At 41.6% G+C, this 144,179-nt stretch overlaps 6 protein-coding genes across 6 annotated transcripts in view; 5 read left to right on the forward strand and 1 right to left on the reverse strand.

Annotated features, from left to right (window-relative positions):
* Nucleotides 1-3,062: 3,062 nt before the first annotated feature.
* On the forward strand, nt 3,063-6,325 carry LOC119917488 (GTPase IMAP family member 5-like). Its single transcript, XM_038737847.1, has 2 exons — nt 3,063-3,199; nt 5,313-6,325. The coding sequence occupies exons 1-2, from the start codon at nt 3,172-3,174 to the stop codon at nt 5,930-5,932; spliced, it is 648 nt and encodes a 215-aa protein (XP_038593775.1). The 5' UTR covers nt 3,063-3,171; the 3' UTR covers nt 5,933-6,325.
* A 28,452-nt stretch (nt 6,326-34,777) lies between these two features.
* LOC119895659 lies at nt 34,778-36,950 on the forward strand. The gene is made up of 2 exons (XM_038708916.1): nt 34,778-34,912; nt 35,702-36,950. Exon 2 carries the CDS (start codon nt 35,731-35,733, stop codon nt 36,628-36,630), a length of 900 nt encoding a protein of 299 aa, XP_038564844.1. The 5' UTR covers nt 34,778-34,912; nt 35,702-35,730; the 3' UTR covers nt 36,631-36,950.
* A 2,824-nt stretch (nt 36,951-39,774) lies between these two features.
* On the forward strand, nt 39,775-54,859 carry LOC119895668 (protein CASC3-like). Its single transcript, XM_038708927.1, is given in 13 exon segments — nt 39,775-40,108; nt 42,327-42,351; nt 42,624-42,679; nt 44,187-44,468; nt 44,861-45,009; nt 45,922-46,095; nt 46,183-46,540; nt 46,543-47,104; nt 48,240-48,413; nt 49,685-49,783; nt 49,865-50,031; nt 51,384-51,591; nt 51,684-54,859. Coding segments are annotated over 12 exon segments (2,379 nt in total). The 5' UTR covers nt 39,775-39,922; the 3' UTR covers nt 51,531-51,591; nt 51,684-54,859.
* A 5,376-nt stretch (nt 54,860-60,235) lies between these two features.
* rapgefl1 (Rap guanine nucleotide exchange factor (GEF)-like 1) lies at nt 60,236-109,890 on the forward strand. Its single transcript, XM_038708941.1, has 16 exons — nt 60,236-61,224; nt 61,935-62,224; nt 82,475-82,553; nt 85,857-86,076; nt 88,443-88,540; nt 88,978-89,090; nt 93,498-93,665; nt 93,764-93,861; nt 94,549-94,671; nt 95,440-95,618; nt 97,077-97,167; nt 97,638-97,688; nt 98,414-98,501; nt 100,990-101,054; nt 101,400-101,454; nt 102,143-109,890. The coding sequence occupies exons 1-16, from the start codon at nt 61,022-61,024 to the stop codon at nt 102,265-102,267; spliced, it is 2,046 nt and encodes a 681-aa protein (XP_038564869.1). The 5' UTR covers nt 60,236-61,021; the 3' UTR covers nt 102,268-109,890.
* A 10,859-nt stretch (nt 109,891-120,749) lies between these two features.
* Nucleotides 120,750-127,302, forward strand: LOC119895683 (nucleoside diphosphate kinase B-like). The gene is made up of 5 exons (XM_038708952.1): nt 120,750-120,840; nt 123,406-123,538; nt 124,790-124,891; nt 125,588-125,700; nt 127,028-127,302. The coding sequence occupies exons 2-5, from the start codon at nt 123,422-123,424 to the stop codon at nt 127,143-127,145; spliced, it is 450 nt and encodes a 149-aa protein (XP_038564880.1). The 5' UTR covers nt 120,750-120,840; nt 123,406-123,421; the 3' UTR covers nt 127,146-127,302.
* Nucleotides 127,303-130,754: 3,452 nt separating this feature from the next.
* Nucleotides 130,755-144,179, reverse strand: part of LOC119895692 (MBT domain-containing protein 1-like) — a 28,922-nt gene continuing 15,497 nt past the window's right edge. The window contains exons 15-18 of the mRNA XM_038708965.1: nt 142,867-143,104; nt 142,599-142,661; nt 141,285-141,473; nt 130,755-140,372 (exon numbers count right to left, since the gene is read on the reverse strand). Coding sequence (XP_038564893.1) covers nt 140,263-140,372; nt 141,285-141,473; nt 142,599-142,661; nt 142,867-143,104 — 600 coding nt within the window. The 3' untranslated portion in view covers nt 130,755-140,262. The remainder of the gene's footprint in view (nt 140,373-141,284; nt 141,474-142,598; nt 142,662-142,866; nt 143,105-144,179) is intronic.

A 144,179-nucleotide genomic window follows, 5' to 3' on the forward strand; every position in this document is an offset into this window, starting at 1 on the left:
ACGTGTTCACTCCAAATTTAGGTGCGGCTAGCTTAATTGCCTTCTCAGAAACGAGTGACAGAAACACAAAAATCGGTTCTTTTCTAAGAAGTCTGCCACAGATGGAGTAGATGTGATGCGAGACAAATCAGCAGAACAGTGTCTGCAAACAGTGACAAGCTTCCACACTGTCAACATGTCGACGTAATTGTTCAATAAATTTATTCGGTCTTTTGACTCATTAGGCTGAACACCTAAAGTGCTTTTTTTGCTATTTTCGGACGATTAATTTTGGTTGTATCCCTATTTACCATTTTCATCTGCTTATCCAGGGTCGGGTCGCGGGACCAGCAGCTCCAGCAGGTGACCCCAAACTTTTCAGAGGCGTTCCCAGGCCAGTGTGGAGATATAATCCCGCGGAAGGCATCCTGGAGGCATCCTTACCAGATGCCCAAACCACCTCAACTGGCACCGTTCGACGTAAAGGAGCAGCGGCTGTACTCTGAGCTCCTCGTGGATGGCCGAGCTTCTCACCCTATCTCTAAGGGGGACACCAGCCACCCGCCTGAGGAAACCCATTTCGACCGCTTGTACCCGCAATCTCGTTCTTTCAGTCATGACCCAGCCTTCATGACCATAGGTGAGGGTAGGGACGAAAACTGACTGGTAGATCGAGAGCTTTGCCTTACAGCTCAGCTCTCTTTTCGTCACGACGGTGCGGTAAAGCGAGTGCAATACCGCCCCCACTACTCAGATTCTCCGGCCAATCTCCTGCTCCAGTCTCCCCTCACTCGTGAACAAGACCCTGAGGTACTTGAACTCTTTCACTTTGGCTAAGGACTCATTGTCTACGTGGAGTTGGCACTCCACCGGATTCCTGCTGAGAACCATGGCCGCTGATTTAGGTGCTAATCCTCATCCCAACCGCTTCACACTCTGCTGCGAACCGATCCAGTGGAAGCTGAAGGTCACAGACCAATGATGCCATCAGGACCACATCATACGCAAAAAGCAGTGACGAGTTCCCAAGCCCACTGAACCACAGCCCCTCCTCACCACGACTACACTTCGATATCCTGTCCATGAATATCACAAACAGGACTGGTGCCATAGCGCAGCCCTGGCGAAGGCCAAACCTCTCCTGCAAAGAGTCCGACTTACTGAGTACTCGGATGCAGCTCTTGCTTTGGATGTACGGAATTGGATAGCCCCGAGAAGGGAGTTGAAGATCTCACGGACAGGGGCCTCCTCCAGATGTTCCCAGTTCACCCACACTACCCATTTGGGCATACCGGCTCTGTCCAGAGTCTTCCCCCACCCCCTGAGCCAGCTCTTCACCAGATGGTGATCAGTTGACAGCTCTGCCCCTCTCTTCACCCGAGTGTCCGAAACATGTGGCCTCAAATCAGATGAAACGATTACAAAATTGATCTTCAGCCTAAGGTCCTCTAGTACCACGTACACTTATGAGCATCCTTATGTTCGAACATGGTGTTTGAAGTTCCTCCCGGTCACACCTTTCCAGGTATCTCCATCATTGTCCACATGCGCGTTGAAGTCTCCCAGCAGAACCTGTAGTCCTCTACTGGAGCCTCATACAGAACTCAATTCAGGGTCTCCAAGAAGGCTGAATACTCTCCAGAGAAGAATAGGGTTCATCCCCTATCAAGGAGTACGGTTCCAGAACCGAGACTGTGCGTGGAGGTCAGCCCCACCAGATCTAACTGGTAGCGCTCCATCTCCCGCACAAGTTCCAGCTCCTTCCCCCACAGAGAGGTGACGTTCCACGTCCCCAGAGCCAGCCTCTGCTGCCCGGGTCTTGTCCGTTGAGGCCCCTGACCTTCACCACTATCCATGTGGCAGCGCACCCAACCCCTGTGGATCTTCCTATGGATGGTGGGTCCAAGGGATGGAGAGGGGGTGCCACGTTGTTTTTTCGGGGTAGCCCGCCAGCGCTCCATTGCAAACTCTGCCACCAGGCGCTCACTGGCGAGCCCTCTCTCTGGGCCTGGCTCCTGACGGGGGCCCCAGGCTTCCTCCGGGCGGGGTCTCTCCTCCACTTCCTCGGTTTTTCATCAGGCGTCTTTATGAACCATTCTCAGTCTGACCCTTCACTTGGAACAACTTTGCCTTGGGAGAAGTTTTAGAGCACTTCATGCTTCCTGCTGCTGACCAACTTTATGGAGATGCAGATTTCATTTTCCAACAGGACTTGGCACCTGCACACAGTGCCAAAGCTACTAGTACACGGTTTTTGGACCATGGTATCCCTGTTCTTAATTGGCCAGCAAACTCGCCTGACCTTAACCCTATAGAAAATCTATGGGGTATTGTGAAGAGGAAGATACAATACGCCAGACCAAACAATGCAGAAGAGCTGAAGGCCACTATCAGAGCAACCTGGGCTCTCATAACACCTGAGCAGTGCCACAGATCGACTCCATGCCAAGTATTGAGTGCTGTACATGCTCATACTTTTCATGTTCATCCTTTTTTTGTATTGGTCTTAAGTAATATTCTAATTTTCAGAGATACTAAATTTGGGATTTTCATTAGTTGTGAGTTTTAATCATCACAATTAAATGAAATAAACACTTGAAATATATCAGTCTGTGTGTAATGAATGAATATAATATCCAAGTTTCACTTTTTGAATGGAATTACTGAAATACTATTTGATGATATCCTAATTATATGACCTGTGTGTGTGTGTGTGTGTGTGTATGTATGTATCTATGTATGTATGTATGTATGTGTATATATTTTTATACATGCTTACTGTTTTATTTGTTATTTTAATATTTTTATTTTTTAACACACACACACACACACACACACACACACACACACACACACACACTTTATTTATTTAGGAGGAGCAAACTACTGGTATATACACCACAGGGCATGCATACTTTTGTTCTGTGGGGGTTCTTTCAGGTGGCTAAAACGCGTTACACTGACAGTGGATAAAAAAAACAATCCAAACTATCCCTTTAATGTGCTTCTGCTCCGCTCCCTAATTCATTGCCTGCAGCTACACATTTCTTTCTGAGCTGTTTTTTGGCAGGAGGAGATGTGTATTTCAAAGAAGGGAACTAGAAGCAGGCTATAACATATAAGGAAATTAAGTCAGAATAAGACATCCACAGTGACAAGACATCACAGATCTGCTGCCTTTACAAGACAAAGATGGCTAGTGAAGAACCCTTATTTTCTGGTGAGTAAAATAAATGTATACAGTACTACAACTCGGGGTAGAGTATGTGTTTGATGAATGGAACAGAATTATTTGCTTTATTATAAACCAGCAATTCATCAGCTCACACCTTCTTTTTGTGGATCCTTGATGTTTTGGGTAGAGATTAACACAGTTAGGGAGAATAAAAAAGTAGTTTCTGGTAAAATTCAGAGATGTAGAGAGTTAGTGCATCTATCTGCAGAGTTTTATAATCTTAAAACAAATTAAGTAGTTTTGTAGAAGTTTTCAGTAGTGGTGAACGCAGTGGGTGATAAGCTCCTAGATCAGTTCATCTCATGATGTCTGCACTTAAATGTGCAACAGAGCAACTCTTTAGTCCTTCGTTAGCATTTATTTAATTGGACTACACATGCAGAACTCAAGTTTTAAAAAACTTTACTGGCACAGAGTAAGGTTTGGATGGGACATTTCTAGAAACCAATGCTAATGTCTCTTTCTCTCTCACTCACACACACGCACACACTCAATTCATAATGGTTTTAAGTTTGCTTATATAATTAATGTTGTTGTAGTTAATGGATCTTCTTCAGTTTTTATCTTGTTGTAAGGCTACAGGTCAAAATGTGTTTTCACACACTGGACAATTTTGAGATTTTGGGCTGATTTGCTTCCATAAATGTTTTCTTTCATACTAGTGGAAAGTAAAAAACACAATACTGGGCTTTGAACAATGTGCAGTAAAAAGCCAGGAGTATTTGAACAGGAGCCCAACATGTAGATATGCCCAGACACACGTGAACCAAGACTGACCTCCTGGCTGTGATAACATTGTTTTAAATTTGTGTCAAATAGACAACTGCAAGTAAAATTGTATGATCAACTGGTTGGTTAAACTGTTCATGACAATGCCGCATCACACATGTCCACTTATTTTAATAAAATAAAGTATAAACCTGAGGAAACACAACTAAAAAGTTAGCAAATTCTTTTTTGCTTACTTTTGTATTTGTCTCAGTCTGGTGTAATAATCATACCACTCTTTTTTACCTTGTGGTAATGCTGAACAGAGAGCTCCTCTAGCATGACTTTTAATCTTCACTATCTCATGTGCACAGTCCATGTAGGTGGGACTTCCTCTTTACTGGCCAACACAAACTCACACTTCATGTCAAAAGAAAGTGCCACATGCTAGCACACAGACAAAGGCAGGAAAATCACCCCACTAGGTAATGAATCCAAAACTAGAAATGAATACACACTTGGCTGAAAGTGTCTTAAGAAAACTGACACGTACTCACTGTTTAAAGTTTGCAGTTGAGAAATGTTAAATATATGAAAGAGGCTGACCTGGCATTTGAAATTAAGATTTGAAAGATGAACTTCCAGTTTCAATGAAAGCACTAAACAAAGTTTAAGTAAAAGTTATTTCTGTATTTCATTGTGCCTGAAACTAAACTGGCACATATCCTTCATAAAACCACAAATTGTCTGAATTAAAGAAAAAGGTCTAAAACACTAATCAGTGAGCTTTAGCAGTGCTGGTTGGTGGATTTTGTTCCCTTCGGACAGGCTAGCAGTCTCCCCCCCTTCCCAGTCTTTAAGCTGTACCAGCTGTAGCTTCATATTTACTGTTCAGACATGACAGGGGCATCACTCTGAACATCTAACTCTTCCTTTAATAAACAGAGAAATAAAAAGGAAAATGTTCAGCATTGCAATCTGAAACGAGCTTGACAGTGAGTCATGTATGAATGAAGTTTTCTTATTGTGTCACGTGTATGATTATGCAAATACAAAATAGCCATGTCCAGAGTACATCAAATAGAATGTCAAACCAAATAGAAGAAAGAATTAGATTAATAATAATAATAATAAATATGTATGCAAATACATGCATGCATGTTTTCATACACAGATGCATCCACATACCCCCTACACATTTAACTAAGTCTAGTTAAACAAACTGTATGGGATTCACTTTCCACTTCACCCAGCTCACATAATCTGTTTTCCTCTGGAATATTTCCATGTGTTAGAAATAACCAGTAGACAGCGCTGTAAGGACTGATTAATATAAAGAGGTAGAGATCCCGACTGAGATTCTAACTAATGTCTGTGTCGAATGTTCCAGCAGGTGAAGAGCTCAGGATCGTACTGTTTGGGAGGGCCAGAGTAAAGAATTCTGCAAGAAACATCATCCTGGGGGGAACAAAGTTTGAAACCACAGAGAAGTGCAAGGTGGAAACAGCATTTATTGAAGGGCAGAAGGTCACAGTTGTTGATACTCCAGTTCTGTTTCTGTCTGACACAAATGAAGAGGATGTGCTGAAAGAGTTTAAGAAATCCATCTCGCTGGCTGCTCCTGGTCCTCATGTGTTCCTGATTGTGCTGGATGTGAGAGATAAATTCACACAGGAACTGCAGAAAATGGTGAAACTCATTCGCAGTACCTTTGGCAAAAACACAATGGCTTACACTATGGTGTTGTTCAGCTATGAAAACAAACTGGGAATTCCCATTGAAGATTATTTTTGCACAAATAAAGATCTACACAATGTAATCATACAGTGCCACTGGAAATACCATGTTTTTGACATCACAGACAAGGCACCGAATCCCGATCAGGTCAAGTCACTACTGAATAAAATCAACGGCATGATTGAGAGAAGAGGAAAAGATGGCTCCTACACCCCTGAGATGCTCCAACAGGCTGAAAAAGAGGCTGAAAAAGAGGCTAAACAAAAGGCTTAAAAGCATCAGAAGAACAACAGCAACATTAGCAACAGGAAGAAAATCCAGAATGAAAAGTAACAAAAGCCAAGAGGGGCCGGGTTTAAACTTCTGCTGTAGCTGGAATCTTTGCTGGGTGTTTGTTTCTCCTTGGTGGTGGTGAGATTACATCTAATAGAGGAGCTGCCAGAAATACCGTCAACAAATACATGTGAGACCAGTTTTGACAAATGACATACTGTAAGGGGGAAATCATGGTGGTGGAGTTTGTATATTTAGTTATTTCAGTTTGTTTTCTTTTTGCCTCTTCATTTAGCATGTTAATCAAAGGCCATTTACACAGTGCCATTTATTAATGGTTAATAATTTTGGTGGTAGTGTGCCAGGTTGTGAAAATCCGTCTGACTGGTGTGTTTATCCAATATATGTGGTGGTAATAGTTATCCATTGTTAATAAATGAATTTTGATCCAGCTGGCTCGTGTCTTTAATGTTTGGTAATTTCATTAATTACACATTTGGTTGGTGCTATTCACTGTAGTATAAATTAATATAACCTATATTTATGTATAATAATCATCAGTGTTGGGCAAGCTACTTGGAAAATGTAGTCAGCTAAGCTATTAGCTATTCTACATTAAATGAAGCTTCACTACACAGAAGCTACCCCCCAGTGAAATGTAGCAAGCCAAGCTAAAAGCTGACTAAAAACCTGATCCAAACAGTAAGAGTGTGTGTGTGTGTGTGTGTGTGTGTGTGTGTTTGTGTTAATCAGACACAAACTCCTCTACTTACTGCCATATCATTGCAGTAAAATGTATTTCCTCATGCAACAAACTGAGAACAACCGTTGTTGTTTGGATAAAGTCACTAATGTTTGTTATTATACCTTTTGTTTCTTGTAGTTTTAGATTCATGCTGTCGCGTTTGTTAGGTTTGTTTTACAATATTCAGTTATACCTTATTTTGTAATTTTTGTTACTATGGAAATACACATAATGTAAATAAATCTCATGTAGGATTATTATAACATTGGACCCAGCGTTTCCAAAATTAGGCTGAATTTAGTGTAGTGTTTAACATGAAATCTTCATTTGATTACATGATGCAAAACGTATGTCAGGGTTTGTGTGGTGAGGTTGGTGGATCCAAATGCAGGACTCAGAACGAAGCAGGTAACGTTCAAAAAGTTTATTAAACCAACAAAAAAAGGTGAGCATACTTACTGGCAGAGTGGCTGATAAACAGAGTCCAAAAACAAGGTAATCCAAACAGAAATCCAAAGAAACAGGGTGACAAGGCAGGCTAAACAGGACAACACACTGCAAAACACTGTGATGACCGGTCAAAGACTGAACATAAACAACAGGTATACACACACACACGTGCGCAGCAGCAGCAGCAGCTAAAGGTTAATGAGGCAGTAGCTTCGTGGTAGGGAAGGAAAGTACAATCCCGCCAGAAGGAGTGATGAGAAATGAAAATGTGCCTGTCTAGATTCGGGGAAGGGGTTGATTCAAGTAATTCAGACTGAATTATAATAATAATAATAATCCTTATTTGTAGAGCACTTTTCAAAAACAAGTTACAAAGTGCTTTAACAAGTGTAAAGAATAATACAAAAAAACAAGATAAGAGCATGAAAAATTAATATAAAATTAGTAAAATCCAATAAAATAAAAGGGATAAAATAAAGTCAAATAAGATCGGGAAAGGCTCTCCTATAAAAGTATGTTTTAAGAAGGGACTTAAAAGAGTTCACCGACTCAGCCGACCTGATTTCCTCGGGCAGGCTGTTCCAGAGCCTCGGGGCCCTGACAGAAAACGCTCTGTCCCCTTTAGTTTTCAGTCGAGACTCTGGAACAGACAACAGACCTCTGCCCGAGGATCTCGAGGTACGTGCTGGTGTGTATGGGACTAAAAGGTCAGAAATATAACAAGGCGAGAGGCCATGAAGAGCTTTAAAAGTGATCAATAGAATTTTAAAGTCAATTCTAAAACATACTGGGAGCCAGTGTAATGAAGCTAAAATAGGAGTAATGTGGTCATATTTCTTTGTTCTGGTTAAAAGCCTGGCAGCTGAGTTCTGGACAGTCTGGAGTCGATCAATAGATTTTTGGGTTAAACAGGTGAAAAGGCTGTTGCAATAATCCAGGCGTGATGAGATGAAGGCGTGTAAAATGGTCTCGGTGTCCTTAAAAGTTAACAGATCGAATTTTAGCTATATTTCTAAGTTGATAAAAACATGATTGAACAAGCTTTGTGGTGTGCTGCTCGAAATTTAAATTACTATCAAACCAAACACCAAGGTTCTTTGCCACAGGCTTAATGTGATTTACTAGGGAACCAGCAGATGGCAGTATTTGATTTGCCATCTGCTGGGACCCGATGACCAGGATTTCTGTTTTGTCTGAGTTCAGCTGGAGGAAATTATTTTACAGGAAGCAGGATTCAGTTAAAAACATAAAATCTAGATTTGCAGACAAAATAAAATCATTTAAGATAAAAGTCTTACTTGAAAGTGATCTCACATTGAAGAGAGCCATTTTAAATGAGTTTGTTCTGGGTGCTGGAGTTGGTGCAGTTGTCCTAATCCTTAAGAGATTACTAATGTTTCTGTGTGGGATGTGCACATTTCGGTTTACTGGTCTATGCGTGATGATGACAGGAATAGAAGTCTTTGGAACAGTTGGAAAGTTAAATAAAAAGGATATAAAAAAAAAAGAGAGAGTGGATTAAAACTGGATAAGAGTTCCGTTTAAGACGGAGCTTCCGACAGGTGGCTACAGACGACAACGCATGCGTAGAGTGCAGATTACGTCAGCAATTACGTCAGAGATCTTGTGACAAGATTACTAGTTAATTTGTGACTGTCCCTACAGCTACAACAAACACACACACAAACACAGTTACTTACTACATTAAATAGACTTACATTAATTTCCTGGAGAATTGCCTCAACCTTAACCACTGCACTAAACATCTTCACTCACACACACTGAGATAGTTTTTCTCTGCTCTGAATGTCAAAAGATGAATACCATCATTCGTTTTTGCTTATTTTAATCAAAAAAAATGTATAATATCATCTAAACATCCATAAATTCCAAAATAAGTATTAAACATTTGGTAATGAGTTGGAATAAGGTGGCTTAAAAGGTATAACACAGAATTGGGTGATCATTTATATTTTATTCTTTATTAACAGTCAAACCAGACCGGGTCAATTTTGACTTGGAAGGACAAAAGTCGCATGGTCTACAGGAAGAAAATGTGAAGGTTACAAAAAGACATGTTCTGCCATAATCACTGTAGTACTGTGAAAATTATCCCCATCACTCCATCGAGCACAGAGCTGTTGACTCCAGCTGGAGCCCCAGGCACTTGGTGTGATTATGTAAGGTTTACTGTAAGTAACAGGTTTCTTCTGAAGAAGGCAAAGGCAAGAACAATCCTGCTGGAAGGAGTGATGAGGAATGAAATTATGAGCGGCATATCCTGAGAAAGCCCAAGCTGTTGTTGATGAGAAAACTGAGGAGCTACAACAAACACAAGAATGGTGGATATGGAGGTCTGGGAAGTTGCAACAGAGCAGTCTCACACTTGAGATGTTTAAATATGGATATATGGCATATTCACAGTCACATTGTTTGTGGGGTTTGGCGACATGCAGATTAAATTGTAAGTCGAAGATCTACGCCCAGAGTGAAAGGCTGACGTGAACATCTTTTCCACTCGGCTGCTCATAGTAAAAGATATGACGATAATGTGGCTTTAGTGCACATGGCAAACATTTATATTTGCTTAACATCAGCATTTTAGGATATTCATAGCGAGCATGCTGATGTTAGCATTTAGCTCGAAGAGCAGTTGTGTCTGCGTATAAGCTCACATAGCTGCAGACTTTGAAGGTTGTTTTCATTTTGCTGAGTTTAACCTCATCCATCAGTTCCTTCTTTCTAATGTGTTCAGGTTTTGGACTCTTCACACAACCTGTTCTCACTCCCTGACTCGCCACATATGGACGCCTGGTAAAGACCCATCGACGTCAGTTTGAAACGACAGCAGAAACATTACTCAAAATAGCGGTGTGGGGAATTAAAACATGATAGCAGCCATGGCTAACATTTTACAAGTTATACAGCTTCATCATGTAACTAAGAACTCTACCGCTAGCTTATAACGTTTATTACAATTAACATAATCAGGTGACATCCAAATAAATGACTTGTAACTAACGTTATGTAAAAGGGTTAAGTGATTTGCTTCAAATTGTTTGTTTGAGCTGTAAGTAAACATTAACGTAATTAATAACTGATTCATAGTTAACTGTTGGTCTCAACAAAATCTAACGTTAGTGTTGCAAAATAACGTCACCACAGTTATATATTAAAAAGCATTTAAAACCTTGTGAAGTATGATGTCAATAACAGATTTGTAACTTATTTTTATATTTTTCAACCTTGACTGTGAGCTGGTAACGACCATAAACTGGTAACAACATGGCCACAGGTTCCAACCTCCACTGTACAGCACAGGGGGTATAGCATTAGCTTCTTAGCTTGAGCTAACTGACGTTGAGCTAGGCGGGAGTGATTTCAGCAACACGTCAGTTCCACGCACGACCCGCCTCTTTTCCCATTTATGGTTGTATTGATATATATATGTGTGCATATTTGATACGTACCGAGGAACCTTTTGCAAGCCCTGGTTTCTCGTTTATGCATGTCGCTAATTTGCATCATACCTGAATTTATATCTTTTGTATGTTCTACAGACAAATTAACAATCTTCACTTAATTTAACAACAGCTTGAAAGCAAATGAAATCAAATCTTTTTTTTTTTTATTGTAAAACAATTCAGGCGTTAAGGGGATATAAAGATTTGCCCCCTCGCCATTTTTAACTGCCCCCTCAGTCAATTCATCCTGGCACCGGGCCTGGTTTTGGGGCTGGGGCTGATTCAAAGATCTAATTGCTTGTTAATATGTGACTGTCCTCTCTGGAACATTTGGGAGTGTACCAACTGAGGTAAAACTCTCATGATTTAATTCTGACAATGGAAACATGTCTGCAACAGGACTTTAACCCTGGAGACCGCTGGTCATGTCCTGTGTGAAACCAGACACAGTCCCTAATCTACTGAGGACCGCTTATCAAATATCAGCACAGTCAAGCTTTACTTGAGCCCCAGGCACTTGCAGTAATATAAGGTTTATATAACAGCATTCTTCAGAAGGCAAAGGCAAGTTTGATCCCATTGGAAGGAGTGTGAGAAATTTAAATGTGAGCGTCATTTCGTGAGAAAGCCCAATCTTTCATTAATGAGAGAGCTGGGGGGCTAAACAAACACCAGAAAGGTAGACTGGAAAGTCAGGGATGTTGCCACAAAGCACATTCTCACACACCCTCAAGTTTAAATGTGCAGGCATTGGGACAACAGTCTGAAAGGGTAGATGAACAGGGTTTTGATGAAAGGACACAATTGCTCGCTGCTTCCAGATTCAGAAGTCTTCTCAGTGTGAAATATGTGATATCAGTTTTAAGTTTCAAGTTAGCAAAGGCCCAAAGAAGTTACAGTCACAAGTTCTAGTGAGAGTTCAAATTATTGCGGAAACACTGCTTTTGCGCCCTCTTCCTCCATTAGTGTTTGTGGTGTTCTGCAATGCATAGATGTGGATCCTGGTTGGCGATCTCCGCTCTGAAGTCTGACATGAATGTTTTTCCCACTCAGCTGGTCATAATTACGGTTTAAACTATGACATGAAAGTTAAGGTGATGAGACACCACAACGTTCTTCTTTTGGTGGCCAATAGAGGGAGCTGCTCGTTAGAGCAACTTCATATCACTCTTCTTCTACTAACGTTTGCTACTTGCTCATGCTAGTTTTAGAGAAAGCTGATGTGGAAAACTCATCCAGATGCTACCAAGTTTCCATAACATTACTACAAACGTATACTTGATCCAGATGTTTTAGCCAACTATAGACCTATATCTAACCTTCCATTTCTCTCTAAGTTTCTGGAGAAAGCAGTTGCTAAACAGCTGTGTGACTTTCTACAGAGCAATAGTTTATTTGAGGATTTTCAGTTAGGATTTAGAGCTCATCATAGCACAGAGACAGCACTGGTGAAAATTACTAACGACCTCCTTATTGCATCAGACAAAGGACTTGTCTCTGTACTGGTTTTATTAGATCTTAGTGCTGCATTTGATACCATTGACCATCAGATCCTATTGCAGAGACTGGAACATTTCATTGGCATTAAAGGAACCGCTCTAAGCTGGTTTAAGTCCTATTTATCAGATTGATTTCAGTTTGTACATGTTAACGATGAGTCCTCCATGCACGCCAAAGTTAGTCATGGAGTTTCACAATGATCTGTGCTTGGACCAATCCTCTTCACTTTATACAGTGGGGAGAACAAGTATTTGATACACTGCTGATTTTGCAGGTTTTCCTACTTACAAAGCATTTAGAGGTCTGTCATTTTTATCATAGGTACACTTCAACTGTGAGAGACGGAATCTAAAACAAAAATCCAGAAAATCACATTGTATGATTTTTAAATAATTAATTTGCATTTTATGGTATGACACAAGTATTTGATACAACAGAAAAGCGGAACTTAATATTTGGTACAGAAACCTTTGTTTGCAATTACAGAGATCATATATTTCCTGTAGTTCTTGACCAGGTTTGCACAGGCTGCAGCTGGGATTTCGGCCCACTCCTCCATACAGACCTTCTCATCCTTCAGGTGTCGGGGCTGTCGCTGGGCAATACGGACTTTAAGCTCCCTCCAAAGATTTTATATTGGGTTCAGGTCTGGAGACTGGCTAGGCCACTCCAGGACCTTGAGATGCTTCTTACAGAGCCACTCCTTAGTTGCCCTGGCTGTGTGTTTCGGGTCGTTGTCATGCTGGAAGACCCAGCCTCGACCCATCTTCAAACCTCAGGAGGTTGTTGACCAAGATCTCGTGATACATGGCCCCATCCATCCTCCCCTCAATACGGTGCAGTCGTCCTGTCCCCTTTGCAGAAAAGCATCCCCAAAGAACAATGTTTCCACCTCCATGCTTCAAGGTTGGGATGGTGTCCTTGGGGTTGTGCTCATCCTCCTCCTTCCTCCAAACACAGCGAGTGGAGTTTAGACCATAAAGCTCTATTTTTGTCTCATCAGACCACATGACCTTCTCCCATTCCTCCTCTGGATCATCCAGATGGTCATTTGCAAACTTCAGAAGGGCCTGGACATGTGCTGGCTTGAGCAGGGGGACCTTGCGTGCGCTGCAGGATTTTAATCCATGACGGCGTAGTGTGTTGCTAATGGTTTTCTTTGAGACTGTCATGCCATGAAGTTCTGGGCTGATCCCTCACTTTCCTCATGATCAGTTTCCCCACGAGACGAGATCTTGCATGGAGACCCAGACCGAGGGAGAATGACCATCATCTTGAACTTCTTCCATTTTCTACTAATTGCGCCAACAGTTGTTGCCTTCTCACCAAGCTGCTTGCCTATTGTCCTGCAGCCCATCCCAGCCTTGTGCAGGTCTACAATTTTATACCTGATGTCCTTACACAGCTCATCGGTTACAGCCTGGTTCAAAAGATGGTTTTAGTGTACATAGCTAATTTTGCCCTTCGTCACAACTTTAAATTATATTAAGCCTTAACATTCTACATTGTTAGGGGCGTGGCCGCTTTGATTGACAGATGGCTGCTGTCACAGCTAGCCGAGTGACTGTTAGCTCAGCTAATAAAGTCAGTCACGTAGCTCGGCAGCTCTGCCTGTGTGAGCCGGAAGAATAATGGCAGGCTGTGGGATTTACTGGAGAGAAAGAGAACCTCCACAGCCTGTGCTCCAGTTTATCATGCAGGCTGAGTGTTACGGCAGGGAAACAGGACTGTGGACCCAAAATGCAGACACTGATGAGGAGTTTGCAGTTCAAATGAAGATTTATTTAGTCCAAACAAAACGGGAATACTAACAGAACAGGCTTACTTCTTAATTCATGGTGTGAATCTAAACAAAAGGGAAAATCCAACGGGCAGAAACAATCCAAAACACAGGGAATAATCCAGGGAACAGGGAAACAGCGCACAAGGCAGAACACTCAACAATAGACAATGACACCACAAGGACTAAACAGAACTGAGGGAAATATATACACACAAGCAGGCAGGGCAATTAACACATGTGAAACACATAAGCAATCAAGCAGACAGGAAACAAAGCTAGACAAAAAACACATGAAACTGATCATTACAAAATAAAACAGGAAGTAAAGATAGCGACAATACACAAGGATATGTGAAAACCAAATACAACAAAGAACGAAAAGGAGGCAATGATCAACTGACCAAACCTAAACAAAAACACAGCGGCTAAGAGTCAAACAGGAATGGACATAATCAAAATAACAGAAAAATACCACACAAAAACCCAAGAGCATGACACAGATGGTGAGGGAAATTGTAGTATTTTAATTATGTGTTACAATAATTAGCCGGTATAGGTACATAACGTTAGCTTGGTGTCTTAGCTAACATTACCTAACTAGCTAATTAGCCAAGCTCTGGTAATGATACTAAAATAACGGGAGTCTGCTAACTGCATTTTATAAAGAATCATGCACAGAAGTCAAAACAGTATTAAGAAAAGTGTTTGAATTTATGGTGAAAACACTTTGGAACACAAGGTGTCTGGTAGAAGGTAAGTAGTAAAGTAACGTTGATGTTAACGGTAAAACAGACATTGTCAGATTTGGATAAGTAACATTAAAGTTAATGTAACAGAGTCACTGTGTCACTAGAATCAGTGTCTCCACCTGGACGGAGGAAGAAGCGGCAGGTAACTTAGCCAGGCTGTAATGTCCATGTTCCTAAGCTGGTTAATGTTAAAGTAATATTTGTTATGTAGAGAAATTAACTAACTGGTTGGAGTGGATGGAAGGCCAGAACCCGGGCTTTGAACCAGGAGTCTGGGGTTCGTGTTTGTTAAATTGTGTGTTAACTGACCATACCATGATCGTTTCCTAACCCTAACCAAGTAGTTTTATTGCATAAACCTAACCAAACTGCAATATTTCACAACTTTAATAACGTGCCATTTCAAAATGCCGATGTTTCAAACACTGGTGTTTTATTTTGAAAGTCTAACCGAATGTTGCATATTTGTTGCTGCTAAGCGTTGTTAACTTGAACACGGAGCCTTAAACATCTAAAAGTGACGCTAAAGGGGTATCCAGGGTGTTCAAAAGCAACGCCAATGGGCCTTGACTAAGCGTCAATATGTGACAATTTGGGAGTGAGAATGTGTTGACCCGCTGGTGCAGGATATGGACGGCCTCCAGAGCGTCAGAGTCTCTTTCAGGTTCCTATATGGAAGCGTAGGTCTTTGACCAGGTTGACGGCCCCTGATCAAGCCCATTGGCGGACCAGCAGACTAACCAAGCACCGCCAGTGGAGGGGAGGTTGGGGTGTCAGCAGGTACCGTCCGCAGGGAAGGATCCAAGTCAGGATGTGCCCAAGCCGCAGGAGCGTCTGCTGAGTGGACCGGAGTGTTGTCAGACAGGGCTGCATAGAGTTTGGAGAGGTCGTGAGGAGGTGAGGCAGCGCAGTCCAAGCCTTTCATGCAACCACTGACCACCGCTTCAAAAACAGACCTGCTACCTATTCTCTGCAGAGCGGAGAGACGCTTCTGGGACACTTCTGGGAGCATTGACTATAATGGTCATGATTAGCTCTGGCAACCATGGCGGTGCTGTAACGCGCTGTAGCCAGAGTCACAAGGTCTTAAGGGGTTAAGATCCGTGCCTAATGACTAAAATCCTTAAACCACATAAAAACTGAAGTTTAAACGAGAAGGATCTGAAACATGTAACGTAAAAGTGTGAACAGGCATTCCCACTTATTACAGCAGTGCCATCATAAGCCTGAGCAATCAGCTTGTCTCCCAGCTTCTGTGGTTCCACCACACCCTTGATGCAATTAGACAGTCCAGTTTTATCTTTGACTTCCACAAAATCCAAGAACCTTTCTGTCACTGTGTTGTTAGGAAACATATATTGCAGGACTACCACCATTTGTGACTTACAATAAGCATCAGTTTTCTCGTTGTTGTCCCCCCTGCACATTGCATTCATACATGAACATTGATTGACAATGCATTAGAGGTGGTTCCTGGCTTTGATTGGTTGTTTTGATCAAAGAGTGTTGGATTCCTGCAAATGGCATCAGGAGCAGTAGGAGAAGCCAGAGGAATCTATCTCACGTACTGCTGTCAGGATAAAGTGACAGTTTCAGCAGATATGACAAAAAATAATTTTTATGAAAGTCAACTACTGAACCTATAAGTGATAATATGTCCAGCTGTTAATAATAATACATTATATACAGTATTTAAGCACCTGTTAAAGATAGATAAGACAGTCAATAAATTTATCAACAAATAAAGGTTAACAGTTAAAAGAAAAGTTACAACAGTTAACTGCTGTCAAACAGCTGCCTAACTCCTTTGACGTTGGCACAGCAAATCATCTAGAATAGAATATATCTTCAATGTCCACTAGGGTGGAAATTTGATTTCTGCTCACCAACCACAAGAAACAACAACATGATAAAGAAACATAAATAAAACACACACATTGACAAGTTAAGTTGTAGAGTTCAGAATATTTATTATTTAGACACTTGAATGACTTCTTAAATACATTTTTTGTTTCAAGTGGGACTCTGAAGCACCTCCTAGATCTCAAAGACTCAAATTGACTGAAGAAAGGATGGAAGCAATCTGCCAGGATACCTCTCGCTTTCTTCCTTGTTCTTTCTGCGAAAAGTTAAATCAAAGACCACACGCAAGTAATCAAGTGCCCTCGCACATATAACATGTGAATACTTGCATGCAAGAAAACAACTGTCAAAACAAGCAAAAAATAACACATCAAAACAGCTATATTGTGGATTAAACCAGTGGTCAGACCCAACAAAAAATGCATTTAGTTTTATGCTTCTTCATCTGGCCCCTGATTTGCTGCTTGGAGCTACGTTTTGGTTTCTGATCTGTGACTGGACGTGTTGAAGGGGGAGGGAACTACACCGACTTTATAATTTATAAAGCTGAAATGACAAACTATTCAACAACAAGACATCAGCAGCAGCAAGACATCGCAGATCAACTGCTTTTACAAGACAAAGATGGCCAGCAAACATCTTCAGACTGGTAAGTATATTTCATATACAGTACTTTTACTCAGGGTAGTGTTTGATAAACCAGCAGAGCAACGACTTATTCTCTTCTTATTACTGCCGTTTTCATGTATCATTAACAGCAATTAGCTTTAAAAATCAGTCTTCTGCAAGAATTAATTTAACATTACTGAATATATTAATTTGTAATTTTAGTCTTCAAAGACCTTATTTGTTGTATTTCACAGCACTTTTACAGAATCTTATATATTTCTTACATTTATAAAGTATTTCTTTCTCTCATATATATGAGAGAGAGGGGGGGGGGGGGGGGGGGATGGGAGTGTCACAGTCCGGCTCATGGCTGGACACAGGTCTTGACATTTAACAAAACTAAAAAGGATATTAAGATATGAACAAATTAAATACAACAGAACCAAACAGTGTGGAAGCCAAAGACTGGCTGACTGCCACCATCTAGCAGCCAAACCAGTTGTGCTCCTCGACGACTCGAGTCCTCCTGGAGGGAGAGGCCCGCTCAAACAGTTGTCACAATACATACAGAATTTATGCTTAACTATTCAGTGATTTGTCTAAAGTCTCTGACACAATTAATCATACTGTTCTTTGAGATTGAGCAGTTGTTTTGACACAAATGCATGTAACTGGTTTTACATTTCTTACTGGCTGAACTCAAGGAGCATCGATCTGGTTTCTTCAGAGTTACAAAAGGGGTGCCAAGGGGCTCAATATTAGGTCCTATCTTGTTCACAGTATACATAAATGACCTGCGATCATTGGTTAGTAGCAGCTCTACTCATTAATATGCTGATGACACTGTCATTTACTCATCAGCACCTTCAGTCAACAAAGCTTTATGTAATTTAAAGTAAATTTTTTAGGCTAGTCAAAAGGCTGACATTAATTACATGCTCAGTACAACCAAGACAATATTGATAAATAATGAAAAACAGCAAGAGTTTACCTTTTTGAGTTGCCCAGTCTCACGCCAAAGCGTGCGATAGACCTGCCGATCCACTAGAGGATACCGTGTTAGTGTCTTGTTTTGCCCCACCTAGACGTGAGAAGTTCAGGCATGTATGAAGGTGCAGTATAAAGAGTGCTCTAGGAAAAGATCATGGTTCTATAATAACTTTCAACCAATTTCATCCTTGGGCTCCCGACATCAGAATCAAACCTAGAAACAGGTTTATAGCCAATTTGGTTTTCAAATACAAAGGTCAAAATATACAAAGCAGGGGGAAGATTCTCTAAAATATATAATATATTTTCCATTTCCATATTAGAGCTGAACAGTCATTAAAACAATGATAATGAAATGCCCAGAATTTGACTAAGGAATGTGTAGATGCACACAGACGTACAATAGACTAAATAGACGCACTATACTCAAATTAAAAGGGTTTATGCTCGTCCTTCTCCTGGTCAGTGGCCATTACAGGACACCTTAGGCTCCAGTCACTCTACTGCGCTTTCATTTTAAAACAGACCTTTTGCAATGTTGTTGCCTGCCGTCAATTTTGAGCTTTAAAGATGTCCAATTTAGGGTAGAAATACCTTTATTTATATAGAGAGAAAAAAAAAATCAGCTGGCTGGTGACAGTTCATAAATATAGAAATACAACAGAATTTCACTAACAAGGACCACGCCGATGTTAGATTTTATAGTGGTTTATTATGATGAATAGTTATTAAAGGAGGGGTTGAGAGGGGAGGGGGATGAACAGGGGTCAAGAGAAGAGGGATGAAGGCGTCGAGGAGGTTGTTTAAGGTTTGGTGACCAAACCTTAGGAACCCAAGGGGTCGAGATTCAGGGTGGGGGCTGGTCTCGATAAGCAACTTGGTCTTATGAACCCCCCTGTGGTTCCTGTTGTAGAAGACAAAATGATTACTAAGCAGAATTATGGATTTTAGCATGCATGTCTTTCATGGTGGGAGGAAGCCGGAGCCCCGAGGGGGACACCCACTCAAACGTGGGGAGAACATGCAAACTCTGTGCAGAGAGCACTGGGCTGAGCGAGGTCTAAACTCAGAACCTTCTGCTGTGAGGCCGCAGTGCTGGCCACTGGGCCCATTAAAAGAGGTGAACAAGCAGGGTTTGGGTGGGAGGGATGTGGGAACTGAGAAACGGGAGAGAAAACAAGTTAGACGGCTTATATACGTGAGAGCATGTGACAAGATTTGAGAAGCACAGGTGGATGGAATGAGTGAAGTACGGGTGGTTGATTGGAGGAATTGAATGAAGCGCTGGTGGTAGAATAAGTGAGGGCGGCGTGGTCCTGTTCCTGAACCTCAATTTACATAACCCCATATAATGCAGTAATCAGCAGTTTTTGTTTTTAGTAACTTTTTTTGGACAATGCACATTTGTTTCTTCTATATTTAAATTTGCATTGCGTATCAGCCAAAATCAGCCATTTCAAAATGTGGTGGGGTCCACAGCATCCCTAGTGTAAATGACCCCTATGAGTAATAATAATCTGTGATGTGTGCTTAAGTCTGCACAAAATCAAAATCACCACATTTTAACCCTCTTACCTAATTACTTTACCGTGGTTAAATTAGGTTTGCTGTAAGTATCATGATTCAAATAACTGTTTTCTTCATGTTTACTGAAATATTTATCATTTCCAAGGTATTAGACAATAATAATAAATAATTTATGTTCTAGCCTAGTAGAAAAATATGCATCAGGCTAGATTCCTGCCTGTAATCTAAAGTGCTGATATTAGCTCAAACCATTCTTTAACTACTAGTTGTGGTTGTGCTCACCTTTCTTTAGTTGGCAGCTGTTTTCCTGTACTTTGCTTTCTTACTCTTTCATTTCTTTCTTTTTCCTTTTCTTGCTACCTCGATTACCCTTTCTTGGGAGAAAACATGACACTTTACAAGGCCCTTTGATTCTCCAGTTTTAGCCGTCACTCGTCACGCCGTAACTCCATTAGAAATTACTTGCTAAAAAATAAAACATTTCATTTGAGGATTTTCAAGGGCCCTCCTCCCAATGGGACCCTGGGTAATCAGTCCCACTTTCCCCTGCAGTTCGACGCCCTTGTCAACTGACAGTGGATTTCTGTGTTTTTAGTATAATATTTTGTACTGTGCAAATAAAACTTACTGTACACACTTGTACTGTGCATGCCGTATTTATTTCTCGCGGGTCAGTTAGTAAGTTTTCCACCTTGTGGTTGGTCCACGCAAAGAAATTATCCGAAATTATCCGTTCATCTGTAGTAGTGCTTTAAAATCTGCTGCAACTGCAGAGTAGACAATCTGCTTGCTGTTTACACCAGCATGCACACGCTCAGTGTACGTGAACGGCCACTGGATGTGAGTTTCAATATAAACAGAGATCAACTCTGATACGCAGCTAAAACAGTGGTGTGGGTGCAGATCGTTTTCATTTCAAAACTCTGTTTTTGAAAAACATACTGTGGATGTAGCCTTAGACACAGCTTCAGGTAACACATTTAACATTTGGTAGCAGTTTTAGGCCAGTTAAGCCCACAGCCAGTGGCGGCTGACTGGATTAACAAAAAACTAACAAATAAAAAGTGCTACAATATTTATTTGATTACAATCTCTCGAAGGTCTTTTAGGTTAGAACATAACTTTTGTTTGAAAAAATCAAAGAGCTGTAAGACTTTCAGTATTAATAATGACTGTGTACAATTCTCCAACAGAGCCAAAGGAGCTGAGGATTCTGCTCGTTGGAAAAACTGGAAGTGGGAAGACTTCTACCATGAATGCCCTCCTGGGGGGGGGGGAAAACTGCGTTATTTGCTTCCTCAGTCACAAGCAAGTGCAAGGTAGAGAAAAGAGCTGAACCAAAGCTGCTTGTTATTGATACGCCCGGTCTGTTTTACACTCCATATGATGATGATGAAGGGATTGATGTGATGGAAGAGATCGTCAATGGCTTCAAATATGCTGGTGCTGGTCCTCATGTGTTCCTGTACTGTACCCGTTCTGTGATGAAAGGTGATGTAACCACAGAAGATCTTGAAGCAGTGAAAGGGTTTAAGACCCTTTTTGGTGAAAATTACAAAAAATACACTTTGGTCGTGGTCACCGATGCAAAGAAAGAAGGAAAAGAAGATAACACCTTCACCGATAACTTCTCTGAGGTCCTTTATTTGGGTTGTGACGGTCAAGTGGACGAGCTACTGGAAAAGATCAATAAAATGGTCGAGAAAAATGGAGAACAGGAGTATTACACCCATGACATGTTACAAAATGCAAACGAAGAAAAACAAACAAACCGAACCAAAGAGGAAACATTTTGGGGAAAAGTTAAACATATGGTTAAAAGAGTTTTACAAATAATGGCTGAGCAATCAAAACCTACTGATTTGTTTTGAAACAATTATTTACTGTGAATTAATTCAGCAAATCTCCACATCGGCTGAAGATTCACCCAAATTTAAGAAATTGGGAAATCATTGTGGTTAAAGGGTATAAATTCCATTGACAGCAGATTTTCACATCTAACCCTGCCTTACTAAAAGCTTTAAGTACGAAAATTGTACAATCATTTTGTTTCACCACAAATTCTCAGAGTGATTTATACACAGTTGATGTTGCATTCTGTTTTAAATCTCAGTCAGTGTGATTTTACCAGAATCACCATCATCATATCAACCAGACATCGATCAAGTCTGTGCTGCAATTAAAATAAACATTTGCTAATTGTGTTTAGTTTGTAGTCTGTGGATATGAGAAGGCTACCTTGTCAGTCTTTACAGAACCTGAGCCTTGCCAAAGAGCTGTTCAATGATTTACCTGATGCTTGTAACAAAGAAACACCTGATATCTAACAGTAACAGATTCTTACTATGTATCTCCTGCATGCTAAATATGAATTAATATCATGTCAAGTTGATTTTTTCCGCTATCGTATATATGAACTTGTATCCTGCTTTGTACAATGTGAATGAGCTCTTCTAGTACCGTAAATGTAGTTTGAATGTTGGCCAGGGACTTTTGTTTTCCTCCCCCAATCTTTCTTGCCATGTGTCCTGTCTTTTCTCTGCATGATGCAATACATGTTAAATGCAAAGAATGAATGCATGAAATATGCAACATTAATCACATATTAATAGGGAAATGTTTGATTGTTGGTTTATCAATATACATTTTTATTAATGTAAAAAAACAAAATCACATCAGTAAATAAAAATATGATGCAAACGAAACTGTGGATGTCATGGTTGTGGTTTTCAGTTTTATTATTCCCTGTGTTATTCTTGGTTTAGCCTTTTGTGATTTTGGTTTTCTGGTTCGGGTTTCATGGTTTCTGTAAGTTTATTTGATCATGTCCATGGTCCTGCACTACAAAGGAGGATTAGAGCTTGGCGAGGTAACTTCAGGGTTAACCCTGGCTTTTAAGTACCAAAACGGTGGTTCACTTCTTACCGGGGTAGATCTCCATGGTAACTTATGCTGAACGGCTAACCTGCTCCGGAGCAGGTTCTGTTCCAGATAAGAGATCAACTCTAAGAAAACGCCGCCTACTGACCAATAAGCTCTCTTGTGAAATGACATCACCACCTGCAGGAGATTCCGTAGACTGTTTTACAGGCAGCTTTAATGTTCACTGTGGTGATTTAGAGAAACCTTTGTACAGCAATCTCATCCTACAGAGACTACTAAAGCCTGTGGCCGCTGTTAAAATAAATTGATTTCATTTTTCTTATGTAAGGCTTAATATTAGATAGATAGATATTTTATATTATAGATATGGATATATAGCTATATTAGTGCTTTCGGAAATTCATAGAGTGTCATATAGCAAACAGACCAACAACATCATCAGACCAACAACCAGACAGCTGCTTTACCAACACAAACATCTCTCGAGTGCTATACATGTTATACTGAGGTGCAGCTCCCCGAAACCCAGAGATTTAGCTCTGTTTTAAGAAAGAAATCCAATGCTAATAGGCACAAATGGCCTGCGGGCCGGTTGGTTTGGAGGGATGGAACCCTATACCCTCTGCCTGATGATAACAGCTGATACTTCTGATTGGGGATGTGATACATCTATAATAATCGCCCGCCCCCTCCTCACCAATCTGGACTTGCAGGTCGTCGTCGTCATGCTAGTTTGCTGCTCTCGAGCAATCATCTGTATTCAAATTCCATGACAGTTTAGACAGAGTATTTATAATCATCTACTATTTCAATACTGTCTCCATCCATAGTAAGTGGTTGGTTGGTGTTGTTAACACTTTTGAAGTCAAAAATGATTTATTTTGTTTTCTTGGTGTTCAAAAGAAGAAAACCTGCCTTACACCAACCCACAAACTGCTCAACCCACTCCCGGTAGCTAGTTTCCTTGTTTTCTTTAATCAACCCACCAACCAACAACGACTGCTGTATTGTCAGCAAATTTACTAACGACATGCTCAGGTGTGTTGCTTCTACATCCATTTGTATGAAGGGTAAGTGAGACTGGGAAAATAATGCTTCCTTGTGGAGACACTGCCTCATTTACTCTGACACACTGTACTCGGTCAGTCAGAAAGGACTCTCCCCATCTGATGATGTGACCATTTACTCCTAACTGCAGTAGTCTCTCTCTCCGGGTGCTCCGGCTTCCTCCCACCATCCAAAGACATGCAGGCTAGGTTAATTGGTGTGTCTAAAATTGTCCTTAGGTGTGAGTGGTTGTTTGTCTATGGCTGCTTCTCAAGTCTTTTAATTGCGTCTTAGTCCCGCGGTCCCAAGGGGTGCTTCTCAAGTCTCTTATTTGTCGTTTCCTCCATCCTCGCTTGAACCGGAAGTTGTTCCGCTCCGCCATTTTGCAGGGCGTCCCAAAGCTCTTATTTGCGGTCCGGGGAGCGAGGAGCAAGGATACACCAGTGCATCCTTCGCGGAAGTCTTTCACTGACCGACACGCCCCCTTATTGGGTAGCTGTTATATTGATTGGATGCTGCAGCTGATCAGACTGATCTGATTCATCACGGCAGATAACATTAAGCTCAAGTGTAAGTCTTATATTTGATTAGTTTTATGATTCACTGTCTAGTTAAAATCTGTATCACTGTAGGTCTGAACAACAAAAGCCCCACACACAACTTTATTTATTTATTAGAAAGAGTTTTCTTTCTTTTATTTCTTCAATCAACTTTTATTATGGAGACAATTCAAGTCAGAGAGAGTCAGGGAGTCTGTCAGCAAGAAACACGTTTTACATAATTTATCATCATTTCTATTCAGTCACATGTGAGGCTGCTCATTCCTGTGTTTAGTCCATATAGACGACGATAAAACGTGGTACACTGAGGAGTCAGACAAGTCACTAAACTGCACCAAAGTATCTAATGAAGTGAGCAAAGCATCTGATGAAAGCAGCCGGTGGCTCCACAAGTAAAATCAGCTGATGAAAGTATCTCAGATTAGCTCAGATTGATATGATGGTGATCAGTGATCGATCAGTGACGAGTGATGTGACTTGCAAATAAAATGCATCCAGGTGTGTTAAAGGATATCACAAGAGGAAATAAATAATTTCAGAAAGCCTGAAACTGAGCGTCAACTTTGATACAAGTTAGGCCTACATCATTTCAATTTCCCGACACCATGATCATATTCTGGGTTATTCAATAACGAATTTACAATCACAATCAATAAATCTAAATGCAGATAATATCAGCATTGTGCCAGTAGAAATGATCCTCTGCAGGATCATGACAGGTGTTTGTCAAACAGGTAACAGAGAATCATGCTGCTCTGCACTGATCTGGGTTTGAGTCGTTCATTTGTCACGTGACATCTCGGGTACTGTGGAGCAGGAATGAACTAATCGTTGAGCGCTCACATGTCTTCACTCGGCAGGCTGACTTAAGGGAATGAGAGGCAAGTCTGTTGTCAGGTAACATTGGACTGACATATATCTAATATCTATTGATCATTTTGTGACATTTAATAAAGCATAACGTTATTACAGCGCAGTTATGTTGTGCTAAGTTATAGTTTTAACACAGCCGCACCGTAACCTTAGTCCTGCTGTTCTGGGTCCACTTCAGATCCCTGGCAGGGTTCTACCTGGAGCCAAATTACCACAGAGGTTGTCTCCTCTCCAAAACAAACTCAGTAAAACATTAAAACAAAGCCACATAGCAACGTTAGCGTTAGCCCTGTACGTTGTTTACAGCTAACAGCAGATCCAGTCCGCCAGAGAACGCAACGTAACTTTTACTTTTTATTTACCAACAGAGCCGTGTTGTTGTTTCACAGCTCCTCACTGGTGAACAACCTGCAGTGTTTCAGATTATTATTATTATTATTGTTCAATTTTAATAAGAGCGTGTTTTATTCATCTAGTGTGTCGAGCTTATTACTTCAATATATTCCCTGTAAATCTGATGTTAATATATATATTTTTAGTGATAATAATTATATACACATACACTCACCTAAAGGATTATTAGGAACACCATACTAATACTGTGTTTGACCCCCTTTCGCCTTCAGAACTGCCTTAATTCTACGTGGCATTGATTCAACAAGGTGCTGAAAGCATTCTTTAGAAATGTTGGCCCATATTGATGGATAGCATCTTGCAGTTGATGGAGATTTGTGGGATGCACATCCAGGGCACGAAGCTCCCGTTCCACCACATCCCAAAGATGCTCTATTGGGTTGAGAGCTGGTGACTGTGGGGGCCATTTTAGTACAGTGAACTCATTGTCATGTTCAAGAAACCAGTTTGAAATGATTGGAGCTTTGTGACATGGTGCATTATCCTGCTGGAAGTAGCCATCAGAGGATGGGTACATGGTGGCCATAAAGGGATGGACATGGTCAGAAACAATGCTCAGGTAGGCCGTGGCATTTAAACCATGCCCAATTGGCACTAAGGGGCCTAAAGTGTGCCAAGAAAACATCCCCCACACCATTACACCACCACCACCAGCCTGCACAGTGGTAACAAGGCACGATGGATCCATGTTCTCATTCTGTTTACGCCAAATTCTGACTCTACCATCTGAATGTCTCAACAGAAATCTGGCACGCAGGATAAGCGGTTGACGATGGACGGATGGATATTCTGCTCATTTTCAGGTTCAAAATCTCATTCAGAGGTTGTACCAGAGCAGGTTTACATGGTTATATTTTTGTCATACTGCACATTGCTGCAGCTCCTCTTTTCACCCTGTGTTGAAGGCTTCGTTTTAGCTATGGAGTAATACATCTTGTCTCTAAATGATCTTAAGCCTCCTGAGGAGAGGATATTAGAGTACTACAACTCATTTAGAATATGTATGAACTAAATGTGCACAGCTGGAACAGCTTAAATTAAATACTTAATAAAAAACTATTATCTTCACTCAGAGTCATGGCTAGCCACTGCTCCGGTCTTCTTCAAGCTTCAAACTGTCTTAGGACATCCTGAAGTACGTCCTGAGGTGGCAGTGGTGTAGTTTCACCTTTGTTTTCAGGTCATCATCACTTAATGATTACATATTTCTCACATGGGTGCAAACTTTAATCATTTATTTACAGATTGCAAAAGATGCAAAAAAAGACTAAATGCAGATGATTTGAGAGATTAAACTGATGAAAGAATTGTGACTGTAGGCCAAGCTGTTTTAGAGATAATTGTAAGAAGAACTGATTATTACAGCATCCCCATCAGTTGCATGAACACTGGACTTTAAAATCTCCAGAGAAGTTAACTTGCTGATTGAACCACCAATGAGAGCTGCTTTCTACACTGTGGGTTGACTTTGGTGATTCAGTAGGAACATGTGCTCAGATCCCAAATTTGTAGCCTGCAGCTACATTTCTGAGCTGTGACTGCCCACATTTTGGCAGGTGATGTGTATTTCCGAGGAGGGACCTAGAGGGAGGCTATAATATATAATGATGAGATGAAAATTTAAAAAGTCAGAACAAGACATCCGCGGTGCCATGGCAACACAGAACTGCTGCTTTTACAAGACAAAGATGGACAGTGAAGAACCTTTAATGACTGGTAAGTATCTATATAAAATATATATATATAATATATATATATATATATATATATATATATATATATATATATATATAATTTTTTTATTTATTTATTTTTTTCACAGTACTACAACTCAGGGTTGTTCTATGGAACTGTAATAAGTTTATATATATATATTTTTTTTTTTACGTCCAGGGATGATATAAAGAGGTAGTGCAATATGCAAAGTTTTATTATCTTAAAACAGTTGAAGCAGCTTTTTGGAGATGTTTTTCAGTAATGGTAAGTGCAGTGGCTGGTGAGTTGCTAGATCCATGATGGTTACAGTTAAATATATGACAGAGCAGCTCTTTAACATTCTGTTTACATGTCTTTAACTGAACTACACTTCTGGACATATGAAGTGAAATGTTTTTGGCCCAAATCAAGAGCAAGGTGTGGATCTCACATTTCTCATTTATAAATGCTTATCTTATTTATCTTCGTTGTATTTTTGCCAAAGGCAAAATATGTTTTTTGTCATGTTGTATTGATCAACTGGGGATGTTTCATGGTGATATGTATTAGTTAACAATAGTAGTAGTAGTAGTAGTAGACTGTAGTGTCTTTTATATTTTCTAAAGGTTTGTTCAGATATGATTCATAGAGTGAATTATGGTACATTTTATTCCTAAAAACATGTATTTTTATTATATTTATTATGTTCTTGAATTGTTACTTGTTACTTTTATCCAGCTAATTAGTCTGTAAGTTAGATGATTTGAGTGATGTGACCAGATTTCGGAAATGAAAACATTTTTGGTTTGGTGGTCAGTATGTCATTAAAAAATATAATTTTATTGTATATGAAATAAAAACGGGGGACAAGTTTGGTCATTTTGAGGCAGAAACTACTTCTCAGTCAATAGAGGCTGCAATCACTTTCTGGCAAAAAATGCATTTTGTGTGTTGTTTTGGTCATTTAAAGGTATTTTGAGAGGTAAAAGTACTAGGTGAGTTATAATCTGTCAAATATAACCCTGTTTAATTTAATCATGTCATCTCAGGGACGAAATAACCTTTCAGTCAATAAGTAGAGGCTTCACTCACTTTCTGGCAAGTGAAATACTGCATGTTATGGGTTGTTTTGGCCATTTAAAGGTACTTTAACAGGTATAAAGGACTGAAAAGACTGGATTTGTTGGTGCACAGCATGTTAATGTAGAGTCATAAGGATAATTGCAAAAGAGAACATTTCTTTATGTTATATTCAGCAGGAAGTCGTGTTAATGATAGACTAGATTCCATTTTCCAAATATAAACAAGGATATCAGTCAAAGGCCTACTAAACACATAATCCATCGGCAACAACAGGCTTCTATTATTGTCTATAATCACGCAAATGTCACGCCTGGTTATGCTATAAACTGCAAACACTTCTTTGGCCACAACTGTGATTATTCCTTTAATGTTCAAGTATCACAAAGACATATCTTTGCTGTTACCATGGACATAACGTGATGCTTATTTAGACGTTAAGTCTGTTTGATCCAGATAAAAGCAGCTGTAATTGTAAAGAGACTGGGCGATACAGCTTTAACATGCTGAGCGCGCTCCGGCGGACAGCAAACAATTTTCGGCACAACACCTGTCTGCTCTGCTGTCCAGTCTTTCTGGCCACGTAAAATCTAATTTCAGGTCTGTTAACACCTTATACAGTCTATGATGAACACACAGTTAAAAACGGGGACATCTGGTCACCCTAGCTTTGAACAAACAAGGAAACTGAACACATGACCTCAACTAAGAGAGTTTGACATCACAGAAATGAATCCAAAACTAGAAACCAGGAATAAACCAGGAAAACCAGGAATAAATACAAAACTATGTTCATAATATCCAATGTTATCTGTATCGTGTATCACATCGTGAGGTACCCTGTGATTCCCACCCTGACCTAAAAGTGTTTTTAAAAGTTTCTTTAACAAACAGACAAATAAAAATAAAGCATCAAAATCTAAAACAATCTTGATGATGTTAGAAATAACCAGTAGACAGCGCTGTAAGGACTGATTAATATAAAGAGGTAGAGATCCCGACTGAGATTCTAACTAATGTCTGTGTCGAATGTTCCAGCAGGTGAAGAGCTCAGGATCGTACTGTTTGGGAGGGCCAGAGTAAAGAGGTCTGCAGGAAACATCATCCTGGGGGGAACAAAGTTTGAAACCACAGAGAAGTGCAAGGTGGAAACGGCGATTATTGATACACAGAAGGTCACAGTTGTTGATACTCCAGTTCTGTTTTTGCCTGACACAAATGAAGAGGAGGTGCTGAAAGAGATCAAGAAATCCATCTCGCTGGCTGCTCCTGGTCCTCATGTGTTCCTGATTGTGCTGGATGTGAGAGATAAATTCACACAGGAACTGCAGAAAATGGTGAAACTCATTCGCAGTAGCTTTGGCAAAAACACAATGGCTTACACTATGGTGTTGTTCTGCCATGAAGTAATAATGGAAAAAAGCATAGAAGATTATTATTGCACACATCGAGATCTCCACAATGTAATCATACAGTGCGACTGGAAATACCATGTTTTTGACACCACAGACAAGGCACCGAATCCTGATCAGGTCAAGTCACTACTGGAAAAGATCAACGGCATGATTGAGAGAAGAGGAAGAGATGGCTGCTACACCCCTGAGATGCTCCAACAGGCTGAAAAAGAGGCTAAAAAAGCCATAGAAAAACAACAGCAACAACAACAGGCAAAAAATCCAGAAGTAGAAAAAACAAAAGCCAAGAGGGACCCGGTTGAAATTTCTGTTTATGTTGGAATTTATGTTGGATGTTTGATAGGGTATTTTGTTGTTGGTGGTGAGTTCACGACAAAGATGGGGGCTGCAGTGGGGGGTTTAGCAGGTGGAATACTGGCAGGGTTCATGGCAATATTAGCGATTATTGCCAAAGACTACATCAAGCAACACTGCATCAAGAAACGCACCCAAATGTGCTGCTGCTGATTGGCCGTTTTCCATCAAGCTCTTTTATATTGGGGTGGTGGTAGAAGTTTTAGACGTGGCGTGAGAAAGTGATCTGATTCTAAAATACCAATGATATAACTCACTTTTAGATTGATGTGTGGTGCAGCGGGTGGAATACTGGGAATACACGGTTAGGGGGCTTCACACCTATCACGTTTGATCCGAACCAAAATTAAACAGGTGTGAAACCTCCACCAAACAGACGAAAGTTTGTCAGACGAAAATAGGTAGTCCTGATTCGGATCAAACTGAACCGCGGTGGTTCCCGTGTAAACTGGAAACAAACAGATGCACGGAGAAATGCATTGACAAACGGACGTTAATTTGGTCAATCTGAACTAGCCTCGAGTTAAGTTGTAGCTGCAGGTTGTAGGCTAATGCCGTAATAAAAACAATATAGCGGCAGCGATCTTGTCAAAGCTATCCACAGAACTGTTTACAAACCCAACAATGCCGAGGATGGCGAGACGCAGCCCACATCCATGATGTTGAAAGGACGCAAGAACGTCATGTAAAGTTGTTTGGAGCCCTCACATAATTGCAGTGTGAAACCAAACCAGAACAATCCGAACGAATCAAACATGAACTTTGGCTCGGACCCTGATGCGGACTTTCAGGTGTGAAAGTGTGTGTTTTTAATTGTTTAGGCTGATCAGTTCTTACTAATGAAATAATGTAAATAATGGTGGTGGACTTTGTATACTTTGTTATGTCAGTTTGTTTTCTTTTTGCCTTTTCATGTAAGTATGTTAACCAAAGGCCATCCACACAGTGGGTGAGTCCGCGGAGGTTGTTTCTGATTGGTTGTGGGCTGACCTTAATATCACGCTGTGTACATTAATGTATGTTAATTTGTACAGTGTTTGGGCCTTGCCACGAGGAAACACCAAGCTTAGCACAGCAGGGAGTGGTGATTATAACTTCCACAATGACACTCGTCTCTGAGATGCTCGATATGTACAGGTTTCAGATACAACAGCTTTTATAAAGAGTTTCCAAGTTGTAACTACTGGCTTTATTGATGGTTAATAATGTTTTGTAGATCTGTTTTGTGTCACTAACAGGAACAGCAGTAGAGTGCCAGGTTGGGGGAGAAATCCGTCTGACTGGTGTTTATTCTTTCGGTGTGGTAATATTGCTGGTAAACCATAAATGCGCATCGGTTTGTCACTTTCTAATGAGCTTTTTAAAGACAGCTGTTATTCATTTTAATGAGTCATTGATAAATAGTCCAGATGCTCAGAAAAACCTTCCCAGAAGTTAAGTGGTAAAACATTAATTGGAGCTAAGAGCTGAAAAAATACAAACTGGCAAAAGTTATTATAATGATAGCTTATAAGCACTGAGGGGGCCATTTATTCATCTGACTTTATGAAGCCTTTATAACGGGTGCCTGATTAGAACGTGGTAACCCAAATGGTGCACAGAATATTGGAGGAAATCCTCGAGGGTGAGCTGTGACTCAGGTTTACATTCATCAAAACTGTTCAGCTGTTAAACATATGCAATTTCTTTTTTAAATGTAACAGGTATGTGGGAAAAGTGTGCAGCTGGATTACGTAGAAAGAGATGCTCTTAATAAAACTCATTACAGAGAGACTGACTTGACACGAGTCTTCACTCCAGACTCATTCAAAAATAAAAAGTGTGTATGCTTTTGATGCTGCAGCAGTGTTTATTGAATGGATGTGTTTAATGTTTTAACGTGAATGCTGTAGATGTGGGGAACAACCGGTCCACAGCAGAGACTAAAACATGTATCTGTATGATGAAAATAAAGACGTAAATCAACACGATCAGTCTGCCAGTATCTGGGTCAAGAATGTCCCTGATATCAAGTGACAATATCAGCAACGTTTTCCTCCTCTCATGCCTGCAGGAATCCTAATTAGACAAATGTTATTGTTTTTTACTTCTCTCGTATGTGAATGATAAAGGCCGATTGATATGTGTAAACAGCAGATGGCTGAAATTAATGTTAAGATCAGCCATAACATTATGACCACTGACAGGTGAAGTGGAAAACACTGATTATCTCGTTACCATGGCTCCTGTCAGTGGGTGGGATCTATCAGGCAGCAGGTGAACATTGTGTCCGCAGAAGCTGGAAAATGGGCAGAGGGAGGATTTGAGTCATCTGACTGGGTCAGAGCATCTCCAAACCGGTCTGCAGGGGTCAGTATCTGTAAACCGGCCACAGGGTCATGGACGGCCAAGGCTCACTGATGCACGTAGGGAGCGACAGCTGGCCTGTGTGGTCCGATCCAACAGACCAGCTAGTGAAGGTCAAACTGCTGAAGACGTTGATGCTGGTTCTGATAGAAAGGCGTCAGAACACACAGGAGTCCAGGCTCTGACAAGACCTGCAGGTGGTGATAATGTTACGGCTGATTGGTGAAAGACAGCGTAGTAGTTACCCCACATCATATATCCCTGCAGCCTATCCGAGGGCATTTTCTCCTCTGGCAGGCGGGTCAGAAACATTGTCCGTTGTCGGACAAACTGAATGAGCTCTAAAGATTTTCATATCTGAACACAGAACACGGATCGTGCTAACAGGCTAACCGTGGCTCTGCAGAACTGCTGGGGGTCTGTGGAACAGAAGACATCACAGCTGGATTGTGGAACCTTTTGGCCTGAATGAATAATTTGTCATGTTCCCTCTCATTTATGACACCCGATGGATGCAATACTTGTGCTTTTTGTACTTCTATCATATATAATATGAGTTCTTTTGTGTCTGATGGGAGTTTAGTACCTGAAGGCTGTGCGTGCAACAAAGGTCACAGGCTGAAATGGAAACAGCGATGTCTCGTTTGTCTGACACCTCCTGCAGTACCTTTGCCTCCCCTTCAGCTCTCCGGCGCCCCCCTGTGGAGGTTTAAGTCTTGGTCAGGCTGACTGTCTGTTAAACAGCTGATGAGCAGAGAGGTTTCCTCACTCTGTGGCGTTCGTCTGTGGTAATCCTGTCAGTTTTTCTTTTTCACTACAAACCCTCAAGACAACCATCTGTTTATAATAGCATACTGTAAAATAATCATGTATCATACATCTGTTAAAAATAATATGCGAGGACAGTTCTGTGATGCTCTACTTGACATTCACTAATGTACACAGTATATTACAGTATTACTATCATTGTACAGTGTATATTCAGTACAAATTAGGGTAAACATTATACTCCTATCTTTAGTCTCTATGTTTTATTGTAGTGTATCTATTGTAGTTATTGTGTATATAATCTGGGCATTTAATTGGACCTCTTTTGTTTGTGTGAGAAATTTTTAGTGAAACAATGTGGTGTTGTTTGATTAAAAGCACGGTGACGAGTCAGCTGACCAGTCAGGGCGTAGGAAACGTGTGGGAAGAGTGAGTCTGAGCAGCAGAGGTCCTCCGTCAGTTTGTGTCCACCATCACAGCCGCCTGCAGCAGAGAGAAATAAAACAATAGAGTCACCGTAGGGTTAGAGTCCTCTTAGGGTTAGAGTCCCCTTAGGGTTAGAGTCCCCTTAGGGTTAGAGTCCCCTTAGGGTTAGATTCCCCTTAGGGTTACAGTCCCCTTAGGGTTAGAGTCCCCTTAGGGTTAGATTCCCCTTAGGGTTACAGTCCCCTTAGGGTTAGAGTCCCCTTAGGGTTAGATTCCCCTTAGGGTTACAGTCCCCTTAGGGTTAGAGTCCCCTTAGGGTTAGAGTCCTCTTAGGGTTAGAGTCCCTAAGTAACTAAAGCAGGGATAGAGTGGGAGATGGGGAATCAAAGGAGTAAAATAAGCAAAGGTGGGAGACCTGCCTGTTTTTATTTTCTATTTAACTTTTAAACTTTTTTATATTTCTTACTTTTATGTTTTATGTAAAGCACCTTGAATCACCTTGTTGTTGAAATGTGCTATACAAATAAACTTGCCCTGCCTTGGAAAGTAAACACGGGAAACGGTCGTCAGGCTGACGTTCCTGTCTGTCGGGCCACAGATTCTCATCCACATCACAACAGATGTAGTCATCAGCTATAGATATATAAAATAAATAAAGTCTACATAGAAAATATGTTTACAGATTATGACAACATGTTTTGCATGTCATGACGTGTGCAGTGAACTTATGCCTGGATGTTTTGGGGGGTCAGACTATTCAACAGAGAACCAATATAAGACATTGTGATCAACATGACATAAACAAGTAATAATTTAGGAAACAGCCGGCAGTTGTACATAAAAATTTGCATAAATGTGTCAAAGCAATCTGTACAAAAGAATGAGAAACTGTTTTTAGGTGTGTACGAGATGATCGTGTGGAGGCTGAACAAGTAGATTTCAGAATTTCGCTTCTGATCTGAGGAATTTACCAAAGCGTTGAGGAAAACTGTAAATATCAGGTGCATGTTGTGCCCCAGAGGGCTGATGGGATATTTAACCTGGCTCTGTCTGCTCTGTCACACTGTGGGAAGACATTAGCACAGTTTGTCTTTGCCATGAATAAATAGAATACTAAAACAAAGATTTTTTTAGTTGATATTAAAACACTTTTTGTGCTGTTGTACATACAAACATTTGTTTTTTAGGGTACTTGTGTTCGTTTTCATGCTGAAGGAGAAATAATAAGTGAAACAATGTGGTGTTTGTTTGATTAAAAGCACGACGAACAGTCAGCTGACCAGTCTCAGGCAGGACGTATGAAACCCTGTGAGGAAACAGTGTGGGAGGAGTGAGTCTGAGCAGCAGAGGTCCTCCGTCTGTTTGTGTCCACCGTCACAGCTGCCTGCAGCAGAGAGAAATAAAGAGCTGCCGTCTGGAGACAACATCCACCAGCTGAGGTAACGGTTTCTCTCTGCTCCCGTGTGGAAAGTTAATCATCAATCATGAGTTTAACTGCTGCTCCAGGCCGTCTCAGGGTTATTTGGTTTTTACAGAAGTAAAAAGGTTCTACTGTGGAGTAAAAACTTAAAGTTAAATGTCTTTCGTCAGTTTATATCAGCTGTCTGTCCCCAGAGCAGGGAAATCCCCCTGCAGACTGTTTACAGATGAGTGACAGAGATAAGAAAAGCTGAAACATGAGTCCATCTTGAGAGACAGCGAGCGCCGGCTGTCCATGTTTGTCATTTAACAAAACGTGTTGCTGTTCTGAAGGTTCTTTATTAGTTCTAGTTTGTTTGTTTACACATGTGTCTTGTGTTTCATATGTTATAGCTAGCTGTTGTTAGCTTTAGCTGGTAGACAAGTGAATATGACTTACCGTAGGCTACTCTAGTTTGGTTTGGATGTTTACCCACCGTAGTCTCTGAGAGTGGGAAACACTGTCCAGAACAAGATTAGCCTACACATTACATTATAATCTGTTAAATAAATGTAGTTAAAAGGAGAATATTTCCCTCTGAAATGTTGTGCACAGCACAAAATGGAAATACTAAATGGCTTTAAAGTTGTTGGTTTAAGACATCTTACTACCCTGTAAATTCAATTTCTAATTATATTGTACTGTGGTTGTGTTTATTGTTGTGGTCTGATAAATATATTTGTTACTGCTGGCTGTAATGCAAATTGCCCCTCAGGGATAATAAAGTTATCTTACATTAAACACTGACCATCTTTATTTTGTGTTGCAGAGTTCCACGGAAAACTTCAGCACAACAAAATGGGGCAGCTGATGAGTAAAGAGGAGCAGTTGAAGGAATTTGTGAAGCGCTTTAAACAGTGTCCAGATGTGAAGGTGAATCGATCCATCGTGATGTTCTGCAGCACCTCTTCTTCAGAAACCCTCCAACAGCACCTCAACAACAGGACACAGAAGGAATACCCCATCGCAGACTGGATGAAGCAGCTCGCAGAGAAGCTCGCCAATCTGTGTTTGAAGCCTGAACTGGCGGGCCTCGGAGCGCTGGCCATCGCCATCTTCATCGACGTCATTTCAGCCGCTTCCTCTTCTGAGGCCACGATGGAAGCTCTGCGCAGCGTGTTTGCTGAGGAGAAGGCCTCCGAGGTCTGGGATCAGATCGACGAGTGCCTGAAGAGATGCATGATGAACATCAACAACAGGGCCGAGCTGGTGAGCGACATCAAACGGATCGAGTGCCAGCTGAGCGCCGCCGTCACCAAGCTGAAGAACTCTATGGTGAGGGACGGGCACATGTCGCATCAGGCTCTCAAGGCCTGGGTCAACGGGGCGGCCTTCCACATCCAGATGCTGATCCACCTGGTGAGACTGGGAGGGATTCAAACCTGCGACCCTGTAGTGGGACTCCTCTCTGCTTACCTGAGAGACCTGGACCTGCTGTTTGAAAAGCACAAGGAGGCGGTGAAGAAGAAATGCAAGCTGCGGGAGCTCATGTTAGAAGAGGGACTTGCCCCCTGCTTTGTGAGTGAAGAGGATGAATGGGATTTTATCTCATACTATACCCCATTCAGTGAATACTTTGAGGCTTATTATGAAGAACATTACAACAGCCAGAAGAATGAGATCAGGAAATACTTCAGGAAGGTCAGAGATGATCTGCCAGAGCTGGTCAGTCAGGTCGGCCATCTCAGTGTCTGCTGAGGAGCACATGTGCTCTTAACTGAACACATTTAGGAGGAGAGTGAAAATGTAACACAAAGTGTGTGTGCTCCTTCTGCTTGTGATGTGAAACCAGTGGAGGACCATGGAAGTGGTTTGCATGTATCTGTTTTTAGCACTCCTTCTCAGAGTCATAACTCAGTGTTGAATCATTCAGTGTGACTTCCTCTTCCCAAGGATTCAATTCAATTTTATTTATATAGCGCCAAATCACAACAATAGTTATCTCACAGCGCTTTTCATAAAAGAGCAGCTCTAGACCGTACTCTGTGATACTATTTACAGAAGCCCAACAGTTCCCACCAAGAGCAGCACTAGGAGACAGAGGCAAGGAAAAACTTCCTTTTAAGAGGCAGAAACCTCGAGCAGAACCATGACTCAGGGTGGGCGGCCATCTGAAGGGGAGAGAGAGAGAGAGAGAGAGGGATGTAAGGAGAGAGAGAGAGAGAGAGAGAGAAAGAGACTACACAATATACACACAGCGATACAGACAGTAAAGGTGATGTTGCTATAGACTAAATGAAAAATGGTACAGATATTTATAGTAGTGTTAATGGTAACAGTCGTAATGTTAATGATTATAATAACAATAATAACAATAAGACTAGTAACAATAGTCGTTGCAGCAGAGGGTGTCGAGCAGGAACACGGGGGCAGCAGGTGACCCGCAACCACAGATCCAGACTCCACAGCTCCAGAGCCAGAAAACCTGCAGGAAGTGATAGGAGGAGAGAGGAGAGAGACGAGAAAGCACAAGACTACCAGAAAGGGGAGAAGTTGTGTTAGTAACATGCAATAATGGGATGAGGTTGCATACAGAGGGAGAGAAAGTAGAGGAGAGAGGAGCTCAGTGCATCATGGGAAATCCCCCGGCAGTCTAGGCCTATAGCAGCATAACTAAGGGATGGTTCAGGACTACCTGAGCCAGCCCTAACTATAAGCTTTATCAAAGAGGAAAGTCTTAAGCCTACTCTTAAATGTGGAGATGGTGTCTGCCTCCTGAACCCAAACTGGACTAAAGTATTTTTACATCACTGTGTTACTTTTAATACGAAGTAAAGGATCCGAGTACTTTTTCAGCTGTTGTCTCTTATTTAGTAATAAACACCACAAGACATAAAAACACATGACATTAATGTCGCTGACGGAAAGTGTGAATGTGGAGACAAGAAAACACTGAAGTCTGTATTTTATTGCAAAAAGTCTCTCTCGTTAAAGGAGGTTCTGTTGGGTCCCTGCTCATAAAAGGAAAAAGTTGGCAAAGAAAAAGTAGATGACAGTAAAGTTATTAAAGGGGCGTTTATGGTGGGAGAGCTGGACGATATGGTAACCACAGAGAGGAGGTCATCGCGAGATAATTTCCCTTAATAATAAAATGACAAATGTTCAATAAAAGTTTGATTTAATTCATTTGAACCACGAACAAATAGTAAGATATTTTTTTGTTGAGCAAAAGGGACTGAAACAGATTTTATTTAATTTTACTTACGTGCATTTATGTTAAACAGATTTGATCAGAATAGTTCTGAATGTTCTGCCTCAGATCTGTGAAGCGATCCGCTGTTTGGCATCAAGTGTTCGTTCTGAGCAGAAAGAAAAGTTTAAAACCACAATAAACTTTCACTCGGGAGCAAAACTCAAAAAGCCTTTAAACCTGAGAGAAATAAATGATTTGACTTTTATCCTGATAAACAGAGATTGAAGAAGATGTGGCAGAAACACAACGGGAGGAAGAAATGAGAGGGTTTTTTTGTTTTGTTTTGGTAGTGCACCAATTCGTTGGTTGCAAACCGCCAATAAAATGTCAAGAATAAGAAGAATTGGACACAGTGGATTAACTTTTTATTTAATGGCGTATCTGATAAATGTGAGGTTCCTGAAAATGCTGAGCATGTCATCATGAGGTATAGTAAATAAGATTCATCTTGCGTGAAAAGATATATGAGTTAGGACAGGGATTTTCTTAAAGTAGGTAGCTTTATTGTCACAGTACAACCAGTTATAGAGTGAAATTGAGTTAGCAGACAATATACATTGATAAAGAATCAAATGAAATAAACTATGGAGCAGTGCTGAGGATGAATTAGAGTTTAAAGAGGTGGTATTATGGTTTTGGGCTTTTTCCCTCTTCTTTGTTGAGTTTATATCTTTTTTGTGCATGTAACAGGTTTGCAAAGTGAAAAAACCTAAAGGGAGTTCCCATCTCGCACAGAAAACTCTGCTCTGAACTGAAAACAGCTCGTTTGTAGTCCAGCCGCTTCCCTTTCTTGTGATGTCACAAGAAAATACGTGTCATAATGCTCGCCGAGACACGCCCTCAGAAACAGTGAGCTGCAGCACACAGCTCTCCTCTCCCTTCCAAACACCAGCTACCCTCCAGGCAGTCAGTGGACAGAAAGTTGTTCCTGTGATGTAGAGACAGAGCTCAGTTAAAACTTTATGGATACAGATTAATAACTCACCGCTCTGAAACTCTCGCTCCAGTCCGTGTTGCCAAGCCGGTCGGCAACACGTACGGCTGAACCCGAGGCTGAAAAAAGGAGCTGCAGCAATGTGCAGTATGACAAAAATATTAAACCATGTAAACCTGTTCTGGTACATTCTCTAAATAGGATTTTGAACCTGAAAATTAGCAGAATACCACCTCTTTAAGGATCTGGTAGTTTGGGGAAAAAGCTGCTCTGCAGTCTGGTGATGCGGCAGCAGAAACTTCTCTATCTCTTCCCAGCATGCAGCAGGGTGAACAGGCTGTGGCTGGGTGGGCGCTGTCCTTTAGTATCCTTTGGGCTCTGCAGGCACCTCACCTCACAGATATCGCTGATGCTCGGGAGACGGGTACCAATGATCTTCTGAGCAGTTTGAATCACCGGTCCTGGGCCGTGCACATCTCATGTTAGTGATGTTTCCGGTCAGGATGCTTTCAGTTGCTCCTCTGTAAAAGCTGACAAGAACTTGGTGTGGGAGTTTGGGCCTTCTTAAGCTTCCTCAAGAAGCAGAGTTGTTTCTGAGCAGCAGCGTGGAGATGTGAGATGTCAGGTTCTCTGTGATGCTGATTTAAATCTACAGGATCAGATCGAAAACATTTAGTTTATTTGTTTTTATTATTTATTTTATGTAAACTGACGTAAAGCCTTGATGTTACGCCCTCCGGTTCAATAGGTGGCGGTTTGCACCTAAACAGGTCGGTTTGCGATCAGCCGTTCACTCAGAGAAGAAGAACTCGCCTACCCACAATTCCTCGCATCCTTCCGGTTCCAACCATTCGAGACCTAAGATGGCGGACCGGCGGCGAAGGAGGAGGCGCGCGTCCCAGGACAGCGAGGACGACGACGAGTCCGGTTCGGGTTCGGACAGCGGGAGGTCGGGGTCCCCGGCGACCAAGAGCCGGGGGAAAGAACCAGAACCACCGGAGCCGGCGGTGACCCGAGTGGAGCCGAAGAGCGAAGCGGAGTCCGAGTGTGTGAGTAGCTAACACACCGGAGGTTAGCTCCCCGAGCTGGGGGCCACAGGGACCCGCTGCCCCCGAAACTTCACCCCGAAACCGAGTCCTGGCTCCTCTTAGTGTCATAAGAAGAGATATAAACTGTTAATTATTTATTTTAGACGCGTTTAACTCTTAAAACCTGGATGTTCCCTCAGTGGGCGGCGTTAGCTTAAAAGGAAACTACAAGTTAGCTGTTTGACTGTCTGTACGTTATCAATAATATATCGATATCTGTGATTAATATTGTTTTAATACGTGGTGTTTTAGATGAGCAGGGTTCCGTGTGAGCTGTCCGCGTAGTTAACTGAGTTTTAAGTTACCTTTTTGTGAAACCGAGACGAAAAGGCGCCAGCCGCCGGAACGCGTTGTCAGGGGAAACAAATGTGTCCGTAACACCGAGCTGCTTCTCCCCCCCTCGGGTTACCTTCTGCAGCTTTTACCGGAGAAACGAAGCTGTTTGCTCCAAGTTATCCAGCTATGTAAGAAGACAGCGCTTCCACCCAGGTGTGTGTGTGTGAGAGGTGCGGGTACGCAGCTAGGCCGCCGCTCCATCCTGCTAGCTCCTCTGCCACGGAGACAAGACCAGCATACCGTTCCTCCATTAAACCAGCAACTGGAAGTCCTTCGAGGGGGCAGGCCGTGTGAAAGGGTGACACTTCCTCGGATGCACGCGTGTGCTTCAGGGGCCTGATGTGAAGCAGGGTTGTCCGCATAGAAATGCTGAAATGTTTTTGTGGTTTAATCAGGATTTGCTGGACCTGGCCTTTCTGTCCAGGACCAACCGCAGTGCAGCCTGTGCTCAGACTTGACTGCCTCAAGAGCAGGATTACATTGTGTGAAGTAGTATAAAGCAAAACCAAGGCTGGTGTGAAGTTCAACATGAAATATATTCAGACGGTAGTAAAACAATCTTCAGTGTTGTCTTATCTGCCGTAATAACAAAGTGGATTTACACCCAGATTTTACTTTGGAAAGTTTTCTTACGCTCAAACAAAGCATGATACACGTCTCCCAGATGTTTGTCATGACTCCACGCTGCCATGTTCCCGGGTATCCCAACCCTGAAGTTACAGAAAGCCTCTCTGTCATTTCTGATTTATTTTTAAGCTCGATCCCTCGCTTTTCCACTGCTGTAGGGTTTTCATCCTGCTCAGTGGTTACTGGAACAGTAAGGTGTCTGTTAAACCTTCAGACTCACAGATCTGTTCCTCTCATTTTGGGTCGCAGTTTTTGGTCCGAACGCCCAGCAAAAAGGAGAAGCCGTTTTTAGCCTCTTTGTGGAGACGATGGTTCAGTGGATAAGACTCCTGGGTTCGATTCCCACTGCGACACATCCATCAACATGTCTGTAAGCAAGACTCTTAGTCCCTAGTTGCTCCAGAGGCGTGCGACATATGTAGAGTTGTAAGTCGCGTGTCATCGTCGTTGTGACAGTCAAACATATCGATCCACCGTGTTACAGCCGCCGTTTTGGCCGCTAGTTGGAGTTACTACAAAGCACGGGGCGCTTCCTGTTTGGTTTGGGGAGAGAACTGGTTTGAAATCTTTCCCCAGATGGGAAGCAACAGCAGTGAAAGGGATGATCAGTGTAATCAGTACCCACTCGGGCTGAAAGGATTAATTCTGCTCATTATTTGCATTGTTTAATCAGCGCGCTGTTTTGCACGGATGATTGTTACTGTCGCACAGGCGGTGTGATTTGATGGCGCTGTTTGCAAAGTGGACGAAGAAGAGACAAAGACAGAAAGTGTCCAGAGTCAGGGATCATTTCAAGCCAACAGAAAACAGCAGCTCTGTGCGGTGAGTCTGTCTGTGAGCGTTGGCGTTTAATGTAGATCATGATTGCTGGTGGAGATGAAGGCCAGCAAAGGTGAGACTCGCTTCTTAGCTGTAAATGTAGAAACGTGTTGTTGTTGTTCTCCGACTGGTCCGTCTGTGAGTTTGTGTTGGAACGTTACAGCTGATCCCGGCACACAGGGCGCCAAGCAAAAGGATTTCTAATCCCATTACTCGATTAAATAATCTACAGCATACTTGATTAATGCAAAGTCCCTACAGCTCCCTGAGCAAAGTTTCATATCCCTCTCACTCAAGTCCTTCGCAGCAGGCAGCTCCCTCAGCGACTGTTTGGATGTGCTTCCTGCAGATTAACACTCGCTGATGCTGATTTATTTGTGTGTGTCTCTCTTTGCAGGAGAGTGAAGATGGAGTAGGAGAAGGTAAGACATGTCTCACTTCACAGCAACATCTGGCACCAAGAACATAAACATTAGATTTAAAAAGTGTGAATATAACAAAGCACCAGCTTGTAAAACATGACATGTAATCCAAATACTAATAATTCCTCTGTTCGGGTTCTGTTTCTGGCTAGCTGGGTACAGGCACTTTGTTACCTACCTGAGCCAGAGGAGCCCTGTGAGGCCCGTTGTTGTTTTCTGAACCTCGACCCTCAAATGATATTCCCCTCTTTTGTTCTGTGTGTTCCCCTCAGCGGTTCTGTCCGACTACGACAGTGCAGATCCGGAGGAGAACGGCTCCCATTCAGAGGTAAGACACACAAACGGACATCTATCAGAGAGCAGGGTCAGCGCTGTGAAGTCTGCCGCGGCTCCTGCAGGTCCAGTAAGATCAGGAAACTTAAACCCCCAAGGAAAAATGTTTCCTTTAACCATGAACCAGCTCATTTATTCTCTCCCTCCCGTAGAATTAAACTATTTACCAAGAAACATCTCCTCATTAGCTTAAAAGGACCAGTTTACGTCCCTGACTTGCTCTCCTGAACTCAGCTCCTCTTTAACAACCAGTTTGAAATATGATTGAACTTTCAGATGTATAGTTTGTTTACACGACAAAGCTGTACAGAAGTGTTACCTGATCTCCACACTGGAAGAAGAGGTAGTAACGACACACGGCTAGTTAGTGTTACTTCCTATAAATTTGGCAAATGTGTTGCTCTCCTGCAAAACATAAGTGGCCCATTGATATCAGTTAATGTGTGAAATTTCATAATTCAGCAGCGGTTCATCGCCACCACCGTATATACTGTGTTTCACGCAGCCCACGGGTTTTGTTCCATCTATCAATATCAACGCTGACCAACGCTTTTTTTTACTAGGCCTATTTAAAAATTGATTGCAGAGCTGCAGGCTATTTGTGCAGCACATCCTCTCGCTCGTCCCTCTTATAAAAGTTATTAGCAAGCATGTAAGGCGCCTAGCTAATAAGGAGAGCTAAGTTAATGTTTTCGAGGCCAACAGGCTGTTTATAGCTGGTGGTCGGTATCGACCGCACCCCCGTCGTTCTGTGGGAAATGTTTGAAATACACATCTGGAGCCTGTTGTTCTTTTTTCAAAAGCGGGTAAAACCAATTTATTTCCAAAGATCATGTTTTAAATAGCAGGAGTGTGTCTCCTGTTCAATAGTCTCTGTCAGCACTCAGAAGTCTTTGGTCGACTGTTCACACTGGTGGTCTTAGATCTCACCGAGAGGCTGATGTGGAGACCAAAGATGCATCTCAGCAGGAAACACACTGGCTGATCAATAAAGGATCAGCCTTTATTGGTCCCGAAGGGGAAGCGGGGGGGTCGGGTGATGCAGCAGCATAAAGACCGACGAATAGAGAGAAATAAAGTCATGAGTAAATATGAAGTAAAAACTAAGAACAGAAATAAAAACTATACAAGAGCTAAGGACTCCTGCTGCGCCTTAAACTACAGAACCAAACCATATCCTGTGTACACATGTAACAAGGAAAAAAGAGGAGCAGTAGTAGAAAAACGGCCGACATGCTGATTTAAAGCCAGTAGCCTCTGCTCACCCACTCTGCTTTTTCAGTCATCATCCAGAGTCCAGTGAGATAAAACACGTCTGTCGTGTGAAGTGACTAAAACTCTGGCAGAAAATGACCGCTCTGTGTTCATGGACCACTCCCGCCATTCAGTCAGTAGTTAATAAATGTAAAAACCGCTCCGGCGTCCGACAGCGATCCTGAGAAAGACCGTACTGGACCGTCGGTTTGAGGTTCGTTAAACGACATATTCCTGTGTTCCCCCAGGGAGTGGAGGAGGAAGAGGAGGCGGAGCATTTCAGCGACGAAGAAGCACCAGCGGCAGCAGCCAGCGAGCCCAAACCCCCAGCTGCCGACGAAGGCGCCACAAAGGCCGAGGTGGTGGAGGAGGAGGAGCAGAAGGAGCAGCAGGAGCAACAGGGTGGTGAGGAGGGGGAGGAAGAGGAGGACGTGGCAGACAAGGAGGGAGGAGGAGGACAGAGCAAAGAGGAGACCAAGGCCGAAGTGAAAGGGAACTTGGCCGGAGAGCGCCAGAGCGGCGACGGACAGGTGAGACGGCCCCTGCTGGTGTTTCAGCCACAGCTTCATATCTCACTGTTGTTTTCAGAGCGCCGCATGTGGATTAATCCGCCGCTGAAAATGTCCTCCTGTTTATTTGTGAACACGGGGCCAAACAAACATTCAGCCAGACATAATAACTTTATTACTGACAACATGTTGGACGTACAGCTGCATCAGTTTCACTGCTTGCTTCCTAATTCAGTGTTTTAAATACACACGTCCTAAAACACTGAAATATCTAGTAATTCTGAACATCTCAGAGGCTCAAATGTGTATCACTGTCTTTTTACCTTAAAATTAAAAGCGGCTTTATTCCCAGAACATCAGATGGCTGAACGCTGCCGTCATTAAGTCGTCTTCTGTCATTGACACACATGCAGGAGTCTACAGACGACCCTGAAACGAAGGACGGAGGGAAACCCGGTCAGAAGCTCGACGATGACGAGGACAGAAAGAACCCGGCCTACATCCCGAGGAAGGGTCTGTTCTTCGAGCACGACGTCAGAGGACACACTCAGGAGGAGGAGAGGTACCGCTATTACTGGTGATATTTTATTTAAAGGGGCTATACGTAGTTTTCAGATTGCAGCCGGCTGCGCAGTGTTTCCCCCTGAAAGTACTTGTGTCGCGGAGCGGCCATGTTACAGATATGTTGTCGTCATTTTTGCCTCTTCAGGTTCGTCACCTTCTCCGTTCGTCTTCCACATTTTAGAAACAGCCTCGTGATGCAGATTATTACAGATGAAACCACTGAAATATGCTAAAACTTTTAGCATTAGGCTGCTTGACAGCCTCCGTGTTGTGCTGAACACGGTGTAAGTGGGTCTGACGACGCTACTCTCACGTGGTGGATCCGCCCACACAGCCACAAAATCTTCAACAAGCTGGCGTCTGTGGTTTCACTTCTGTGCGTTCTTCTGTCATAAACGGCTTGCTGACCTCTCAGTCACGCTGTGTAGACGAACGTGTTGAGCGCCACACATCATTCTTCTCACGCAGTGAAAAACAAATATATATTCTGATAACGGCGACTAGCGGCGAGAATCATCTCCTCCCAGCTGATGAGACTCGTGATAGTTAAGTAAGATTATTTTTAACTGCAGTCGTAGTTTGGTTTATTTAATTATTTTAATTGGTGATTAGTTTTCCGTGTTTTGTAGTTGTCCTTAAAATTCTAATGAGTCTGGAACTTTATTTCTGCGCCTCTTGAAGCACAAAATGCATAAGATGAAAACAGAGCAGATGACTTAGCAATTTAAAAAAAATAAAGTGTGCAGCGAACATCTAAAACTGGTGGTGAAGTAGTAATAAGTGATTCTCTGTAAAGACGAGAACGGTTTTAATGTCACGTACAACAGTTTGTAGTAAATATAAGCTGCTTGGATCAACTCTGAGCAGGACGGCAGAGGTTTTCAGTGTCTCCCCGTTTGTCTCTTCTCAGACCTAAAGGTCGAAACAGGAAGTTGTGGAAGGACGAGGGTCGCTGGGAGCACGACAGGTTCAGGGAAGAGGAGCAGGCGCCGAAGAGCCGCGAGGAGCTCATCGCCATCTACGGTTACGACATCCGAAACGGCGGCGGCTCCGGAGACCGGTCGTACAGGCAGCGGCGGCCCAGGTGAGAAAAGAGAGGGAGTTTGACCTTGTTGCAGTCTGATGAACGAGTTCCCTGCATGACTTTAATCTGAACCGTGTCCCCCTGCAGACAGAGTACGTCTCCCAGCAGAGACAAGCGCTGGAGAGACGGAGGAGAGCGTCCGGTCCGATCGTGGCACAGCGGAGGAGGAGGAGGTCTGAACCGAGGAGGAGCTCCTCCGCCTTCATCCCCCCACCCCTCCTCTACACCGCCATCCTCGCTCCCTCTCTCCTCTGCTCAGCGTGGCGGCAGTTCCTCCAGACCGCCTCCCTCCCGCAACAGACTGTCCTACCAGAATCAGACGCACCCCGCGCCTCACTACAGGAATAATGAATCAAACGCACCCCAGATGCATCCCCGGGAACGACAGGGCCCTAAAGCTCAGTCCGACCCCACAGGAGACAAGGGTGGAGTCAGCAGAGGGGGCGGGGTGGTGGCGGTGGAAGGGGCGGACCCTCTGTGGTCATTGAGGACATCACAGTCAGCCAAGGAGGCGTTCGGGAACAGGACCTTAGCGAGACGACGACGACGACTGCATCACAGCCGGGCGGTTACAAGTCTGCATCGCCGAGGCGACAGCAACAGGAGCAGCAAGGGAGCGCCGACAGATCTGCGACAGGATTGGCTGCTTCCTCCCCCACCTCTGACCCCTCCCTTCAGTCGTCAGTTGCGGCGACCAATCGGGAAGCCTCTCCTCCCACTGAGCGGCCGGTGGAGCGCAAGTCTTACTCGGCGGCTCGCCGGACTCGCTCTCGGCCCGCAGACCTGGGCAGCAAGCAGCCGTCCGTGGAGGAGTCCGCAGCCGCGGGGAACGCCTCGTCCTCCCCCAGCGGCGTGGGAGGGAAGAGCTGGGCGGGAGCAGGCGACGGGCCGAGTCAGGCGGGAGGAGGAGGGGCGCTGGCAGAGCTGGACCAGGACGTGGCTCGACTCAGTCTGGCAGGACAGAGCTGGCGCCAGAGTCCGACGTCCTACGTGCGGTCTGAGATCAGAGGTGAGGGGAGACAACCTTAACACGGGGAACTGACACGAGCGACAGGATGTGCTGCGCGAATGCACTACAGCGCTGTGTTATCAAATAAGATTTTACATAGGCCTAGTAAAAAAATAAATCAATATGTGGCGGTCAGCAGTGTTTTAGCCAAGACCGAGACCAAGTCGAGACCGAGACCAAGTCGAGACCAAGACCAGTTCCCCTCATTACATGACTCAGAATAAAATGTGGAACGAGATCACAGGTACTTCTCAAATGTTCCCATTAAAACAAACAGTAAGAGCTGAAATCAACTTAAGAGTCTTTATTCAACGCTCCTTTTCCATGCTGACCATCGCGGGGGGGCGGTCGTTACCGGGGACAACACATTTTTAATTAGGGTTATTTGTTGGATTTGAAGCAATAAGTTTTACATCAAATCAAAGTTAGGTTGTTAACAAATAAATCAGACGATGCAAAAGCAATTTATTGATATTCCCAAAGTTATGGTCTTAAAATCCAGAGTCCTCAATGACCGAGACCGAGACAAGACCGAGTAACAAATACGGTCGAGTCCCAGACGAGACCAAGACCATCAAAGAGTGGTCTTAAGACCGGTCTCGAGTACTACAACACTAGCAGTCTGCGTTGATATTGTGGCGGGAACGCGTTTCAAGAACAGAGCGTTTTGTCTGCCAGACGTCGCTGACTTGTTCAGCTTTTGTTGTTTGCTTCCACCACGCAGGCTACGCAGTTAAACGCTTTCTTTTTTCTGTCTGTTTTAACTGTGTTTATCGGTGAGTCTGCACGGGGTGTTTTATTTTGAAAATTGACTGGGTTCTCTGCCGTTTCTGTGTCCGACTTCCTCCCGGTTCATCTGCAGACAGACTCGCCGAGTATTCCCCGTATAGCCTCTTCCATAAGGTCATGTCCCGTGGAAACATCCCCACTGTGACGCGTCCAGAGGCGTGCGTCCTCTGACACACAAGCATCAGCTAAATGAATAAATGTAGCTGTCCTGGAAAAAGCTCGAGCGACACGTTACTTCAGCTTCGCCACGTTTCCAGCAGTTTCGTGTTAAATAAGCGTCACCCTGTTAGTTCATTCTGCAGAGTGAGTCTATCTGAAACTGACTGTCTCATGTTTCCGTCCTCAGGCCTCCCCAACCCAATCCACATCCCCGGCGGCCCGCCTCAGTTCTCCGGCATAGAGGAGATCGGTGTCGGCGCCAATCGGGCCAAACGCTACTCCTCCCAGCGGCAGAGGGCCGTACCGGAGCCGGCGCCGCCCATGCACCTGGGAGTGATGGATGGACACTACTACGAACCCAGTAAGATGAAAACATTAAATCCAACACACGCACACTGGATATCGGGTGAAGATGAGTCAGTGAGCAGCTGTTAGTGACGGTCCATGTCTCCGTGGAACAAGAAAGTTCTGACCTGTTTGATCTTAGTCCGATAATCTGATGTAATTTTAAAAAATATTAGAACATCGTGGAAAAGTTAATTTTCTTCAGTGATTTAAGTTTTTTTTTTGAAAGTGAAAGGTGATTCTCTGGTAAACTATCTGAAGCTTGGATATTAGCAGCCCAGACACTAAGCAAATAGTACACATGTAATTGAAATACTAACATATTGTCTAGATAAATACCACAAATAAAGTACAAGCAATCTACAGGATCACTTCTAACCTCCGTACAGAAAACCCTGTAATATATCAAGAACCAAGCAGATTAGATAATTACAAAAAACCTGGAGGTTTGACGTGTTTTTAAGAAAAGCGTCAGGAGGGAAATCAGAGACGGGTGTGTCAGTAGTTCACCTGCCGACCAGCAGAGGGCAGTAAAGCTCAGGCGTCACCGTCTCTCACACACACCTGTGTTTTTCTGTGGGTCTGAGTCTGTTAAGAGTTGCAGCTTTTTATCGACTGTGTTAACTTTGGAGGTGACTGCTGCTGACTCTGGAGATCATTAACGAGGACGAGCTTATTAAGAGACTTTTCTGGTCTGGACTTGTGTTCGATGCGGGCTCGCGACAGACCAGCAATAAAACATTCACGCAAAACACGATAATTAATTTGATATCCATAATTAACAGGATCAGTGTCAGATTTCTGTTCAAATTTAAATTAAGTCAAATCTTTTTTCATCAACAAAATAAAAATCTTAAACTGCTAAATTGTTTGTTTTTTAATTGAATTAAAGCAAACATTTATTGAAAATTTGTTATTTTGTTGCTGAGGAAAATGAAATCACGATGTTGTTGTTTTTAAAACTGTCTGTTAGCTTCAGGTTGTTAACGGTTGGGATTCTGAGAAGTTTGATAGAAACCGATCAGTGATGGAAGAAGTACTTGATCTTTTGCTTGAGTAAAACCTTAAATTAAAAGTTGTCATTACGCAGAGTTTTGCCCGGTCATGTGTGAGCAGCGTTGGATGAAGCTGCTGCATCATATTTTAAAGCTGCTTCACTTAAAACAAGAAACTGCAGCGCTCAGATAATAAAAATATATTTCCTCTGTGACGTTGTGAAGTAGAAGTACTGCACGATTGTACTTGAGTGAATGTGCCGTCATTAACCTTCCTCTGTCTCTGTCTCAGTGTCGTACCAGGGACCAATCTACGCCCACGGGGAAGGCCCCGCCCCCATCCCGCCGCAAGGCATGCTGGTCCAGCCTGAGATGCACATGCCCCACCCGGGTCGGTGGCGTCTCTTGTTTTTAAGGATGAGTCGATGTTTTATTTCTGTGTGCGTTACTCATCTCTCTGCCTCGTCCTCAGGTCTCCATCCCCACCAATCAGGCGGCCCGATCGCTAACCCCGCCCTCTACGGAGGCCCTCCTGTTTCTCTGTCGCCAGGGCAACCACAGCAGCTGCTGCCGCCGCCATTCTACCCTCCGCCAGGGGTCATGACCTTCCCCTACCCCACCATGTACCCGACTCCACAGGTACCCGCTCCGCGCTATACAGGCTTTATGAACGCCGTCGATCAGCCTCTCTTAACGTACATGAAATGTATTTCTACTTCATTTTTTTACTAGATGTTAGGAAACTTTACATCAGACCAAACGCATGAACACAAATCTAAAGCGCTAACTTTACCCGAAGCTCACGTAGTGTCGCTGCAAAGCAGGGCGAGCTGCTCAGGAAATATCATGCACGCCGTTCCTGGAATGTGAGATTCTTCAAAACGAAGCTGCAGACGTCACAAAATGAACAGCTGTGATTGGTCCTTAAGCTTCCTGCTCGTGTCGTCAGCCTTAATTAAATGGCCGAGGGTAGAAGAGAAGTTTCACAAACTCTCAGCGACGCTCCAAAGTACCTGGACACAACTGCTTTATTAAGTTAAGGGAAGAACGTAACGACGCCACAAGAGATTTGGTTCACGTTCCTGTATTCAGCTGCCGTTATGTGGAATAGTGACCGACCATCATTAAGATGATCAGCTCTTTAATTAACTTTAAGTCCTCACTAAAACGTGGCCGAGTGGCCGACAGTCTTCATAATAATAATAATAATAATCACAATAATTATCACAATAAAAGTCAAATCATTATTTCTTTCTAGTTTAAAAGCTGATTTTTGCTCCTGAGTGAAAACTGAAGAAACCGGATGGTTAATTAATGCGTTTAAACTTTTCTTTATGGTCAGAACGGGAAAAACACTTGATGCCTAACAGAGGATCGCTTCACAAGTCTGAGGTGGAACATTAAAAACTCTTATGATGAAATCTTTCTCAACAAATATGATTAGTAAATCTTGTTTCAGTCCCTTTTTCTCAACAAAATTATTATTCTAATAGAAAAAATAAGTGCTAATTTGTTTGTGATTCATACAAATTTAATCAAACATTTATCATGTTGTTGAGGAAAATAATTATTATTATTGTTTTATTGCCCAGCCCTAAATCAATGTGATGTTTTCAGTTTTCACTTGCTTTGTACGGGCCTTTCTAAATTAATTAGGTTTGAACTTTGTTATAACTAAAATAGCTGAATTTCATATAGTAATGTTTATGGATTTGTTGTTCCTGTCTGTTGTAAAATAATGCAGTTTATTCCGTTAACTTCATTCTTCGCTCTGCTTGTTTACATCTCGGGCTAATAAACCTTTTATATTTACAATCAATAAAGACGTTGAGTCCTCAGGTCCGAGTCTGGTGAAGGATCCAGACTGACGGTTTGTCTTAACGGTGACAGGAACACTTTTACGTCTTCAAAAGAAATGAGACAAATCATATTTAATATTCGTGCTTTTGGATCCGAGCTCCTCTGATGATGCAGTCGTCTCTCTGTCTCAGGGTCAGGCCCAGGTGACCTACGGCGGTGTGACGTACTACGACACCATGCAGCAGCAGGCCCAGCCCAAACCGTCGCCCCCCCGCCGCACCTCCCAGCCCGTCACCATCAAGCCCCCCCCTCCGGAGTTGCACTTTGCCTCAGAGTGACCCCGCCCCTCGCCCCTCCCGGCCGCCCAGTCTCGGGCTCGCTCTGATCCAGGAGCTACAGGTGAGTTTTCGCTGAACGGCTGCTCCGTGTTTGTGACATCACACGTGTGGCCGTCGTGTCTGAGAGCAGGTTCTCCTTTGTTCTGTCTGCAGGAGCTGGTGGGAGGGTCAGTGAGGAGCTGCAGTCTCCAACAGCAACCGCCCGCGTCACCCAAGGGAGGTGGGGGGGGCAGGCGGACGGATGGTGGGAGGCGAAGTTGGTGACCCACAGCGTCGCTGGTGGAAAATGACTGTTCCCCTCCTCTTATTTTTCTTTTTCTTTTTTTTTTTCTTTCTCCTCTTTGTTTTCATCCTTGTAGCAGTCAGGCGGGTTGGCGACTGTTCTGTAACTCTGCAGCCACAGGTTTGATCCCACCAACGTGTCTTTGAGCAACAAAGCTGAACCTGGAAACGTTCTGCCGGTCGGACTGACGACTCTGAACCCTTTAGAGCCTCTTTGAAGCATTTAGCGCCTCACGGAGTCGGACTCTGAGCCGCAACGCTGGGGTCAGAGAAAGTCTGTTTTAGTTTTTTTTTTCTCTTCTTCGCAGTAACGTTTTGTGTTGAAACGTCGGACTGAAAACAGACGGTATAAACGGTTTCTCTCTCAGCTCACTGTAGACCAGCTGTTCTAACAGGAAACTGGAGGTTCGTGTGCGTCACTGCTCCTCCAAAAGCGTTTAGCAAGATAAAAACTGAAGCACACTGAAATTTAAACAGCTGACGGTTAGTTTGAGGGCTGTCTGTGAGAATCGGTTGTGTGCATAGTTTGAATGCAGCTCTCAGTGTCGCGTTGATACGTTCATGGCTGACCCGGTGCTTCCTGAACTCCTCCAGATGGTGGCAGTTTGTTAGACTCACAGACATACAGTTCACTTTTCTTTCTCTGTTTCGTTTCTTTAACTCGTCAGCTCTGTGCTCGTTACTAGAACTCACTTTATCTCACTTTAGATGTGAAACCTGGATTCAGAAATCTGTCCCGGACCGGAGGCTGCGGCTCAAGACCGCTTAGTCGGTAAAAGGGCCGTCACAGTTTCTCAGAGTCAAAGGTCGCGTGTTTAAATGATCTGAAAAGTCTCGCCATTTCAGTTTCTTTTGATCTAGTAGTTGATAAATCGGCCGCTCGTCGACGCGATTGTTGGCGTTTTAACTCAGCAGCAGTCGTGAGAGCAGAATAAAACTGCTGTCGTTTCTCTTCCAATAAGAAAACTAAAGCACGGCGGTGTTTATCTGCAGGTCAGAGCTGGGAAAGACCAAAACAATACAAATCTTTAATTATTTTTTTTAAGCTTGGAGACGTGTTGTTTTTTTTTTTTTTACTTTCCTGCAACACGACAAAAACACGGACAGCCGGATAAAAAAGACCTGCAAGCGGATTTAAACCTCCAGGTTAGTCCCCACAGCTGCGTCACATCCACTGTTAGCTTAGCGATGGCCGCCCAGCCGGAAGAGACACACAGACCAATCACAGCTGTCACTACAAGTTAACCAGGACTCACGACCTCTGAACTGCACCGGCCGTTTCACACAGAGCAACCTATCACATCGCAGATGGAAGCTAATGTAGCAGCTAGTGTCTCATTTAAAATGAAATAATAATTTAACTGAAGACACGACAGGACTGCCGTCGCCCACCCGGGGACTTTTAAAGAGACGTTAACGTGTGACATCAGCGGCGCCCCCCTTCTTTTAAAACCTCAGTTAATCTGCTCGTCCGATCGCACAGTTCATTTTCTGACGGCAGCGTTTCGTTTTCTTCCTCCTGATGAGCAGAAAGTCAAATTAGAGGCACAAGTTGCACAAAGTCTGTCGTCCGTCTGAGAGAAGCCGCCGCCGGGTGGAGGCGTTTATCGTCGCTGTATATAGAAATCTAAATGTGTATATAGAAGCTTGAATGGATGAAATAGAAACATATTGTAATAATTCTGCTTCAGAGCAGCTTCTGATTCATCTGCAGGGACCTCGAATGTTAACAGAAGTTAGAGAGAAGGAGCGGCGAGGCTTTAGCTTTCACTTTTCTATTCCTTTCCTTTCTGAAACGTCACTGTTTGATTTTAATACTGGTTTTCTTTTTTATTATTATTATTATTATTGTTAGTAAATGCAGGAGGGAAACGGTGACTCTGCTGACTCATTTTGTTGAAGAAACCACTTCATGAGGCTGAAACGAGCTGCTCTTCATCACTCGTTCGTCCTGAGTTAAGGGAAGCAGACACGCTTGTTTAGAAGTGGCCTCCTCTTCCTCTTCTTCCTCCTGCAGTTTATTTTACATTAAATGTATGAATGAAGCGCTGGAGGTCAAATTAAAGACAAATATTCCAGATTTGTCCTGCGTGATGATGCACAAACGGGTAAAATGTGGAAGCTCGTTCTGCCAGAGGAAGTTAACGCCAAACGCGCTGCGCCACGTGACTTCCTGCCCTGTTGGAGTCCTTAAGTCGCTGCCTCCTGTTAAACTGCAACCTGAAAATAAGCGTTTGTGCCAGTGATGCTCAGAAAACGCAGCCGCAGCTACAAGAGGTCCTGATTCAGAAAAGTTTCTGTAGTTTATGTGAAAGTTTGTCTGTTTGAGAAACGATCCTCTAGACAGACGCCGTCTCGGTCTGTTGGAGTCGTTACTACAGAAACTGGAGTTTGTTTCAGCGTGTACTGTTCCTTTAAAATCTTCCCTGATCGGCCCCGATACTGATCCATAAGATGGACTCGACAGCAGGTTCATGTGTACTGTAGTTTCTCTGGCAGACGCCGAGCTTAATGGCTGTTTTTCAAAGAGACGGATCTTCACTACGGCTGAAGTCTTCTCTGAAGGGTGACTCTGACTTCACGTTTTATTTTAAAGAACATGAACGGCGGCGTTCTGCTCCACCGCAGCGACGAGACTCTAAACACTTGCCACCGCCGCCTCAATTTCAAATTTACAAAAATTTAGAAAAATGCTTTTAGTTCTCTCCCTGAAAGTGAGACAAAGGCTTTAAGACGACGGCCTGTTGGAGGAGGAGGAGGAGGAGGCCTTCCTCATTAAAGGCTGCAGCCTGCAGGGCTTCGGCTCGTTGGGTTTATGAATCTTCTCGACGTCGATGGTAGAAGGTTTAGAGTGTTAATCGTTTCTTCTTCATGTGTTGAAGTGTTGATATTTTTAATAATCTGACCTGTTAACCTGAGCTGACCAGACTGTGTTCACGTGGCGGCCGTTTGTTTGTGATGATGATGATGCATCACTGGTTTTGTTTGTATGTGGAGAACGTTGTCGTCGACTCAGAGGATCAATAAAGAACAGAATAATAAGAAAAGTGCCGGCTGTTTGTTTGTTCTCCAGTCTGAAAGGTTCATTTTCACCTCCTTGCTTCCTTCCTTCCTTTCCTACCTTATTTCTTCCTTTCCTCTTTACACCAGACTCACTCGCTGAACTTTTATTTTTTCAAACACACCTGCTCTGACCGTTAAAATGAATATTTATAATGTGGGGGGTATTATTCAAACTCTGTGATTGACAGGCCCAACCAGCCAATCAGCTTGCAGACAGCGTCTCCTCATGAATATTCAGCAGCAGCTGCTGAACACAAAGCCAGACTCAGACCGTTAAATTTAACCCTTTCACTGCGCGGCCCTCAAACTCAACTTGGATATGAAGTTTCAACAGAAGACCAGATGAAGGAGATGAAGACCTCCCACGTCTTCCTCATGCTGCTTGTACTTTGCATCAGTAGGAGGAGCCAGAGGAACCTGATTATCTGTCTCATATGCCAAAAGGTTATTTTTATAAAAGTTACCTACTGAAACTTTAAGCAGGCGACATTTAATTTTCAGATTTATAAAATAAGCCAAATGGGTGTATAATAAGGGTTGTACCCTAAGCCGTCGCCCCGCCTGTTTGTAAATAGTGGACCGCTTACAAGTACGTTAAATTCAGCTTATGTCGCGCTACTAACCGATAGCTTGTTATTACGTAACGGAGACGTTGATACATCCACAGTACGGGTATTATAAAATAATAAAAGTGAGCCAGTACATTCATTCATTAGTCCTCAGAAAAATAACTCTCTATAACTTTTATCACATAATGATTAAAATAAGGGATATAAGAGCTGATGTACGTAAAATTATTGTAATAAAAACAACTGATTTACAAACATCTTTCACAAGTTCATCACGTGAAAGATCCGTAAGTCGGGTCTTGGGGACTTTGCGTTTCATGTTTTTATATCCTGGTGGGGCCTTTAACCGACGGGGAGTCATGAACTGTCCCCGCCGGTAGAAACTGCAGGCAGTCGTGATGGTTGGAGATGCATTATGTCAGTGAGATGTCCCCGCAGGGATAGAGGAACAAACGTGTGTGTGTTTCCCATACTGAGTCATGTGTCTGTCCGTCACTGGAGCCACTGAGCGTGTGCAGAAGAGCGCTCCCATTCTGTCGTCCGGCTGATGTCACACGCTGAGTCCACCCCGGGCCTGTTACACACATGTTCACTGATGCGTTGGTGGACACACAGTTACACTGAGACACTGATGAACAGTCTGACCCGGGTTGTTTCTTTACCGTCTCGCCTCCTTCCTGAGTTTCGGGCTTCCTTAAGCTGCTTCACGCTGATTTCCACAACCCTGGAAATGTTTCAGAAACGTTTGTCCTGCAGCAGCCTAACATAATCCAGAGTTGTTCCTCTGACATGTTTGGTGTTTAACACAGTGGTGGAAGAAGAAACGTTCTGACAGTCTGCTGTGTGGAGGTGAAAGTAAATGTCTGAAGATGTGCTCTTATCCACACTGGTAGGAACAGAATAAAAATATCCATAGAAACAGCTTTCCTGCTGTCTGTCTTAAACCAAAGACGTGAAAGCATCAGATCTGTGTGCAGCGATGAGGAGAATAAAAAATAATGAATGACCTCAGGTGAACTCCTGCAGAGCTTCACAGCTTCATCCTGATTGGTCCAATCTGCATCATGACTGTAAAACATCTGTGAGGCCTTTTATCTATAACAAGGCATCGTATTTAATGAGCTTATCGTGTGTTGTAAAATCAAACAACAGGAGTTTTTCATTAAATCAGCTGCCATGTGGATCTGCTGGGTGTGTGTTAATCATGTTTTGGGAACACGAGTCTGTTTACAGACATCGTGGGGACTGGCCTCCCTTTGGGGTATTAAAAACACAGGTCTCCACAAAGTATATCATCACATTTAAGGGTTAGGCATGTCGTGAATGTGCGTCCTCTCCTCCCTGCTTTCAGTCAGAAGATGGAGGTGGTGTCGGTTTACAGTAACATCTTGCAACCTGCTCCTCCAGGAGGAGGTGGTCATGCATACAGCAGGAGGAGGGGGAGGAGGATAATTAGTGGAGTCAGTTTGTGTCTCAAGTTACAGTTTGTTTTCCAGCTGATTGTTGTGGCTATGAAACTGTGACAAAACACGATCATGTTACAACACACAATGTAATGAGACACATCTTCTACACACAGATCAATGAAGGGTCATGTGATTCTATTTGGGATGAATAATCAGCAGATGTGTGCATGTTGATTTTGACATGCAATCATACACCTAGTTGTTTCTATACTTGTGAGAACCAGAACTGACATTATCCAATTCCCTGATCCCTGAACAAAACCTGAATGTAACACAAACCCTAAACCCTCAAACAACTGAAGACCGGACAAAATGTCCTGAATTCAACAACATTTGCTGAATTTAGCAAGATGCCCTCACTTTTACAAAATATCCAGAATTTTACAACATTTGCTGAATTTAGCAAATTTCAAGAAATTTAACAAAATATCACAAATTTAGCAAAAATATTGTGAATTTGGCAAATTGTCAAGAAATTTAACAAAATGTCCTCACTTTGACAAAATGTCCTGAATTTTACAACATTTGCTGAATTTAGCAAAATGTGCTGAATTTAGCTAAATGTTCTGAATTTGACATAATATCATGAAATTAGCTAAATGTTTATAATTTAGCAAAATGTCCTCACTTTAGCAAAATGTTCTGAATTTGGCAAATTGTCAAGAAATTTAACAAAATGTCCTCACTTTGACAAAATGTCCTGAATTTTACAACATTTGCTGAATTTAGCTAAATGTTCTGAATTTGACATAATATCATGAAATTAGCAAAATGTTTATAATTTAGCAAAATGTCCTCACTTTAGCAAAACGTGCTGAATTTGACATAATATGAAATTAGCAAAATGTTTATAATTTAGCAAAATGTCCTCACTTTAGCTAAATGTTCTGAATTTGGCAAATTGTCAAGAAATTTAACAAAATGTCCTCACTTTGACAAAATGTCCTGAATTTTACAACATTTGCTGAATTTAGCTAAATGTTCTGAATTTAGCTAAATGTTCTGAATTTAGCTAAATGTTCTGAATTTCGCAAATTGTGCTGAATTTAGCAAAGTTTTGAATTTGACATATCATGAAATTAGCAAAATGTTCATAATTTAGCAAAATTTGCTCACTTTGGCAAAATGTTCTGAATTTGGCAAATTGTCAAGAAATTTAACAAAATGTCCTCACTTTGACAAAATGTCCTGAATTTTACAACATTTGCTGAATTTAGCTAAATGTTCTGAATTTAGCTAAATGTTCTGAATTTCGCAAATTGTCAAAACATTTAACAAAATGTCCTCACTTTGACAAAATATTTTGAATTTTACAACATTTGCTTAATTTAGCAAAATGTCCAAATTTAATGAAATGTCCTTGTTTTAACAAAATGTCCTCACTCTCCAGCTCCACGGCCGGCTTCAGGTCAGTGTATTCTGTCCACTGGTAATAATTCCTCAAACTCAATGACTCATAATTGATCTTTCTAAAAATAACCTGTAATGATTTGTGATGGTGAATCAGAGACCTGACTGATAACACGCTGATGGTCTCCACGACAGAATGAATCGGTGGTCACGTGATCAGTGATGGGCTCAGGGGCTCGGGCCCCAGTGATGCATTCACATGAAAAACCAAAACATCCCGACTCATCACATGGACGCTTGGTCAAGACCCCTTGGCGTCGCCATGGGTACCCTTTGTCATTTTTGACATGTAGGGCTCCGCAGTCAAGTTAGCAAGAATAAATAGACATCGTCAGGTTAGACTTTCAAAATAAAACTGCTAGTTAACGTGGTGAAACATGAAGCATCTGACTTGGTTAGGTTTAAAGGAGATCATGGTTTGGCTGAAAATAAGTTACTCTCTTAAGTAACGCTACTTACGTAATCTACGTTACGAATAAAACAAAAAATCACTATTAAATTTTTGTTTCACACAGGAAACAAACGCAGGTCTCCTGGTTGAATGTCCAGTTTCTGGCCGTCCACCCCATCCACCTCCTTACTCGGACGTCACTGTTACATATTATACACCTTAAGTGTTAAAATATGAAGCTAAGAGGCTTCCCAGGGTGTTACAAAGTGACGCTAAGGGGTCTTGACCATGCGTCTTGGGAGTGAGAACAGGTTGAAATGTAATGTTTTGGCCTGGTATGTCTTCGTACACTCACCTGTTATATTGATGTTTTAAATAATGTATTTTTTACCAGATAAAAACAGTAAGTTTTACTTACATTTGAAATAGTTTTGGCCCCAAAAGAAGAACAAGTAAATGATTAAAACTCCAGTTTAGTCTGGGGGAGAACGCTCTTTGATTTCAAATTAGTTTTCCAGTCCAGAAAAGCAGAAGTGACCAGAGATCATTGCTGAACCACCACAGTGCAGTTAGCCTCTAAATATTTTGGGACCCCGTTTTCCTGTGGGCCCTCTGTGGTCTGTTCAGGGGCCCGACTGAACAGGTTCAAACTGGTTTGTCAGTATGTTCAGCTGATACTAAGCTTCTACTCCTGTCTACAGATTGTGATGCTGAGCTTCCAGCTTCTCACACCAGAGATTTCTTAAATTTGTCTCTTTGTGTGGTCGAAACTTTTGTTCTTCACGTACAGAAACACACCCTTCGTACAGCCATCGGATCGTAGGAATAAAGCTGAATAGGCTATTTAAATGTGTGTAAATGTGTTTGTGTACATCGAGCCTCCACCTGCTACTGCAACCTGTGCAATGTTCAATCACATCTGTATAAAGTGTCTCTATAAGTCTTATTCTCTATTTCTATTGTTCCGATATACTATATTTTTTTGTATTTAATGTGTATTTTTCTGTTTGTTGTGTTTTATCTGGAGCTGCTGTAACAAGTGAATTTCCCCAGTGTGGGATCAATAAAGTCTATCTTATATGTGAAAGGCGCCATTTTGAATAATTAACCTACTTTTTTATACTTAAAATACATTTTTGCTGATAATACTTGTGTACTTTTACTCAGGTAATGCTGAACTCCTGGAGTTACTCTGTGGTACTGAATAGGTAATGATCCTTGATAGAGGATCTAATTATTTCCTCCTGCTCCAGTGATCAGTGTTTTCTGTGATTTGATGAAATCTCGCGGTGTTTCCGTCTCGGAGCAGAATCTGTAAATGTGCAGAGTTACTGATGAATATTACTGATCCCTGTAGTCAGGGATATTTCCATTTACATCAATTTTACAGCACTGGAAGTATAAATGTGCATGCGCGCGCCCGTCCCGTCCGTGTGTCGGGAGCGCGCAACTGCAGCAGATCAGAGCTGGAGGGAGGGAGGGAGGAGAGGGAGGAGTGTGAATGTTACGAGTCACTTCTCATTCCACTAATTTAGCAGAAAGGGAGGAGAGAGAGAGGTGGAGAGAGCCTGGCAGTGTGTTGGTGAGCCGATGGGGGACCGTGAGGCAGGAGGACTCTGCAGTATCTGACCTGAAAAAAGGAAAACACCGCCGCTGCTGCTGCTGCTGCTGCTGAGAAAACCTACAACACCCAAACGCACCGGGCCGTGCGGGTTTTTCCTGCTTCAGGTGTGCGATGAGGTGAAAGAAAAAACAAACCCTCCTAACGTCGATCATTCATCCGCCGTTTATCCCCGAGATCTCACGGAGGAATCCGCCGCTGTCCCGGTACGCTTCACTGAGGAGACACCGGAGAGCTGCAGAGGCACCGGGGGGGACGGCAAGAGCTCCGTTTGGGGTTCGTATCTCCGGGTTTTCCGCCTTCAGACCGAGCGCTCGGTCCCGGAGCGGAGGAGCGGCCGGGGGCCACACGGAGCAGGTTCCTGGGAGTGTTCTTGTGTTAAAGGGGTTAATATCGCGGTGCGGTGATATCCGAGAGAGACGGGACACTAGCGCCCACCTCCGCCACCCACGCATCCACCTGCGCCTCCACAAATGGGTTAAACATCGGGTTGTTCTTGCAGAGCAGCCTTCAGAGCCTCGGAGGGTCCGTCACACCTGTTCACACCTGCGCACCCCGAGCTGAGGGGGCTCCGTGATGTAGGAGCCACCGCCCCCCCCTCCCCCCTCACCTCTGCATCCCCATCCTTTAAATCCACGCACCAGCGTATCTGCACCCCCCCAACCACCACCTCCACCCAGCGTCCCACCATGCCGGCGGGGATGAAACCGCTGGAGAAGTTCCTGAAGAAGCAGACCACGGCGCTGACCCGGGCCGGGGGCTTTGTTGGCGGGGTGGCGGACAAGGCCAGCGGGGGCACCGGTGCGTCCCGCCGGAGGGCCAGCCTGTCCCGGGTCGTACCCTTCTTCAGGGAGACGTCACCGGAGAGCGGCCAGGCCAGGGAGGTGTTCAGGTGAGACCCGTGGAGGGGGGTTTAAATGAAGAGGGAACCTGGACACGGCCGGACTAACCTGTAAGGGGGGCCAGGGGCAAACGTGAGCACCGTGGCCCCCGGTTGGCCCCGTGTTCTGGAAACTCTGTGAAACATACAGATATATTTAGGAACGTGAACTGTGAAGAGAGGGCGTTTACTGTTTCATACAGAAACCTGAGGGGAAAGTTTTATTGTTGTTGTCCAGCAGTAGGCTGCAGCGTTTATTTCCCTATTCTGTGATCCACACATGTCTCTTTAAAGGACGAGGCAGTATTTCCAAACTCTTTTAAATGTTGGTTTGTTGCTTTCTAGACGCAGCCCACTGCTGGATAACAAGTGAACCGTTACAGGGCCCTGTTGGTAATCCATCCACGGATCCAGCTTTGTGGTCCAGATTTACCAGTTTGCCAGTTTCAGGCTTGTAACAAAGGGAGACTCCTGTAGTTTAGTATCTATAAAGAGTCAGAGTTTAATGAAGTCAGGGCAGCAGAGGTGGAGAAATCCAGACTTTTAGTCCTTCAGTATGAATAAATGCTACTACATTTCCCATAAAGCATCGCTGACCAACAAATAAATATGATCAGCAACATGGAGCTAACTAATAACCATTTTCTCGATTAACCGATAAATTAATAATAACACTAAACATGTAGAGAAATTTTACCTGTTTGACCTTTGACCCCCTGCAGCCCCGACAGCGAGGACCCCCCCTCCTGGCCCTCAGCCGCAGGGACCGGTCTGGTGACGGTGCCCAGCAGCGCTAACGGCTCCGGTTCTGGAGGAGGAGACGTGCGCAGTCCGTCTCTGTCCAGCGACGAGCAGAGCTCCGAGGCGAGCCTGATCACAGAGACCAGCAGCGGGGGAGGAGGAGGAGGAGGAGGAGGAGGAGGAGGGACGCCTCTTCCTCCCGACACACCGGACAACCTGACCCTCGCTGTGCTGGACTGCGTGGCGGGAAAACGTCACACACACTGCACAGGTAAGAAGACGCAGAGCTTTTCTGTTTGTGTTTCTGCAACATGGCCGCCAGTTGAGGTCAAAAGATGAGACTCCTGCAGGATCTGTTGGTGCCGTATGAAGCTCATGATGCTGATGTTGGTAAATAGTCTGCCTGTTTTGGAATAGAGGATACGTCTGGTGATGTTCTGCGTATTTCTGAATGTGGACAAATCGTTGAAGGGAAACTTTAACGGTGAAACATTTTGGGAAACATCAGTCCAACAGGGCTACAATTCTTGTTTCCCTTCAAAGTTCGTCCACTAAAGTTCTTGTTTTTGCCGCTGACAGGCTCAGACTGCTTTTACCAGTGTCTGACAGCACTACTGAAAGGATCCCTGCAGAGAGAGACCTTTTATTAAAGAGTAAGATCCTTTTTGTTTAACCAGAAACCGTCGCTGTATCGCTCTGGTTAAAGCCGCCAGGCTCCACTGATAAAAGCAGCACTGGTCTCCCGCTGCCTCGATTGGTTAGTTTGGTAGACCAGAGAGGTAAAATTACTGTTTCTGTCAACACAGTGGATGCTTCAGTCCTTGTTACGTAACCTGTAACTCCAACATATATTGTAGTGACCTAATGATGTGAGCTGGACATGCTAACATTAGCATTTTACAAACACTGTTTAATCCATTCTTTAAGGTTTTGCTTGTGTTTCTGGTTTTGGAAACTAAAAATAGAAATCCTAAAAACCAAAACTGTTTTACTTTCTTACTGAAAAGTCAAAATCTTAGAGCGGCAATTTCATCTGGGGTAAAAAGATCAGTCGATTAGTCGCTAGACAGAAAATCAATCGGCAAGTAGTTTGATTAATCGCTCTCTGGTGTCAGTTTCTCCAGCGTCTGGATTTTACATCTCCAATAAACCCTGACAGTCAGCAGATTGACTGATAATGAGGATAATTGTTAGTTGCAGCCGTAGATTTCACATTTGGAAGGCTGAAGACGTGTCTCGTGCAAAGAGTGCTGCTGCGGGAGAAATGAGGGGAGCTGATTGATTTTGACATTTTAGGACTCGTCCTCGGCGTCTCGGCTCCAGTTCAGGCGCTCTGCTCTCTGTTCCTGTGAGGAAATATTGTCTCTGATTGAGATTCAGAGCTGAAACGAGTCCACGTTCAGCCTGTTTCCTGCAGGTTTATTCTTTATATCATGCAGACTGTTCCTGCAGCCTCAGAGTGAGTGTGTGTGTGTGTGTGTGGTTACATAATCGCTGCCGTCCTCTTTCAGAAACGCAGCCTGCTTATTACGGGTGAAGTGGGTGTGCATGCATGCGTGTACATATGCAGGAATGTTGTATGCCTTTGTGTGTGTGTGTGTACAGTGATTGCTGCTGTTAGCGGCTGCAGGGTGTGTTTGTGTCCACGTTTCATTGGGTCTGTGAATTGTATTTTTCCAGAAACACAAATTTAAAAAGCAACAATAGGATATATATATATTTTTAAAGGTAAAATATTAAATATTAGAATTTTTATTGAAATTAAAAAATATTTATTGGATATTTTTTGAAACCCCCAAATTATTATATAGAATGTTAAAATTGTAAATATACTGTTATATTTTTTTTATTACTATTATTATTAGTATGAAGCATTTAAGACTCATACAAATAAAAAAGTATGTTAATTAGTTAGTTAATAAACCCTTAAACACTTTATATATATATAAACTATATTGTAAAATGTTTTAACATAAAGCATTTTAGAAATCCTGAAACAATTTAAAGACTTAAAATAAGGAAAAAAACAAAAAAATTGTAAAATATTTTTTGTAAATCTTAAAACTACAACTATGTTGTAAAAATGTTTAATATAAAGAATTTTAGAAAAAAATAAAAGAAGTAGTGAAACAATTATTAAATAAAAAAAAGCCTAACATATTTAAAAACAAATTAAATAAAAAAAGGAAGTGATTTTTTGTTGTAAAGATTATAAAACATGTTGATGTAAAATATCTTTGAAGAAACAAGACGTGGTAGATCGGAGTGAATGCTTTGTTGCTTGCTAAGATGAGATGAACAGGCTAGCCTGTTGGTTAAACTGTATTGATAACCGTAAATAAATTTGATTTAAGGCTTTATATTGGATGAAGTGACATTAACTTGTGTCTAAAGGGAAATCTTTCAGCTCTGGTTTCGTCTCCATCGTCTCAGTAACGTCTGCAGAAGCTCTCCGTCTCTCAGCTGTTGTGTAACGGTGTGATGGATGGAAGTGTTTCCGGTTTATTTTCAGCTCCTTCGTCCTGCAGAGTTGTGAAGAACAAACACTCAGCAGATGTTCAGCTTTAGTTTTTCTAGTCTGTTGGAGGAAATTCTGAAACGCTGCAGAGCGTGAAGTGATAACATGGAGTTCAGCAGAAAACACACGTTTATCAAGTAATGAAGACGACCACTGTTACTTTTATCTGCACATTCATGAATAATCCAGCACTTCCTTCTTGTTAAACTCTCACAAAGGGTGCATTATCACCAGCTCATTGTGTTGGTGTGTGTGTTAGTGTGAGAATTTGGACACTGCACATCAGCGTTACGCAACACATCTCAGTTAATAATCAGTTTGTCTCTGAGGAGCTTCTGCACATTGAAGCTGTCGGTTTGTTCCCACACATTTATAAAGCTGCTGGTTTTTATGACCATAAAAAAATCTTTGATGTTGATATGTTGTTAACGTTGCGACGGTCTGTGCAATTAAAACTGATTCTACCTGAATGTTTTTACTGTTTGCTGATTTTAAAAAAGAGCAAGAACACAGAAAAGATTCGGTGACGTCTGCGCTTCAAGCTGCAGTAGCTGATGTTCTTCTAATTGTTTTCAGCATAAACAAGTCAAAAACACAAATTAACATTAGGGATGAACCAATCGGCCCAATTTTGTCTTAAATAGCTGGATCTGGTATCTGTAAGATGGGAACCGATGTATTTGCATTTGGAAAGTCTAGAAGAGCCGCAAGATTATTATTTTACCCGCATTCAAGTTAGTATAGCGGCTCACAGAAGTCAACACAGTGGCGGTTTGGTGGTGTAACTGCAGAGCGACACAGAACCCGGACTTTGAACCAGGAGACCGGTGTTCGTGTCCCGTGTGAAACAAAAAAAACAACATTAAATATTTTAATTGAACTTACATGAGTTACGTAAATTGCGTGAGTGACGTTCGTTATCTTACGTGTTAACTGACGTACGTAGTTGTTATTTTAACCCAAACCATGATCTCTTCCTAACCATAACTAAGTAGTTTTGTTGCCTAAACCCAACCAAGTTGCAACGTTTCACAATTTTAATAACGTGCCGTTTCAAAATGGCGATTCGAAACGCTAGCGTTTTATTTTGAAAGTCTACATTTTGAAAGTTGCACATTTGTTGTCGCTAAGAGTGAGAATGTGTTGGTAGGAAACAGATAAAGATGCGGCCTGCAAAATAATGTCCTGCGAAATGTTAGTTGCACCGATGCAACCAAGAAAAAATTTGTCTAACTCAAAAGATTTGTGATTTGGTTGCACTCAGGAACCCTGATTATAGGTACTTTAATACATTTGCATTATTGTTCTTAAAAAGTTTTATTTTGTTGGACCAACAGCCCAAACCCCCAAAGATTTTTAGTTTACATCTGAGAAACTGAAACCAGAGATTAATTAATTTACATAAACCTTTCGGCCGTGGCTTTTTTATTTCTTCCATTTTAACACGTTTAAGTCCGACCGTCTTCTGTCAGTTTGAAGCTCTCTGATTGGTCAGGCTCGGGGCTTCAAAGTAGGGGTGGGAATCACCAGAGTTTTAAACATATTGCGATATATTGCAATTTATTACTTTTTTCCAAGTTCAAATTGTGTCCCCCAAAGGAAAACTCTTCTAGTGCACTGAAAAAGGAATTTATTTTAGCACCAAAAAGGAAAATTCTCATGTACAATTTATATAATAACAGATCGATACTTGACGTTCGTGTATCGATCCCCCCCCCCCACCCCTACTTCAAAGACAGAACTGGTTTTCAGAGCTGTGGGTGAAACCTTCACGGCCTCGACCTCTCTGAAACACGTGAGACATCAGCGTCTTCACATTCAGGCTGCAGGCCGGTTTCACACCTGAGAAGCTGGTTTAGAAACCCTGCGGCTGATTGGTCCGCGGGTCGTCTGGGGTGGGAGAATGAGACTGAACTGGTGAGCTGAGGAGTTGAAACTGGACAGACTGGTCAGGTTTCAACATGAGAGCGGAGGGCTGGGTCAGCTTCTGGGTCTAAAGAGTAAAGATGTGATTAATTTAATGCTGAATTTTATCATCGATTGATCCATTTTCAATCAATGAATTCATCATTTGGTCTATAAAATGTCAGAAAAAACGGTAAATATTTATTTTAGATGCTGGAAACCAATGACACAAGTGTAAATAAATAAATAGGTATGTCTTTGTTTCCTTACTTATGTATACATTTATTTGTGTACACATTTTATATTTCTTCTTACATTTCCACATTTATTTATTTATGTAGACATTTATTTAGAAATACAGAAAAAACCTTCTTCATTACCCAAAGTATTTATTTTCAATTAATTAATTAAATTAATTATTTCTACATTATTTATTTATACTTGTGTCCTGAATACTTTGAGAAGTGTGTGGAAGTACAGGAAGTATTCAGACACTCACTTTGTTCTTTGTATATGCAAATACAGAAAAGGTGTATATTTAAAAAACTTTCTTCCACTTCAGAACAAATTTGACCTTCCTCTCTGTGTTATAATCTGAATAAGAAATGACCAACAATGAGAGTAGCTTCTTTTTGCTGCTTTCAGATGTGTTAAATCCTCTTTTTTTTGTAATCGGGAGAAAATACACAAGAGAAAGTCGTCCATTTATTATTTAGTGTGGTCAGGAAACGGGAAACATTCTCACACCCAAACACAGAAACTTGTGTGACAGTTGAATTATTTGTTGACACTGATGGAGCGTAATTCACTACATACAGTAATCCATAAAGACAAAGAAAGAACATCTCGTATATTAGAAATCTAAAAATGTTCCTGCAGCAGAAAATGAAAGCGTTGGAACATGCAGCTGCTGCCGTCGTCGCGCTGCAGAGACCAAAGTGTTCAGAGTTTTTCACAGAATGAGTCAAAGCTGATAAATTATGGATCTGAACCGACTGTCCTGTTAGACTGCAGACTCTGTGTTCACAAGCGTTGTGAAATATCACCAGGAAGCTGTCAAACCGTTTTATTGTTTTCTTTACATTCTCCATAAAACACACGTGTTGCAGTTTGTCTTTGAAGCTCTGAGATCCAAACACAAGATTTTTTTTTATGGCTGCATCATTCGATCAGGTGGAAATATTCTGCGTGTCTGCTGCATCAGTTTAGACACATTTACTCCAAAATTCAAAATCTCTGGAAGTGTTTCGATCTCAGAAGTGGGTTTAAATGATTCGTCTTTAATCAATTCAATCCTTTAAAGTGAAGGAAGAAATAACACAATGTTCCTCTGACAGATGGAAAGTTGGTCTGGTTTGGCCACTAGCTTACAGCCGTGTAACAGATTATCTCTTTAGATTAAGATTTTATCAGGCGTTTATTATTATTGTCTCGCAATTTTAAGAAAGTTGCTCATAATCATGCAGCACAGATTAGTTGTGTTTCAGTGAGCCTGACAGATTTTCTGCTGCTTCAGGCTTCATGTTCGACTGTTTTTCTGATCAAAAAGTCTCTCCACAACACGACAACGTCACCTACGGTGGCCCAGAGAGGACAGACGGTGACAGCTAAAAACAAATATAAAAGGAGTATAAAGACGACGTGCGAGTGACAGAAACATGTCAGCAGTTAGTTTATGAACTTTAAAAAGCATTTCTTGCTCCGAGCAGTTCATTTCTGATCCTAAGAGATCTCAGCCAGGCCTGGTGTCACCAAAGTTGTATGAACAAATTTCTTATTTTGCATGTTATCACAACGCCTTTTCTGCTTTTCATGTGTCATTTCACGCCATTTATTCTCTACTGAATCATGTTGTGCAGAGACCAATGTTAGTTACTGCTCCCGTGGAAGCAGTAAATTCAAGCTTCATAATTCATTTATCAGCAACCATTATTTTGAGTCACAAATAATGTGTAATTAGTACCTATTTTATTTATTATTATCTATCATTGTGGTGCGAGGTAACGTTTTGACGGAACAGTTGGAGAAAGCAACACGCAAACATGAACTCAGTCTCTATATCAGGTTCTCTTTTTGTGAACCGACCAATCACAGCCTGGATGGGGCGGGACATTTAAAAATATTGATATGTGTCATTTATGCTGGGTCAGAATCTGAATGTCTCTATCACTTAAAAGCTTTTGTTAAAAATGTTCTGAAAAGCAGCAACAAGAACAAATGAAACAATAAGAAAACAACCTAAAAAGTAACTTAAGCTAAAACAACAAGCTGCTGATTGCTGCATTATATTCCATTAGATTTTTATATTTTGAATTGTCACCTGCCATCTTCATTTTGTTTCCCTTCATATAAATAAAGACATTTACACCATAAAATGGTGCAGAAAATGTCTCCAGAATGCAGGAAACTAAGTGTTTAATGCTCCAAGTCTTCTGGGGGAGGAACCCCCCACTGATATATTTCAGCATCACATATTTTTTCAAAATACTATTAAAAATATCTTCATGTCTTGTTCTCATGACCCGAGTGTGTCATCACACCCCTAATCTGAGCCCTACATATTTTTTTATTTATCTCCGCCGGTAACGTTAGTTAATAGGCTACATTAGAGACCACCGCAAGACTCAGATTATAACACGAACCCTGCTTATTTTAACGTAGATACATAAATTAACTTACGTAACATAACTGACTTTCCTACAGCTGGTTAAGAGCAGTGAGGAGTCAGCAGTCCGTCGCGGTATGAAACTGAGCTGTCAGTTTAATAGGTATCTTAAAAAATTGTGAATCACCGCCACCACAAGAGGTTCTTCAGCGTACAGTCATAAATGTGCAGAGAAAATATCAGGCCGATGGTCCAGTATTATGAGGGATTAGCTGCAGACATGCACACAGCCCACCAAGATCACCTGCAGGCTTACGTCTGGCGGAGATAATAAAGAAATAGCTTTTGGTTTCTTTATAAATCCGTGTTGATCTGCCTGAGAGCTGCGTTCCAAAGGTCTGAGATTAGCAGCGTGTTTGTGTGGTTTGTTTGTTTCTTACAGTTTCAGGACACAAACAGTTTGTTCTTACTGCATGAGATTTCTGTTTGTACAAAGATTAACATTACGCAGAGTTTAAGTCTAAGAGCTGCAGTCTGCTGCTCTTTGTTCGTATACGATGTGAGATATGTTTTAATGCACTTTTCCTAGCAGAGGAGAGTTTTTGACTTTAATCCCTGATGTCAGATGTGCTGCTGCAGCTGCTGAGAGATATTAACGGACTACAAATGTGGAGAGGCACTAATTTATGGACTACAAATGTTGTAAACACACTAATAATAACTTTTCAAATGGTTTTAAAAGGTCAGAGATGTGCTAATGTGCTAAACGTAATGGGACAGTAGTGATGGCAATCCAGCTAACAAGACACATAGCTAGCACTTATTCAGCAGCACTAAAGTATGGGTCAGCTAACAGATCACAAGGCTAACCTAACATTATTGGTGCTAAGCTATCGTAAGCTAACATACAGTAAGCGGCCTATTAGCCGTCCAATGTCAGTTGATAGGACACAAAGTTAGCCGGGCTGTTAGCAAGCTTGTTAAATTAAACATGTTGAACCATCTCTACTTTTTGCTAACTTCGTTAACAAGGAGCAGAACATTTAACAAAAATTACCCTTAAAGGTATATAGCTAGCTAGCTACATTCGTGATAAAGGTGTTGACAGCCCCCCGAAGCCCCTACCCTTACCACAACCATCAGAAATGTTAGTACCTAAACCTAAAGTCACTGACTTTATGCATGTCAACCGGCTAACCCTACATCTGCGCACAACAGGTAGGGTTAGCCTCCCTTGTGTTGCTGCAACGTAGCAAACGTTAGCATTTCATAAGGACGCTGAAGGGTACCTTTAGCGTAAAATCCTTACGCTGTCTGAAAGTGTCAGTTATGACGCATTTAGATGAGAATGTGTTGGTAAATCTCATGCAAGCAAAAGACCCAGATTTACATAGTCCAGCCCACGTTCCAGAGAAGCGTTCGTACGAGTTGATGAAGCTGAAGGTTGTTCAGTGTCTCACAGAAAGTGTTTTTTTTTACGGTACTGAAGGAAAATGAAATATTTTTCCCTCTGACATCCTTAAATCTGTGATTTATGAAGTTCCCTGATGAAGAGATAGCTTTACTTGTTGCTAACGCTACAGTAACCGCTAGCTGCTGCTTACAGTAGCTGCTGTTATCAGCTGGTTCTGAACCAGCGGTCCAAAGCTTTTGTTGGAGGTGTTAACACCAACACACCCACACAGCACCAAGCTTCCTGTACGGGCAGAATCAGCAACACGACGGCTAGCTGCACAGCTAACTGACTAGCTAGCAGCAGCTGCTGTTAGCGGCTAAAGTAACTAACATACAAACTCCGTGAATCACCAATAGTGGAGGCAGGAGCTAAAACTGAGCGTTCAGAGGGTGAAAATCGGAGCTGAAGCAGTGTTAAAGATGCGAAAAATAATGTGTTTTTAAACATTAAAGCATGTGAACATTTTCTCGTAGAAACCGTAAATACAAGTATGAACCTGAAAATGAGTTTTTTACGGCAGCGTGGGTCTGTCATGGTCAGAGAAGTTTTTATGAGGTTTAGCGTTACTGTGCCACTTATCTGCTTTTCCAAATGTCTCACAAGCTTTTTGTTTGCTGAAAGGTCGCAGGAATCAACTTCGTGCTACAGTTAGCGTAGGAGCAAAGAGGAAACACATGAGAGCAGAGGGACTCTTCATGTCTTTGTCAGACAGGACGACTAAACTCTTGAGTCTGAATCCACGTCGTCCAGATGTGATTTGTGTTTTTGTCTCCACAGCCTGAAAATTACACCGTGCTTCATATTTAATTACTGCAGAGCCTGAGCCTGTTGATCCTCTCCAGTCAGTGTGACCCACATCCAGCTTTTATTTTAGCTCTTATGTCTGTGTCACACCCACAAAACACACACAGAAAGAAAGAAAAAGAAAGAAGTCTGTCTCAAATCAAGTTTGTTTTGTGAATTCAAACGTTGGTGTATGAGCTTGTTTGTTCTGATGCCTTCTCTTACAGTCACTGAGGTTGGTTTCTCACCTGTCTGGTTTTACCTGCTCGGGTCAGGGGCGTCTTGCTCACATGCCTCTGTACTCTATTCTCACACTTTTCTCACACACACCTACATAAATACTTTGGAATTACAACATGATGCACGTTGATTTAACTTCTGCCAAAAAACGTTTTTTTAGAGACATGAAAGTCTGGATCACTTGTCAGCGTTCAGATCATATTGCGCCACCACCACCAGGAAACCCCGACGTGAGGAATTCTACACGTCATCCTGGTTTTTCACCCAAAAAGCAACTGGATTTTACTTATAAAGTGAGCACATTGTTTAAACTACATTTACAGTGATGCTGGAGTTTCAAAAAATATCTTACAAGAAACTAAAATGACTCAGAATGAGTTGATTTAGAAGATAGAAGATAAAGAAAGGTACAAAACAGTTTATACAGACGGTGCAAAGATCATGTTTGAGGGCAAAGTGTACTTAGCCGCTGTTGGCCTTGCGTTTGGTGTTTTGGCCGTCACAATCTTGGTTTATTGGAACCAGATGTGACCATATTTGGACGAGAGGGTGGAGCTAGCTAGCTTGGTTAGCAATTTACTAAATGAACATCATGCTGTGTTGAAGAAGACTTGAAACTAGCGACTGAGACCATAAACTCATCAGGAAAGTGTTTACTGAGGGAATAAATCAGCTGACAAGTAGAAACATTTTCTCACAGACTTCTATACAATCACACTTCTTTCTGCAGCCGCTGGAGTCGCCCCTGCTGGCTGCTGGAGAGGACGCAGGTTTAAGGTGCTTCAGGACTGGCTTCAGTCGTGAGAGCCGGAGGTTCCCGTTTGGTTTGTCCTCATTTGCCTGCCAATAATCGCTGTTTGTTACATAAACAAACGTGTTCGATAAGGATCCTTAAATGTGGTAAATAAAGAACAGTGATGGCGGAAATCAGTTTCTAAATGAACTCAAACATATATTTTTATATATAATTGATTAATCAATGAACATCTCTCTTCATTAATCAATTAGTAAATCAACACAAAATTAAAATATTAATTTTCTTTTTGTCATTCAGAACATTAAATTTAAACATGTAATAGTTAAAATGGAAGCTGGGGCTGAAATGTTTAGTTGATTCACTGATCGACAGACCATTTATCAACAACAGCTTGACAATTGATTAATCATTAAAGTCTGTTGGAAGTTAAACAACTTCTGTCTAGTGTCTCTTCTGTTTCTCTGTTTTCTGTCTCGCTAAACTGAATCTCTGTCGTTTGGACAAAACGTTTGAAGAAGTCACTTTGATTGATTGAGGAAAGAATCAACAGATTGTGTAAATAATCATTAGTTGCAGCTTCAATCTGTCATCGGATCTTTTCTGCAGCTCCATTCCCGGCGCATTTTTGTCACCGAGGGCGTGAACTGGATTAAAACACTACTGGTTTCCCATGATGCACTTAGAGAGTGTTTGTTTTGAAATCCTGGCCAATGAGGGAGGACGTGTGTGCGCGTAGTAAGACTGAACCTTGAACCAGGATTAAATACCTCAATCTAACTGTGTGTGCGTGTGCGTGTGAGGGTGTGTCGTTCAGACAGTGAGGATTTAAAAAATAATTAGTGTGTGTACATGTGTGTGCCTGCCTCACGCCCGCCCTGCATTAACAGACATCCCTCACCCTGCGACCGCTCCTGCGGATCAGGCCTTCAGGAACAAGCTGTTCATGGGTGTTTTATCCTAAATATTATATTTTAATTAAAAATGATGTGAACCCTTTAGAATGACCTGGATTTCTGCATAAATTGGCCATAAAACGTGATCTGATCTTAATCTAAGTACCAGGAGACAAACAGAGTCTGCTTAAGCTAATACCACACAAACAATTACATGCTTTCATGTTGTTATTGAACACACCGTGGAAACATTCACAAAGTGGAAAAACTATGTAAACCTTGGATTTAATAACTTGTTGATCATCTTTTGGCTGCGAAAACCTCAACCTAACGTTTCCTGTAGTTGCAGTTCAGACCTGAACAACGGTCAGGAGGAATTCTGGATCTTGGGCCTTTCTCAACCTGTGTTCATGTCTGTACTTGTGAAACGTCATCTTTTCTGTCCCAATACACAAGTTTGCATTTTGGCAAGTACGGTTAAAAATCCCGAAAGTGTTCTTGACACGCTCATTTTACAGAGGATGCATCGGTTGGTAACTTGTGTGATCTGGACGGCAGAGATATCCCAGCATTTATTTCGGCATTCAAGCGAGGGGCGGAAAGAAGCTGAGAGACCTAGAGGCCGACAACAGAACGTTTTGTTCTATTTTCATACGTTATTTCATCACTAAATCCACTTCTGAGAAGTTTTGAGGCGAGAAATCAGCTGTGTAGTTTTACTAAAAATTATGAAAATGTGTCAGCGGGGGGGGGGATTTTAAACATATTGCAATATTTTATCTTTTTTCCCAACTTCAAATTCTGTCCCCAAAGGAAAATTATTTTTATTAGTGCCAAAGAACAAACATGTACAATTTATATAATAAAAGATCGATACTTGACGTTCGTGTTACGATACGATATTGCCTTGCAAAATATCGCGATACTTTGCTGTTCGCACCGCTGTTATTCTGTCATTACATTCTGAGTAATTTTGTAAGGTTTTAACTTAAATCAAGAGATGTCTGGATGATGTACAGAAAAATCTGATCTTGTGAAACTTCAGAAAAAATAAAAATAAATAGTACGAAAGGTTTATTATTATTATTATTATTATTAGACATTACATTGTTAGTGTACAGTAGAGTTGTGGTCACATCCATTGTGCCTAAAATACAAACACAGAGTACAGCAGCTGTACGCAGAGGGTTTTATAAAGCTTTGGAAAAACTCCAACAACCATCCAGCGGTCACTATGGGCGACATCCGTCTTCCACCCCATAATATTATCACTGCGTGTGAACAGCTGCATTGCAGGTAAAACAGAAAGTCGATAAGTTTCCAGATAGTTTCACAAAAGAGGAATAAAACCTGCCAAAGCCTCTTATGTAACACACACACTCAGGTGCAGGCGTGTCGAGGCAGGCAGGTGTTCAGGTGTGTTAACGCCGTGAAGCAGAATGTAAACAACATTTCTCCTGAATGAAGTCTTCACTGCTGCGTTTGTGTGTCACTGTGAGCTAGCGTCAGAGTTTGGGTTACAAGCTGCTCTGTTGTTATGCTGCGTTTTATTTATCTCGGACGTCGGAGCCGGGGATGACGTCTCACCCGAGTTGATGGCGTTAACAGTACAACAGATACAGTCGGATAACCGAGATGAACGCCTTTAGCCATTGTTAACAATACCAGCTGACAACAAGGCGTTACGTGCTATTTTGTCCACAAGTATAAGGTGGACAGGACTGTGTGTACGATTGATTTAATGACATACAGATAAAGACAGAAGTGGGATAAAGAGTAGTTCACTACAGCTTTCACTCTGAGCTGTAGTAATATACTGCTCGGAGCAGCCATCTGGGGTTCTGAGGTCGGGGTTAGTGAATCCCGCTTCAGGGGACGTTCCAGGTCAAATTTCCAATTGGGAACTCGAGCAGACTGGAACAGAGTTTAGGCAGAGGGTGGGGGGCGTTTACACGAAAAGTCGATAATATAGCTCTCCTTGTTGACATGCTTGCTAATAACTTATTTAAAAGTGGGTCGCCGAGATTGACAGATGGACTAACTTATCAGAGTTAACTTGAATGCTTAAGTTTTGGACACATTTCTGTTCATGATACTGACCATTCAGGATTTATTCAAGAATCTTCTCTACGGGGAAAAGCCGGGGCGTTCTGACAAAAAATGTTAATAATAATAATAATAATATAATGTTAATGCAAATTGACAGTGTGTTGAAGGCTTCGTTTTAGCTATGGAGTGATACATCTTGTCTCTAAATGATCTTTGTTGGGAGTTGCACATGCTCAGTTCCTAGTTAAGGACTACTAGCCAATCAGAAGCAGAGAAGGGCGGGTCAGCGAGAAGCTGGTAAACAGCTCGGGTTCAGCTGTACATGTTGCCGACCAGCTTGGCAACATGGACAGCTCACTGTTTCTGAGGGCGTGACGGAGTAGCCGCTTGGCGAGCGTTATATGAGGCGCGTTTAGCTTTCATCCCTGTGACGTGACAGGGATGAAAGGGAAGCGGCTGGACTACAAACGAGCTGTTTTCAGTTCAGAGCAGAGTTTTCTGTAGTCTTTCTGAATTAGGAATTAATTTGCAATTAATTACTTTTTTATTAAGATATTTATTTTGTTGAGGAAAAGGTTCAGTAAAAAGATTTACAAATCAAACTAGTTTTGACTGATTTTATCGGAATCGTTTTCAATAAAGTGCTCCACTGCTTGGTATCAAGTGTTTGTCATGTTTTTACCATAAAGGAAACTTTCAAACCGCAATTAACAACCTGCTTCCTTCACCTTTCACTCGGTAGCAAAAATCAGCCTCTAAACTTGAAAAAAATAATGACGTGACAGTTATCGTGATAATTATCGACACGATATGAGATGTTTTTATCGTGATAACATTTTTGGTCGTACGCTTGGCTAAAGATACTTGCTAAAGGACTAACTTGCTCTTTACTTCCACGTCTTCTACACGTTAGCTTTAGCCTCAGTCTGTTATCATGATGGAGATCATTTTGATGAGTATTTCTGGGAAACTCCAGGACCTAAATTCCCGGCATTCGACTCTAGTTCCAACACGAAGCTCTCTGGTGGAAAACCCTTTGTGTACTTGTGACGCCGTGGGTTTGAATCCGGGTGCCACTTTATAAACCAAAACACTGCAGAGGGAGACAGAAAGTGAGCGAGAGGCGGCGTGACAGGACTGCTCTGTGAGTGGGAGGATGTTTTTTCTTTTCTTTCTCTTCAGACAAAGTAGAAGTGAACCAGCCGCCCACTCCTTCACCTCTCTCTGGATGCTTTCACCTTCGTCTACCTCTGCAGCTCTCCCTCGCTCAGCTTCCTGTTTGTGAAGGTGTCTTTGCAGGAGTTTTATTTGTGTATCATATGGACATGCATGTAACGTGTGTGTGTGTGTGTGTGTGTGTGTGTGTGTGTGTGTGTGTGTGTGTGTGTGTGTGTGTGCAGATACATAAGAGGCACCTGTTCACATAGCAACCAGCTCTCAACAAGACATGTGGAGAAGAGGAGTGGGAGGAAGAGAGAGAGCAGAGGAGGTGGGAGGAAACAAACACAGAGACTCAAATTAGAGGCTTCAGATGGAGCTGAAAAACAAGCAAGCAAAACCTCCAACTTCTCTGCAGAACAATATGAACTCACTTCATTTAGTTTCTCGCTCAGAGGCTTTCTGATGTGAGTCTGGGTGCTGATGTTAGGAATCACGCTTCCATTAAACAACAATTTCGCCGTATTCTGACTTCGGAAGAAGCATTCAGGGCTTTAATCCTTTCTATTTCAGTCCTGGTAGTTTTTGAGACACGTGGTTACTGTTGGTAACAGCAAGCGTGGTTATCATATACATAAACCAAGCAGCAAACTCCGGCTCTCACGAGTGAGGTCACTGCCTTAAACCTGCGTCCTCTCCAGCAGCCAGCAGGGGGCGACTTAAACCTGCGTCCTCTCCAGCAGCCAGCAGGGGGCGACTTAAACCTGCGTCCTCTCCAGCAGCCAGCAGGGGGCGACTTAAACCTGCGTCCTCTCCAGCAGCCAGCAGGGGGCGACTTAAACCTGCGTCCTCTCCAGCGGCCAGCAGGGGGCGACTCCAGCGGCTGCAGAAAGAAGTGTGATTGTACAGAAGTCTACGAGAAAATGTTTCTACTTGTCAGCTGATTTATTCCCTCAGTAAACACTTTCCTGATGAGTTTCTGGTCTCAGTCACTAATTTCAAGTCTTCTTCAACACAGCATGATGTTTATTTAGTAAATTATGGTCCCGTTTAGAGGAACAGAGACCAGGAAGCAGGGGAGGCTTTAGGGCGGGGCTACAAGCTGATTGACAAGTCTCTACCATGGCGACCTGTCAATCAGGGTAGAGGCGACTCGTATCAGCTGCTCTGTGTAAATTTAACCAGCGCTGCTGAAAAAGTCTGGTGCCCTGTATACAAGTACACGTGTCTTACCTTGCCTAGTATTTGAAAAGTTTCTAGTAGTAGTATTAAAAATTGTCAGACAAAAGTAGTGCAGTAACAAGTACAATATTTGCCTCTGAGATGTGGGAGTACTGTAAAGTTTGTACAAGTACCTCAAATTTGTACTTAAGTGCCGTACTTAAGTATGAGCGACTGGCTCTGTTGTACGGAGAACTTTTTACTGACAGCAGAAATGTCTCGGATCAGCTGATGACCGACCTGCTGCTTGCAGCTGGAAATCTGAACTTCATGTTCTCATCGTCTCTCCCCTCATCCTCAGTTGTGAGCGCTGTGTCTTGGCGCCGTGCAGGCGCTCTGAGCTCGTAGGCGTTCTTTACATCCCGTTTGGATTCACTTGGTTTCTCTCCTCTTCCTCCCACGTTCACACTCTGTCACTCCGTCCTTCCTCCACATTCACGCCATCTTTTCTCTCTGCCGAGCCTTCCTCACACGGTTTTTACTGCAGATGCAAGAACATGGCGTGTTTTTCACACTCTGCGGCAGAATGTGTGTTTGAGTAAATATCCAACAGAGAGACCAGGTAGTTTTAATCCTGAACCAGCAGCAGCTCAGTCTCATCAGGTGTTTCTCCAGTGTGCAGCAGTGAACTGGTTTAAAACCAGTGACGGTGGTTTGGTGGTCGCCTTGATGATGATGATGATGATGATGATGTGCAGTGTTTAGACTCTTCAAATAGATTTATTTTTGGCTTGATTCTAAAATTCTTACTTACTGAAAAAATACAACTCTTTTTTTCAAGATTTACCACCATAAATATGTCTCTACTGCGTTTATTTACTGCACTCTACTGCGTTTATTTACTGCACTCTACTGCGTTTATTTACTGCGTTCTACTCCACTCTACTGCGTTTATTTACTGCACTCTACTCCACTCTACTGCGTTTATTTACTGCACTCTACTGCGTTTATTTACTGCACTCTACTCCACTCTACTGCGTTTATTTACTGCACTCTACTGCGTTTATTTACTGCACTCTACTGCACTCTACTGCGTTTATTTACTGCACTCTACTGCGTTTATTTACTGCACTCTACTGCGTTTATTTACTGCACTCTACTGCACTCTACTGCGTTTATTTACTGCACTCTACTGCGTTTATTTACTGCACTCTACTGCACTCTACTGCGTTTATTTACTGCACTCTACTGCGTTTATTTACTGCACTCTACTGCACTCTACTGCGTTTATTTACTGCACTCTACTGCACTCTACTGCGTTTATTTACTGCACTCTACTGCACTCTACTGCGTTTATTTACTGCACTCTACTGCACTCTACTGCGTTTATTTACTGCACTCTACTGCGTTTATTTACTGCACTCTACTGCACTCTACTGCGTTTATTTACTACACTCTACTGCACTCTACTGCGTTTATTTACTGCACTCTACTGCACTCTACTGCGTTTATTTACTACACTCTACTGCGTTTATTTACTGCACTCTACTGCGTTTATTTACTGCACTCTACTGCACTCTACTGCGTTTATTTACTGCACTCTACTGCACTCTACTGCGTTTATTTACTGCACTCTACTGCGTTTATTTACTGCACTCTACTGCGTTTCTGTACTGCACTCTACTGCGTTTATTTACTGCACTCTACTGCGTTTATTTACTCCACTCTACTGCGTTTATTTACTGCACTCTACTGCGTTTCTGTACTGCACTCTACTGCGTTTATTTACTGCACTCTACTGCACTCTACTGCGTTTCTGTACTGCACTCTACTGCAATCTACTGCGTTTATTTACTGCACTCTACTGCGTTTATTTACTCCACTCTACTGCGTTTATTTACTGCACTCTACTGCGTTTCTGTACTGCACTCTACTGCGTTTATTTACTGCACTCTACTGCACTCTACTGCGTTTCTGTACTGCACTCTACTGCGTTTATTTACTGCACTCTACTGCACTCTACTGCGTTTCTGTACTGCACTCTACTGCAATCTACTGCGTTTATTTACTGCACTCTACTGCGTTTATTTACTGCACTCTACTGCACTCTACTGCACTCTACTGCGTTTATTTACTGCACTCTACTGCACTCTACTGCGTTTATTTACTGCACTCTACTGCACTCTACTGCGTTTATTTACTGCACTCTACTGCGTTTATTTACTCCACTCTACTGCGTTTATTTACTGCACTCTACTGCGTTTCTGTACTGCACTCTACTGCGTTTATTTACTGCACTCTACTGCACTCTACTGCGTTTCTGTACTGCACTCTACTGCAATCTACTGCGTTTATTTACTGCACTCTACTGCGTTTATTTACTCCACTCTACTGCGTTTATTTACTGCACTCTACTGCGTTTATTTACTGCACTCTACTGCGTTTATTTACTGCACTCTACTGCGTTTATTTACTACACTCTACTGCACTCTACTGCGTTTATTTACTGCACTCTACTGCGTTTCTGTACTGCACTCTACTGCACTCTACTGCGTTTATTTACTGCACTCTACTGCGTTTATTTACTGCACTCTACTGCGTTTATTTACTGCACTCTACTGCACTCTACTGCGTTTATTTACTGCACTCTACTGCGTTTATTTACTGCACTCTACTGCACTCTACTGCGTTTATTTACTGCACTCTACTGCACTCTACTGCGTTTATTTACTGCACTCTACTGCACTCTACTGCGTTTATTTACTACACTCTACTGCGTTTATTTACTGCACTCTACTGCGTTTATTTACTGCACTCTACTGCACTCTACTGCGTTTATTTACTGCACTCTACTGCACTCTACTGCGTTTATTTACTGCACTCTACTGCGTTTATTTACTGCACTCTACTGCGTTTATTTACTGCACTCTACTGCGTTTCTGTACTGCACTCTACTGCACTCTACTCTGTTTATTTACTCCAATCTAGCACATATCGGTTCATCGTTCATCATGTTATCGTCATGATGCACTTCATAGTTATCAAGACTTTCAGTACGTATATATTTAAATAGAATATATTTAATCAGCTGTAGTTAATTATAAGTTTCTGATCAGACTCTATATCAGCAGATAATCAATATTAAAGGACGTCATCGGGATCGGGGCCAAAAGCACCTTAAACAGTAAAGCTGTCCCCTGAACCTGCAACAGGACCCCTGAGATCTACAGCTGGGATGAATCCAGTGTCGTATTGATTATCTGACCAATCCATCAACCACGGCATCATTATCAGAGGTCATATATCAGTTTGACTGTTATCGATAACACACACACACACACACTTGTTTCATCCTCTCACTGTCGGCAACGTAGCATCTCTATGGTAACCGCCTGCAGAGAGGCGGAGCCCGGCATGAAACGCCCACTGCAGCATGCATCTCTTCCACACACACACAGTGTATTTTAGTAAATGTGACCACAGTCTGGGTCGTGCAGCTTCAGCATCTTAAATTACAGCCGTTTCCTGCAGCAGCCGCTCGTCTTCATGAGTTTTAACACAAAGGTTTCATCTGAAAACAGCGTTTCTCTCTGCGTGTTTCCTTCTCTCCTTTAGAAACAGATGAATCTGACTTCGTCTCCTCTTTGTTTCATAAAAGCTTCAGTTCAGGAGAAACAACAACATCTCCGAGGCTAAATATGTCTTCACGGCCTACATTTACAGTGTGTGTGAGTTTAGGGTTGATTTACAGTAACAGTACAGGCTGATACTCAAACAGGAAGAGTTCTTCTATAATTGATATATATTTATGAACCTCTTTACCTTTCTTTTTGTAATTATAATGTATTTTATTATATAAAACATTATTAGTATTAATGTATTTCAGATGTCTCTAAAGCACATTTTAATAAATTGAAATGTAGGAATATATTAGTAAGTTAGTTAGTTATTAGTAAATGTTTGTTGCAACATATGACTTTTGTAAATAATTTTTATTGACAACAAAGAAAAACGACAATGCATTTACGAGTGAAAATAAAAAAAACGGGAAACAATAATAACAGAATGTTAAAGGGGGGGGTACAAATAGTAGTTACATAAAGACCCACAAATCAGTTCTACATATTACAAACAGCTTAGATTGACAAACAACAATAACTTGGTTCTTTAAGTCTTTAACAAAAGTGACAGCAGCGGACGAATTGTTGATTGTTCGAGATGCTTCATCATGAAACGTGGCTGTAGCACGCCCCAGCATTAAAATATCTAAGAAGAAGAATTGCCAGACAGATCAACATGTGACTTTTTGTAATAAAGTCAAAGATCAGAAAGTTTCATCTCATCAAAATAAACTTGATCACAGGTTTTGAGTTTTGTCTCTTTTGAGGGAGCTATGCTACATTTTCCCTCTGCTTTCAGTCTTTGTGCTAAGCTATGCTAAACACATCCTTGAAGCACAAAGATGAAACTGATTTCCATCTTTTCTGTGAGATTTAAAGGAAACATTTCTGATATTAAACAGACGCGAAGCAGCAGAGACCTGTGTGTGTGTGTGTGTGTGTGTGTGTGTGTGTGTGTGTGTGCAAATTGCTTGCAGCCATATATTTAAATGTGTGTAATGATGTGTAATTGTTAATTTATATGTGTGCTTGTCTACAGCTCTGTACGCATTCACTTTAGCTCTTCAGTCTGTGATTTCACACAAGTTTTTCACATTAAAAGCTTCCAGCAGCATAATATTTCTTTATCACTGGAGCGTGTTTACTGTTTAACAGCTACAGGAATTAAAAAGTAAATATGACTGATGTTGTCATACTGATGGAATTAGTTCTGTGGAAATGTGCTTTATACTGAATTTATCACATTAAACTTAAATCAGCCACCTCTCAGTGGACTTTATCAGAGACAGGCCTCGTTTTAGCTTCTAAAACGCTGACGTTATGTTCAAGTACAGTCTGTAAAACTAACCTCTCTGTCTGTCCGTGTCTCTCTGTAGAAACCCTGCTGGATGACTTCATGTTGACACATCCCATCTTCCTGACGGTGGACAGGTTACAGCAAGTCCTGCTGCAGCAGTATCCTTCATTCACATGCACAAATACTTGACAGGCTGAGTGCGCCCACCGCGCTGTCTGCATGACTGCGCACTAGAGGAAAACATGGACGTCCAAATACATGTGTGTGTTTGACAGTAGAGTCCTCTGTCTGTCCCAGCGTACCTCTGGGTATTCACAGTCTGATTTCATTTAGTGTATCTCTGTCTGTGACTCCAGGCTGGTTATCGGTCTAACGTGACTGGGAAACACAGTCTTGGTAGTTTCCCTGTTGTAGCTGCAGGTTTGTGTTTCCCCTGCTGACTGCCTGCAGGCTCTGGCTTCAGACTCGGCCCCACCTTCTTCTGCAGGGTGCGGACTACAGGGGGGCCAGGGGGAGCTTGGCTCCTCTTAGGATACATCCACACTCCTACGTTTTAAAACACAGCTCTTCTGCTACGTTTCCGCCTCCCGTCCAGACTAAAACGACGAGTCCTCCTTACGCCGAAGTTTGAAAACGCTGCCGGGCCCGTTTGGTTTTAAACTCTGGTTCGTGCGGACAGGTGAAAACAGATGACTTTAGAAACGATAACGCAGACGCTCACGTTTGGCTTCTGATTGGCTCTCATCAGTCACGCAAAGCAGACGCACGATGCTACTGACAGAGTTTTAGGGCCCGTGTCCACCAAAGCGTTTTTTTACCAGCTGAAAACGCCAAACTGGGAGCACTAGGGTGCGCTTTGGAGGCGCAGCGGGGGGTTTTTTCAAGACGCTGTGGTTGCTATGATACATAATATCCGTGGAGGTGATGTGTTGCAAGTAGGCTAGCTAATTTTACTGTGTAGAAAATAGGCCGACTTGCTCCGCATGAAGAGAAGGCTGAAACATAAGGACAGATTCTCTGTACGTGGGCACGTGGTTTCTTTCAAGATCGTATGTGCTCCTCCTGCACTGTGATTGGACGTCTGGGTAAAAGTGATGGGCGCAGCGTTTTTCCCAAAGTTGAACATTTTTCAACTCTCGGCAACCAGAAAAAAAGACGCTCAGCGCCTCGTCACACTTTTATCAGGTTGTAAAAATCCCCCATTGCAAAGAATTTTTAAAAAACGCCTTGGTGGAACCGGGGCCTTAGTTTTGGTGTTTTTATTAAAATATGTTGTGCTGTGTAAATAACACTTATACACTTGTGCTGTGCATGACTCCCAGTCTTTTTCCCGTGTTACTCTCAGTAACAGTTCCACCTCGCTGTCGCTCCGTGCAGAGAAATCTCTGCTGTGCTTTTACTTTCTTATGTTGCCAAACACGTCGGGCTGTCCCCAACTACGTTACATTTACTCATCCAGCTGACGCTTTTATCCAAAGCCATTGCTTTATATGTCATTGGAGCAACGACGGGGTCTTGCTCAGGGACACATTGGTGGATGAGGTCACAGTTGCAATCCAATCGGGGTCTCTCACACCAAACGCATGTGTCTTGTCCACTGCTCCATCGCAACCCACCACAGTAACACAAACTAACCGACTGAGGCAGCGGAAGACCACCAGCCCATGTGTTCTGATTAGAGCGATATATAAAAAAGGTCAGACGCACGCCAACACGCACTCTTTAGTGATTACGCTGCAGCCCTGATTCACTGTAGTGCACTCGCTCAATACTGAAACAACGTCAAAACATATTCCATGCTAGGAGAAATACCAAAACTGCCCTTTTAAGTGGGGAAAACAGCATTTCTTCTAGTTAAATGATCAATAAATGATAATAAGATTATCAGGTTCTGTTTCAGTAAAGCCGGTGAGTCAGATCAGTACAGGCTGAACTCTAAGCTGCTCTGATGAAACTCCGTGGGCAGATGTTAACACTGATCAGAAGCAGGAAACAGGAAAGGACCTTGTGCATCGATAACGTGAGACAGGTGCATCAGAGGTGGGCGAGTAGCTCAAAAGCTGCGAAGAAACTCCCGCAAACTGTCTAACAAGCAAAAATAAGTTCATAAGCTGCAGCGTTTTGGGTACTCCATACCGAGAAGCCATCTTCTGTAAACACAAGTTGTGTTTATTATCATACTTCTTTTATTTATCTTGGTGTATAACGTACGAGCAAGATTTAACTATGAATGCGTTTTATTATTATTTTTGGTTTGCATTCACTATAGAGAAATCTCCATCTATAGTGATGGAAACATGAATGAAGTCGCCTCCTACAGAAGATGGCTTCTCAGTGTGGAACACCATTTGCCTGACGAAGGTCTAGCACTGAAACGTTGCCAGCTGATGAGGTTATTTTTACAAGTTAGACAGTGTGCGGGAGTTTCTTCCACCGATCGAAGCGACAGCAGCACGCAGAGTGAATAATTAACAGACTGAAAACTGCATCAGTGCAGACAGAGTCCACGTTTCAGCTGCGGCGTCGTTTAAAATGCTAATGAATCTGTGTTTTCTTTTTCTCTGCACTGACGGTGATAGTCGTCCACTTTAATACTCCCCCACACAGAAAGAGAGGGAGAGAGAGAGAGCTGGAGGGAGGAAGAGGAGGAGGAGGAGGAGAGGAAGGAGAGCACAGAGGGATGTGGGCGGAAAAGAAGAGTGGGAGGGATGGACGGAGAGAAACACTCGTCTTCATCTGCTCGTTCTTACTTTTCAGAGAAAAAACTAAACGGAGACATCATCATCTTCTCTCGTCGTCTTCGATCCTGAACGCTGCAAACACAAACATGCAGAAACTAATATTCAGATATTTTAACAAAAGAAAACAATCAAACAGAACAAAGTAGATAAACGTGGCACAAAAGGGAGGAATTGTATTTTCAAGGAATATATAAAATGTTAACAGTAAATCCATTTGTTTCAGCTCCAAACATTAGACTTCCTGCTTCCATTCCCAAAGCATTATGGGAATTGTGGTTCCAAATCTGAGACCATGATCATCCCAAATAGTTAAGACGTTAAGCATTTTAAGTATATAGTTTTTGAGACCGTAAAATCTCCGAACGTTAATGTCGGCGCCCTCGTCAGGCCGCTGCGTGTGCTGCATCCAGCAAGAGAGAGGCAGCTGTGTGTGCGTGTGCGGTGATATGTGGGTCAACATGGCGGCGTCTCTGACTCTTTGTAGTTTCTCATCAGAGCTGCTCTCTGAGGCTGAGACACTGAACTATTTATAAATCGGCCTGATTCCACATGTTTAGATGCTTTTTAGATCTCGATTGGTTTGATTTGTCACGTGTCGGCCGGCTGGTTTACTTGTTAACGTGTGAAAATGAAGCAATGAAATAAAAGATGAGCTTTTCTGTGTTTTCCAGTTCAGGAGTTTAAATGTCAGTTCTTCCTCCTTAACTGAAACTTCCCCAGATTCACTCTGGAGACAGAGGAGAAGGAGGGAGAGGGGGGAGGGGGGGAGGCAGAGGGTGAGAGGAGAGCGAGGGGAGGAGGAGGAGGAGAGAAGGAGGGAGAGGGGCTGATGGACGGAGCGGAGAGGAAGCAGGCGGTGCTGAACGTAGCGTTTCGATACCTGGACACCTACAGAGAGCTGCTGCAGGAGGAGGGCGAGCGCAGCAACAGCTTCCCCAAGGTAACACACACACTGTGCTACACAACATATACACACTGTGCTACACAACATATACACACTGTACTACACAACACACCACACACACATATACACACTGTACTACACAACATATACACACTGTACTACACAACATATACACACTGTACTACACAACATATACACACTGTGCTACACAACATATACACACTGTGCTACACAACATATACACACTGTACTACACAACATATACACACTGTACTACACAACATATACACACTGTACTACACAACATATACACACTGTACTACACAACACACCACACACACATATACACACTGTACTACACAACATATACACACTGTACTACACAACACACCACACACATATACACACTGTACTACACAACATATACACACTGTACTACACAACATATACACACTGTACTACACAACATATACACACTGTACTACACCACACACCACACACACATATACACACTGTACTACACAACATATACACACACACTGTACTACACAACACACCACACACACATATACACACTGTACTACACAACATAACACACACACATATACACACTGTACTACACAACATATACACACTGTACTACACAACATATATACACTATACTACACAACATATACACACTGTACTACACAACAGCCGATATTTAGATTTGGAGAATGATTTGGAGCTGGTCTGTATGTGGGCTATAAAACCTTTTCCTAAATGCATTATGTCATAAAATAGATTACAGTAAACAACTGCTCATCAATAAATATTTGTTGCTGGAAGGTGCAACTGTTTCAGCCGTCTGTAAACACAGAGAGAATAAACAATCCAGCACATTCACATCCAGACGATCTCTTTACCTGCACTCTTCTAACCAAAGCTACGAGAAACCGTTTCTCATCATCTGTCTAAATCACGCCGTCTATGAAACAGTGAGCTGCTGCTGAATGCATCTAATACAACGTGACTCTCTACAACGAGGACCTGCAGCTTTGAGAGTTCATTTAACTAACGTTATAACAACCAGAGACTGCAGCGTCACACAGAGAGGAGCTACAGGAAGCCGTGTTAGATTCTTGTTCAGCTCACGTTTATTTACAGCTCCGGTTTAATCACTGCAGACACGCAGACTAACTGCAGACAGGCGGCTCGCAGATGTATTTAGAATACACCAGAAACTATAGTGTAACGGTTCATTAGCGCTCCTCCACTGATAAACACGGCATTAGCTTTGTGGCTAATTTAGCAACGGGCAGTGTTAGCTGCTGTAACGTTACGTGATTTTAGAGAATATTTAGAAGTGATGAACTAGAGACAAATGTGGACCGTTCACTAGAAGTGCCACACTGTTTGAAATAAATCTACAATCACGTCTGTCAGCAGCTTCCGACACCCAACTACTGTAACATTAACCTGCGGTGAGCCGAGAGGAAGCCGGGGGAGGGCAGCGAAAACGGGAGGGTTAGCAAGTCATGAATGTTTTCAGGAGAAGTGACTGGGTCTGTTTTTATTATAGTTATTTAAGTCATGTAATTAACATGATCATGGACTGACTTACCGACTCATTGTTTTCTTCTGTGGTTTTTGTGGTGAGGCAGTGTTGTTAACAGGGGAGCTGCAGCTGCAGCGCCTTCTGGTGGGCAAACTATGCAGCACCCATGACATGAGTGAAGGATTTGAATCTGTTTCTTTTTTAATTGTCATATATCTGCTGTTATAATCGGCCGATGACGATTAAATGCAATTAGCTCATATCGGCCGATAAATCGGTCAGGCTCTGCTTCATACACACTATACACACAATACACAACATAACACAGACAGACATACACAACATAACACACATTATACACACAATACACACACACTGTAATGTACACCTAATACACAACAGAACAAACTGTAATACACACATAATACACAACGTAACACACAGTCTGAGTGTGCGTCCTCACTGGCTTCCTGATAACAGACCCTGAGGAAAACGACTGAGTTACAGATCAGATCCTGTCAAACAGAAAGAAAAAGAAAAACAGCAGAAGTTCCCGTTAACGTCTCCTTATCTCCACACACACACACACACACACACACACACACACACACACACATGTGCTAACAGCTCTGCAGGGCGGGAACTGTTGTTTTTGTTTTTTGGCGCCTTGTTTCTGGGATGTTCAGGGTTGTCACAGCAACGGGAGACGGGTTCAGCTCAGCACACGCCTCGTTACACCCACGTATCTTTTATCAGTGAAAAACGTAAAGCTGGACTAAAAACCTGTGTGTGCGTGTGTGTGTGTGTGTTTGTGTGTGTGTGTGTGTGCATGTGTGTGCGTGCGTGTGCATGTGTGTGCGTGTAGGAGCTGTACATGTGTGCGGTCCAGGAGTTGAGTCGGTATCCTGAGCTGGTGGAGGACGTCCTCAAACTGCAGAGATGGACCGAGATCTTACACTGCCCGTAAGACACACACACACCCTGGTGTTTTGATTCGTCAGCGGCCTCACGGCTTGTTCGTTGCTATTGGTCACCCCAAGTCAAGTCTGTCACACATGATGTTTGTAAACGACGTGATTATCATATTTTTCCCATGTATTTATCATATACCTGTCAAATATTAATGAAATATCTATTAGCTACTTCCTCATGTGTCACATATAATTTATTATTTGCTCATGTATTTATTGCATAATGTTCTTTGTAAAGTTGCCTGTAGATGTTATTTATGGTTTAATTTTTATTATTGCAGACGTCAGTTGTTGTTGTTTAATAAAAAATATCGAAGCTAATTGCTGATACTTAAACTTCTAACAATAATTTGATTGATTTATGACTTAATGTTTCGAGTTAAGCAACAAGTTAATCTGTTTAAATTATTTCTGTCTTTGTGTGTTTAGCTCGAATGAGGAGAAGGAAAGCAGGAAGAAGCAGGTTCGTCCTCTGTTCAGACACTTCAGACGCATCGACGCCTGTCTGCAGCCCAGGGAGGCGTTCAGGGGCTCCGACGAGAGTACGACACACTGAAACCCAACGCACACACACACACACACACACGTGCATGGACAGAAATACCAAAGCTTCACTACGCTGTATTATCTGTAAACACACATCTGAAATGCAAACACACCTGCAGCCTGAGGTCTGGATATACAAATCACAATCTGACACACCCAGGACACACACACACACACACACACACACACACACACACACACAGTTGCCACAAATCCAGGACTTGTTTAACATAGCTTAGCACAAAGACTGAGAGCACTGTTAGCCTAGCTTCATCAAAAGAAAATAATAAATCCACCTTCCAAGGCTGTCTGATTTACATGTTGTATCTTGTTAGCTAACAACACATTCTGTAGTCAGCTTGTTTTAATTGAGCAGAGTCAGGGGTCAAGACCTAGAAGCTAAATATTAGCTAGGCACACTCTGAAGCTAGCTCTAAGCTAAGGAGAGGCTAACGCTAATCTACTGTAATGGGACCTAGGAGCTAACTGTATGCTAAAAGAACCCAAAAGTTAACTTAATTGAAACTGTATGACTCGTGTATTTTTACCATGTATATATGACAAATGCAATGATACTCATAATCTTACCTATCAGACAGGAAGCACAGGGTCTTGGAACATGAAGTAAAAAGCTAACTTTAGGCTAATAGAACATAGAAGCTAAAGCTTAAGTAATAGGAGCTACAAGCTAAACCTAAACTAAAGAAGCTAAATCAAAACTAATGAACCTAGAAGCTAAATCTAAACTAATTGGACCTAGAAGCTAACTGTAAGCTAATAGCACCTAGAGGCTAAATCTAAACTAACAGGCGCTAGAAGCTAAATCTAAACTAATGGGACTCCTAGGCTAAATCTTTACTGATGGAAGCTAAACCTAAACTAAAGGGACCTAGAAGCTAACTGTAAGCTAATAGCACCTAGAGGCTAAATCTAAACTAATAGGACCTAGAATCTAACTTTAAGCTAATAGAACATAGAAGTTAAAACTAAACTAACAGGCGCTAGAAGCTAAATCTAAACTAATGGGACTCCTAGGCTAAATCTTTACTGATGGAAGCTAAACCTAAACTAAAGGGACCTAGAAGCTAACTGTAAGCTAATAGCACCTAGAGGCTAAATCTAAACTGATGGTGGCTAAATCTAAACTAATTGGACCTAGAAGCTAACTGTAAGCTAATAGCACCTAGAGGCTAAATCTAAACTGATGGAGGCTAAATCTAAACTAATTGGACCTAGAAGCTAACTGTAAGCTAATAGCACCTAGAGGCTAAATCTAAACTAACAGGCGCTAGAAGCTAAATCTAAACTAATTGGACTCCTAGGCTAAATCTTTACTGATGGAAGCTAAACCTAAACTAAAGGGACCTAGAAGCTAACTGTAAGTTAATAGCACCTAGAGGCTAAATCTAAACTGATGGAGGCTAAATCTAAACTAATTTGACCTAGAAGCTAACTGTAAGCTATTAGCGCCTAGAGGCTAAATCTAAACTAACAGGCGCTAGAAGCTAAATCTAAACTAATGGGACTCCTAGGCTAAATCTTTACTGATAGAAGCTAAACCTAAACTAAAGGGACCTAGAAGCTAACTGTAAGCTAATAGCACCTAGAGGCTAAATCTAAACTGATGGAGCCTAAATCTAAACTAATTGGACCTAGAAGCTAACTGTAAGCTAATAGCACCTAGAGGCTAAATCTTTACTGATAGAAGCTAAACCTAAACGAAAGGGACCTAGAAGCTAACTGTAAGCTAATAGTACCTAGAGGCTAAATCTAAACTAATAGAAGCTAAATCTAAACTAATTTGACCTAGAAGCTAATTGTAAGCTATTAGCACCTAGAGGCTAAATCTAAACTAACAAGCGCTAGAAGCTAAATCTAAACTAATGGGACTCCTAGGCTAAATCTTTACTGATGGAAGCTAAACCTAAACTAAAGGGACCTAGAAGCTAACTGTAAGCTAATAGCACCTAGAGGCTAAATCTAAACTGATAGAAGCTAAATCTAAACTAAAGGGATCTAGAAGCTAACTGTAAGCTAATAGTACCTAGAGGCTAAATCTAAACTAATAGAAGCTAAATCTAAACTAATTGGACCTAGAAGCTAATTGTAAGCTATTAGCACCTACAGGCTAAATCTAAACTAATAGGACCTAGAAGCTAACTTTAAGCTAATAGAACATAGAAGTTAAAACTAAACTAACAGGCGCTAGAAGCTAAATCTAAACTAATTGGACTCCTAGGCTAAATCTTTACTGATGGAAGCTAAACCTAAACTAAAGGGACCTAGAAGCTAACTGTAAGTTAATAGCACCTAGAGGCTAAATCTAAACTGATGGAGGCTAAATCTAAACTAATTGGACCTAGAAGCTAACTGTAAGCTAATAGCACCTAGAGGCTAAATCTAAACTAACAGGCGCTAGAAGCTAAATCTAAACTAATGGGACTCCTAGGCTAAATCTTTACTGATGGAAGCTAAACCTAAACTAAAGGGACCTAGAAGCTAACTGTAAGCTAATAGCACCTAGAGGCTAAATCTAAACTGATAGAAGCTAAATCTAAACTAAAGGGATCTAGAAGCTAACTGTAAGCTAATAGTACCTAGAGGCTAAATCTAAACTAATAGAAGCTAAATCTAAACTAATTGGACCTAGAAGCTAATTGTAAGCTATTAGCACCTACAGGCTAAATCTAAACTAATAGGACCTAGAAGCTAACTTTAAGCTAATAGAACATAGAAGTTAAAACTAAACTAACAGGCGCTAGAAGCTAAATCTAAACTAATTGGACTCCTAGGCTAAATCTTTACTGATGGAAGCTAAACCTAAACTAAAGGGACCTAGAAGCTAACTGTAAGTTAATAGCACCTAGAGGCTAAATCTAAACTGATGGAGGCTAAATCTAAACTAATTGGACCTAGAAGCTAACTGTAAGCTAATAGCACCTAGAGGCTAAATCTAAACTAACAGGCGCTAGAAGCTAAATCTAAACTAATGGGACTCCTAGGCTAAATCTTTACTGATGGAAGCTAAACCTAAACTAAAGGGACCTAGAAGCTAACTGTAAGCTAATAGCACCTAGAGGCTAAATCTAAACTAATAGGACCTAGAATCTAACTTTAAGCTAATAGAACATAGAAGTTAAAACTAAACTAACAGGCGCTAGAAGCTAAATCTAAACTAATGGGACTCCTAGGCTAAATCTTTACTGATGGAAGCTAAACCTAAACTAAAGGGACCTAGAAGCTAACTGTAAGCTAATAGCACCTAGAGGCTAAATCTAAACTGATGGTGGCTAAATCTAAACTAATTGGACCTAGAAGCTAACTGTAAGCTAATAGCACCTAGAGGCTAAATCTAAACTGATGGAGGCTAAATCTAAACTAATTGGACCTAGAAGCTAACTGTAAGCTAATAGCACCTAGAGGCTAAATCTAAACTAACAGGCGCTAGAAGCTAAATCTAAACTAATGGGACTCCTAGGCTAAATCTTTACTGATGGAAGCTAAACCTAAACTAAAGGGACCTAGAAGCTAACTGTAAGCTAATAGCACCTAGAGGCTAAATCTAAACTGATGGTGGCTAAATCTAAACTAATTGGACCTAGAAGCTAACTGTAAGCTAATAGCACCTAGAGGCTAAATCTAAACTGATGGAGGCTAAATCTAAACTAATTGGACCTAGAAGCTAACTGTAAGCTAATAGCACCTAGAGGCTAAATCTAAACTAACAGGCGCTAGAAGCTAAATCTAAACTAATGGGACTCCTAGGCTAAATCTTTACTGATGGAAGCTAAACCTAAACTAAAGGGACCTAGAAGCTAACTGTAAGCTAATAGCACCTAGAGGCTAAATCTAAACTAATAGGACCTAGAAGCTAACTGTAAGCTAATAGAACATAGAAGTTAAAACTAAACTAACAGGCGCTAGAAGCTAAATCTAAACTAATGGGACTCCTAGGCTAAATCTTTACTGATGGAAGCTAAACCTAAACTAAAGGGACCTAGAAGCTAACTGTAAGCTAATAGCACCTAGAGGCTAAATCTAAACTGATGGTGGCTAAATCTAAACTAATTGGACCTAGAAGCTAACTGTAAGCTAATAGCACCTAGAGGCTAAATCTAAACTGATGGAGGCTAAATCTAAACTAATTGGACCTAGAAGCTAACTGTAAGCTAATAGTACCTAGAGGCTAAATCTAAACTAATGGGACTCCTAGGCTAAATCTTTACTGATGGAAGCTAAACCTAAACTAAAGGGACCTAGAAGCTAACTGTAAGCTAATAGCACCTAGAGGCTAAATCTAAACTGATGGAGGCTAAATCTAAACAAATTGGACCTAGAAGCTAACTGTAAGCTAATAGAAACTAGAAGCCAAAGCTAAGGTTTGTGTGTACTTGTGTGTCCAGTCTTCTGCAGGGTCTACACTCCAGATCATTCCTACGTCACCATCCGGAGTCGTCTGTCCTGTCGGGTCGGAGAGATTCTGGCTCTGGTCAGAGAGAAACTCCAGTACAGTGAAGACCAACCAGTCCTGCCCGGAAACCTCATTCTGGTGGCCGTCACATCAGCCGGAGGTCAGACTACAGTCACCGCTTCAGTTTCCACGATGAGCACAATGATTTTCATATCACTGAGCTGTTTCTCTAAATGTTGTTCATGAATGTGTGTTCAGAGAAAGCCGTGTTTCGTCCCAGTGACGAGGCCGTGTTCACCACGCTGGGAGTCAACACTCACCTGTTTGCCTGTGAAGCCTCTGAGCTCGACTCACTGGTGAGGAACTGATTTATTTATTGGTTCACTAATTGAGTGTACAGCAAATGTTGCCAACAAGATAACATAAAAACAGGTTTTCTCGTTTATTAGATTCATCAAAATGAAAAGAAGAAACACAGTCATGTTAAAGTTTTGACACTACCGTTTGGACTACCGTTTTAAAGCCTCCAGTTTGGCATTTTGTCCATCGCCATCTTGTTTTTTTGGAACCAGACGTTATCGTATTTGGAAAAGAGGGGGGAGCTAGCTAGCTTGGTTAGCGTGGTGCATCTGTAATTCACGTTAACTGTGATATTAACCGGGATGCTAATTTTGGCTAACAGGTATAAAACAAGATTTACATACCTGAAAAAGGAACAGCTGACTTCTAATAAGCCTCTATCCTGATTAACAGGTCGTCATGGTAGCGACTTGTCAATCAGCTTGTAGCCCCGCCCTAAAGCCTCCCCTGCTTTCTGGTCTCTGTTCCTCTAAACGGGACCATAATTTACTAAATGAACATCATGCTGTGTTGAAGAAGACTTGAAACTAGCGACTGAGACCATAAACTCATTAGGAAAGTGGAGTTGCCCCCTGCAGGCCTGGAGGGTTTCTACTGTTCTGCCCCCTGCAGGCCTGGGGGGTTTATTGCCTCCAGAGGGAGCAGGTCGTGTTTTATAACGGTTTGGTTTCCTGCACCCTCAGCTTCCTCTTCCTGAGGAGATCCACTGGACGCCGGGTGACAGCAAACTCCACGACATGTCAGCGGAGGAGGTGGCCAATCAGCTGGTGGTGTTTGACTGGGAGCTCTTCAGCTGCGTGCACGAGGTCAGTAAATCCGGATTCTGTTACTCTCTATCATGTAGAATTTTAAATACAAACAAAAACTGAAAAACTCGGCTCCCTACAATACGCCATACGTGACGTTATACTTGACTCTGTGACTCCTTAAGTTATAGGGGTGGGCGTTCTTGTAGCAGAGTGTATATACTGTAAAACTTCAATTAAAAGCAGAGTCTCAAATTGCCGCCTGTCCCCTTTACTGGCCTGGTGTAGAAAAAGTTTTTGACAAATAAACGCAGGTCTGGATTTGATGCCTGGTCGGAGTTTTTATAGAAGTTCTATTTATAAAACCTCTTAAAGCCCGCCGGGTCGCCTGTTTTAGCTGCTTCGAAGCTGCAAATATAAATGTTTAAGTACATCAAATAAATAAATACAGCAAATAAAAGCCGGGATATTAAAATTTACTTTATTTAAAAAATTTTTTATGGTAGATATATTTTATATCTTGGTAACGGTATATATCATAGTACAGTAATTGTTCTGTAAATTCAATTAAGTAATGGTTTAAAATAACTAGAGCCGCAACAATTAATTAATTGGCAACTATTTTGATAATCGATTTATCAGTTCAGAGTCCTTTTTTAAGACAAATAAGTTAAATTCTCTGATTCCTAGCGTCTTAAATGTGAACATTTCCTGGTTTCTTTTCTCCTCTGTGACAGTAAACAGAATTTCTATGGGTTATGGCTAAACAAGACCTTTCAGGAGACTTTACAGCTGTTTTGTCTTCTTTGTCGTTGGTGTCTCCTGCAGGTGGAGTTTGTGTGTTACGTGTTTCACGGAGAGCAGTCCCGCTGGCGCCCCCTAAACCTGGAGCTGGTACTGCAGCGCTGCAGCGAGGTGCAGCACTGGGTGGCCACGGAGATCCTGCAGTGTCAGTCGCTGCCAAAGAGGATCCAGCTGCTCCGCAAGTTCATCAAGATCGCAGCGCTGTGAGTGCAGACAGGACGCTGCGTCAGGGAGATCATGCCTTTCCCACCGCATGGTACCAGCTCATCTCGAATCGTCACTTTATGGGCTCCATCCTTTAACGCACTCCTCCTACAGATTTGATCGGATTGTCTTCAAATTGGGGCAAATGGGCAGTGTGATCTAAAGGCATGTGCGATGCCAATTTGCGAAACATTTTAGGATTCATCAAAGGGCGTGTCCGTGGCGTGGCGCTGAATTTTGATGTTTCGCCGTGAAAATGGAAGTAGTATGAAAATGGACAGGACATCAAATCTGTCCCATACTTCACATGTGTTATAAGAATCTCACCGTGGAGACCTCTACACGCCAATATCCAGTCCTAGTTTCGTGCGGCATCGCTATAATGACCAGCTACGTTGAGGGTGGTATTAAATCTGCAATGGAGGATGGGGCACAGTAGGCGAGGCGAGCTGAGCTGGTACCATCAGCGGGTAAGCAGCATAGATCAACTCATGTCATTACAAATGTCTCGTCTCACACAAGAGACCAGATGTTCTTAATGACACGAGCACAGGAGGTACCGGGGATTCTGCTAAAGACATAATCAAACCTGCTGATCAAACAATTAGTCTATTAATCAACTGACAAACAAATAATTTAGCTCCAACAGTTAAATTGTTTTTTGGTATTAATTAAGCACTATAAGGCAGCAGTTTCTCCAGTTATGAGCTGAAGTGCCGCTTTTCTCTGTTTTATATCATTTTAAACTTTTAATCTCTTTGGACTGTCAGTCAAACTTTCTTTTATTTTTATTTTTATTTTTTTTAACCCTTCCATGCTTGACGTCCACTGACAAATCCTTTTATTCTCAGGAAACCAGACCAGTAAAAAAAAAATATTTTTCAACTAAATAAGATGTTAAAAATACTTTGAAATTTTAATGATATATTTCTTCTACGTTTTGTTCTGTGTTTGAAAACACATCTGTCCACTCCAGTGGACGTTCTGCACCAAAGGGTTCATTCTGCCTTGTTTTATGTTTTATTTAAAATTATGACATAGTTTGCGGTTGAATATTTTGATGTATATTAAGACCACTTGCTTTTAGTAAATGTTTTAAAAACATATAGTTTTTTGGACCTACAGTATATTGAGTTCCACTGAATCAAATGCTGTTGATGCACGGTAGACACATTTCAAAATTAAATATATTAGTTTACAGGCATAGTTTTTCACTTGTTTACAAGTAAAAAAAAAACATAAAATGATTACTTTGTGATTTACTAATGTTAGGTTTTATAACATCGGGTCATTGTCTACTTGTTCATCGTATAAAAATGTTTAGAGAGCTGTGAGCAGAGCAGGTGAGCTCATGATACCTTTCTGAGTGACAAAGACTCGACTGTAACAGGCCTCGCCCGCCCGCTCGCTCGCTGCCGTCTGTGTGTGAAGGTTAAATCAGCCGTTCTGTGTTTCAGCTGTAAGCAGCAGCAGGACCTGCTGTCGTTCCTCGCTGTGGTTCTGGGTCTGGACAACCCCGCTGTCAACAGACTGCGACTCACCTGGGAGGTACAGCACTCACCTGACAAGCTCAGCCTTACCTTCATGCAGCCCAACACTCCTCTGAGAGAAACACTGGTCACAGGTGTTTGGAGTCCCTTAACATAAACCTCTGAGCTGAATATTGATTGTTGATGTGAAGGAAAGAAGCTCGGCACAAAGAGGAGAAAACATCTCATCAACATCTGGTCACTTTTAAACAATTAACTGATCGCCTGTTTTAGATTTTCCTCCAGAAATTAATGAATGTCTTAAAGATGTTTTGGGTGGTGTTGATTCTTTTGGTTTTTGTAGCTGTAAATTTGTGACAGTTTAGTTTTCACTGAAAGGTTCCATTGTTTCCTGTGATCTTTAGATTTGGTGACTTGTTTTATTGATGCTATGTGATTTTAAAGTGTCGGACACAGATCTGGCATCCACAGCGCCGACCGATCAATACGCTACAGCGTTACAGTGATCTAACCTGTGTGTGTGTTCAGGGTCTCCCGGGGAAGTTCAGGAAGCAGTTTCAGCAGTTTGAGAGCATCGCGGTGAGTTTCTGATGACGAAAGTCACCGTCCTCATCATCACTGAGCTTGTTGAACTGATGCTGATGTGATCACAGGGTTGGGTATCGAAAACCGGTTCCAGGTTAGATACGGTACCAAATACCAAGAACCATAATTTGGACAAGACCCGTGCGTTTGCGGTTCCTAATTTCCTGCATATCTCAGCTCCTGACTGAACGGCAGTGAGCATTTTACTTTCCATCAAAGTGTCTCTGATCTGCCAGGAGCTGCTACGCCGACCTAACATCACCTCATTTGTTACGTCAACAAAGCCTGAAGAAGAGAGTCCTTCTGTTTCCAGTCCTGGACCGTGGCGGACCGCAGCAAACGCTCCAAAGTTTGGCTCAGCTTCGCTAAAAAAAGAGAACGACGCAGCAAAATGCAACAGCTGCAGTAAAGGAGGTTTGGTGCGAGGCAGGAAGCAGCTCTGACACGACGAAGCGTTTCCTTCAACACGGTGTAAATCTGAAGGAACGCTTCACCGTGGTCAACGTGTCGCGCTCTCCCAGCTACAGCTAACGCTAACAGTACCAGCATCTCATGCTGAATCGAATTGAAACGATACCCAGCCCTTTGTGACGAGTTGTCGGAGGTCAAACCATCGACAGACACAAGCATCATGTCAAGGAAACTTAATAAATGATTCTGCTCTTTGGGATTGAAAATAAAAAGGAATATGATTGATATGTATTGATCTGAACCTATAGGACCCCTCCAGGAACCATAAGTCCTACAGAGACCTGATCACCAGCCTGAGACCTCCACTGATCCCCTTCACACCTCTGCTGCTCAAAGGTGAGGCCGTGACGTGAATGCTGAGGTTGGTTTAGTTTTCTCCTCTTCATCAGCTCCGTTAGGGAACCAAACAGGATCCTGCTGAGGTTTTGCCTCTGACGGTCTTGTTGTCCCTTGAGAGTCTCCTGAAACAGAATCAAGGACTAAACCACCTCAACAAGACTTTGATTCTGGGTCATCAGTTCATTCCTGGATCATTTAGAAATCTTCAGTTCATCCTCTGAGACTGTTTGTCCTCCAGCTGTGGACCCAGATGTGAAGCCGCCGCAGACATGTTAGCACGTTAGCTGCACCTCGCTAATTAGCACTTCTGGCTAATCAGCTCCATGTTACTGTTAACCTGCCACACACACACACACACACACACACACACACACACACACACACACACACACACAGTCAGTCACTTCAAAGACTCTACTCTTCATCCCGTTTTCTTTTCATCTCGTCTTCAACTGCACTCATTCAACCCAGCAGGCGTTCACATGCACGCGCACACACACGCACACACACACACACACGCGCACACACACACACACACACACACACACACACACACACACACACTTCTGCTTTCACTCGTTCAGTTTCAAAAGACTTTAAATGAGATTACTGTACACACTGTACGCCGTGTGTGTGTGTGTGCAGCCTTAAGCTCTCTGTCTCCATGGTAACACATCCATGAAGACATGATGAGGGAGGAAAGGATGGAAATGAAGTGGTTAAAAAGAGAAAGAAAGAAAGAAAGAAAGAAGGGATTAATTTTGACGCTATAATTAGAAGATTTCAGTCTCAGCTGCGCCCTGTGGTGAGAAAAAGAACTGCGCCAAAATGGATTTTCAGCGTCAGTAATCAGTTTGTTGGGGCTGAAATGGCAAATGCTCCACACGTATATACGTAGCGCCTTTCTAGTCTTTCTGACCACTTTACCCCGCTTTGCCACTACATCACACGAGTCCACCTGCGTCGCGTTAGGGCTGAACGACACAGAGAATCCGGTCATTTTTCAAAATTAAACACCCTGTGCAGAGTCCTGATTGTAAATCATCAATGAACACAGTTAACGCAGACAAAAAAAGAAACCATTTAAAGAGGTCATAATCTTTTTCCCTCTCCTTTATTGAGTTCTAAACCTTTTTTGTGCATGTAACAGGTTTGCAAAGTGAAACAGCCCAAAGGGAGTTCCCATCTCGCACAGAAAACTCTGCTCTGAACTGAAAACAGCTCGTTTGTAGTCCAGCCGCTTCCCTTTCATCCCTGTGACGTCACAGGGATGAAAGCTAAACGCGCCTCATATAACGCTCGCCGAGCGGCTACTCCGACACGCCCTCAGAAACAGCGAGCTGCAGCACACAGCTCTCCTCTCCCTTCCAAACACTAGCTACCCTCCAGGCAGTCAGTGGACATAAAGTTGTTCCTGTGATGTAGAGACAGAGCTCAGTTAAAACTTTATGGATACAGATTAATAACTCACCGCTCTGAAACTCTCGCTCCAGTCCGTGTTGCCGAGCCAGTCGGCAACATGTACGGCTGAACCCGAGCTGTTTACCGGCTTCTCGCTGACCCGCCCTTCTCTGCTTCTGATTGGCTAGTAGTCCTTAACTAGGAACTGAGCATGTGCAACTCCCAACAAAGATCATTTAGAGACAAGATGCATCACTCCATAGCTAAAACGAAGCCTTCAACACAGGCTGAAAAGAGGAGCTGCAGCAATGTGCAGTATGACAAAAATATTAAACCATGTAAACCTGCTCTGGTACAACCTCTAAATAAGACGAGGAACCTGAAAATGAGCAGAATACCACCTCTTTAAGGGTTCAGTGTGTAAGTTTTAGTGGCGTCTAGTGGTGAAAGTTGTGAATTGCAACCCACGGCTCAGTCACCCCTCCCTTTGTAAGCGAGCAGGAGAAGCTACAGTGGCCGACACGCTCTGTCGGCTCTGAGCTAAATAATAAGTGTGGTCCTCCATTTGTCGAAATTTCACTTCTCTTCTTACTTTAATAAACCAAACGACTACCACCGGTGTATGTAGATAGAATTATCTCATGCTAAGGTAATAAAAGCATAACCGTTCATTATGTAAGGTCTTTATACGCCACTGAAAACATAGTTATGTAAATAATATTGCTTTTATGTCAGTAGATCCTCCCAAATACACACTAGACCTTTAACTACGTAGCCTACTTAATGATAGTACGAGCACATAAACTTAGAGGTGTCAGAACATAAAACACAGACTTACAGTCATATTCAAGATTCACAAATACTTACATGTAAAGGTGTAACAGTAAGACAATCTTTTATCTTCTAATTATCTGATGACCTAAATAATAAATAAATGACTAAATATAATCATTTTAAGGACACATGTTCCTTAGCCTTCAGTATTTTTAAACCTGGTCCCTGTTTTCTCGTGTTGAAATGACTGGTAGGTTCAGAAACTGATGGATTAATTAATGAGCTGCTTTGTTTCCCGTTTCTCCGTCAGACTTGACGTTTCTTCACGAGAGCTGTAAGACGTTTCACGGTGAGCTCGTCAACTTCGAGAAGATGGTGAGTGGATCAGTCAGAGTCAGAAGTACCCCCGAAGAACAAGAAAATGCCACTGCAGCTGCAGATTCATTGACATTTAGGCACCATAACTCTTATTTAATTCTTATAGACTATTTAAGATGTTAAGACTTTCTGTACATGACGTGTACGATTTCTTGCATGAGACCCAACAATGTTTGACTGCATAGCGTGAGTTTATAAAGGGGGCAGAGCTCAGATTTGCACAAACAGAAACTAAAACGTGGAAAATCTGGTGAGAAACTTAAAAACACCAACTTTACTGAAGCAGACTGAAACAAATAAATATGAGACGCATCTGTTTCTTCTCTCTTCCTCCTCCTGCAGCATAAAGTGGCAGAGATGGTGAGAATCATCAGACGCTACAGGAGCAGCCAGCTAGGTAACGCACACACACATTATAACATTATGTAATGGTTTCACCTGTTCATGTGTCAATGCTGCGGCTGTGACCTAAAATGAGGCAGAAATAGCACAGAGTTTGGTTGCAGCTTTGCTTCGATTAGTATTCGGGCTTTACTTTTAGTACAGTTAGGAATACTGCAGTAAAAGTATATGAATTGAAAATGTACTTAAATTATATATTGAATGGTTGATTCAGTAATTAAAGAATTTGTACTGGTTGTGTGTGACTAAATAAAGTTTCCTCAACGCGGACAGCGCGCACTGTCCTCCCACAATGCACTGCACAAAGGAAAGAAATACATAAATTATGGGCCCACAAAATCTGGTAAAACTAAAAAGAATGATCAAATCTTAAGAAAAACATTTTGATTTTGATTGTCTCATTTCCTGTTGGTATAAAAAGGTAACGTGTTGATATGTTTGTACACAGAGCGAGTATGTAGTACGTACTGTACTGTACAGAATGAGTATATATATATGTAGTCTGGATTTGTGATACACACAATAAAATGCTTTTATTGTGAAGGAAGGAGCTGCTTCCTAAGCACATGTGTTGAGCTTTGTCTCCATCTGGTGGTGATATTGTGTCACTGCACCAATTCATAATAGATTTAAGGATGGATTTAAAATCTCTTACATCCCTGTTTCTCTGTGTCACCTGGTAGCCATGGATACAGAGACGTCCCCCTCCCACCTGCAGACGAAGGCCTACGTCCGTCAGTTACAGGTGATCGACAACCAGAACCTGCTGTTCGACATGTCCTGCAAACTGGAGCCCAAAGACACATAGAGGAGACAGCTGAGGTTGGTGAGGACGAGAAAGAGACTGAAAATGAAGAGGAGGAGGAGGAAGACGACGATCAGACGCCTCTGTTCAAGCAATTCGTGTCCAGAAACAACAAAGACAAGGAGGGAAAAGCGATGGAAGGAGTGAAAACCTACAACCTCTTCGTCCTCGTCGACCTGAGACAAACAAAAACAAATACAACAGACGTTCTTGATAAGCAGAGGAGGAGGCGGAGCTTCTTCACCTCCTTCATCCACGAGCTTGACTGTCCATAGACTTTTACTGCACCTCCACCTGCCGCTCCTCCTCCCTCGTCCCTCCATCAGCAGCCGTCCAGGCCGCCACGCTGCCACAACCCTCACGTCCACTAACACACAGAGACGCGCGGTGGGAAACGTTTTTCAGTGAAGCAGAGTTTGCTTCAGCGACAGATCGTCGTCGTTCTTGCGGGATCCATTGTTGAGACGTTCGGAAAGGTCTTCTGTGAGTACTCTGCGAAGACAGACTGAAGACAATCGGCCGTAACTCAGCAGCCTTCAAACTGGATCCTAACATACAGCCGTGTGAGCAAACGGTGCCTTTAGATGATAAAACAGTTTCAGTGAAGCATTAGTGCTTTTCTTTTTAAATCCTTTTTTATTCAAGACAAGAGAATCAATAAAGTCTCGTACTTAATTGATTCAACAGTCCAACAAACAGTTTGAAATAGGGATGTCACGATACTAGACATTTAGCAGTCGATACCAATACCCGTGAAAAACCACGGTAAAAAACTAAACAATAACTTCCATCATGAACGTACGCTCCTTTAATAAAACATTTGAACGTTACAAAAAACAACTAACAGCTGTGAAAGTTGTGGGAGGACGTTCAGGACGTACGAGAGGTGGTTTGATGTCAATATATTCATGAATGAAACTCATAATCAAACTCACAGGTGTGAAATGTTTAAGTGTGGTTTGAGATTTCTATGTTGAAATGCATCGAGTTGCCCCTTTCAGACGGCCCCTAACTCCTCCCACAGTAACAGGAGCGTTCTTCGCGCTGCAAGCTGCATCGTCATCTTTGGTGATTTTGAGTCGATCCAAACTGTGAAACGTCCGCCTGAATTAGATCTCGAACACAACGGGGAGGAGTCCAGGCTTTCAGACGGAGCTGTTGAAGGTAACAGCAGCGGAAACCGACCGAATGTTTAATATGAAACTAACTTCATCACAGTTCCCATAAAAGATCCACATGTTGAATCTCCTACAGAAAAACAAAAAGTTTGGTATTGACTTGGTACCGGAGGATCAGACCTCGTGACATCCCTCATCTGAAGAGATAAAGAACTACTTCAAATAGTAGATGACATTCAAAAGTTTATAAACTTGGTCACATGACATGACTTCAGTATTGTGTTGATATAAAGTAAACCTTCTCGAACACCCGTTACTTGAGCATGAAAACGCCCCCTTTACATATTCAAAACAGCCATTTATATTAAAGTATATATTAAAGAGTTAAACGTGACGCTGAAAACTGCATGCGAACATCATGTCCAAACCGCTGACAGCGGGCAGCCGTGTGTTTGCTCATTGGCTGCATGTTAGGAAGTGACGATGGCCGATAGAGAGACGAGTCGCTGCTCTGAAGAAATGAATCCTCGTAATGTTGTTGGACTCGGTTACTTCCTTTTTCCTGACTTTCTGCACTTTCCTTCCACCTGTGGCGGCTGACCAATCAGACTAGAGACAATCTGACCACGTGACTGACACCTGCTGACCTTTGAACCCTCCAATGAAAGGCCTCCACCCTGTCGTCCAACCGCCATTTCATGAGAAACAAGAATTTTACCGTATTGGCCCGAATATAATAGCGCATCAGATATTGTTTTTTCGCCACAGAGTGTTGCATCATGGGTCGGTTTGTGTGAGGAAGGTTATGGTCTCCTCATCGCTCACAGATAAGTGGTGTCTCAGACCTCCTCCCCCGTTGAGCGATGGTCTCTCTACTTTTTGTAAATGTTTTCCTTTCCCCGTCTTTCACACCTGTTACATATTTTGTATCTTCAAAACGACATTTTCAGAAAAAGACGAGTTTGTTTAATCGTCAGGGTCGTCGTTATATTTGGGTCAATACGGTACTTCTGCGAGGATGCACGTAAACATCTCTACGGACCTACACAGTGTGAAGGCCGTTATGATGAGGGTGCAGACACCCAAATATCATCAAACGCCGCACGTCAAACAGCTGACTGGTTGATCCAACTTCCTGTTTGGTGGCAGGTTTGAAACACTGGAATTGAACTGGATTGGCTGAAGTTACACCCTGAAATATGACGATGCGTTCACTGACGGTCGTTTGGGTCGGTCACGGTGCGCTCGTGGACTCATCACATGATGGGAATTAGTTAGTGGAGGACGGTCTGGATGTTTCCTCGCTGGATCAGAGTGTGTAGATGCTGGTTTTCTACCGAACGTGATCTCAGTTTCAGCCTGAAGACGCTCTTCGGTCTTTTCTGCTTTTTGTTTCAGGACTTTGACGAAGAACATTATCATTAACTGTCTCTCACAGTGTTTTATGATCCAACAGGAGAGTTGGAAAATTCACACACGATAGTTTTCACACTTGCTTTAAAGGACCATACTGGTGTTTTTTTAATGTTTGAACCAGTCACACACAGTGTTTTACATCTAGTTCTTTCCAGGCAGCCGTTGGCTTCAGACGTGCTTTCATTTCAGTCGTCAGTCGTAATATCAGTAGATATTAATCAAGAGGCTTTAATAAAAGTTTGACTTAAAACTCCTACCTTAATGACAAAAGTGTTATAATGAACTTAAAATCTAAAACACACAAGTCTGTTTTGGAAAGTGTTGTGTGGAGAGAGTTGGAGTAAATTGGCTAAAACATGCAAAAAAACACAGGTATGGTCCTTTAATTAATCACAAGCTGACTGAACTGATAATCACATGGCAGCCAATCAGCTGTGTTTATGACAACATACCAGAGACATGAATACAAACATCGAAAAGAGTCGACAGGATTTTTATTTTTTTTTTCTCTCAGCGTTTGGGATCTAATTACTGAACGACCAATCGGCTGTAAGGAATGACCCAATCAGCCCCACAGAGCTGCCCTGCCATTGGTCAGTTCAGTGGATTGGCGGGTCGAGGTCCAAGGCAATAATACAGCGACAGGAAGTGAAGCTGGTTGGTCAACTTATCGCAGCAACAAAGCACTTTTGCCAAACCTCAGGGCTCAGAGACACAGAGAGGTTTTGTTTACTCTTTATTCTAGATTTTCAGTAGAGTTTGGTTCAGTTGAGTCCAGTTGTGTTGCGATCGATTGGTTCTGTGTTGTACAGCTGATCACACTTCAATCATATTTACTGTACTAATAGAAATCTACAGAGTTGTTGTTTTTCTGCTGTGATCACCACCAGGTCTGAGTCCAGCTGTCCACATGGAAACATTGTCTTACTTTGGTTTTTGGAGCCAGAGTCGTGCACTGAAGAGTTTTTAGAAAGAAATCATAGTGAAAGCCTTCCAGCAGCTCGCAAACCCAGAGCTTTTGAGACCAAAGCCACCATCTTATAAAAAAAGAAAGAAGAAAAAGTTATAATATTGTGACAAAAAGGTAATTTTACAACACTGACTTAATGAGTGTGTGAGCCCCTCTCCATTATAGGCTTTACCTTGTGTTAAACATTCAAAGTAATTATACAAACACTTCTCATTCCCAAATTAGCTATGCTTTGTCGTGTCCTTCGGCGTCTGGCGCCAACGCACATGGCAGCTTTTAGTGCCGCTGCTGAACGCTAAAAGTAGGCATATTATACATAACAGAAAGGTCACAGTGAAGTGGAGGTTCGGATGGGCTAGTGGTTTAGAAACCGGAGACCAGTGTTCGTTTCGTGTGTGAAACAAAAAGTCAACATTGATTTAAGTCACATAAGTTACGTAGTTATTTTAACCCAAACCTTTTCCTAAACCTAACCAAACTGCGACGTTTCACAACGTTAACCACTAGTTTTATTTTGAAAGTCTAACCGGATATTGCATATTTAATTAAGCTAACTTAACCACGAAGCCCTGCATGTGTAAAGACGACGTTAAAGGGTACAAAGGGCGTTAAAAAGCGACACCAAGGGGTCTTAACCAAGCGTCCATAAGTGACGAGTTGGGATGAGAACAGGTCGAATTTTCAGTCGATTTCTTGCTTTGCGATGAAACTCTTCAGTCAGGACCGCTCACGTGTTTGTAAAAATGACCTGAAAAGGTGTAAATGGTTTTAAAAAATGTTGTCTGTGCTCAGCTCTGGTGGACGGTAAGACTTTGTCATACTCCATCTGTACCATAACATCCTGTTTGTAAAAGCTCAGTGAGGCTGATCCTGTCCACCTCCCATCCACGTCAGAACAAGACCAGGTAATATCTCTATGAAGAGATAATGTCTGTTTTATTTTCTTATTTAATTTTACAACCTGGCTCTTATTTTGGCAGCTTTGTGACGCTGTGGTGAAACAAGGCTAAAAAAACAGGACGTTTCATTTAAGGAGTAACTTAAACACTAAATCACTGCACGAGGTGAGAACATCGACCATGATTTCCACCTCGGGTAACCGATGGCTGCTGTAACGCAACAGTCCTACATTTTCCTTTTAACTTTGCACTGCTTAACCATTTTGTAATAGTTGCTGTTATGTTTTTACAATAGAGGATCTCTAATGGGAGTTAAACTCAGGACAGGATCGTAACAGAAGTCTCAAATTTTCATAAGCTATTTTACAGCACTTCAGATGTTGAACACGATGTGACGTGATGCTGCTGGATTTTGAAAACCTCCAGAACCTCTCCAGTTTGACAAGACCTTATATATGTTTTTTCTCAGCTCTCATTCAGTATGACGGTGTGCATAGTTCCAGGTTGGATTTGGGCCACTTTCGTTTGTAGTCCAAATCATATATCAAGATTAAAAAGAACGCATGCGACCTAAGTATGCTAGTTTGAATTTGAACTCCCTTAAACATGAGATCAAGTTTGAACTCCAGTGAGCAGGAGTTTGAGTTAAAATTTCTGGGAACAAGAGTCGAAACTCAAGTCGGAACCCCTCTAGATAATAGTTTGAGCTTGAACCCAAGTTCAAACGCCCACGAGTTCAAACTCACAAACACACGAGTTTGAGAAAAGCATATCGTGCGTACTCGAGAGTTTTGACAACTCTTGATTGTTTAGCAGTCGTTGCGTCCGATGGTTAGGGTGGGGTTAGGGTTAGCCAATCAGAGACAGAGTAGGGGGCAGGACTCGACGCAAAGCTGATGTCCGTCAAATGAGAATTGTAGAAACTGGTTCTTCGACATGTTTTCAGTTGAGCATGACGTATTTGAAGAACGGTCGGTCTGAGATCACAATGAGTTTTCAGGACTATTTGCTGTTAAAGGTCTTGTCGAGGTGGAAACGTTTGCGGCGGTTTGGTCGGGTTCAAAGTTTGTGAAACCCAGCGAAGATGACATCAACACTAGTCTGCCGGTGGCTCTCTCAGGACCACTTCCTGGGTGTCTGGCGTTTTGTTATGGATCCCACCGTAGTTCTGGGCAGAAACAGAAGTCCTGAATCCCAACTGTCTCCAATTTTCACCTAAACAAAACAATTCTCAACGTTGAACTAACCTGATCAAACCTTCAGTTCAACCAGTGTTTCGGACCAATCGCAGCTTCTGCCTGTAATTCTGCTGATATCCATAATTTCTGGAGGTGGGCAGCCTCTTGGGTCGAGGCCAGCCGCTGGATGAAAACACTGAAAAAATGTGTATATAGTGCAACCCTGTTAATAGGCAAATACTAACGGAGACTCTATTTTATGTATGAGCTGAGGGAGAGACACTAACTCAAGGAGAATATTTGATTTGATGTTTTTATTTGTAAAAGTGTGCGAGAAAGTGTACAGTAATGACAGAAAGAGAAAGATGATGAATTTATGACTTTATGAATTGTACAGTTAAATCTCTTCAGTTTGATTGTTCTGTTTTCTATCTAAAGCTTGGGGTTGTTTCTGTTTGTTTTTTTGTACAGAAGTGGTTGTTTACATCAATACAAGTCCTTATTTCTGTGATCGTCAGACAGACGATGTGTTTGGAGCAAAGGCCTGGGAGGAGGCGGGGCCTGGAGGTTTGGCGTCATATTACAGAATAATCAGGAAAATAACCAGTCTAGCCTGCTTTAATGTATGACGTGTGAGTAATAGTTAAGTGATTTTTCTTTATTTTACCAGAAGCAGGTCGTGATATGTGATTAAATTTAATTTATCATAATGTAATAATAATGACATTTTTGAGAATTGTTTTGAAAAATATTTCAAGATATGGACGCAATTTCTGTCTAAAAGTGGTATACATTATAATTTTACTTCAAAAAAGGACTTTAGTTTAGAAGTTTGAATTTTATGAGAAATTATTATAATTTTTAAGAATTAAGTTGTAATTTTGCAAGAAAAAGTTGTCTTAAAAAATTATTACTAGATAAACAAAAAAAGTAGTAACATTTCAAGAATAAAGTCAGAATTTTATGAGAAGTCATAATGTCTTAATAAAGTCAGAATTTTGATGGTAACAATTTGATTAGATAAGTGGTAGATAGTATAATTTTACTAAAAAACATTAAGAAAGAATAAAGTCAATATTTAGAGAAGAGGGCCGTAATTGATTGATTGAATTGTCTCTTTACAAGAATCATAATGTCAGAATTGAGTCAGAAGTTTGAGAAAAGATTTGTTTTTAAAAAAACTCTTTTTTCTCATACTATGACTTAATTCTGTCATTTTCTTCTGTTAACTTCTGTTATGGATTGGCATTAAATAAATACAATTTAATTGAATTCTTAAAATATTTGTACAAATTTAGAACTCTATTGTTGAAATATTTGGACTTTCCTCATAAAATTACAACTTTCGTCATAGTCCAACTTATTCTAGTTTTTAATGTCCGACTTTTTCTAGTAAAATTAATATTGCTTCATAAAACACACAGTTAACTTTTTTTTACTAAAATCCAAACCATATGTTGAAATTTTCTCACAAAATTTAACTATCCCATCATATAATTTTGTTCCCCCCACAACTTTATTTTCTTAATTTCTCGTGTTTTTTCCCCCAGAATATTATTACTTTATTCTCAACATAACGCCCCCTAACAGCAGCCCTGACACACTGTACTGATGCACTTTATCGTGCCGTTATGTTTATTATCTGCAAAAACAATCTTTTTGTCCAAGTCTGGTAGCGTGTATAAAATATTTTGTTTAAAATGATTTAAGTTCAGCTACTATTGGCCAAAAAAATTATTTGAATGGGGGGGGAAAAAATGAAATCCTAATTTATCTAAGGAAATGTTATAAGCCGAGACAAGACAGTGTACACGTTTAAGGATTTAAGATGTTAATTTTGGTGAGAAACAGATGAATTGGAAAGCTATTAATTACGCTGAATCTAACTGCATTGCAGCCTTTAGGTGAAGTTCAGAAATTGATTTGTAGCTCAGCTAAAATGATTGAAAGAAACCGATTTGAAACTGGTCTCGTCTCCTCCAGACGTGTTGCTCCCTCTGCTGTCACACTACAAACACTGAAATAAAACCTCTGGACAACAACAACAAGTCTTGGTTCACACTCACTTCTCTGTATGTCTGTGTTTGAATTTTATCTGCCGCACAAACTTCCCCCACTCAGCACTGTAGTATTTAAAGTTATAAAACTTTCTGAAAAAGTTTGAATATTATTAAAGTAAAGTAACATTGTGTGAGTATAAAGTCTTAATTCTATGAGAAACAGGTTATAATATGTGATTAAAATGTAATTTTACAACAGTTATAATGTCAATTATGGTATTTTCAGAAACATTTTGATTTTAAAAAACAATATTTCAAGATAAGGTTGCAATTTGAGTAGAAAAGTAGTACATGGTATACTTTTACAACAAAAATATGTCTTTATGGAAGAAGTTTTAATTTTTCATAAGTAACATTATAGTTTGAGAATTATGTTGTAATATGCAAAAGTTTTCTTGAAATTTTATTGTAAGATACAGATATACCAGAAAAAGTCGTAACATTTCAAGAACGTCGTAATTTTATAAATGTCACAATGTCAGAATTAAGTCATAATTTTGAGAAAAGGTTTGTAATAAACTAAATGTTTCAAGATAAGGTTGCAATTTGAGAAGACAAGAGTCCATCCATCCATAATTTTACTACAAAAATAGGAGTAAAAGGAAGGAGTTTTCATTTTTCATAACTTCATGTCAAGTCAATATTTTGAGAATAACCTCCTAGTTTTTGAGAAACAGGTAATATGTTATTAAACTGTCATTAATGTATTGATTGATTAAAATTAAATTAAGTAATAAATAGAGCCACGCGTCGTGTGTTTGCGTCGCCGACTCCTGTCTGGGTCTACGCATTGTTAAAAAGCAAGTATGTCGGGGGCTTCATGCTTTACTTTCAACGGGGAGGAACGCTCCTTCAGAACCTCACGGGAGTCGGAGGATTTTCTGAGCAGAATGAGTAATTCCCAGCGCAGAATAAGGATCGCTCTATTTTAAATGCTTTTTCCACTATTTCCACAGCATAAACACAAACTGAACTTTCACAGAGTGGAGGATGAGGAAGATAACTGCAGACTGTGTGTGGTACAGTGATGACGCCTATGGAGATGGATGTCTGACGGTTACTTTACATAATGTTGCGGGTTCTGTCGGGTTATCTTTATGGAGAATGTTACGTCCCGGTGGCATCCAGGCGATGCGGGACTAACAGCTAAATTTGAATTCCCGGGGTGGAAAGTTAAGCAGGTGACACAGGTTCAAGTTTTAACGAAGATTTATTATGATCAGGCAGCAAAACGGAAAGACTCGTCCAGTGGAGATGGTCAGGAGACAAACCAAAACAGTCTGGAGGCAAAAAAAGGGGACTTAATAATTACAACGAAGGTTATGGGGGGCGTCTGTGAAATAACAAAGATTAGTAGCCTACACAACACTCACTCTGTAGCAAGAGCCCACCTGAAAAACAAAACAGTCTATTAATGATTGGTCCTGCAGCGGGAGGGCGCCGGCGGGCGGCACAGCGGCTGCCACCTCAGGAACTGGTCTACCCTTCTCTTCTACTGCCCGCTACTTCACACGTAGATCAAAGCACAGCACACTTCTCCGTATTTACTAGCAGGAGGCGACTTTAATTGTACACCTAACCCTACTATTTTTAGTCCCCCCCCCCTACTTTTTCCAAGAAAAGTGAGAAAATTGGCAACTTTCTTAAAGATTTAGAGTTGTACGATGCCTGGATTGATAAAGATGACACTTTCTTTTCAGCTCTTCATCAGGTTTGTTTCCAGAAAAGATTATTTTTTGTCTTCAAGAACGATATTGGGCAGAATAGTGGTCTGCACACCTGGCACCAAGCTTCTTTCTGACCTCTCTCCTGTTAGTGTGACTGTCTCTCCGCCTGCAGACACTGGAGATTGAACCCTACTCTACTAAGTAAGCATCTCTTTGTGGTGTATGTTGTGTCAGAATGGCAGCAATTCATCGCTGAAAATAGAACTCCAGATATAAGTCCTTCTACATTGTTGGAATCTGCCAAAGCATTTATACGTGGGGCTATTATATCTTCTACGTCAGCACAGAGGACAGTCAATTTAAGAAATCCCGCAGCAGCTCTTTGGGAAAACAGCTGGATGCAGCTCGCGCAGCCTTAAACCAGCTCCTAACCAAGTAAAAAAACCAAGACCCGGGACACGCAAAGTGCACACTGAGGGCCAAAACAGTCATCTTTTCAAGAAGCAACAGTAACTAGCCATGCCAAAGGAAACAAATACCTCTTCTACTGTGTGCAAAGAAAGTTCAACCCCAGTCACTGCAACAGTGCAAAGAAGTGCATCTCTCCTCTCTTGTACCAAGCAAACGTCGTGACAGGTGCTTTATGCAAGAGCAAAGTACTATCTGCGCTAAAGGTGGCAAATTCGCATTTTTGTTTTAACAGGTAATTGTTGAGTGTTGCATAATCTGCTGGGTAGAGCTGCATCCACCGATCTGAAGGAACGCCTGAGCACATATAGTCCTGCTTTAAAAATTATCAACACGAAACACAGGAGTCGTCTGTTCGTGTTCCTTTGTGCCTGTTAAAATGTGCGCAGCAGTGTTGGTGAAGGGAGCTCTGACTGACAGATTAAAGTAGTCCAGGAGAGAAAAATAAAAGCACGTATAACCTTCCGTAAATCCGACGGAGCTGAAAGAAGCAGCATTCTTCACTTGAGCATCAAAACAGACGTTATGCTAAGAGTTCAAGATATTTCAGTCTGAGCCAGCGGACGACAGCCCACACAAACGAAAACAATAGAATTACAGCAGCAATCTGGTGGGTTTGGTTTGTGCAGACTCTTTCTGGATGTTGCTGTTCATTTATTCTCCACTGACGACAGGAAAGGGGTTCAGTAACATTAGAGGCCACACAGCTGTGTTCGTGCAGGTCCCTGTGGTCCAAATGTATTGCAATGTAAGATAGTCTCAAGTGTGTTTGTGTGTGTGAGGGGAGGTGAACAGACTCCCCCTGGGAGGACGACAGCTTTCCATCCCTGATTAGGAGAAGGTTTATATTTAGGGTCAATTTGGGGGATGGGTGAAGGTTGGCACTTCAGATTAAAGACACATTTAGAGAAGAGTAGAGAGCACAGACCTCCACCAAGGCCAATAGTCCAGTCTTCTGTGATATGCAAATCCAGCCTGTTCTCTACCCCAGGGCGTCAGATGCCTACGCTTTGTCACGTCCTTCGGCGCCTGGTACCAACGCACATGGCGCTCTGTGGCGTCATTGTTCAACGCTAAAAGTAGGCCTAGTATAAATAACAGATAAGTCAGAGTAAGGAGGTGGACAGGTGGGTCAGGAACTGGAGGGGTGGTGTTTGATTCTCAAGTCAAAATTGATTCTTTTTAGGGATGTCACAACCCAAACCATGATCTTTTCCTACACTGAACCAAACGGCAACGCTCACCACTAGTTTTTAGTTTGAAAGTCTAATCAGACGTTGCATTTTTATTCTTGCTCACTTGACCGTGGAGACCTACACGTGCAATAACGACGCTAAAGGTACCCGGGTGTTAATAAGCGACACAGGGGTGACAAAGCGTCATGTACATGTGACAAGCTGGGATGAGAACGGGTTGGCAAATCTGCAAGCCAGCCACCATATATGTCTGGATGTTTCCTAAACTATTAGAATTACAGAACGATAAAATGTGGTTGTGCACAGCTGAAGCTTCATCATCTCAGCTGTGCATCTATAATGTACTTTGCACATGTCGGAAATCCAGAATTGCAGATTAATCTGGAAATAGTACGATTTGCAAATTAGCTTCCTGGGATATGATAACTTTTAGGGATAGGCGACAACAAACGGTGTGATACCAATACTTTTTGTTACAATCTTAATAATAATATTCAATACAACTTCTTAAATGGGTACAGGATTTTTCAAAATAATGGAAAGCTTTAGAAAAAATTACTTTTAAAGGCAAATCACATCACACAAACGGGGTCCAGCAAACAGACCAACCTCAAATTTCAACCCCACCATCAGCTGCACGGCAACAGAACCTGAAGCTCTCTGATTTGATGTTTCATACAGCAATGCTTTCTGGGACTCGTAGTTCTGAAGTTGTCGTTTTTTGGTGAGGCAGTTTAGGAAAGCCCGTTTCCATTAAAAGTTTGGTGTGACAGAAACAAAAGTGTGTCGACCTTTTTAAGGACATATTGACTTAAGACTTGCCATCCGCTAACAGACAGGTATCTGGACACTGCTGCAGCAGGACATTTGAACACCTGATATCTGAGTGAAGCAGCAGATGAAGGAGTTTAAACTGAGGGCAAATCAAGGCGCTGCTGACATGGCTGAGCCTGAGCCAACACACTGACTGTATATGTGTGAGAGACGTGTGTGATGAGCAAGGGCGTTACTTTGTGTTGAAAGGAGGTGGGGACACAAGGGCTCAGACGAAAAGACCTTTTTATACGATCTTCAGCGTGCGCGATTGCAGGAAATGTAATGCAAGGTCAGGTAGATAATTCCAAATTATGGAGGGGGTAAGGAAAAATATTACAGAGGCGACAATATGAAAATACTTAGCATAAAACGCACAACAGCGTCGACCGCACAAGTAAACGTCACACATCACAACCACACCTGCAACACCGTGTCATTAAATCCACGCTAAAACCACCTCTACTGTACAGAAAACACCGGTGCATGCAAGTCAGCCCAACAACAGGCCTATCGGACATCACTGGCCTAAGATAGAAACAACATAAGCAGTAATGTTAACAATGTTAGCTAAATATAATAACCTTGCCTTTAGATCTTAAGTTAAACTACCTTGTAATTTCAACGCTGCTTACTTTGTTTTACGTTAGAGAAACAGGATGTCACAAACCCGGCGTGTCACGTTCACAGGGGGAGAAAGAAAAACATGGACAAGAAGAAACTGTGTCCAGAATTTGTTAAAGTTACTGATCGGTGCGTTTTTGGGTCATTTTAGAATCAGAAGGTTTGTTTTTTTTATCTTAAGTTATTATTTTTGGACAATTCAAATTTGTTCCTTCTAGATTTGTATTGCATGTTTTTTTTTGTCTAAATAAACATTTTTCAAAACATTTTCACTGGTTAACAGTCACTCATCACACCGACACCTGCGGTACCTTTTCCACTGCATAGTACCAGCTCAACTCGCCTTTGTTTGGTTTTCCATTGTAGAAAAGTTGCACCTGTACCTGCTTTCAGGTACTTTTTTCTCCTTCGAGGTTCCAAGCGAGCTGTGACGTGAAAACACAGCAGACTGCTGATTGGTCAGAGAGAATATTCACTATTCACTGCATCATCATCGCTGCACCAGACAGAGACCAGCAACAGGAAGTTTTATATTTTACAGTTTTCATACGTTATTTCATCACTAAATCCACCTCTGAGAAGTTTTGAGGTGAGAAATCAGCTGTGTAGATTTCAAATATTGACAGTTTTACTTTTATCCAAAGCGACTTACAATTGCTATACATGTCAGAGGTCGCACACCTCTGGAGCAACTAGGGGTTAAGTGTCTTGCTCAGGGACACAATGGTGGATTGAACTCTCACACCAAAGACATGTGTCTTATCCACTGCACCATCACCACCCCAACATAACAACGAGCTGGATGGAGCAGGGCCAAACCGAGGCGAGGCGAGTTGAGCTGGTACTGGTGGTGGAAAAACATTTCTTGGTGCAGGCTACTTTCCAGAACATTTTAACAAATTATGCTTTAAAAAAGCGATGGGGACAAAATCAGCAATTTAAAAAAGAAATGTCGGGGACATGCCTCCCCAGCGCTTATGACACCAATGGTGATGAGATGAAAGATGTGTGTGATATAAATATAATAGCAAGAGCTTTATATTTAGCACCAAACAGAATCAGAAGGAGCTTTATTGCAAAGTAGTGTTTTACACATATGAGGAATTTGCTGTGGTGATTAAGGTGCTGCACGTAGACAAACATACAGTCAACATAAATAAATGTAGAAATATATAAATATGGAAGAACAACGTTACAGATATTTACATGTGCATTATTCTGGGTCTGTGCCGTGCAGAAGCAACGCAACAGAAGAGATTATTGTGTACATATAAATATATAAACTGACAACATAAAAATATACAACAAGAAAGATCAACAATCAACAACAAATATGTGCGATGTGCCAGGTCTGTGCTCGACACGAGATGAAACAGTATTTACATGTGCAGAGACATTTGTATCATTTGCAAGGGGGGAGTGTCAGTGGGGGACCCGGGCTTTGTTAATGAGGCTGCAGACGGAAAGAAACTGTTTTCAGAGACATGTTTTCCCAGCTTCACGTGCTGCTTCCTGTCCGTCAGGATGGTGGAGTCAGGCACGTTCAGCTGAGAGAGCTTGTCCTGCAGCAGGGCCGGGATGATGGTGTTAAAAGCAGAGCTGAAATCCACAAACAGGATCCTGGCGTAGGTTCCTGGGGAGTCCAGGTGTTGGAGGATGTAGTGAAGGGCCATGTTTACTGCATTATCCACAGACCTGTTGGCTCTGTAGGCGAACTGCAGGGGGTCCAGGAGAGGGTCTGTAATGGATTTAAGGTGGGACAAGGACTTCATAACCACAGAGGTAAGAGCGACGGGTCTGTAGTCGTTTAGTCCAGTAGTCCTTTCTTTGGGACAGGGATGATGGTGGAGGCTTTGAAGCAGGCTGGCACACGGCATGTCTCCAGTGAGGTGTTAAAAATGTCTGTGAACACCGGAGACAGCTGATCAGCACAGTGCTTCAGGGTGGATGGGGAGACAGAGTCCGGCCCAGCTGCTTTGCAGGGGTTTCTGCCTCCTGAAAAGACCGTTGACTTCCCTCTCTGTGATGGAGAGAGGAGGGGAGGGGGTGGAGCTGGCCAGCTCTGAGGAGGGAGGGGAAGAAGTGGTGGACTGAGGCTGAAGCTGAGCGGAGGAGTCACGGGGGACGGTGTCCAATTGACTCTCAAAGCGGCAGTAGAACTGGTTCAGATCATTTGCCAGGTGAGAATCGTTTATGGAGTGGAGGACTTTTGGTTTATAGTTTGTGATCTGTCTGAACCCCCTCCAGACAGAAGTGGTGTAGTTTGCAGAGAACTGGTTCTTTAGTCTCTCTGAGTACAGCCGTTTAGCTTCTCGCACCTCCCTGCTAAACCTGTAGTTTAATGCCCTGCATCCGGCCCTGTCTCCACTCCTAAATGCCTCCTCCTTTTCCAATCTCAGCTGTCTGAGCTTAGCTGTGAACCAGGGTTTGTCATTGTTATAACTCACCCTGGTGCGTGTTGGTATACATGTGTCCTCACAGAAGCTGATGTAGGACGTCATAGCCTCTGTAAACTCATCCAGATTGTTGGTAGCAGTCCTGAAAACGTCCCAGTCAGTGCAGTCCAAACACGCCTGGAGGTCCTCAACAGCTTCACTAGTTCACTTCTTTAAAGTCCTCACTACAGGTTTACAGAGCTTTAGTTTTTGCCTGTAAGCAGGAATCAGATGTGTCCCAGTGGAGCACATGTGACGGCGTGATAGGCACTGCTAACTGTGGTGTAGCAGTGATCCAAAGTGTTCCCCTCTCTGGTTGGACACTTTATAAACTGTCTGTATTTGGGGAGTTCTTGGCTGAGATTTCCCCTGTTAAAGTCACCGAGAACAATAACAAGGGAGTCCGGGTTTGTCTGCTCCACACAGAGTCACAGAATTAACTTTCATGAAATGAAAACACCAACACCACCCAAAAACAAGTTCACGGCTGGTTAAATTTACACAGTGCAGTGGAAACGACTCGCCTGATGGTGACTTGTCAGTTCACCAGTTAGGAAGGTTAGAAGATTTGTTTATAGCTAGCAATAACCAAACGTAATCAAAAATGACAAGTAATGCCAGAAACATGGAACACAATGGAAGCATTCAGAAAACTACAAGAACAACAGATGGTCTCATAGTGTCCCGTCCATCGTCAGTGGGTAATTAGACGATGTGAAGATGCGGCCAGAGGGAACCAATAGGGACATATTTTACAAACCTTACTTCGACCTGTCTGAAAGAGTTGATGGAGCCTAAGTGTAGGCTCAGGTACTGTTACACACAGAGGGGGATTTCAGCCATTGGGTACTAACGTTACTAGTTAGCACCCAGGGATCAGTGGCTTGGTCGCTGGTTCGGGAAGGTCGTGTAGCCACGCAGCCTCCATATTATGAAAGGTAAGACTATCTAGATAATAAGCACATTGTTGTTATTATTATCTCACAACGTTTGTGTTTTGAACAGACATATGTTATTAATGTATAAACCTAACAAATTGATGTGTGTTTGTGACACACACAGCTGCTGACCTGATGACCATCTGCATGCTATAGTATAAGATATAGTATCTTAATTTATCTAGATAAAGTATCTTGTCAAATCTCTTGGAGGTCAGGCAAATATATATAAAAGGTAAAGTAAGGTTTTTTATCTGTAAATAAAGTCTAATCACTATGAACTGATATAAGGAAAAAGATATCTAAACATCACGTGTAATATTAATGCATATGATTTTGAAAAACTGTGACCGTTTGTAATTAATTAATTTTATTTTTACAGTGTAAAAACTCACCCATGTAATATGTTGTAAGAAGTAAATATTGTTTTGAGGGAGCTAGACACAGCATCTTCTGGCCTTCATGTACAGATTATATTTCACCATTGAACTCTCACATGTAATAAACCAAGATGGAATTAATTTACAAATTTGTGGATGGGACTTATTAATCACAGTTCAGAGTTCATTACTTTAAGGTTTAAGGGGAATCTACAGAGCTCACCTTGTTTGGGTCTACAAAAAATAACTATTTACTGCCAGGTAGCATCTATTTCTCTGAAATGTTGTTCACAAATCTGTCAAAATCTGTGTTAGTGAGCACTTCTCTTTTGCTGAGATAATCCATTCACCTCACAGGTGTGGCATATCAAGATGCTGATCAGACAGCATGGGGATTGCACAAGTGTGCCTTAGGCTGGCCACAATAAAAGGCCTTAGGCTGGCCACAATAAAAGGCCTCTCCAAAATGTGCAGTTTCACTGTATTGGGGGGGTCCAGAAACCAGTCAGTATCTGGTGTGACCACCATTTGCCTCATGCAGTGCAACACATCTCCTTCGCATAGAGTTGATCAGGTTGTTGATTGTGGCCTGTGGAGTGTTGGTCCACTCCTCTTCAATGGCTGTGCGAAGTTGCTGGATATTGGCAGGACCTGGACACGCTGTCGTATACGCCGATCCAGAGCATCCCAAACATGCTCAATGGGTGACATGTCCGTTGAGTATGCTGGCCATGCAAGAACTAGGATGTTTTCAGCTTCCAGGAACGTATACAGATCCTTGCAACATGGGGCCGTGCAGTATCATGCTGCACCATGAGGTGATGGTCTCGTCACGGTATCTCTGTGCATTCAAAATGCCATCAGTAAAATGCACCTGTGTTCCAGCCGGTTGGATGTTCTGCCAAATTCTCTGAAACGCCTTTGGAGACGACTTATGGTAAAGAAATGAATATTCAATTCACGTGCAACAGCTCTGGTGGACATTCCTACAGTCAGCATGCTGATTGCACACTCCATCAAATCTGTGTCATTTTGGAGTGGCCTTGTATTGTGGCCAGCCTAAGACCTTTTATTGTAGCCTGCCTAAGGCACACCTGTGCAATCCCCATGCTGTCGTAACCTTATGCAATTCTACCCATATATGCTGACAACCTGTTCAGCACCAGACGTGGCTTCTTTACCGGAGCATCTTAGCCGAGAAGTTCAGTCGACTTCCAGTCCATGAAATGGAATGAACCGTAGGTATGAACACATGGGCGCCGTGCGCTTCAAGTTTAGTGCCTTCAGCCATAAGTTGGCTTCAAGGGCTCCTCTTCTTTAGGTGGTAGGTGTAAGTTGTAAAATGCACGACTACACTCTGACCACTTCACATTATGCTCGTAACATTTTGTGTGCAATTGTTCTCGCCTCTTGAAACTGAAAATATAATGTTTATCTTTTCTCGGTTATCGTCTAACGTTACAGCTAGCAGCCAGCTTAGGTCCCGCTCCGCTGGAGGTAGGATGACAAAACAAACGCAATGGTGTCATCCTTGTTGTCGTGGAAAGTAAGGTGAATATCCTAATTTTGACTCAGTAAGTCAACAGTTGGCTTTAGTTTTGAGCTCCACCTCTCACACACACACAGTCAGTGTGTGTTGGCTCAGGCTCAGCCATGTCAGCAGCGCTATGGTTTGCCCTCAGTTTAAACTCCTTCATCTGCTGCTTCACTCAGATATCAGGTGTTCAGATCTCCTGTCCGTGCGTCACTTAAACACTGTGACAGACATGAAACTCTCCGGCTTCAAGCAAAGCCACAGGGGTCAAAATGAGGACGTGGTTTCTCAAAATGTTGATTTAGTAAGGCAACATTATTGTTTGCAGTGTTTGGTTCTGAATATCTGTAAATGAGCTCTGTATGGACTCGTCTCTATGGCTGATTTATGTAATGCTGTGCTTGCAGGTTAACTGATTATAGATGCTTGTGCAGACTAGTGGGCTTTCTTTTCCAAAAAAGATCCTAAAACTTATCAACACTAAATGTTCTTGCTTTCAGAAAATGCTCTTATTTGTCTAAAAAATGTCCCACAGAAAACGTCTTCCCTTGTTATAAGTGTCAATGACAAGTTTCAAAAATAGAAAAACTTACATTTTAAGAAATATTTTGAAAAAATGTCTTCATTGTTTCACTCCGGAGATCTGAAACCAAAATGTGTCCTCACAAGGACAGATGCACAAATCTGTCAACCAGCGACACATTCAGCCACCCATACCAACCCACACAACCCAAACCGCCAACACACTAACACATACACATTTTTGGACCCCCGCCCCCCACCGTGAAGCCTTTAAATAGAGCTCCTCTGCAGCTCTTCGGCCTCGGTGATCGCATCCCCGCAGCTCGTCTTCACAAGTTCTCCTCAACCCTCAACCAAGGTAGATATCAACACACACACAAAGTCTTTTTATATCCCTTTAAATTTTTAATTACTGACTATAAAACCGCTCAAAATAATGTTAAAAGCCCACAAACATCTGCTGCAATCAGTTCTCTGTTCCTGCACAACGTGTCTGCATGCAGCACATGTGCAGCCGGTGCGTTCAATGACCAAACCAGAGACAGGTGATCATTGTGTGTCTGCTTTGACACAGAAATAAGTATCAGTTCTTTGGGCTTACATTTTAATCTTGTGAAATGATGTTCAGATATCATTAGAATAATTCCGATTTTTGAATGAGCATACAGTATTTGTAGTTCTGCTTTTATTTTTAAGAATGGCACAAAGATTAAGAACAAAATAACTGCTGTTTTTGACATCTGAGTGCAGATTTGAATCAGTTTTCCTGAAGTTGAACGCATGCATTTAGGTAACAACTACAAACTTTAGACCTGCTGAAAGCAGCTATAACACTTTCCTAATCTTTCCTACTTTACAGGTTTACAGAGAGTGATTATACAACTTAAAGGCTTTGAAATATATCTGTATCTTTAGTTATTTCTGCCAAAGACGTTCCAACACTGGAAAACATCACATTTCTTAAGTGACTGTAAATACAGTGATGGATTCAGAAACCATGTGCTTTAAAACAGCTCTTATCTGCACTCACCAACCCCCTCCCCTGATTGGTTCCTTCCCTGGTGTGTCTGTGTGCATGAATGAGCTGCTAGACACCTTTTTAGGTAACACTTTATACATGAGGTATCTTGTTATGTGCAGGAATTATTTTTCCTTTCATTAGAAGTCACACCAAAAACCTTGAACCTAGCTCTGAGAGCTCAAAGCACTGCGATTAAAGGAGCTTTACACTTTGCACAACTTACAACAACCACCCAAAATAAGGACAAAACATAAATTTACTGTTTAATTTCTTTGTATTTCCTTTTCTTGTGTTTTGAATCTTTGCAAATGTTTTTTTTTTTTTTCTCTGGCTGCAGGCGTGTTTAGTTTGCAAAATAGACATTTTGGCCATCCAAAGAGTTCGTCCTGGAGGGAGCATGACTGTGCTCAGTAAATTCAGTGGAAATCTGCCAGTTAGATTTAGATGTTGGTGCTAGAGGAAAAGTAAGGAGGGTCATGTGTCACAACGCCTGTGTGACCTCACGCTGCCCACAGGACAAAAAAGGGCACAGTGAATGATTCGCTTTGATAAATCAGCAGAACTTAACCTCGATATGTGACCCTGAACCCTAATTATACTCTTAGAGACGCCACCCCTGAAGTTTCTGAATGTACAGAATAGCTTCCTCAGGGTTCCTCAGCTCTCTCCTGCCAGAGCCAGCTGCCCCCACTGCATATCAGCTTCACATGAACGGATACCAACCGGCAGTAAAATTAGACAGCCGGGCAGCCGAAGCTTTGTCCAGACTTTATGAGCCGGTGTCGTCTTGCAGTGGATGGTTGTCCGTGCTGAGAGAGAAGAAAACGTTGTCCAAAAAACTCAGAAGCAGTTTTGATTTCACATTCAGGAGGAAATGCGATGCTACAAAGCCGACCAATCACAATTATTGTTGACTAAAGGTAAATAAAAATTACCTTTAGAAAGTAGAGATTTAAATGTGGACATCACGCAACACCTTCTGAACATCTACACACTGATAAAAAACTTTTTCCACATCAAGGACTCCTAAACTGAGACATATTAGACCACGGACGCCCATCTCATAGGAGTTTTGCTTGTTTTATTACAGAAAGTGTACAAAACTCCCAAAGAAATTTAAATCTTCTTTAAATATTCGGGCTTTTGTTTGGTTTATTTCAATCACCTCCAAAATAAATCCAAACTGATTCTATCCGCAGTAAATCTGTCAGTTACATGTAAAATAAACATCCTGTTTCGTACTTCAGCGTTCTGTATTAATCTGTCCTGAAATTTAGTAGTTTAATGCTTCAGTTTTTTTCATCTGGGAAATAAATGCAAATTGGACATCATTTTAGAGACATGCAGATGTTTTAGGTATTTACTTTCCCAAAGTCAGGCGGTGACACATGTGTAAAATATGTTTTACAGCTTGGGTCTGATTTGACGAATCTTCTCGGTTGTTTGGAAACGAGTAGATTGGACATTTTTAGTTCCTGTGGTTCAGTAGTTCCTGCACACTTTTAGGTCAGCAAAGGCTCCAGGAGAGGGGGGACAGATCGTCTCTTCCTCAGACCTTCGGTGACTCTGCAGAGCCGCGGTTAGCATGTTAGCATGACGTCCAGCTTCAGCAGCGTCCGTGTTCATGTGTTCATGAATTAGAATCTCAGTCCGACACAAACAGACCACAGGGACGTTTCAGCTCGTAGACGACGTGTGTGCTGCTGCAGGTCAGGAAGGATTTTAAGCCTGTATGATGATTTGGTGACCAGGAGCTGATAGTAGAGATGGATCACTTTGAGGATAAAGGTTCACGCTGTGATTCGCTCTGAACTTCAATCCCTTTCATCCCATTTGAACTTCTTTTATTATCTGAGCGCCAGTGTTGTTCATTTTTCTTCTTCTGTGGTGCTGCGTCTGCAGCCTTCTCTCAGCAGAAATGGAGCGTACCTTCATCGCTGTGAAGCCCGATGGCGTCCAGAGAGGACTGTGCGGCGAGATCATCAAGCGATTCGAGCAGAGAGGCTTCAGGCTGGTGGCTGCCAAATTCGTGCAGGTAAACATTTTTTTCAGGGACTCAAAAACAAACACAACATAAAGCAAAGATCAAAAGGAAAAAATCCTACTTCTTCACAGACAACTGTAGTAAAAGTACTCCACTACAAGCATTTAAAAAGTATTATCAGCAACATGTACTTTACAGTATGAATGTACTCATGTTGCAGTAAAATCTTCTATTATACCTGATGTTTGTCCCTTAATACCGATATGAGTAACCCAGAACAAACAGGAAGTGGAGGTGTTGCAGATATAGACGCCAGCAGTGCCACCAGAGGGGTTTTAGACCTCAAAAGAATCAGTGGGACTGACTTCAGGGTATATCTTCATTAACCATAATCTTTTCTCACTCCTCAGTCCTCAGAGTCTGATGATTGGTCCTCACTAAGCTAGATGTACAGGAACACACACTCAGATAGCAGCTGTTGGCTGAAGGACTCGTGTCACTGTCACACACTCAGCTGTCAGGCGTGTTAATCCCACAGTGGCGTGAGCTGGAGTCGTTATCCACAGACACTAGAGAATGAACTCAAGCTGAGGTTCAAGATAAATTAAAAAAATAAAGAGATTTCCACCATCTGAACGTCTCACTGCTGCATTAGGACGCTCAGATTTAATTTTGCTGGTGATGATCTCACCAGACTTTTGGGTAGATGTAGTTTGTATACAAACGTACTTCACCATTTTATATTCTTTCATATATAATACACCAGTTATGGCACTTTCAGGGCTTCATTTCCTTCCACTGCTGCAGAATCACTCTAAGTGGTTATATATTGATATAATATATATAATTGTAAATCTCTGAAACGTACATTATTTCTCAGTTTTGCTGACCTAAACTTTGTCTTGTCTTTACCTTCTTTGGTTATTCTGCAGCAGTGGAAGTAAACATATTTATACAGTAAACACCTTGAAACAGCCTGTTAATTCACCCTCAGAAGCTTTATGAGTACTATATTATATATAATATTAATGAGTGCAGAAAGAGCAGCTGGTCATCAGGTGATCCTACAGTGGAATAACAAACAAAATTTATTCATTTAATTGTTAATTTTATATCTGAAAATGTCTGTCTTGGTGATGTAAACATTTTTAACTTTGGTAGTTTGCTGCTTACTTTTAGTGGAGTATAAAGTACAATATTTACTATAAAGTAGCATTAAAACGGAAATACTCCAGTAAAGTACCTCTTCGGTACACGCATTTAGTAACTTTGCACTGCTGTGTGTTTGTATTTTATGTTTAGGCCTCTGAGGACCACATGAAGAAGCACTACCTGGACCTGAAGGACATGCCTTTCTACGCTGGACTCTGCAAATACATGTCCTCTGGACCCATCCTCGCCATGGTAACACACACACACACATATATTTATAAAACAATAAACACACACACAAGCAGTAAACGCACACAGACGCCTTGCACATATCTGTCACTCCTGTCAGATCTCTCTTTTTTTATCTCTTTCCATTTTGTCAGCTCTCTCTCTTCACACCCTCTTTGTTTTCAAGGTCTCTCTCTCTTTTGACAGAGTCAAACGCAGTCGGGATGTGATCAGACAGAGCGCCAACTTCTTATAGATTCCTCTTAACTCACGGGATTAAAGCCCGAGTTCAAAGTAAAGTGTGGACACAGAGGTGGAGGAAGTATTCGGATCTTTCACTTAAGTTAACTTAAACAAAAGTATGATCAGGAAAATGCATCCATTCACCCCAGCAGCTGATTTCTGAAATGCATTTTACAACGTGGCGGACAGGCTCAGCAACAGTTTAAAGAGGACAGAAATATTTATGCTAAGCTAGGCTAACCCCATCCTGACCCTTCTGAACTGAAAACACAGACGTGAGTTGGATATCCACCTGAACATCTCACCTTTCACAGAAGCATTTGATCCTTTTTCTTTAAGTCGACATTTCTTCGATCACCGTGACATGGTCTTCGCCGTCGTGATACTTCTGTGCTCTCCACTTACACGGCCAAAACGGCTGAGACTGCATCGTGTGTCCTGATCACACAGGTGACAGGTGTGTTCATGTGTTTCCAGGTGTGGGAAGGTCAGAGCATTGTGAAGCTGGCCAGGATGATGCTGGGTGAGACCAACCCTGCTGACTCCAAGCCCGGCAGCATCCGTGGTGACCTGTGCATCAACATCGGCAGGTGAGCAGACATTCTCCCCACACACACCTGTCAAACAGTCGTCCACACTGTACTGTTTTAGGAATACATAGGGCTGGACGATATGGCCAAAAATGTTATTATGATAAAAAGCTCAATATCTTTCCATATTGATACTTATCACAATAGTTAATAAGTTTAAAGGCTGATTTCTGCTCCTGAGTTAAAGTTGAAACCTGATGGTTAATTGTGGTTTAAACTCTTTATGGTCAGCACTTGAGGCCAAACAGTGGATCACTTCACAAAGTAAAATTAAGTAAAAGCTTTTTTCAGTCCTTTTTCCTCAACAAAATAAAACATAAAAAAAAAATTCAGTCCTAATTTGTGTATGATTGAAGTGAATAAAATTGTATCGCAATAATTATTGTTTTTGTTTTATTGTCCAGCCCTAGGAATACATGGGGTACATTTAGAGGGATCATTCAATTATTGGCAGAAATCTAAAAATAAACCGTGAGGAAGAATTTTGGTTGTTGTTTTCAATGCAACATTATTATTAAACTCCACTGAAAGTCTAATTCATGCATTTTATGATGGTAAATATGATGATGAACACGTGCTTACACGGTTTAAAAACCTGTTGTGTAACTTAGAATCGTTCCTGTCAAACAGGTGAATTATTAAATACTTCAGATGTTTCTATAACGTGTTGAGTCTCAGCCTGACAAATAACGTAACTTCAACATATAATAATAATAAAGGACACTAAATAGGGATTGATTATTTGTTTGCTGTGGAAGCATGTTTCACTACAAAAATAGAAGAATAGATAAAATGCTAGGAATTACAGATATTAAAAATTTTAATTATGATATTTTAAAGTTCAAAGTTAAATCAAAATCATAATTGTCAAATTATACAATTTATAAATCTGACTTCTGGTTGTGAATCAAATCAGATGTTGTTGAAATTATGAGACACCAAGATTGTCCTTTTTAAATCAAAGTTATGATTTAAGTAGAAATTTGAAATCCAATTTAGGATTTTTAAATTATTCAAAGTCAGTGAACTTTTACTTCATAATTATGACTTTTTAAAGACAAAAGTATGAAATAGTAAGTTAAATCACTATTCAGTCACTATGAGTAAGTAAAAATAATGACTTTAACTTTAAATTCAACCCTTTCATTTGAATCTGGCAGTAACGACGTTCCATAATATGCAACAAGAAATTAACTGAAGGAATTAAATAAAGAACTGACTCACAAAGCCAACATAAAGGCACTTTTTCAATAATTAAAATTTTTTTAGATTTTACAGATATTGATCACTGGCGTCCATCCTCTAACGTTCCTCTTCCTTTCCTCAGGAACATCATCCACGGCAGCGACACCCTGGAGAACGCCAAGACTGAGGTCGACCTGTGGTTCAAGGCCGAAGAGTTCGTCAGCTACACCCCCTGCGCCCAGGCCTTCCTGTACGAGTAAACCGGCCAATCACCAACCAGTAAACTACACCCAACTGGACCCCGCCTACCCCACTGACCCCGCCCCCACTACACCCGTTGTCCCTGCAGTCGATTCTCTGAATTGGTCTTCACTAATCAATCTCAAACATGTAGCGCTTATCAATAAAGTCTCATGTTAACAACAGTCTGAGTGTTTCTGTCTATTGAAAGCTTGTTTGTATATTCTGCTATTTGAGTCCGCAGCTAGTTGCTCTGAGCTAAATGCTAACATCACTATACTAACATGCTGATGTTTAGCTAGGGTAAGGTGACCAGATTTCTGAAATGGAAACCAGGGACATTTTTGGTTTGGTGGTCAGTATGTCATAAAAAAATATGTTATTATATATGAAATAATGATAGTTTCGGTTTCATAATCTGTCAAACATAACTCAGAAACTAGCTTTCAGTCAATATGTAGAGGCTGCAGTCAATTTCTGGTAAGTAGGATACCGCATTTTATGTGTTGTTTTGGCCAGAGTCATAAGGTTAATTGCAAAAGAGATCATGTCTTTATTTTATATATAACTCCGCAGTAAGTCATGTTAGTTATAGGCTACATTTCGTGTTCTAAATGTAAACAAAGATATTAGAAGCCTGTTGTTGCCGATGGATTACAGTATGTGTTTGGTAAGCGTATGTCTATTATTGCCTTTAATCACCTAAAGGTCAGACCTGGTTACACTATAAAATGCAAAAACTTGTTTGGCCACAATTGTGATTATGCTGTTAAAAGAACCGTTAAAGTATCACAAAGACAAACCTTTGCGACATAAAGTGATGTTTATTTGCACATTATGTCGGTTTGATCCACATAAAAGCAGCTGTAGACGTAAAGAAACTGGGTGATAACGTTACATGCTATGTGTGCTCTCGTGGACGACAATCATTTCCTGGACACGTAAAATTTTATTTCAGGTCTGTTAACACCTCATACAGTGTATGATTAACACACAGTTAAAAACGGGGACATTTCCGGGGACAGCTTCAGATGGGGACAGGCCACCAAAACCGGGGACTGTCCGCGGAAAACAGGGACATCTGGACACCCAAAGCTAGGGTGACCGCACGTCCTCTTTTCCCCGAACATGTCCTCTTTTTGGGACCTAAAACATGCGTCCGGCCGGGATTTCTAAATCACCCAAAATGTCCGGGATTCGGCTTCTGCTTTCTTAGGTGGTCATGTAGGCCTACACGTCTTCTATGCAAACATCGGTCAAACTGCATGTCAATCATTCCCCTCAGCACCACAGCAACAGCCAACAGACAGAGCAGCAGCTTGCTTGTCAACAGCGGCACATGGCGTCTGAACAGTGTAAAAAATGCCCAAACGCGATGCTTGAAGTGGGCACTTCTACATTTCACTCTTTGGTGTACCTTTGGTGTAACTTTTTCTTGTGTACCGTCACTTCTCACAAGCCCCCCTACTCGTTCCTTCCTTCTCCACCAGAGGAGACAGAGTCTGGAGAAGGTTGGGTGCTTTTTTTATCCAAGCATCGGCATAAAGCTGTTGAATTTTTACTAATAGGCCTATTATAACACAAGAAAAGCAATCTAGTGTATGCGGTCCAATGCAGTGAGGAATGCACAGACCTGTATATTGGGGAGACTAAACAACCACTACACAAACGCATGGCTCAACACAGAAGGGCCAACTCCTCAGGTCAAGACTCTGCAGTCTACTTACATCTGAAGGACAGAGGACACTCGTTTGAGGACCACCAGGTGCACATTTTAGACAGAGAAGATGGATGGTTTGAAAGAGGTGTCAAGGAAGCATCTACACCAGGGTCGAGAAGCCGTCATTGAACAGGGGAGGGGGTCTACGCCACCACTTATCCCCCACTTACAATGCTGTCCTTTCATCACTTCCCAGGAAACTCAACAAACGTAACCTATTGGCCTCAGGTGAAGATACCAACGATGGTCGTTCAGTCTTGGCCTCAGGTGAAGATGCCAACGATGGTCGGTCAGTCTCGGCCACAGGGAGTCTTAACGACTGTAACGACTGTCGTCACAGCAACAAGGAACAATAACGAACCAGCGGTATCGATGACCCGGGCCAACGACCCCACTGAGGTTAAATAGCTGAGCTTCCCTGCCAGTCAGTCAGAACTGAAGAAGTCCTTTGGATGAGGGACGAAATGTCTTCCAGTATCTTCAACCAAGTCCAGTTGCCCTTGATTTTAACCTTCGTTGGATAACTATGACCTGGATGACTGAGAATCTTCATAGACTTTTTGGGGACTATTTTCAGCGGCGGATTCATTCACATTTGGAGCTCTAGTGAGTATTTGGGGCAGCAGGGCGGTCCTTTACCTGGCTGAAATGAATCCACTGTAGAATCTGATTATCTCGACACGTTAACACCAAAGTTTTACTGCTTGTGGGCCAAAAACACCGGCGGGGGAGGAAACTATGTTTCTGGCTAAATATCAGCAACGGGAGCTTCAGTCATTTGGCTCAAACAGGACCATCAGCTGAATCCTACCCTCCTTGGCAGCTGACTGAATCGTCCAGAACATCTGGGGATCCTGCTGACCTCGGATTCAGATGATCTGACATGACATGAATTTCCTTTTAAAGGCCTGAAAGTGAGGAGCATATTACACCTTTAATGCGTCAGTGATTGTTTCATCTGACTTCTGATACTGCAGCTTTACTGATGATAGTCACGCTTACCTCTGTAATTAATAATCTCTACGTTAGCATCTATGTTCCAAACTTTTTTGAGTCAAGCTGTCATCAGCAATGTTATTGTAGTTTAGCCTTTTTCATTAGTTTGTATTTTTGTTTTGACTTCTTGTTTTTCAATTTCAGTTTAGTTTTAATTAGTTTTTATGCAGGTTTGCTAGTTCAGTTTATTTTATTTTTTCACACCTAGTTTTCATTATTTCGTTTAATGATAACAACCTTGGTCATCAACTTAATTTATTACCGTATATACACCGATCAGCCATAACATTCTTTGAGCGACTTTGACAAGGACCAAACTGTGATGGCTAGATGACTGGAAGGAAAAGATGTGAACCGGTGGCAGGGTCATAGACGACCAAGGCTTACTGATGCACGTGGAGAGCGAAGGCCGGCCCATGTGGTCTGATCCAACTGACGAGCTACTGTAGGTCAAACTGCTTAAGAAATTGATAGTGGTTCTAATAGAAAGGTGTCAGAACAAACAGTGAAGTCCAGTCCTCGACGGGTCAGGGCTGTTTTAGTGGTGAAAGGGAGACAAGCAGGTGGTCATAATGTTATGGCTGATTGGTGTAAACTATAAACCAGTTTCATCAGTGTTTTCCACTGTTTTTGAGGGGAAAAGGCCTTTGAAAATGTCATCGTGTACAAAATGTAGGTTTTTTTTGGCCATATCGCCCAGCTCTAAAACAATATAATGAAGAAGCCAGGCAAAACAAATATCAAAGAAAATTCACTTCAGAAATAACATTAGGGGGTTATTTGGACTAAAAAACCAAAACTCACTACTGTCAAACATGTTTCATTTGTTTTACCAAATTCACTTCTGCAGTCAACCACTGAAAAAAATTACAAATAATGCAGTTATAAGCAAAAATAATGACTTCAAAAATCATTATTTTCGGAACAGTTTTTATTGCATAAAAATGTAAAGTGAATAATCTAAATGTAATAATTTCTTCACAATCATGCTGCCAAAAATTGCACAATGTATTAAAAAAAAAGCTTCATGAAAGTTAACATCAGTACATAACTACATTTGTCATACACGTACAGTATATAGATTTATATCTATATATAGATTTTTTTAAACATTTGTATGTGCTGATAAGAGCTCAGTTAACATCATGTTCACAGCACGAACATGTGGACCAAATGGACATTAACAGTATCGAACACAGATTAAAATCTCAACTTCTTTTATCCAATGGCACATGTGTTTAAAGACAAATAAATAAAACTTTATCAGTCTGGGTTTGGCTCTGCAAACTTTAGCTTCATGAAAATTCTGTTTTTTTTGTTGGCTCGGTCTTGCAGGTTTTGAAGGCTACCTGTGAAGTACTGCAAAGTCTACATTTACAGATCGGACACGTCTGCAACGGCAAGAAAACAATACAGAAGCTTGATTATGAGCTTTACGGAAGGAAGATCAAATTCAAATTATGTGGACAAACGCAGCCCAATCAGAGAGCAGCTGTGGTTGCTAGTAGTTTTGTCAGGTTTGTGAATTTTTGCATTATGTCAAGTTAAAAGTTAAAATTATCTTCAGACTTGAGAGCAGCTTATTTCCTCAGACTGAGACTCCAAAAATCATCCTCAGCACTCCACCATGTAAAGCTTTTTGTCAGTAGCATGAAGCGAACTACAACTTCCTCTCGTTATTAGGGTTGGGTATCTCAAAACCAGATCCAAGTTGGAACCGTCACTAAATTTCCAAAAAATGTTGATTCAATAAGAACCAGATTCCATAAGTAGAATCAGAATAGATAAAATTGAAACGAAACACAAGGGTTAGACAAGCAAATGAACCTGTCTTGGTTTCAAAAGCAACCACAGCTGATCTTCCAGACTCATTGAAACATTATCCCAAACCACAGTCTTAAGAAAACACTGCCACTTTAGTAAGTCCCTTTAAAACCCCCACAAAACCTATAAAACCCATGAAATCCTCCTTTCCTTTGTTGACAGACACACATAACATCCCAAACTGACGGGGAACATTGCAGAATTCAAGGATTTAAATCCATAAACTTTGATATTTTCACCCATAACACATAATTTTCTCCAATAGACAAAATCTGCATCCAAAATACAAGTTCCTCACCGGGGTCGACAGTCAACAGACAGTTTGTCAAAATCACTCCATAAAAACTTTATCAAATGTGTATATATCATCAATAGATAGCACCATAATACAAATGAGACAGTTTGACATTTTTGGAGACTCACGGACAAATACACAACAAACACAAACAGACGACACACAGTAGTGCCAGTAACAAGTGTGAAATTTAGAAAAACAGCTACTATATGAGTGTGCGGATTGATGCGTGCACACACTGTCGAGTTTAAAACACACGCAAGTTACTCATGATTACACTGTGAGCCCTATAGCACTTTATTCGTGCGTTATGATCATGCCTTTCCCTCCTGGAAAACAGGCACCTAGATTAGATTAGTGTGGAAGCTCATTTTTGTCAAGAAAACAGTTAAAAATTTAGAAATGACAAAAACAAAAGTCTAAGTTATGAAATATTAAGTCAAAATTATGAGCTACAAAGTCAAAATCTGGAGTTACTTAGTAAAGATTGTAAGATAGTATGTAATAGTGAGTCAAAAATTTGAGTTAGATGTAAGAATGATGAGACAATAAGTTAAGTAAAAATTAAGAGATCTAAGATTGGAAAGCGAAATATTCAAATTATTAGAGCCAGACCAATAAATCTGCGTGCCAATATTATCGACCGATATGAGCTAATTGCACATAAATCAGTATTGCTGTTTATAAAAGCAGGTTAAATGACAATTAAAAAAGAAACAGAGACTGATTCTTCAATCTTCTTATGAGTTTTTCCGCTGCATAGTTTGTCCACACATGTTTGGAACCACAAAACACAGCAATCAGCTGTACTTTTATTTTATTTAAAACAATAAAAAAGTTTGATTTCAAACTGCAATACGTCACGTTATCTTGGTTAGGTCTCATAACTACACATAACAAATGTTAGAGATAATCTAATCTTTGTTTATGTTATGTGTTTCTGAAAAGAAGAAAAAAAAATATCGGCCAATATATCGGAATATCGTATTTTAAAATCCTTAAATATCAAAATTGGTATCAGTCTTAAAAATTTTATATCAGTTGGGCTCTAAAAATCATATGATTGGAAACTTCAAAGTAAAACTGACTTCCTATGAGTATTTCTATTTTTATCATGTCTAAATTTTTCATTTTCTTTCCCAGAAATGGGCATCCAGGGTTTAGATTACTTTAAAATAGTTTACAATTTCAATGGTAATTTTGGCACTTGATTTAGATTTTGTTTTAGTCAGATAAGGAGTAATATTAGCTACTAGCGTACACGTTAACTGAAAATGTGAGTGCAAATTGTCTAAATGGCTGAATCGACTTCTGAAGAGATATTTTTGGATGGTGAAAGGTTCTGTTTTTACCAGGTCTTTAAATGAAACTTTTAGTTTAGAAACTAGTTTTAGTTCAATTTTTAATGTTACTTTGGCAAATTTGCTAGTCTATTGTTTAGTGTGACATAAAGGTATACTAATATTTGCGGTCATAGTTTCCATTGATGAAATTAACACTACTAATTATATTAGATTGCTGCTTACACTGTAGCTCTAGTTGTACTGCTAGCTATGTGTAAACTGGGGACCTTTAAGGCCATTGGACCTGCTTTTGATTAATCATTGGTGATACTGGAGAAGTTTTGATTGGTAAACATTACTACAAACACTGATAACAAGTTCGCATCCAGAGACACAAACAAGGTTGAGACTGGTGTTTGAATCAAATGCACACAAACTACCCAATAGTCGATATTCAAAAAATTGAAAAAAAATTAAAAAATTTCCTCATGGCATTTATAAATCACATTACTGCCATCTTATTGTCTCTACAAACTCGGCATATTCAGATATACACAAGCTCAGGCAAAACTAACACTGAACATCACAGATTTAAATCAAGTGATACTGACGCTGGAAGAACACGTCACGTTTCAAAAGTCTTTCTTCAGTTTTGTCCACATAAACAAACTTATTTTTATATATATATTTTATATATATACTATCTTTAAAAGCATCTTTTCTCTTTATTGATTTTTCTTCCCTACGCACTAAGGCAGCGTTTTCTTTGCAACAAACTGAGCTTTTGTAAAATGTTATACTTCTGAAGGGCCACAAGATGTGGTTGAAAGCTCAACATTTAGTTCATGAAATTTAATACATTCTTGGTCCTAAGAGGATGACACCCAATAGAGTGCTGCAAGAATAGAGAGCCTAGGTTAGGTCCCTTCCAGTGGACCGCCAGGGACCTTATTTTTGGAAAAAAAACACGCAAGAAATTTTTTGATCCTTGAATTGTGCTCTGAATTACACACATTTGTCAGGTTAAAAGATAACTGGAGTCAAGAAAATCGCAGTTTGTCGTAAAACTTAAAAAGTATAAAACTGAAAATACGTAATTACAAAGACCACAAACCTAAAAGTCGCATATGTGACGTCAAAGACTGGAGCTAACGTTACTGAAGCTAACGTCACTGAGTCAAACGAGCAAAGGACCGGGAGTTGTTGGATTAAACACATCAGGTGAGATACACCTGTGCCTGGAACACAGCTAAGTTACCTAGCTAGTAGCAACCAAGCAATGAACGTTAGCTTAGCATTATAGCGCTAACATGTTGCTGACGTACATTGTGCAAGCGATGTAGTTCACTGCATTTTTCACACAAAACTAAATGTTACTTTACTGTTTTACGACAAAACTGCGACTTTCTTGACTTAAATTATTAATTACACTGACAAAAGTCATATGTGTGATTCAGGACTCAATTCAAACAGGATTTTAAAACTTTGTCTCTCGTGATTGACAAAAAATTTTTTCGGTGTGGCAGAAGGGAGGGGACTTGGGATCTCTAGAAGTCCTAAAACCTGGAAATTCTTTTCTTGTCTTTACTTCTAGCGATTGCTTTAACGTTTTAAAAACAATAAAAGTGGTAGAAGGATTATCTTGCTGATCAAAACTTGAAAGCATAATAACCTTTTGTTTGCCACAGAGCAAATTTTTCTGCAATAATCCAAAATCCAGTGGAAAAATCCCACTGGCTTTTTGTCGAGGGAAATCAGTGCACTTTCTGTTTGACCTACAAATATACATCATCCCTGCAGCACTCTTATGATTCTGGTGAAATGTCTGGTGACACTGCGCAAATGGCGGGTTGAAATTCACACCTGTTCAGCATTTTATTATCCTACATGATACCTGAAAAACGAAAAGCCTTGTTTCCTTAAATGGTCAACTGTCAGCCACAGCAGTGAGATGAAGGCTAACACAGACTTGCCAATATGCTAGAAAAAGTGCAGTCACCGTAGCAGTCTGTCCCACACTCAGCCCCAAAAGATCTAATGTCGTGGTTCCAATGTGGGTAATGAAGTCTGCGGGAGGCGGCCAAGAATCACACCAAAAACGAGAAATGCATTCTTCAATGATTTTTCATCATTTTTTAACTGAATGGGTGATGGAGTGTATATTGACATAACTGTAACATTACGGAATCCTTTCCAGCTAAATCTTTCAGCATGTAAATATCAAACATTTGTTTAAAATGCATGTTAACGTGCTAGCTCTAGCACGTTAGCATGCTGTCACACAGGTGTGTGCTGTCACACACATGTTTCAGCTAAACTCAGCTGGGAAAGTCTGAAGTCATTACGGTTACGGAAGTTATAAATAACATCTTTTCCCTTTGGTGAATGCAACACCCTCCCTTTTATGATAAATAACTTGAATCAAAATAATACTGTAGTATTAAAATTTGAAACTCATATTTATTCTGATTTCTTTGTGAACCTGTAACTCAATAACTTTATAACAAACCTGTTATTTATCTACCAGTTTTTAGAACTTGAAAATCTTTATTATTAGAATGTTTTAAATCAAATATACTCTTCAGTTATTTTTAATGATCTCTGTTACACCATATTATGCAATTTTGTTTTCCAATGAAATACTAAATATTCTTAATTGTTATATTCATTCATATCCATTATTTAATATACTTTTTATTGAGGTATCTATAGTTAGCATGTGAAGACATCACTACTCTTAGCTGTCCAAGAAGTGTTTTGTTATTTATCGAAGGAAGTCTGACTCTGTGCATTTAATTTCTTCATCAACTTCAGTGTTTGTGTGACTCTATATTAAAAAACTATAGATGTATCTCAAAAAATTTGAACATTGTAGAAAAGTTCATTGTGATTATATTTTTTTTATTCTGAAATTCTAACACATTTTAGGAAAGTGAAGTTTTGATTGATATGATATTCAAATTTTTTGAGATGCACCTGTACATTAAAAATCGATTTGTGTTTGATTTGAGTATCAAAAACAGTATAAGGTTGGACCAGGTTTTAAATACCAGACAATACGATACCCGAGTTTCAGCACTGATACCAATGTAATTTTTTTGTTGATACCTTAATTGGAAAGACATTATCATGTTTTTCTACAAAGTATGCAGGCAAGTCAAAAACAGAGGAAGCTGGCATGTCATATTAGCTTTGTTGCTGACATCCAAACTGCTCTTTAGTAATCTGTTTAGTAATAAATCCTTATGCCGTTAGCAACTGGGCTAACGAGAAAGCTAGCTTGGAGAGCTATTTTTTCCTCTTCAGTAACTCTTTAATGAATAAATGATCTACAATCCTGAGAAGGGAAGTAAACTTAACAATACGGAGAAAATAGAGAGAAGCTAAGACACTTATTGTGACTACTACTACTACTAGCATGTTCGCCACTGGCTAGCGTGTTAGCTGTTGGCTATCCAGCTACAATTGTTCACCAATTAGCCCCGTGAGTGGTCACGACTTCACCAAACTTAAAAACTGCTAAAATTATGAGGAAATCAGGAATTACCTGATAAAAGAACAAGTCATTATGAATACCGCAAAACTTCCAATTAGTATCCCAGGCTTTTCTTTGCTTAAAACAATTAACTCACCCGGCCTTTATTTGGGACTTTAATTCCTTTACCATACCAGTAAATCTTAATGAATTATACTTTGGTGCTCAAGGCTCCCTTAAAAATGAACTGAACGATTGAATTGTAGAGAATCTAACTGATGTAACTGTGTAGTATGTCTGTTTTGACACAAGTTTAAACGTTTATATATTAGTGTGCACAGTCTAAGCAGCCATGCTTAAACAGGTGACCCGGTGGGCTTTAAGAGGTTTTATACATTCAATTAACTTCTATAAAAACCAAACCAGGCTTCTAATTGAGACCTGCGGTTATTTGTCAAAACATGTAGCCACACCAGGCCAGTAACCAGGACAGGCGTCTAACTGAAGTTTTACGGTATGTTAAGAATATGACTAAATATTTGGCTTCAATTTCCGATACTTGACCTTCTTCAGCAGTCAGTTTGATTATCAGATCTTGAACTCGGGCCTATATTAACATATCATATTTTATAGCTTGGGTGAAGACAACATTAAACTTTCTATATAAAGTGTTATGACTTTTTGGTAAATGCCTAAATATATATAAAATGGTATCGAACTATGAGGTGTTGAACTATTTTCTCATTGGTCCGGAAACTCAAATATCATACTGGCACAAGAATGGAATTTTTAAACTATACTCAGATCTACATTGATCTCTTATTGCAATTTTTTGTACAAGTTATTTATTACAGTTACTCTGACAGAGCCCTGTAGCTATGACTGAACTTATTTTTGGAACAAAAAAGTTTGTTTCTGATTAAGAGAAGAATTTTGATTCAGCAAAACTTCACACACTTTTGGCTGATTTTAAACTTTCCACCAAACTGATGCTGAACACCAGATAACAATACACTCTAGCTAATACATTATTTCTTATCTCAGATACTTTGACCTGCTGAACATGACTCTATAAAAATGCAGACTTTTTAACCGTGGCTCAAAAAACAAAAACGGTTAAACTGCTGTGGGCTCTTGTTAGCTGGTTTCTTATTTTGTGGCATCCTAAAAACTCAGCAATCCAGAATCCAAACCACAGCACTCACATTATCAAACACACAAAGTTTTTAAATGACTGTTAATCTCAACATGACATTACACAGCATCCAGTATTTTTACGTCAAGAGTTTTGACTCTCGAAAACACCATGTAAACACGTACAACAAACAAACAAACAACAAAGATCTTGGCGTTGAAAAATTCATCATACAAAAGTTTTTCTCATCATGTTATCTACCCACCGACATACCTGCCCACATTTTCTTCTTCTTTATCTTTATTTGCGTCTGTATTCTGTTCTTCTTTGCCCTTTTTGCTTATTCTGAAGAGTCTATGAGCAATATTTCCCCCCCGTGTAGCTGTGAAAGGGTATTTTGTTTTTGGGAAAGCCACAAAAAAGGATTATGACATGAAGGAGTTTGGGAAAGGATCCAGTCACACCAGCATCAATGACAATTTCAGCTGAAAATCAATTCATTTCAAAAGAAATTACATACGTGAAAATACATAATCTGTTAAATAAACAGAGCTTTTTATCCTGTTAGCGACTAAGCTAGTTAGCTTAGCGGTCTATTGTTGCTGGTAAACCTGAAGCTTTAAATGAAACAGATTGAAAACACTTTTATAACAAAAAGTGATGATAAGCGAACACTTTAGCTCTGTTACACTTCTAGACTGCGGAGCTATGTGGCAGTTAGCAGCTTGGTGGGCTGTAGAGAACATAAGTCCCGCCCCTTCTGGGTGGACCACCATGGGACCTTATTTCACAATACAACAAATTTTTTACACATGATATTTGTTATTTTATAAGATAATTTAATTGAAGAAAGTTGCAGTTTGTCGTAAAACAGTCGAAGGATAAGAAAATATGTAAATGTAAAGACCACAAACCCAAAAGTTGGATATGTGATATAACTGTTCACCCAGTGACTGAAGCTAACGTTAGTGAAGATAACATCAAAGAACTTCCATGTGTAAGATGATGATGATGAAGATGAAAGGACCAGGAATTGTTGGATTAAACACATCAGGTGAGATACATCTGTGCGTGGAAGCTAAGTTACCAAGGTAGTAGCAAGCAAGCAATAAACGTTAGCTTAGCATTATAGTGCTAAAAATACTGGTGACGTATATTGTGCTAGACAAGAGATGTAGTTCATTGAGCGGTTTTAACACAAAACTAAATGTTACTTTACCGGTCCTTTGCTTCAATGACGTAGGAGTCAGTAACGTTAGCTTAAGTAACGTTAGCTTCAGTTCACTTCATTAGCTTCAGTAACGTTAGCTTTAGTCATAAGAGAAACAGCTGTGACGTCACATACGCGACTTTTGGGTTTGTGGTCTTTGTAATTATGTAATTTCACAGTCTTATAACGTTACTTCCAACAGTTTTACAACAAACTGCGACTTTCTCGACTTAAATTATATTTTAATCTGACAAACATCATGTTTGTAATTCAGGACACAGTTCAAGCGGGATTAAAACGTAAATCGTGTTTCACTGTTGACTCCCATGCATATTTTTCCCGAAATGAGGTCCCATGGGGCGGAAGGGACGGACTTGGGCTCTCTATGCAGCTTTAGTTCCGGGTTAGAGCGGTCTCCTACTAACCCGGAGAGTCGATGGTTGGGCAAGACACTTAACCCCAAATTGCTTTTGGTTCCTGTGCCATCGGGGTGTAAATGTATGAATCTCATTTCCTTTCTGATGTGCAGTTGGCTTAGTCTCTCTGCCATCAGTTTATGAATGAGTGAAAGGGTGAATGTGATGTAGTGTAAAAACGCTTAGTGGTCGTAAAGACTAGAAAGGCGCTATTGTGGCTGGTTAGCACTAAAACTTTCCCAGTAGCTTGCCAGCTACGTTATCGCTACGTTATCGCTACGTTATCGTTATCGCTACGTTATCGTTAGGTCATAGTTGCAACTTGTTCATATTTTTTATTTATTTAGTTACCTGTTCAATTTTATTGTCTGTAAAATATTTCCCAAAATGAGGATCTAAGGAAGTGCAATTTCGTTTTTGGGGATGAAAAAATCTTCTTCTATCTTAAAAAAGCTATATTTTAAATAATTATAAAATATCCACAAAGTGGGAAGAATGTAGACTACGAAACGGTAGCCTCAACTTCATCAACAAGCTTTCAACACAACCTAGGATTTTGTGATGAGGAATTTTGTTGTGCCACTTTCTGGTCTGACCGAACACCAAGAGAAAGACTTGAGGAGGAGTATGTTAATTGGTGTATGTTAAGATGGAGGCATGGAGGCAATTTCGGACACAAAAGCCCAATATGCTTTATGACTTCTGACCGAAGCAAAGTGCATTACTTAGCTAGTAAACAGATGGATGGATGGATAGATAAAGGCAGAGATGGATAGATGGGGCCTACTGGTCCTGGTTGATGAAGAATTCTCCAGAAGATCCATTGGTTTCTGTTTCAGTCCTTTTAGGAGGTAACTCTGTTCCTTCAAGGTTCTCGTCTTTAATCTCTGAACCTGCAAACAACAAAAGAGGTACTTCAGGAGGACTGTTCTCTGCAGGATCACCAAAATGTAATTTACTACAGTGTGAGACACAGAAAATCACAAATCCTCACATTTGAGAAGCAGGAAATATTACATATATTTAACTTTAAAATTGACTTTAATAATAATTTGATGATCAAAATAGTTTTCTGTCAATCGCCTGTTTTTGTTTCAGCTTTAACCTCAAACAAACTATCATAATTATCATGTATATTATCATTTTAAATGCTTGCCAACTTTTTATTATTATTTTGATTTTCTTTAATGCCTTCTTTAGCAACATGAGCAGCTGTAACAGAGTTTCCTCTCGGGGACCAATAAAGCATTTATGATTCTGATAAATACTAGAAAATTAATAAAATCACAAACCAATTAAAATAAAATGTGCAAATGTACTACGTGCAGTTGTCCACACAATAAAAGAGTGTTTGCTCACAGCTCTTTTATTTGGCTCTTACCACGTGGTGTGCATTTTCTCAAGTACTGTACTCAAGTAAAAGTGCCTCAAATTTGAACTTTCTACTTCAAATGCACCACATCTCAGAGGGAGATATTGTACTTTTTACTTCACTACAATTATCTGACACCTTTAGTTACTTCACACATTAGGATTTTTACACAAAACAATAAAGAGTTTATAAAATGTTTGTTATAAATTCAACTACCAACAGTTTATACAGTTAGTCAGTTGAGAAAAAATTTATCATTTCCTGACTGATTTGCTGCTTCTCATCTGAATGATTATAATAACTGTAATGTTGGTTGATAGCGTTGAGGTTTGGACAACAAGCGTTTACAGTGTGGTTTTAGTCCAACTAAAAGTAAAGGATCCGAGTATTTCCTGCACCGCTGAATGCTACGACAGTGTGTTTGTGTGTATACCTGGCCCCCCCTCGGTGTTTGGACTGCTGTCTGGGTCAGCAGAGGGGGGCTGGGTTGCTGAGGCAGGAGTAGGGGGTGATGGGTAGTTTGGCGGCGTCTCGTTCTCGTCTCCTGATAGGCTCCTGGGGACACCCGTTACCACGCCGCTGGAGAGGCTGACAGGTCGCTTAGCGAGGGGTAACTTTCTCTCTGAGAGAAGAAAAAGGTAAAGTCAGTGAAACCGCCAATACGCTCGTGAGCTTTTTAAAAAAGAAAAACAAATTAAAGCTGCAAAGCAGCGTTGGGCGGGCCCTCACACGTGTAGCGTGTCAAGCTGTGAGGCGGCCGTGTTTCAGATTCTGGAGCTCTGCCAGTGTGGCTGTGAATTTGCCACGTGCTTCAGTCGCTGAACAAAGGTATTAATCATCACTTCCTGTGTCCCTTTTGTGGCGACACATAGCACTTGGGGCTACGACTATAACTGAATATTGGCATGCAGAAGTGTTTGGGGTGGGACTGTTGTCAAGCACGTAAAGTTTTGTGCAGATGTGAGTATGTACACTGAAGTTACAACAACTTCCTCTTTCATGCCGAATTATCGATTTTTGACAGCACGCCATGGGCAAACTGGTCAACTGGTAATAACCATTTGTACAACTTTTAATCATCAATGGGTTTAGACTGCACAGCGAAAATTTGAAGTCGATCGGACTAATTCCCTATGAGGAGTTCGTTAAAGTACAAAGTGTGTAAATCGCCACAAATGACCATTAAATCCAAAATGGCCGACGTCCTGTTGGGTTTAGGCTATGACTCCAAGAGGCTTTATTGTGCGTCTGGACATGATACAAGTACCACAGAAATTTCGTACACGTAGGTTACACTTAGTCCGGGGGCTGTTCTGTAGGGGGGGCTAGTGAGCCATTTTATCACACCCATGCACAAAACCCATAAAATACGAAATTGTTTGAAAGTTTGGTGAGTTTTTGAGTATGTTTAGGCCCCCAAAATAAGGGTTACTTTGCAGGAGAAAGAAAGAAAGAAAGAAAGACGTTTCAATAGGGACCTCGCACGTTTCGTGCTTTGGCCCTAAAAAATCTAAAATCAGGAATCGAAACATATCACCTTGTAAACAAACAGAGGAAGGACAACTCACCTGGGCTCCATAAATCAACTGAATGATCATTGTTCAATACAAGAAGAGGTTTTCTTTGACGTACACTGACAGTTAAATATACATACAGATATTATAACTGTCAAACTGGTATTTTATATTCGGTGTCATTTAAAAGTTACTGTCTTACATCTGAATGTTTGGAGGTTTCAGAGACGTACTTTTCTTTTGTCCCTTGTACTGCTGGGATTTCTTCCTTTGTTTGGATGCAGCTTCTCTGGAACCTGAACCACAAACACACACATTTTATTATGTCTATAAGTTTAAAAATCACCCAACCTGAAACTGGGACTGTTTAGGACAACATGTGATTTACATATTTTATATTTGTCTTGTCTTTAACCTCCAGTTTCAGTTGCTGTGTGTGTGTGTGTGTGTGTGTGTGTGTGTGTGTGTGTGTGTGTGTGTGTGTGTGTGTGTGTGTGTCACCTGCATTAACGGCAGGAGGCTGCAGCTGGTACCCGGTCAGCTGACACCAACCCACCGGGTACAGGTCAGGTGACTCACAGTCCACCCATTGGTCATACTCGTCTTCCCAGCCATCAAAGTGTATCCGTAGCAGCCGGTGGACGATGCGGGTCACTGTGGCGACGCAGACCAGCCTGGGCTCCATGAGGTCCACAGCCTCAAGCTTCATACCGGGACGGAAACCGTGGTTAGGGACGTCCTGACGGAGGACAGAGGACGTATCAGAGTTTATTCAAAAACAGGAAAACAATTCCTTTTGTTTTTTCTCAAGAAGAATAAAATGAACTAATTTTGAAAACACTGAACAAAATTATAAACACAACAGTTTTGTTTTTGCCCCCATTCATCATGAGCTGAACTCAAAGATCTAAGACAAAAGACCTAATTCTCTCAAATATTGTTCACAAATCTGTCAAAATCTGTGTTAGTGAGCACTTCTCCTTTGCCGAGATAATCCATCTACCTCACAGGTGTGGCATATCAAGATGCTGATCAGACAGCATGGGTATTGAACAGGTGGGCCTTAGGCTGGTCACAATAAAAGGTCACTCCAAAATGTGCAGTTTCACTGTACTGGGGTGGTCCGGGTGGTCTGGAAACCAGTCAGTATCTGGTGTGACCACCATTTGCCTCACGCAGTGCAACACATCTCCTTTGCATAGAGTTGGTCAGGTTGTTGATTGTGGCCTGTGGAGTGTTGGTCCTCTCAGGTCGAGACCCCGATGAGGACGACGAGCATGCAGATGAGCTTCCCTGAGACGGTTCCTGACAGTTTGTGCAGAAATTCTTTGGTTATGCAAACCGATTGTTGCAGCAGCTGTCTGGGTGGCTGGTCTCAGACCATCTTGGAGGTGAAGATGCTAGATGTGGAGGTCCTGGACTGGTGTCGTTACACGTGGTCTGCGGTTGGGAGGCCGGTTGGATGTACTGCCAAATTCTCTGAAACAGGAGACGGCTTATGGTAGAGAAATGAATATTCAGTTCACGGGCAACAGCTCTGGTGGACGTTCCAGCAGTCAGCATGCCAACTGCACGCTCCCTCAAAACTTGTGACATCTGTGGCATCGTGCTGTGTGATGGAACTGCACATTTTCGAGTGGCCTTTTATTGTGGCCAGCCTAAGGCCTTTTATTGTGGCCAGGCTAAAGCACACCTGTGCAATCCTCATGCTGTCTGATCAGCATCTTGATATGCCACACCTGTGAGCTGGATGGATTATTTCGGCAAAGGAGAAGTGCTCACTAACACAGATTTTGACAGATTTATGAACAATA

This window comes from Micropterus salmoides, unplaced genomic scaffold, assembly GCF_014851395.1.
Source record: "Micropterus salmoides isolate LMB-PRFRI ecotype aquatic unplaced genomic scaffold, ASM1485139v1 Ms_hic_scaffold_10, whole genome shotgun sequence".
In the NCBI taxonomy this organism is placed as follows: Eukaryota; Metazoa; Chordata; class Actinopteri; order Centrarchiformes; family Centrarchidae; genus Micropterus; species Micropterus salmoides.

Excerpts from the sequence above, each read along its gene's own strand:
- LOC119917488 (XM_038737847.1), top strand. The coding sequence starts at position 3,172 with ATGGCTAGTGAAGAACCCTTATTTTCTG. Across the intron at positions 3,200-5,312 it reads TGAAGAACCCTTATTTTCTG|CAGGTGAAGAGCTCAGGATC; the intron begins GTGAGTAAAATA and ends CGAATGTTCCAG.
- LOC119895659 (XM_038708916.1), top strand. The coding sequence starts at position 35,731 with ATGGGGCAGCTGATGAGTAAAGAGGAGCAGTTGAAGGAATTTGTGAAG.
- rapgefl1 (XM_038708941.1), top strand. The coding sequence starts at position 61,022 with ATGCCGGCGGGGATGAAACCGCTGGAGAAGTTCCTGAAGAAGCAGACC. Across the intron at positions 95,619-97,076 it reads TTCATCAAGATCGCAGCGCT|CTGTAAGCAGCAGCAGGACC; the intron begins GTGAGTGCAGAC and ends TCTGTGTTTCAG. Across the intron at positions 97,689-98,413 it reads AGCAGTTTGAGAGCATCGCG|GACCCCTCCAGGAACCATAA; the intron begins GTGAGTTTCTGA and ends CTGAACCTATAG.
- LOC119895683 (XM_038708952.1), top strand. The coding sequence starts at position 123,422 with ATGGAGCGTACCTTCATCGCTGTGAAGCCCGATGGCGTCCAGAGAGGA. Across the intron at positions 123,539-124,789 it reads TGGCTGCCAAATTCGTGCAG|GCCTCTGAGGACCACATGAA; the intron begins GTAAACATTTTT and ends TTTTATGTTTAG. Across the intron at positions 124,892-125,587 it reads CTGGACCCATCCTCGCCATG|GTGTGGGAAGGTCAGAGCAT; the intron begins GTAACACACACA and ends ATGTGTTTCCAG.